Genomic DNA, 144,179 nt, shown 5'->3' on the forward strand with positions numbered 1-144,179 from the left:
ACAAAACTACAACCTTTCCAATCTCAGTATCATCTTAGAAATAGAAAATATCTTAGGAGTCTTTTTTCTTTTTTCTTTTTTTCTAATCTCCTACACATTATGGACCTTTTTCACAGTGCATACCTGATCTGGGGTATCTGTCCTATAATTCATAGGAAGTGGAGACAGAAAACAAAGAATGATTTAAAATATCCCTAAACCACAAAGCACAAACAGTCAGCAATGAAATACTGCTCTAACAGTTCAAAAATGCATCCAGAATAAGAGAGACTCATAGGGAAAATGAGGAAATCTTGGCAGGATTCCAACATACTTGACACAGGTTACAAAATGATAAAGATTTTCTGGTCCTTCTCCACCTGGAATGGGTTTGCTCTAGGTTTTGGCAGCTGAGTATATACCACTTGCCATATGCAGTTGTGCAACAGCTTGGTTTTCTTTGCCTTCGGAAATTCCACAAACAGAGGTGGGGTGGTCAGTGGGAAGATTGTTTAGAAACAAAAATGAATTAAATAGTGTTACATTTCTAGGTCATAGGGGCTGTGAGTTTAACTTTTTGTGTCTTCTCTTCCACCCAAACTCTGAAAAATTTCATCGCTGAGCCCCTTTAATTTTAGGGCCACTGGGATTTAGCTGAAAGAGAAAGTGACCTTCCGCTGGTTAAGCTTTCCTTGAGTACGTTACCCATTAGATACAAAACATTGCTGGATGTTGCAGTGGAAAAAAATAATAATAATACAGGTCAGTGAAGCAATAGAAATCTATAACAAATCTATAAATATGTAAATTCTGCAAATGATTGGCAAATACATCTGTGACAGCAAAGAGAAGGGAAAGATTAATTCTACCTGGTGAGGGGATGAGGATAGGGGTGGAAAAGAACGTGATATCAGTAGACCGTGGCAAGGCCGGGTCCTCTGGACCTTTTTTTTTTTTTTTTCTTCTTCTTTTGGTGTAGATCTGATAAAGAATTGAAATCATGAAACAATAACATTATGAAAACCAATAATTTGCTTTATTCTTACACACACTTTCTTCGGGGATATATAGACTCCATTTCGGCTGCACGTTCAAAGCCATCCTGGAAGAGGAAGGAAAAATTGAAATTTCTCACACCTCCTCTGCTTTGGGAAACTGGACTGGTTGAGGGTAGGGCTGAGGGTCCAGGACTCAGTCCCAAAACTTTGGGCTTCAGGAGCTGCAGGGGACCATTCCGGGGTCTGATCTTGTAGTCGTCGGGGCGGGGGTATCCCACTTTATTCACCCTACCGCAAAATCGCCTAGTGCAACACTTAGCACCCAGTAAGCAATGGTTTGTCCAAAGGATTTCATGCATCAGCCTTTTTCCCCGTTAGAGGACCATCCCCCCATCAGCACGTTACGCTCCCTCTGCCAGCTCGGTTCATCTCCGATCTCCAGAGTTAGAAAAGCAGGAGAAAGCATCGGCCCGGAGTACCCTGAGAGTGGAGCTCTGCCACGGGGCGGGGGGGGGGGGGGGGGGGGCCGGGGTGGGGGGAGGGAGGGCGGCGAAGGCGGCGGGCCGAGCGAACACTCCCACCTCAGCTTCCTCCCCCCGCAGCAATCGCCCAGCCCCCGCCCTCTCTCTCCATCCCGGACCACCGCCCGCGAGGCGGGAGAGCGGCGCCCGCGCCGCCGAGGCTGGCTCCGGCGGTCACGTTCGTCCCCTGCAGCTCTTGCAGTCCCCTCCTCCCTCCTCCCCGGCCCGGGTCTGGAGGCGATTCCCCTCTAGCGACTGAGCCGAGCGTTTCTGGGCGAGCGGCGCTTCGCCCCCTCCCGGCTTTGTCTCCTCCTCCGGCGAGGCTCCGGGCCCGGCGCAGGGTCTGCAGCGGCCGCCGCAGCGGCGGGAGCCCAGCGGTGCCTCCCGGCGCGGCCGCCCGGGGCCGCACCCTCTCTCGGCGGAGGCGCCGGCGGACAGCGGCCCAGCCACGCACCGCCCGCGTCCCGCGCACCAACGCCGCAGCCGCCGCGGGAGAACCAGCCCACCCGGCCGGCCGGGTCCGAGGCCGGCAGCCCCGCTGGCAGTCGGGTGGGGACGGCGGCTGCTACGGGTCTGGCGGTGCCCCCTGCGCTGCGAGGATGGAGCAACCACCCCGGCCGCGGACCGGCGCAAGGTAAGGTGCAGCCGCCTGTTGCTTTTCGCAAAGCGCGGCGTCGTCCCCTCGGCCCGGGCGCCTAGGCCATCCCTCCCGGCACCGGTAGAGGACAACTATCACCCCATTTCTGAGTCTTGTCCAACCACCCCCCCCTCCCCGCCCCCGGCTCCCTGGCGCAGATCCTTGGAGAGACCCCCCCCGGGGAGTTGGGGGCGGGGGTGGGCGGTCTACCCTCTTTGCTCGCGTGCCGTCGGCTGCAGTGCAACGGTCTGCAAACTTTTGTGCCCCCTCCCTGCGTGGTGCTCAGCCAGCGCGGTGCAAGTTGCGTGTCCAGTTCTCGCTTGCGCCCTTCCCCCACTCCTCCCCCCACCCCACCCCGAACCTCCCCTCGCCCTAGGCATCTGCCTGTTTTCTTCGTGCGTTCTTGCCAGTCGACTTTTCGCTCCCTGCAGCTCCCGCTAGAGAGGCGAGGGTTTGGGACCCAGCGGGGCTGATCCTGCCTGTAGGGGTTGAGTGGGAGCGGAGATGGAGAGCTGGTATATAGGTGGGACGTGGGGGGAGGCTGCCCCCGCCCCTGGGGCTCCGTCCGGCGCGGCGGGAGTCGGCCCGCTCTTGCATTTGCCACCTCCAGCTCGGGAATGAACCCCCTGGAGTGGCTCGAGGCCGTGCGCCGTGGGAAGGCAAGTGCAGCTGCGGGTGGGTGAAGTAAGTGGTTAGGGGAGGGACAGGGTGCTGGTGAGGCGGGGGAGGAAGCTGAGGATGGGGACGGATCTGGTTGAGGGTGGGACCAAAAGGCTCCGCTAAAGGGGGCGAGGGGCCGGCCCCGGGCCGCCTTCGGACGTGGAGGAAAAGGAATTTGAGCCTGGGAGCGGGGGACCGGGTGCGTACAGACAGATGGCGGAGGGGTTGATACCTGAGAAACGCAGAGGGGCAGACCCGAGCCCTGGAATGCCGGGCGCCGGCGGCCTTGGGAAGGCAGGCTTCTGGGTGCCTGGGATGGGGCGACCTTTCTCCCCGGGAGAAACAGACCTCCCGATTCTGTGTACGTTGGCGTCCTGGGCGGTGACTGAGTGGTCAGATCAGGGACCAGGGGAGCTTTTCCCTGCTCGAAGAGGACCCCCGTGTCCCCTCCTTTCTCCGACACCGGCTTCCACACCCTTCCACTCCCCACGCCCACCCTCCCTGCCCCGCGCCGGGGAGTTAGGGATGTTTCCACGGCCGCAGGGTGGGAAGGGGATTCCGGTACTCCGGCGGCAGGCTTGGCTGCTGGGTTGGGGAGAGTCCCAGCGCCTGGCGAGTAGACCTCGGTCCCAACTGGTTGGAGGACAGCGCAGGGGGCGGAGGCTGCAGTGGGAGCCCCCGCCCCCTCTCGCGCCCCTCCCCACCTCGCACCTGGGCGGAGCGAGGGACCCGGGGAGCCCCAGACGCCCGGGAGGCTCGGAGGCGCGGCACTGGAGGGCGTGCGGCGAAACGCAGGGCGCTGGGCTAAGGAGTGTGGGCATCGGGGGAGGCGAGGCCCGGCTCCCAGACCCGGGGCCCCAGGCAGAGGTGCGTCTGCCCACCTCTCAGCCCCCCAGGTAGATCCTCTGGTTGTTGCAGACGCTTTGGCGGATGCGGAAAGGCGAGGCGCTTTCCTCCTTTGCACCCCGGCAATCTGGAAGGGGGCCTAGACTGCTGTGGCGAGGCAAGGGCGGTCCCTGGGATCCTCTGATGCTGGCGGGGGACACCCCGGGCTGTCAAAGGCCTGGAAGCGCCTCCTTTAACCCTTCTCTCTCTGAGGAGGTGCACGCCCCTCTCCAAGTGGCGCCTTGGGCTGAGAATCCAATTCCCGGCTGGTTCCTCCTGGCTCCATAGGAGGCGAATTTGGAGGTTGCGTGGGTCAGGAGCCCCGTAAATCCCTCTGGTCTTCCCTGTGCAGCTCTCCCACGTGCAGGCTTTGAGGGGGCACCACCGGCTCTGCGGTTGCCCTGCGGACATCTTCTGCTCTCCGGACCCGAGCTGGGAGAAGGCAGAGCTCAGCGCAGCCCCCTTTTCTGGGCCCTACGCCCTGGCCAGACCCTTCCGGAAGAGACATCGACTGGCCAGGGCTCCGGAGGAATCCTGAGTTCGGTCACTCCCATCGGGGCCCCCCCGGAAGCCGCGAGCTCCCTGTCTCCCCACAGCAAGCTCCAGAGTCCCAGGCAGCGGACAGGGGATGCCCTCGGAGCAGGCTGGGGTGCACCTGCTGAGCGCAAACTCCACACCCTCCCCGGCCAGGCGTCGAGGGGGATAGAGCGTTGGCCTCCTCCGAATTCCCTGGATAACCGAGGTAGGATCCCAGAATTAAGTCCCTCACTCGGCACCACTGAACTCTGGACACCCCAGGACCTGGTTCTTTCTGGGTGCTTGTCGCCCGGTTTTGTGCTCGGGCCACTTGCTTTGCCTGTAGAAACAGATTGGAACGTGTCCCTTGGCAACTCTTGAAGGAAGACTTAAAATCCACACCAAGGTTTTTTTTTTTTTTTTTTTTTTTTTTTCAGGTTGCTGAGCTATTCTGGGGAGACAGGTAGTAATAATAACCATCAGCACTTGCATTTACTCTGTGCCAGGCTCTAAAGATTTCATTCATGGGCACTAATCCTCACAACAACCCTGGAAGGTAGTTATTACTCCCATTTTACTGGTGGGGAAACTAAGCCATGGAGAAATTAATTTCCTTGCTCATTGTCACCCAGCCAGTAAGTGATGGGACTGGTTAGGCTTGCGGGTAGAGAACACTGGTGTGCCCCCTTCTTTGAACCCCATTTGGTACCAAAGAACCTTTGTCCCAGGGAAGCATGGGTGAGGCCCCCCGTTTTCTGCTCAAACCCCAGGCCATGCTGGCAGTGCCATCCTTGCCCTGGAGGCCCCTGTAGCTGTGACGCTGGGGAGACCGATGGTGCATATACCCCCTCAGAGCCCCATGGGGCGCACCTCCAGAGGATGGGGTCCTGGCACCGGAAGCAGATTTAGGGAATTGGCTGCTGGCGCTGGATTTCTTTTCTGAATCTTTTGGAGGACATTCCCTTTGTAAACGTGAGGAGGAATGGAAGGGGGATCCGAATGTGAGCAGGGCTCTGCTCTAGGGCCACACACCGTAGACACAGTATTCTGCAAACGAGTCCCTTTCTAGTGACCGAATCACAGAATATTAGAGTCGGCTCAGATATCACCCTTCCCAATCCAGAAGCCGGGAGGGGCCTTCTTGATGTGGTCAAGGCCACACAGTGTGTTTCTGGTACCACTAGTACTAGAACCACCGTCTTCTGACCCATGGTCAAAATAAGCTCTGTTTATGCATGTATAGATTAGGTTCACTGTGGCTGTTTTTCAGCATCTTAAAATTAATTCGTGAAAATTTAACTAGGGAAACGCTTGTTTATTTAAAAAGTAGACCATTTTGCTAATTTCTCATAAATGCCTCCATCTGCATAACCAGAAAAAGCCGCTTTCATGTAGTGGATAAACCACAACAAATGTGTGTCTTTTGCCAAACATTGCAGTATACTATTGATAAGCCTTCCAATAAAAAAATTAACTAACCATGCAACCCTTTAGATGATTCTAAATAAAATTTAATGGATTCTCAACCATTTTAGCCAAGTCCTTCTGTCAAGTTGAGTGGCTCTGTCCTGCCCCAAACCCAATTATTTGTGAAAATAAGAAAATGTTGGACCTCAGAGGGAAAAATCCTTTTGCATCCAATGAGATGATTTGGCGTTATCTCTTTGGGACTTCTGACCATTGGGTTAAACTTTAGGCCGATGTCAATTTGAGGGAAAATCACATCTTTCTAGTGGACATACTTGAGGCTCAGAAAGGGGAAAATAATTCTTTGTCCTTTTCTCACTCGCTGAGTCCCTTTAACAAAGGGGACTTTCTCTAGCAGTTTAGGGATTCCATATGCCCCTAGGCATTCTTGTAGGACAGAATTTTGATTTCTAAGAGCATCCCATGTCTTTTCTCTGTAGCTACAATACTAAGATGTTCTTCCCCTGGAGCTGAACCAACAAAAAGTCAGTAAACAGAGAGGAGAATTGGGAAAGCCTGTTTCTCAGAGTCACATTGTGTGTGTGTGTTTGGGGGGTGGGCGGTAGCTAAGAGTTACAGGCGGATGGTGGAAATTTGGTGCCTTTTATGTCACCTGGAACAAGATTTCCATCCCTGATGCTGTGCTAAACCAGGACAGAGGCCCTCGGGCAGTGATGAGTGGGGTTGGGGTGAAGGAGGAAGAGGCAGAGGATGAGGGGGATGGAAAGGAGGCTTGGCTGATGAAGGGCCTTGGGGTGGCAGAGATGGCCCCGGAGAGCCTGCACTGAGAGATGCTGTCCTTCCCCCCCTTCCCCTCCTACCCACCTCCTCAGTCCGCCATCTGTGTTGGGTTGACTGATCTGAATCCCAGCGTCCTCAGTTATCTCAGGGGAAGCATTCACTTTCTAGAGAATTCATTAGAAACGCATATTGTTTTTATGTAAGGAGGGGAAAATATGCACAGATGCCCCAGTCCTCAGGGAGAGCCCTGAACCTCAGATCATCCCAGAAGGGTGATCTTCTGAAGGTGGGGATACTGCTTTAGTTGGATTATTGCAGTGTTAGAGAATAAAAGATGTGGCATTGAGATCAGGTGTGACAACATCCCAGAGGAATGGTTTCTTTTTTGGGAACCTCAGGAAGAAGAATTCTTTTGCACCTGGGCAGACATCCTGGTTTCCAATTCCTAGCTTTTCAGGGGTGTCAGGGAGTTAGCTGTATCCTTATCCCATGTGTGTGGTCCATACCCCCTCTACTTACTTACTTACTCATTCCTGTGTGGCCCACATAACACTTCTACTGGGGCAATTCGTTGGGGGTGTATTTATCTTAAATCATATAAACACAAGTTTGTTGACAGAATAACAATTATTATTAAGCAACAGGCTCTGGGAAAATGTTATTTAAAAAAAGAAACCTTTTTGTTCAGAACACAATGAATAAATATTTGTATGCAATACACAGTAAGAAGTATCGATAAAATTTTTGGTTTTGGTGAGATACTTAAAAATAAAAGAGAATCAAGAACCAGAGCATCTGAACTTGACCAATTTTTAATAACAAGAGAAGCCAAATAATAAGGATCTGTGGAATTAGAAGAGGACAGCAGGGGGAAGAAAAGAAAAAGAAAACATAAGCAAGTAGAACCTGAGAAGCTATTCCCTCATGGATTTTATTTTAAATAAAAACATAATATCTTAATCTATGGTTAGATTTGAATAATCCATAGGATTAATAGAGTTACTATTTTATCTTCAGATTGTGGCTTCCATGAGCTTTATTCTACAAGTGATTGGGAACCATGATGGCAGCCCTTGTACCTGCCATACTAGTATCTACCTACCTGTGCTTTGTAAAAACCTGGTGAATTAATACATCACAAGATGACATATGAAATGACCATTTGATATAAGAATGAAGTCTGCAACCTTCTCAAGAGCTGACAGGCCTGGAACATATTTTTCCAAAGTGAATAAGCTAAGAGTAAGGGCTGTATAATTCATTTAAATAAATAAATAAATAAAGAATACATATTGAAAAAGAACCACCCGGATAAAAACAAGATTTTTCTCTTTCAGAGGATAAATTAACAGATAGTGAAGTTTATAAAATTTATGGTTTCAATTTCTCCTAAGCTCTCTGAGCTGCTTTTTATGTTAATACTTGTCCAGTGACAGTTTTTGAAAAAGGATTTAAGACACTTTTTGAAAAAGGATTTATGCCTTTTTAAAAAAGTTATTTTATTTATTTATTTTTGGCCGTGCTGGGTTTTCGTTTCTGCGTGCGGGCTTTCTCTAGTTGCGGTGAGCTGGGGCTGCTCTTCATTGCGATCCACGGGCTTCTTATTGCAGTGGCTTCTCTTGCTGCGGAGCACGGGCTCTAGGCACGCGGGCTTCAGTAGTCGTGGCACGTGGGCTCGGTAGTTGTGGCTCGCGGGTTCTAGAGCGCAGGCTCAGTAGTTGTGGAGCACGGGCTTAGTTGCTCTGCATCATGTGGGATCTTCCCGGACCAGGGCTTGAACCCGTGTCTCCTGCATTGGCAGGCAGATTCTTAGCCACTGCGCCACCAGGGAAGCCCTGTGCCTTTTATTAGAAGTAAAATGGAAAACAAATATAAAAAATAAAATATTGTGAGTCATTCTCAAGCATGGAACAATACAAATTTAGATTGGTTTCCTTCTGTTTCTTCTTTCTTTCTTCTTCTTCCTTTTTTTTTTTTTTATTTATTTAGTTAGTTGCAGCGGGTCTTAGTTGTGGCAGATGGGCTCCTTAGTTGTGGCAGGCGAACTCTTAGTTGCAGCATGCATGTGGGATCTAGTTCCCTGACCAGGGATCAAACCCAGGCCCCCTGCATTGGGAGCGTGGAGTCTTATCCACTGTGCCACCAGGGAAGTCCCTCTCCTCTAGTTTTTCAACCTCAGTTCTGGTCTAGAAAAGCAGTCCTTGCATAGGCCTGCATACAGAGGGCTCGCCCTGGTAGCAGTGACTAAGCGGTATCCCTTCCTTGGCTACATTGGGAATTTATGCTCTGAGACGAATCCTGGTCCAGCTTGCTGACCTTCCCTAGACATCTGGTCATGAGCAATTAGCAAGCAGGAAAGTTTTCCATCCTTTCTACAGATTATATTTAAGCTTGGGTTGGCAAAGTCGCATCATCTCCTGCCATGGAGTGTTTTGTAGTCATTTATTCGGGTGGTCGGTCTGTTTTTTAGTTGCTTCTCAAAAACACTTCCTACCAACAAAATTAATACCCTTCCCTAACGAAAGGTATAAAGTAGACCCTTGGTGCTCAAAGCATCTGCTACAAAACTCATGAGAGAGGGATGGCTGAGAGCCACCAGGTCAGGAGGCCCAGGAGAGAGGCCACAGAGAAGCAGTGGCCGGGGGGGTGGGGGGGTGGGTAGGGAGAAAGGGAGTAGGAGGGGCAAGCATCAGGGGAAACGGACCACCCAAAGGAAGGGGGCCCAGCGGTTAACACAGGAAGACTGAGAGATACTTGGTAAAAGCCAAATCCAAAGGATAAGGAAAAAAGGCATAAAAATAAGAGAAGATGAAGAAAGCTAATGGGTGTGATAAAGGCCTGAAGAAGAGGTGTACAAGTTATTAATAATGCACCTAAATAATTCCTCAAGGTCTAGATCAACCCAGAGGCAGGCTGAGACCTCAGCCAGAGGGCAGGCTCTCTTTCCCACACTCCCTGTCCTTGGTTAATGTGACTTCTCCATCACCAGGCCAAGGGCTCTTCATCTTATTTATGCCATGGTGCCCTTTGGCAGTCTGACACATTTAGGGACCCTATGTTTAGATATATAAATTGCAATACGTAAGATTATAACACGAGCTGTATAAACCATTGTGACCTACTAGTGTACGCACAACAGGATCTGATGGTGGGCCAGTGGGATGAGTATAATGCTGCTGTGGGTAACTGCAGACCTGCACCGTGATAGGGAAACGTCCCATCTGTACGCTTGGGTGGCAACATCACCGGTCCCGGTCCTGTGCTTAAGGTCTGTGGCCTGCATTTATAATAGAGTGAAACGCTAAACTGTAGTTCAACATTAGTAAACAAATTCATGACTTTTGTCCCATTCGGGCTCATGGGTTGCTTGAATCCTGTTGAAGATGCCTTGGAGGTCTGCGAGTGGGGTGACCATATCTTTCATGGCCGGGATACTTTTGAGAATGAAAGGGAGCATAGTTGTTGCTCTAAGAAGTGGGTGTGAATTGGGATGGGCCTGGGCAAATTGTAGCACAGGGTCCCTCAGCTGTGGAGACCTCCTTGGGGTCTCTCTTCCCAGATCAGTTTTCACTTCTCTGGCCCAAGGAATTGGCATTATCTGCCCTATTCCTAGGGATCACCCTTGTAGATACTGATGGGCATTGGGAAGTGGAGAACACCTCTAGCTGAAAGAAGCCACATGTCAGGGCCACAGCCGGGCGATGGGATGCCTTTGTGAGAACTGGAAAATGGGCTCCCTTCGAGGAGCCGCAGCTTCTGGCTCCTGGCTGTGTGAACACCGGCCTGCATTTCATTTCCCAGTGGCTGCCTTGGCCGCATGTCCAGAAGCGTCGGCCAATTTCTCCTGAAGCGAGGTTGAATTACTAGACTACAGTGCATTTCAGCCCAAAGTTTCAACTTCTCCCAACAGTTTTTTTTTTTTTTCAAAGCAGAGCTGCCACAATGGCTTTTCAAGGTTCACTTCCTGTCCCTACCCACTTCTTACTTATCAGGAAATGGCCTCAGTGTGGGCAGGTGGATGGAGACCCATGGGAAGAGGCCAGGATCTGGAGAATTCTTAAACTGGGTCATAAGACCTCGAGTGACGGAGAAGGACTGAGGTCACGGAGTGTTCCCTAAGCACGTGGCTCATATTGTCCGGTGCTGGGGGAAGATGACCGCAGGTCCCTGAGCCTGGGGATCGCCGTGCGTCTGTCTGTACCGACTGGTCAAGTGGAACCTGCTTAGTAGAAAAAAAGTCTCTTCTAAGAAAGCCTGTGACTCTGCAGGGGGGGATGCAGCATCTCAGAAACCTTGTCTTTAGGTGCATGTAGAGTATTTGATCAGCAGCCGGGCAACCAGCTTTGGCCCTAACCAGCTGGGTGGTGATGGGCTGGTTAGGATGACTGCCCGCTGCTCCCCTTCCTCAGACAGAGGATGCTTGGAAGCTAGATGGTTTCTGAAGCCCCTTCCAGTGCGGTGGTCTGCAAGGGCATTGTTCTATTTATACGCCATTCGCTGGCCTTCCTCTTTAAGCGGGTCCAGGCTCACTTTCCTGCTTAGGGCTTCCAGACCTTACGTACCACAGATCCAACAATGACAGATGGAGGCACTCCGCCATCCTTAGGGTCTGTGACTAGAGTGAGGGGATGGGGGTGGGAAGGTGGAGGGAAGAGTAGCCGGGAGGCGAAGGGATAGAGTAGGAAAGGAGTGGACCAACTGATAACTTTCCTTTTGCAACAGTAATAATCGCTCAGGAAAGATGGAGGGAAGATGGAGGAGGAGTTCCTAAAATTTTGACTGTGTGTTCATCTGTGTCTAACTCTTTATAACCGTGTAATCATGTGAATCCCTGCTAAAAACTTTTCAGTTACTCCTGGTCGTCTCCAGGAGGGTTACATCCTTATGATGGTTTAATAGGTCCTTTGTCACCTGGTCCTGCCTATCTCTCCATCTGTCATTTTCCTGGGCATACCTACGCCCTGGTGTGTTCCAGCTGGTGTGTTAGTACTAGTTAGTAGTGACAAGGCTTCTCACTTCTCTGAAACTCTACCCTTGGTGATGCCACATGGCAGCCTGAAATCAGCTACGGCAGGGGCATCTACACCACAGAAACTGACAGGCATTATAAAGCAGTGCTGTTTTCCCAGGGAGTCTCGTGTTAAAACTGACTAGCACACACCACTGCCCCTGCCTCGCCCAAAGACTTGCACTTCCTGCCACAAAAGCTTCTCTTTCCCGTCTCTCCATCTGCACTTCCCGACTCCTGATAGCTCATCTGTCTTTCTTTCCTTCTCTCTTCCTTTCCCTTCTAATTTCCCTCCCTCCCTTCCTTCTAAGGGTCCATCCACCTTCTCATCCAGAGGTTGCCAGACTCCGTTCTCATCCCTCTCCTGCCCCTTCATAGTTGAGTGAGTGAATCTGGCAGAATTTCCTAACTTTTAACATGCCCCAGTTTTCTCTACGTAAAATGGGTGTAATCATTGGTCGTTGTGAGGCTTAAATGAGTTAATACGTATAAGGTACTGTGACTAGTACATGATAAGTACTATTTAAAAGTCTTTGTTTCTAGTATTGATCACAACATCATGGATCGCTTGCTATGTACCCGGCACTGAATATTGCACATAGGAAGAGAGGTTCAACAAAACAAGCACAAGACAATGTTTAAGAGCCTTGAGCAAAGCCTGGTTAGTTCTTCCAGGCATATCAGAATGGACTTCATGGAGCCAGGGGCGTTGAAACTGAATCCTGAAAGACTGATGGCAAAACCCCGCCAAACTGGCAAGACAGACAGAGGCATCTCAGGAGGAAGAGAGTCACGTGGGCACCGGCACACAAGAGGGAACAGCATGGTCTGTTAAGTTTCTGTGTAGCTGAGCGTGAGACCGTGGAGGGAGAGGGGCTCTGATCATATCTGGGTTATGGTAACGTCCACAGGGAAGTCAGCTGCGGTCTCCTCTTAGCTCTGCCTTTCTGTTGCCTGCAGCAGTGCGGGTCTGAGCTTCGGATTTGCCAAAAAAAAATGTCAGACATCCAGATTTGTATGCGAAAGCTCCTAATGGTTAATGGTAGAACTCATTCAATTAAAAAATAAACAAAATTAACAAAACAAAGCCTATCCGGAGGCTATATCCAGCCTCCTGTGGGAGAATGGGATTCTAGGTCCTCAAGCTGTGCCAGGATAAGGTCTGCAGTTGAATACCTGACTTCGAATGTGGTTCTACTGGGCTCAGTGTGGCCCACAGGTGACAGTGCCTCAGGGTCTCGGAGCCCTGGTTTTCTGCCAAACGGCCTCGCCACAAAGAACCTTTTGGCTTATGGAGATAAAAGCCCTTGCAAAGAACCCGACACGTGTTAGAATTTTTCCCAGACCCCACGGACTGTGGCAGAGGTGTCCCCTCAGTACAGCCCAAGCCTGATCTCCGTCACCCAAAGATACCCAGATAGTCTTACCTGCCTTTTTAATTTTAACAATAGATGGGGGAAGAGAAATGTAGGAGTATTTTTTTTTCCCCTTCATTCTGTTAAAAACATCACAAGGAGCTTGACATTCCATTTTGGAAGGCTGGATGTCACAGATCCAACTGAGAGCGATTGATTGCTTCTGCTTGGATTTAAGATCCTGGGGAAAAGGTGCACTCGACTTCTGTGCGGTGTGTGTTGATTGTTCTTTCGAAGCGGGGGAGAGTCTCTGAGAAGCAGTCAGCCCCGCTAGGTGTTAGTCGGGGTCCTGTCAAGATCTGCACTTAACGTTTGTGAAATTTCCCCTCTTTTGAGTCCCTTCCATTCCAGGCTGGCTTTGATCGAGCAGGTTTTAAGAAAACGATCAAACCTTAGAAGAGAGGAATTATTTCTAGTTGAGGGAGCTTGGTGGATGCTGGCTTCCGTAAAGTAGAGAGGTGGCTAGGCCAGCAGCCTACTTCATCAGGCCTGATGAAAAGCACCCTGTAATTGCAGCTTTGTGATGATAATACATTGAATCCTGGTGTTATTCTGATTTGGGGTTATCTGTATTTGTTTCCTTGTATTGCCTGATTGAACTTGATCATGAGAAGCTTCGGAGTTGCAGGCAGGCCTTGGAGTAAGGACACCTGACTTAACAAAAGCACCTCAGATCTGGATTCTGGCCTCACTGCCGAGCTCCTACCACCTCTTCTCCAGGAGCTGATCTGAGCCTCAGGGTCTGTCTCACTCGCGTCCAAGCCCTAAGCCCCCTGGGCCCTCAGGACTGAGGTGTCTGGTGCTGCTGTAGCTCTCACCCCCTGTTGGTGTCTGGGGTCCCGTCCCATACCAACCACTTCAGGAACCGAACCCCAGAAAAACCAAGGTCCTCCTCTTCTGAGGTGGATTTGAAACACTTAAGTTTATTGAATTAACATTATGGGTCAAATAGCACAATTGCTGTGAAGGAGGTGTTGAAGGCCTAACCCCTAATGTGATGGTGTTTAGAGATGGGGCCTTTGGGAGGTGATTAGGTTTGGGTGAGGTCAGGAGGGTAGGGCCAGACACCGGAGAGCTTGCTTCCTCTTTTCCAGGCACACACACCCAGGAAAGGCCACATCAGGATACAGCAAGAGCATGGCCATCCGTAACCCAAGGAGAGGGCCCTCATCAGACCCTGACCATGCTGGCACCTTGATCTTGGACTCCAGTCACTAGAACTGAGAGAAATAAATTCCTGTTGCACCCGGTCTATGGAATTTATAACAAAGTTAACAGGCAGCCTGAGATGACTAACATAGGAGGTTACTATAATTTAGCCTGGCACCTAGCCGTCTTGTGAAACATATCTGGGCAAAGATGTGCCTTTTTCATACCATGGTGTCTGAGGCTTACCACCAGCCTAGCACTTAGTAGGCACTCAGGAACTTCTTGTTGAATGAGAGAATGAGTGAACACTAATGAATGGAGTGGGAAACGTCCAATTTATAAACAAACATTTAGAAAACAGTTCATTTGAGTGTTGGAAATTTCCTGCAGCTGTGGTCTGGAGATGAAGGAAACGTAAATTCTTTTAGAGAAGAAGCTGTTAACACCCTGAACTTTTTACTAGTTCACCCCACATAGGGTCTCCTGGAGCGCTTCTCCGTAAAGAGATGCTGAGTTGAGCTGCTGGCCTACCAAAAAAACATAATTAACTTAATGTTAGTAAAATGACAAAGAAAAGTCATTTCTTTATACACGAGTCATAGAACCTCAACATTGGAAAGGACTCGTGAGGTCCTTTTTCATTCTAAATACCCAATGGGCAGGTTGCCATAGAAGGAAGTGATTTTTTTCTGGCAAAATCGTGGCTTTCGGGGTCCTTCTTGTTCCTCTGAGAGATCCTTCAGACGCTAGGAGGACTTTCCTCCATGGCTTTTGCAATTTGAGAATGGAGATACTGTTTCCTCAAGATGCTATTCATCTTTATTCATATCTGGGTGCAGATGAGCTAAGAATGTGTGGGTGTGGGATTTGAAGCGTCTGACGTGCTTAGGTAACAGTTGGCGTGCCAGTTGTATAATGAAGAATAAGTATTGACAGCGTTAAATTGTGGCTGAATCTTGGTTTTGGTGTTTAAAAAAAAAAAGAAAAGAAAAACAGAATAAAATTTCTAAAAGCGACAGCGTTGTTTTTATGCCAGGGGTGTTTTCTAAATGTTGGGACAACAGTGCTGGGAAATGTGGGCCTCCCATACGTGTCACTTTCTTCTGCCTAGCCTGGTTTTACTACTACCCCGCATAACTTTCTTTTTAATTGGCAAGGGCTGTACTGTTTCTAAATATACATTTGTGTTGTACTCGATGGATGGAGGGAAATAGCTTTGGAAATAACAGGTAGAATTTTAATTCACTTTTCATATTGAAGGTGGAAGAGCCAACTGGTTTCTCAGGAAAATTAATGGCATTTTATTGAGTTACTAGGTAGTTACTGTTTGCTTCCCAAGCTCCAAAAACTCTAAGTCATCATCAGCTTCCAGGGCTTTCATCAGGTGAAGCTGTGCACCATTACTTCTTTAAGAAGCAATGTTCCTTTCTCCACCTTTTCTGTGTGCTGACAAGAATAGAGACAGAAATACAGAGAGACTTTCTGCTACTCACTTGTGGGTGGAGTAGGCAGTGTGAGTGTTACCTGACGGGAGCTGGGTAGCATTGTGGATTCTACTAGGTACAGGTGCCTCTAGTTAAAAAACACATGGATGTTCAGGGTCCTGGATTAGTAATGTAATGCTTAGGTCAGGGGGTTTTAACCATTTTTCCTGCTATGTATCCTTTTGGCAGTCTAGTGAAACCTAGGTATCTCTTCTTATTTTAAAAAAATTTTATTTAAACAAATTAATATTTGTTTAAATAAAATGTAAAATATTAATTAATAAATATTAAAGTTAATATTTTTAATTTGTTTAAATAAAATGTAAAAAACATTTTTAAGTGTAAAAGTATGTAGGATTACAAAGAACAAAAAAGAAATATAGACAAACACACTGATTTTCACAGAGCTTACAAATGTATGCATGACCTATATCACTGCCCAATCTGTCAACAATATTTTAAAAATTACTTTAAATAACACACTTTGTTAGCTTAACCATCAGATGTGTCTGAACTTGCCTGTTATAGACTTATAGCCCACATGCCTCTCATATTTCAAAAGACAGTGTTAACTTATGAAGAATTAAAAATTCTCATTTGAACGGTCCAGTTTTGCGAAACTCTAACAAATAATTTAAATGGCTGATTTCTTCCCACGTATTCATAAAGGACAAGCAAGTGTAGATACGTAAGACCATAAAGCATCCTAGTTGTGTGGTCGCTAGGTGGAGAAGGCACCTTCCCTGTTTTGTAGCTGAACGACGACCAGATTAGAAATTGACTAAGAGTTGCCCCTGTATAGTATGAGGGGCTATAGTCAGGAAGAATGAACTACCATAAAGTTATGATGCACGTAAACGATATTTCAGGATTTCTGGAACAACTGTGTTGTCATGTGGAAAAAAGCTGTGATTTTTTTACTGCTCATGTCACAGGTACCGATAATACTAATGTAGTTTGTTGCTTGCCTTGAAATTTGAAGGAAATGCTAAATTCCAGTTGGAGATCAGTGGAGAAAAAAAATCAGAAAAGACCTTCCACGGTTGTGGATCCCTTGTATTCTAGCTATGGCCACAATATACGGAGGGGTAGGGCATGGACCCTGAGTTAAAAACCTCTGTCTCAAGGTGTGAGTAAACACCTGATAACAAACAAAGCAGTTTTCAGATGGATAAGACCCATTAGAAGGGATCATAAAAAGAATGTCATTTTCTGTTTGGTACTTTATTTAACAAACATGGCTAAGGAGTGTGGCTGGCCTCCTAACTGGTCCCTTCGGAGAGACATGCCATTGATTTGATCTAAAATAGTGTTGGGTCTTCTTTGAGAGCGGGGAGTATAATATTTTGAATATTTTCATCAGTGTTCATTCTTAAACTGTTTTGGGGTGGTTTGAAATAAGCCAAAGTTGTTTGAAGTAAGGCTGTTGAATGCAGAGGGTGATCGAGGTGTGTAGACCCCAGATTGGGACTTGAAAATCCCAAGGCTTCTTTTCAGAGATGACTCACCAGCTACGCTGAAGGCTGCTCCATCATGGGTGGAGGTGGGGTAGGGATGAGATCCAGAAAAGACTGTGTTTCTAACATGATAGCATCTTTGGAGTCAGCCTTTGGTCCTCTGGGGTGACAACTTTATACACGCACTTCACTCTATAGAGTAACGTTCCAAGACAGTTTCAAAATATTTAGTGACAATATTCAGTGTCACAGTTTACACAGTCTTGACTAGAACTGCCCCGCCCAGCAGAACCTATGCAATTTCAGCTTTCCAGTAGCTACACTACACATGTAGAAAGAAAAAGGTGAAATTAGTTTGAATAGTATATTTTACTTAACCCAGTATCTCCAAAAGTATCATTTAAACTCAAAACCAAATTAAAATTTATTAAATGTTTTCCACACCGAGTCTTTGAAATCTCGTGTGTATTTTATACCCACAGCACATTGCACTTTGGACACTGAATTTTCATCAGAAACACTTGACCTATATTTAGATTTCATAAAATGTACCGTTGAAAAATCAGATTTACATATCCAAGTTGTAGCAAATATACTTAAGCGTTTTCTAATAACTGAATGAGTATTAGTTTTTAATTTTTAAATAAATCACAATTAAAATTCAACCTTTAGCTTCTCAGTCTTGCAGGCCCCATTTCCAGGGCTGAGTGGCCACACGTGACTGCTGGTTACCATACTGGATGGTGCAGGTCAAGACTGTATGGGGCTATATATACCGTAGGACCTACTATATAGCACAGGGAACTCTACTCAATACTCTGTAATGGCCTATATGGGAAAAGAATCTAAAAAAAGTGGATATATGTACATGTATAACTCATTTACTTTGCTGTACACTGGAAACTAATACAACATTGTAAATTAACTATACTCCAATAAAAATTAAAAAAAAAAAAAACAAACTGTATGGGACACCACTGGAGAGAAATCCATAGGCACCAAGCAGACAGTCAAAACTCATTGGCAAAATTATGGAGAGAGGCTTTTCTTTGCAGTTGTCTGTCTTTTCTGTGAATCAGTCCTATTAGTCTTTTTGTTAATCGAGTATTTTTCCAGAAGCTCCTGATCTTTTCTTTAGAACCTTTCATATGACCACCCCCCCAAAAAGGCCTTTTCTTAGGACTATTGATCCCCTCCATCCAGGGGCATCCTATGGCTTCTGCCTCCTAGAAGGAAGGTTCAGGGATCAGGGTAGGTGATTAGCTGGAGACAGGAAGCTCATGCCTCTGCCCCAGGTTCTCAAGACTGAGAGTAAAGTTTTCTGACTCTGAGCCCCACTGGATGTCCAGTACCTCTGATTCTGATTCTGAAAAATTGGGGTGGAGCCCAGGAAACTGCATTTTTATCAAGTCTTCCTTGCTCTCCCTACCTTCCCCCACCAAGTGACTCAGAACAGCTTAATTTAAGAACTGCTGACCTAAGCATCCCTCCTCCCACGTATTCTTTTTGCTAGTGGTTCATAAGGTGTGTTCTGAGGACCCTCTTCATCAGAAGGCCCTGTGTCTCCTTAAACTGAAGAGTTGTAGGTCTTGCCCTAAACCAGCTAAATCAGAATATCTGAAGGTGTGACACTAGGAATCGGCATTTTTAACAAGCTCCCCAAGTAATTCTTATGCCTCCTAAAGTTTAAAGACTTTAAACCTTATGCATTGTGACCACCTAGAGGGGTGGGATAGGGAGGGTGGGAGGGAGACACAAGAGGGAGGGGATATGGGGATATATGTATACACACAGCTGATTCACTTTGTTATACAGCAGCAACTAACACAACAGTGTAAAGCAATTATACTCCAATAAAGATGTAAACAAACAAACAAACAAACCTTATGCAGACCTTCCTGCTTAGAAATTTGGAATTCTTCAATTCCATCCTTTCTCATTCATCCTTCCCCGACGTCTGACCTTTAGAAACCCACTTGCCATATTTATTCTACCTCCCCTGTGTTAGGGTTATTTAACGAATATGCATTTGTTCCAGGGACTGGGGAAAGAAAAATATAGATCGTGAGATCCTGTCTCTGACAGCAGAGAGCTTGCAGACTTAGGAGGGAGAGGCAGATTTATGGAAAACTGAGGTCATAAAGCACTACAGGTGGAGTGCCACATATATGTGCTGGGCACCTTGAGGACACGAAGAAGACAAGAGTCATTTATGCACCTGGGTCGGGAGTTGATGAGAATGGCTTCAAAAGGGCTTCAGAGACCTGCTACCAACCAGAGTTCTTGGCCTCCTTAATCAATAGAAGTTGACTAGAGGCCAGACAAGAAACTCAGGCAAGGCTTTATTGGGTCCCCTGCTGCAGCAGAGGGGAGCGAGAACAAGCAACAGGTTCCCTTGCTTGCTCCCTGAGGGGGGGGAGCTGGTTCCTTATATGGGGTGTGGAAGGGGTGTGTCCAGAGGTCGGGCCCCAGGGGTGGCTTAGGTGGTCTGCCCACCCTTAGGTGGTGTTGTGTGCAGGGGGCATGCGCAGGACCCTGCGTTTGCTCCCAGCTCTTCAGAAGTGGCAGTTGGCTTTTTTGGGGTTTTTTTTTTTGGTCTTTTTGTATCTTGTTGTCCATAATATGCCCCAACTGCACATGCCACAGAACTGTCCAGTCTGATGCTGTGGCTTCACAGATTTCTGCTGTGGGTGACCTTCACTTGAAACCCCCAGGCAAGGGAACTCTGGAGAACAAGGCCAAACAAAGCAAAGTCAACCCAATACAAAACCACTGCAGCTCCTTGGGACACCTGTGCTGGGTTTGGCTCCATGCAGGAGGGAGTGGGGTGATGGGTGGGACGTCCAGCCTCGAGGTCCCTGCTAAATCCATAAGGACTTTACCTCTGGATAGCAGTGGCTTCTACGTTGGAGGTGTGACCTGATAAATGAATTTTCTTTATGAGAATAACTCAGGCAGTGGTTCTCACATTTCTGGCATCAGAAACAGTTTAGACTCTCAACCATGATGGAGGATCCCAGAGAGTTTTTGTTGACATGGGTTATATTATCCATATTTACCAAATATGCTAAATTAGAAGTTAAAACTGAGAAATTAAAAAAAAAAGTTTACTAATTCATTAAAAATAACAATAGTAAGCACATTTTGTGTAACATAAAAGCAATTTTTTTGTGAAAAATAATTCATTTTCCAAAACAAAAATTCAGTGAGGAGAGTGGCATCGTGTTACGTTTCTGCACATCACATTAATATCTGATTCCCACGCCTGCTTCTGTGTTCATTCTGTTGTGATAGCCCGTGGCAGAAAGCCTTGGGAAAACCCTAGTCCACTTGTGACAGGTGAAGAGTAGAAAAGACAAGTCATGTCTTTAGTGTCGTGTCTGTGGTATTATGGAAATAGTCTATATCATAACTGGAGTCAAGTCATATCTACAGAATGATGGAAAGAGTCTCATCCTCATCGATCCCTGGGAAGGGCCTCAGGAACCCCCCAGGAGTCGCTGGACCACATTTTGAAAGCCATTGGTGAGGAGGGTGTGTGACCAGGAGCAGGCAGTGTGACCAGGAAACGGGGAGGAGACCTCGTAACAGTGTTGGAGGAGGTGAGGGAGGGCCTGCAGCAACGTGTATCAGCGGGGCTGAGAAGGGAGGGTGAGGGACAGATGCCAAGGAGACAGATGCCACAGAACCAACCAAGCGGGTGTGGGGATGAAAGACGGGAGAGGCCCTGAGGATGTCCTGGGTCAGTGGAGATCCACCAGCTGCTGGTATCCAGCCCTGAGCTGGCCAGGCCTCTGTTCCTCAGGGTCACAGCTGAGGGGGAAGGGAGGTGTCAGGTCCAGCCCTAGAGTAATTGTCTGCCGGTCTAAAGCTGCCTTCTATGGTGTGATTATACATTGGCAGGAATGTATCTTTTAGGATGGGCAGAGTTCCTGAAAGCCTTCCAGGCTGCGCGGTTCACGTATGCAGGGACACAGGGAGAGAAGGCTGTTCGGTGAGTAGCAAAGATGACAAGGGTTGAGGTTTGGGGAACGCCCTTCTCTTTGGGACTGGACGCATTTGTGGTGAAAGAGCATTCACAAGGCACTCAGGAAGCCAGAACGTGGTTTTACACAATGTAAGTGTGTGTGCACATGCGTATGTGTATATGTGTGTTCTATATATATGTGTATAAATACGGTTTTATATATGTATATGGTGTGTATGGTTTTATATATAAATAGCTATATAGGCTAAGGGAGCTGCGTATCTGAAGTTGTGGATGAAAGTCCTGGTTTACCACCAACTCCCAGGGTGACTCTGGACAACCCACTAGGCATCTCAGGGTCTCGAGCTCCTTGTCTGGGAAACGTAGAAGGTATGAAACGTAGGAATTGTGTGATCCAATCCAGGTATTTTACAGGCCACAAAGAGTGATCTTCTGGAGGACACAGCGATTCCATCAGTGTCAGCGTTTGCTCAAGTAATGTTTTCCCGGCCCTGTTTTCAATCTTGCCTGCTGAGGGATTGGGAAATGAACAGAGAAGCAATCCATCTGGTGTCAAGGGACAGCAGCTGGGTCTCTCAGGAGCTGCAGGTCTCGTCATTGGTTTGAATGTGGTCCCCGGCTTGGCCTGGCAACCTGGCCCCCTCTTGTTTCCTTAGTCCTTGAGAAAGCCTTTTGTGCTAATTCTGTCCACACGCGTGTGCCCACAGAGCAGTTTGACCCTACTCTGCTCAGTGATTCCCCACGTGTGCAACGGGAGGTGGTTTTAGATGTGCACAGATGGTATCTATGTATACTTTGATAGTATAGAAAAATAGAGCAAGCATAGCAAAACCATTTAAATTGGTATTATTTTATAGGCTAAGAGTTTAAATAAGTAAATTGAATTTTAAAAAGATTGCATAAATGCTAATGCAGGTAAAACTTGGATGTAACAAAATTCTTTTTTTTTGAACAAATTTATTTATTTATTTATTTTTGGCTGCGTTGGGTCTTCCTTGCTGTACTCAGGCTTTCTCTAGTTGCGGCAAGTGGGGGCTACTCTTCGTTGCAGTGCACGGGCTTCTCATTGCAGTGGCTTCTCTTGTGGCACGGGCTCTAGGCGCCCAGGCTTCAGTAGTTGTGGCACGTGGGCTCAGTAGTTGTGGCGCATGGGCTTAGTTGCTCCACAGCATGTGGGATCTTCCCGAACCAGGGCTCGAACCCATGTGCCCTGCATTGGCAGGTGGATTCTTAACCACTGTGCCACCAGGGAAGCCCTGTAGGAAAATTCTTTTTTTTTTTATTAATTAATTAATTTATTTATGGCTGTGTTGGGTCTTCGTTTCTGTGTGAGGGCTTCCTCTAGTTGCGGCGAGCGGGGGCCACTCTTCATCACGGTGCGCGGGCCTCTCACTGTCGCGGCCTCTCTTGCTGTGGAGCACAGACTCCAGACGCGCAGGCTCAGCAGTTGTGGCTCACGGGCCCAGTTGCTCCGCGGCATGTGGGATCTTCCCAGACCAGGGTTCGAACCCGTGTCCCCTGCATTGGCAGGCAGATTCTCAATCACTGTGCCACCAGGGAAGCCCAAGAGAGGCAAAATTCTTGAAGGCAGGATGTGAGTGACTAATATGTGAGTAACATTAACTTAATCATATTAATGGGGCTTTTAACAAATTCAGAAAAGGAGATGGTCTTATCAGGTGATCCCTGATCCTGATACCTATGTCGGAGTGTTTTTATTTTTCATGGGTTTGGTATTTCAGCCTAAAAATTCCTTCTGGGGACCTGAGCTTTTTATATCTACTTTGTATTGGTCATGTTAGGTACTTAAAATGTTAGATTTTAACCTGGATTTAACTAAGGGAAAAAATCAGGCAAATTAAAATGAAGGGAAATTCTGTAAAACGACTGACCCTGTACTCTACAAAAATGGCAATGTCAGAAACACCACCCCCTCCAAAACAAACAGAAAGAAAGCCATGGCTTGGGGACCATTCTAGACTAAAGGAAACTAGAGGTTTGACAGCTAAATATAATGCGTGATCCTTGATTGGACCCTGGATCAAAAAATAAGAAGTTATAAAGGACATGTTGGGACACTTAGGGAAATTTGAAAATCAACTGCTTATTAGACAAGAATAGAGTTATCGATTTTAAATTTCCCAAGTGTGATAATCTTCATATAGGGGACTATTCTTGGTCTTAGGAGACTCATGGTGAAGTACTGAGGGTTGAAGTACATTAATGTCTACAACTAACTCTCAAGTAGTTCAAGCCAAAATATACATACATTCACATATACCCACATGCATACATAATGCCCATATACACACACAGATACATACACACAAAAAACACACATGTGCACATACAGACATAGACATGCAGACATACATGCCCATATACACACAGATACATACAAAGACACACTTATGCATATACATAGACATAGACATGTAGACATGCATGCCCATATACACACAGATACAAACACTCAAAGACACACTTATGCACATACATAGACATAGACATACCTGCCCATACACACAGACACACATGCATACCTTCACACATACACACTCACATATGTGCAAGGAGAGGGAAAGCAAGTGTGACAGCAAATTAACAGTTGGTTCATCCAAAGTGCCCATTGTGCAATTCTTGTACCCTTTTCATAGATTCAGACTTAAATGTTTTTCAAAATAAAAAGTTGCAGAAACTATTAGACTTTGTGAAGTAGAGAAATCTCAGTGATAATCTAAGACTTTCATCAAGTAGAAGTAAGTGTTGAGAATGTGGATAACAGTTTCTCGAGCTTACTACTGTTACCAAACCAAACTTGGGTCCACTCACCCGCACACAGTAAATCCAACCTACTGACACCAGGTTGTGTTGAAGAAAGTATAGCATTTATTGCAGGTACCAAGCAAGGAGAACAGGCAGCTCTCGTTCAAAAGACCTGAGGTGCCCAGTGGCTTTCACGGAAGGGGTTTTAAAGGCAGTGGGAGGGAGGGGGCTGTAGGTGCGTGATTAGCTTGTGCCCAGTTCTCAGACTGGTTGACATCAAGGTGAAGTTTCAAGAATCATTGACCTTCTGGTTTCAACCAGTCTGGGGTCTCTGTTCTTGCAGTCAGCAGTTTTCATGTGGTGGGTTCTGCTTCCCGTACAAACAACTTAGGAAGGTGTGTCAGGCCTTTATCTATAGCTTTCAGGAAACTGGGAGTTCGGTGACTCTGTGATGTGGCGGATTTATAGTCTAAAGCGTTACCAGTTCCCCAGCCCAACATCTATTCTTTGTTTCTCCATCTTCACGTTTCCCATCATTAACTCTCGATTCAGCCTTTTACTTCCAAAGACAAGGAAACAGGGGCTTGTGCACGGTTTCACTAAGGAACGTGCTTCCATAGTGCATAGACCTACAGCTGCTCCACAGCTAAGATTCCCTCCTCCAAGTAACCGTTAGACATAGTTGGTCTCTGATCAGCAGAGCCAAGGGTGGTTCACGGTGACTGCCTGGATTCTAGTTTGCACAGGCTTTACTATGACCGCTGATTAAACAACACTGTTACGTACCGAATAGCCTCTGGTATAATAAGACTTTTGTGAATTCAGAAGTCCTTCACTAAATACTCATCAAGGACTTCCATGCTCCAGGCATTGTTCCTCGGGGCTCATGGAAGACCTTTGAGATCCTGCTTCTCATGGAAGTTGTGCTCTGGGTGGGAGGGATAGAAGTCGCTAAGCAAGGAATGAGATGGACTGGGTGATTTCAAAAATTGCTAAGTCTTGTAAAGAAAAAGAAAATCATGAGGGTGACAGGACAGAGAGCGATGAGGCAGGTGCGACAGGATAGTCATGACGTGAAGGCTTCTCTGAGGAGGTGACCCATCATCAAGCTCACGAGGAAGAATGTTTTATTTTACATGTCTCTGTTATTGACTCCTCATTCCCCCAGCCTTCAAGTTTACCCTTGATGTCAAAGTCAAGGATCTTCTGAAACCTGAGTGGTGCCTGCTGGGCTGCCACGGGGTCTGTGCGTCTGGTTTATCCACGCCAAGTGACTGCAGGGTGTGTTCGTTTCCTCGTTCTCTTGTTTGATGAAGGTGGATGTTCTCTGTGTACTTTTCATCTTTATGATGGACTTTTAAGAAAGTTAAATCTAAAAACCACAGAAAGCCCATCATTTGCTCACACTGACACATGGTGATGAAAGTGAGTTATTGCCCCCGAATAATGCCGCAGGAAGTCTTCCAACCAGCAGTTTTCAGGAACGCCGCACTGGCACCCCTCTGAATTACTATCTGCTTTTGCTAATTCACTATGACAGGTTTCTAAAGCAATTCAAGTTCATGTAAAAGCGGTGACAGAGAGATTATTCAAACTTGCGTAAAGGAGGGTGGAGGAAAGAACTATATGACATTCTCCTTGTAGCACCAAGCAAGATCCATTGAGATTCATTTCCTGGAGGCATTAAATATGTTTTATTTTTTCCTTTTCAGCTACCTTTTCAGTTTCATCTGATAATTGTATTCTATCTGCAGTGCTTGAATTTATCCCAGAGCATAGAACCAGTGAGCTGATTCTCTAGCCCGGAGGCCGCCAAGGACAGGATGTGTAGACAGTATTCCTTAGCATTAGAGAAATTCCAATTTTTAAAATTCAGGCCAAAATGATGTCCCTCATATAAAATCACTCAGGAGATAGGCTGGCAGGTAAAAAAGATTCTACGTAGGATTCAAGATATCTGTGTTCCTTTATTTCCCGTTTCCACCTAGGTGAACCAGAGCTGGCCTTCCGGATGGCAGGGTGTGGGCCATAGCACAGCACATAAAGGATCTAGAGTCCGAGAGCCTCGTCCGAGGTCCAGCCCCTCCACTTACAGCTGTGAACTTGGCTCCAGGCCTGGCCCAAAGTAAACACTCAGCAGACGTGAACCTGCTTTCCTCCTTCCCCCCGTCTTGTTTCTTTATGCCTAGTGGCTCACACTCCCACCCACCTCTCACCACCCACCCGCTCAGCCCCGGCCAGTCTGCTGGCCTTCGTTCTGTCTGTAGGAGACTCTGAACCTCTTCCTGCTCCAAACCTGCTGAGTTTGCACTTGATGCTGCTCCCTGGGTCCCCCCTTCAGATCACCCGTGGCTGCTCTCAGCTTAGCTCTCAGCTCAGACTTCGCCACTCAGAGCAGCTCCCATCCTCGATCACACCAACACATTACCCTGATGGGTTTTCCTTATGGCTTCTCTCCCTCTCCTAAGTTATCTTGATGCTTCCTTTGCTGGTTTTGATGATCTTTCCACCCTGAGCTCCGTGGGAGCAGTGGCCTTGACTACTGTGGGTGCACCAGCCCCTGGCATATACTAGTTGCTCACTAAATATTAGTTGCATGGGAGTTACGGGGGACTCCTTGCGAGGTGGAGGAGCCTCGTGGAGCCGGTCTGAAGGTCAGATGGTACGAGGTTTCTGAGAGGACTTTAGAAGTTATAAAACTCTATGCAAATAACACATCGTTCAGTCTTCCCTCCCATGGAAGCACCCCTTTCCCATTGCCCCAAACTAAGGCATACTCTTCATATTCCTGCAGCATTTTCTGTAAAGGTCTGGCATTTCTGACACATGCCTTAACTCCTGATACATCTCATTAGCAGGAGTTTCAAATGAAACTCGGAGGAATTTGAAGCCAGAGGAAAAATTCTCCGGCTTGGAAACTGGTCATCAGCAAGCCGTTCCCAGGTGCAGCTTCGGTGCCGGGGAGCGCGCAGAGCCCGCAGCATTGCAGTGATGCCCAGCTTTCAAGCTCCACACAGCTTCCCTGGGCCAAGCGTGGCTTCAAGATAACGGCATCCTGTGCCTGGTTTGGGGAAGAGGAGACAAATGCACAGAGTTCAGCTCAGAGGTGAGCACAGCCCTTGTTCCTTGTGTCCCTTCAAGACAGCAGTGCTGTGATCCAGGAGGGCAGCGTTGGTCATAAGCCTCTAAGCACATCCTGCCTGGGTGCAGCGTAAGGACTTTTTCTTCCCCGTCTACCTACCTGTGTGGAAAATTTTCAACCTTTACCATTTATCACCTTTTCAGGCTTCGATCAAGACGTAGCCTTTAGATTCCATATATATGTGTTAGCATACGGTATTTGTTTTTCTCTTTCTGACTTACTTCACTCTGCATGGCAGACTCTGGGTCCATCCACCTCGAGACAAAGTGAGAGAGTGGCATGGACATATATACACTACCAAATGTAAACTAGATAGCTAGTGGGAAGCAGCCTCATAACACAGGGAGATCAGCTCAGTGCTCTGTGACCACCTGGAGGGGTGGGATAAGGAGGGTGGGAGGGAGACGCAAGAGGGAGGAGATATGGGGATATATGTATACGTATAGCTGATTCACTTTGTTACACAGCAGAAGCTAACGCACCATTGTAAAGCAATTATACTCCAATAAAGATGTTTTAAAAAAAAAGATGTAGTATTTTGGCTTTGAAAGAGCTTCATTTAAATTGTGGAAGGAAAAGAAGGGGGTTTCAGAAATCTCAATCCATGATTCATGTTTAGAAAGATGTGTTTTTTTGGAAGTGTGACAATCATCCTGAGAGAGACTGGGTCAGGCAGTGGACAGCACTGATTTTGGATGGCCAAAGCCCTCTCGGCCACCTCGTTATAGACACAGTATGCAAGGGTCCTGTGCCTTTTCCTCTGCCCACTCCCTCTCAGGTTTTCCAGGAAATGAAAAGGGATTCGAGTTTCAGTGGAAATTGGAATCTCTAGTTTAAGAAAATGAAAACAAACCTTGAATTTGGGAAAAAAATTACTTTATCTGTGGCTCTCAAGATGGATAGTCTCCCTCTTTATTGAAGTGTAAAGATTTTCGTAAACTGGGTCAGAAAAAGATATTGCACATCCACCGTGTTCCTCTCCCCTCCCCAGAGGACCAGATCCTGTCCACCTCCTGGGACATGCGGTTTCTTTGTCAAACTCCTCACATAAATGTCCATATCTACTGAAAAAAAAAAAGTATATAGCACAAGGATGTTGAGGCTTGATGCAAAAATATTTTAATTATATTCTTTTTAATTTTTAATTAGAATGAACAATGCAACACGAAATTTCTTTTTTAAGCAAAAATTTCCCTAGCTTTATTGAGATATAACTGACATATAACATTGTGTAAGTTTAAGGTGTGCATTATAATGATTCAATATATGTACACATTGTGAAACGATTACCACAGCAAGTTTTGTTAACACATTCATCACTTCATATAGTTATAAAACATTTTTTTGAGAACTTTTAAGATCTACTGTCTTAGCAACTTTTAAATATACAATACAGTATTGTTAACTATTGTCACCAGCTGTACGTTACATCCCCAGAATGTTTTCATCTTATAACTGGAAGTTTGTACCCTTTGAACACTTTCATCGATTTTCCCTATACAATGAGTAAACTTGAAGAATGGACAATATCTGTTCTTAGAATTGAACTTCGTTTTAACAACATCCTGAGCCTAACTTATCTGTAATAAATAACTGAGCATAGGAGAAGTGACTAAATTTTTTATCAGTATCTAGAAATAAATACTTGAACCTTTAAACTTGCTTGACAAGAACCACACTTTCATCTCCTACTAAGTAGAGGCTAAGACTATTACAGTTTACAGATTTCGTCTTACAAACATTATACCATTAGACAGGTAGACTGCTAGTGTTCATGAGAAGCTAAGAGGATCCAGGGACATTGAAGGTCATGGCCATGGCAACACCAAATTTCTAACATGGACTATGCCTTAAAATCAGCAAATTATCTGTAATAAAGATAAATATAGTGACTTTATAAACTCTCTTAAACTTACATTCCTCCCTTAAGTCAACTGATAAATAAGAATGGGGCACTTTTCTCTTCTGGAGAACTTAAGGGTTCTTATATGGAGCTTTGAAGAGGAGAGTTGAATTAATTAGCACAGAAGCCATCACAAATTAAAACAGCTCTGAAATACTGCTCAATCAGAGGATTAAAACGCACCTCTTTTTCCAATTGAAGTTACGTATGTTTTCAAGGAAAGAATTAGAAACAGAAGGTAGATCCTAAATTCCTAAGGGACTAAGGGTTTCACATCATCTGACTCAAGGCCAGGTTGTCTGGGGTGAGGCCAACCACCAGACAGAATGTTCCTGAACACTATGCAAGTGATTCTTTTGCTTGTTTGCTTGTTTTGAAGGACGGAAAGCTTTTTACTGGCTTTTGTGGAGAAACTAACAGTTGAGCTCTAACGCTCAAAGAAAATTCTTTGTTCCTCATACTTCTCTGTATTGCTTCTTCGGGAACCTTTAGGTCAGAACATTTCATCTTTGATTCAGCATACTGCATCAACGAATCGAAAGGAACTTTCCTAGATGCCAGTTGTGGGACTATTTTCCCCATACCCTTATCTTCATGGTCTCCAAATTAAAAATAAATTCAGACTCTGAGTTTGAATTTGTGGTGTTTGATCCCTTGTCTAATGTCATATATTTCCATTCTATTTGAAGGAGAATTTCCTCGGTTTGGGCCTTTATCACTTTTTGCCTTTATGTATCCAACTTTGCTCCTTCTTTACCCCCTTCCTCAGCTCAGTTCTTACTTTATATTTCCACCAGATTTGGTTTTTTTTTAAAAATACCACTTTGAGTGGGTTACCTCTTTGCTTAAAGCATTTGGTGACCCTCAGTTGTCTATAACGTCAGATTCCTAAACCCGGCGTGCGAGGCCGCCGTGGCCCTATTTTACTCTCCTGATATATTTCATGGTGCATCTCACGTCGGACCGTCATCCAAACTGTCGTTTGACTCTTTAACACACTCTGCATCTTCTCTCTCCTCTTCCTCTTTACTTATCCAAAGCCATTGCATCCTTTTGAGACCTGGGTCAAATACTAATGCAGAAGTTTTCCTTCCTCACCCCTGACTAAAGTAATCCCTCCTTTTAAATAAACTTCTATCTCTTGAATTTATTTGCTCTATGTTTTTTGCCTTTCGTAAGCTGTGTCCCAGACTATATGTCTTAGGGTCCCAGACCACGTCTCATAACTTTGCGTACCCCCATTCACTGCCTATCTCACCAACTTACACATTGTAAGTATCGAGTAATATCTGTTATTTGCTCTCAAAAGTGAGGTAATGCTCTTTCTAATAAACAGGAAGGCTGGCTGGCTTCCAGTTTGAAGGAGTCAAATGAGCTTTTCTGTTGAGCTTCCACAGCCATGTCAGATCACTTGACTTTCAGGATGCGGGCTGCTGTATCCCAGGTTCTGAAAGGTCCATGAAGGAAAGTGTCAAACATATTTGGAAGAAGGGATCCTGCTAGATCTGGAAATGAGGAGAGAGGGGTCACCCATCTCAGCCCATCGGTGGCATCTCTAGGGGGGCAGTGGGAGTGGCACATCCTGGGGGCAGGTAATAATAGCAGGCACGTAGAGAATTTAAAACTAACGTGAAATGGACTCAGTTGTTTTGTTTCTTATCGTCACCAAACACTAGCGTATCTAAATAATGTCAGTGATAAAATACTCTTTCTTCCCCAAAATATGTTGTTGTGGTTACTGTTAAATTTTAATAATATACGTAAGCTCCAAATTAGCTCATTGTTATCATTATTTAATAAACGCTGTAGTCTACGTGGAAGTTAATTCCAGGGGAGAAGTCCCGGCTATGCAGACTGTTCCCAGTAATCCTGTGTGTCCCAGGACACACCCGTTCTGGGACCTTTCTCCTGCTTCAGGCACAGCTCAGGTCTCCAGAACCTTTGATATTCTTGCATTTAAATAGTACCTTTGGAATAAACCACAAGAACACAATGATTTTAAAAATGAATAAACCTTGAGTTACATGCATTCTGTCATTCTCTGAGGCCATTTTTCGTTTTTATTTGTGTTTATCGTTGGGATACTTCACGTATGTGATTTCGTTTGGTGAGGGCACATTTCACGATTATCACGGAAAATCACTTTTTCAGATAGAGGAGGGGTATGTTAAAAACGAATTACTCTGAGAGTACTATGTAGGAAGAATTTCTGTGTATCCGTTGTGCTCCTTTTACTGAAGAACAGTTTCCAAAGAGGTCTCCAGAGACGGCTCTACACAAATGTCAGAGAGGCTTTTTCTATCCAGCAGCTGCAAGATGTGATCACTCCTCTACCCTCTCCTGCCCGATCTCTAGCATTCTTACCCCAGTGAGTCTTTCTCCATAGCACTTATCACCTCCTGATATATTATACATGAGTGTGTGTGTGTGTGTGTGTGTGTGTGTGTGTGTGTGTGTGTGTTCGCTTGTCAGTATTGTCGCCTCTGTTAGTCTCAGGTTCCATAGGGTCAGGAAATTTGTTTTATCGACGCAGTATCCCAGGCGCCTGTCAGATGGTCTGGCCTGTGGTCGACACTCAATCCATATTTGCTGAGTGACTGAATAAATGAACGAATGAGAGAAGTGTCAGAATAAATCCCACAGAGGCCTTTCGTTTATTTTCTTCTCTCCGGAGCCCATCTGAAGCGGGGAGAATGAACAGACCTTCAGACGGGTTCCAGAAGTACCTTTTGCCGATCTTAAAAGAACGTGGTTTTCTTGAGGTCGGTGGAAAATTGCCTCAGCTTCCCTCCGCATCCGTTTAACCTGTAAACCTAACTGGGAAGGTGGCGGTATAATAAGAATGACCATATATTGACAATGTACTATAATTAGGCCCTTTAAAATGTCTTATCTCAATGAATTCTCAAAAAGCCATTGTATAGGTGAGAAAATGACGCCACCAGCGTGGTCATCTGGGCCTGCCCCGTCCCCCCAGGACGGGGACCGGGAAGGAAGGTCCAGGTCCCCAGGACCACGGACCGGGAAGGAAGAGCAGCTGGGGCCCGCGAGGCAGAGCCCGGCCCTTCGCGAGATCCTCTCCATCTCTCACAGCCTCTGCTGCCTTGGCACCTGCTACCGCCGGCATATGCTACCGCGAAGTGTTAGGTGTCAGCGCGTCACCGCACAGCTGGGAAGTGGGGCGGAAGAGAGAAGCAAAAGGACGAGCACAGCAGAGCCGGGGAGCGTAATGCAAGGCTTCGGAGAGGTGGGAGAGCGGTGTCAGCTCAAATCCTGCAAGAATACAGAAGACGGTCCTCTGGGGAAGGATGTGTAGGAAGCCTTTATTCCAGAAGAGTCGTGCGCGAGGAAGACGGGCCATTTTCAAACATCCGTGTACTAAGTTAAGTCTGCCTCTGCAAAAGTTCGCCTTATTTTCTGTCTCACTCTTTGAATTCCTCACCCTAGAGCCCCGCTTTTTTTTTTTTTTCTTTAACACTCCATAAATGTTTTAGAGATAAGTCACTTTTTTAAAAAGTGCATGCATTTTTTAATTCCAAAGTTTAAAATTCTACTAACAAAGTGATAACAACACTAGGGAAAATAAACAAAGCATCTACACACAGCACTACAAAAGATTTTCCATTTTTTCTGGGTCTTTTCCTTTCCGGTCGTTGTGCATATGCATTCCCGCTTTTATTATGGCATATGCTTCTATCTTTAATGTGCTAGGATCTGTTTCCAGACGGAGTTGTTTCCACGGCTACCAGTACAAGCAAGGCATCACCAGGGCCAAGGATGAACTGAAAGGGTGAGAGCATCCCTGGTAGATTTACTCTTAGGGAGAGGTCTCCCCCAAACCAGAGGCTGAGCTTGTGAGATAAGAGAATGAAGGAGGTATCAGAGAAGATTCTAAGGAAGAGAGAACAAAAGGGCCTAAAAGACTGAATACAAAACATGGAATGTAGGTGGGGACAGAGAAGAATGAGGGGAGGAGAAGATATTAGTGGGAATTAATGAAAGGAAAATGACTTGCATCTCCCTGACATTTAGCTCGGCTGACTTGTACTAGCCACAGTCTCTGTCTGGACAGTTTCTCCGTGAAATCTGGAATGTCTGTCATTTTTCTACAGGCAGAGTAACGAAAATGGCAAAGAATGATTTAAAATATTCTCAAAGATGCACTTGGATATACATGTGAGGTCAGATGTTGCAGACCTTGGTCTGTCATTAATAATGTTTTAGGAGAAACAGACATGCCATTTCTCACTGATTTCAGAAACTGGGAGGCTGAGAGAGATGGAGTATAAAACAAAACCTGTAAACTGTCAGAAGAACTCACAGAAAAAAAGCTGACAGTGTCTTTTAAACAACAGTAAGATAACCTGAAGTCTGGCAGAGATTGTGAGAGCTCTTGATCATGCTGGGTATCTTAGGCTCTTAAATCATTTCTCTGGTTACGACTCATGGCCAGGTGTCAGATTTTACCATGACTTATAATGGCACCCATTTAAACTCATTCTGAACTGCTTCTTTTGGAGAACAGACTATCCCCACCTGTATGCCATGAGGGAGTTAGGCACAGCCATACTGAGAGATGCCATATTAAAAACAATGGTTTCTCTAATCGATAGCATTTAGTTTATAGAGGTGAATTATATCATGTGGAAATTGGAGACAAAAAATTTTAGTGTCCATACTTGGTGGCACCAGATGGCTATTGTTTTTTCCATGTTTAATTAACAACCTAAAATAGCCTGCATGATACTTTTCCTAGATGTGGAAGCAGTCCAATGCTTGGCTGAATTGTGCTGCCTTCCTGTTCCTGGTGGTCTGTTTTTAATAACGTGTACGATAATGTAATAGAGTCATGATTGAAAAGCCATCAGAGATTTGGGTGTCCTGGAACAAGACCAGGGTGGACGTAGCAAGCCCAGGCCCAGATGGGTTCAGGAACCTGAAATGAATGCTCAAGCCTTTCTTGGCCAATCCATCCATGCCGAGGTGAGCAAATATGAGACTGACCATCCGGTTGCAGGGGCCTGGAGAAGATCACAAGTGTCTATAGCAATGGTTCTCAAACTTTGCTGCAGACTGGAGTCTCCTGCAGAGGTTCTACAGTCCTCCAAGGCCTGAGCTCTGCTCTAGAAACCAGGATTTCTAAGGCTGGAGCTAAGGCATCAGTAGTTTAAAATATCTCCCAGGTGGTTCTGATACATGGCTATAAAATAAGGTAAGGTATAATAATGCTCATGAGACATGCAGATAGCTCAAGGAGTACTTCAAAGAGAAATAGCAAAGACTTCTTTGGCAGGGAGTAAGGAGGGGATGGTAGGTGGAAGGTACAACCTGGGCAAAAACAGAAATAAGAAAGCAGGTAGTGGGCCAGTGTGAAGTTCCTGTTGCCTAGAGCATGGAAGCGTAGAGGAAGAGCAGGGGAGAATGTCAGGGAGCATCAGAATATGCTGGAAAGGGGCTTGGATGCCAGGCTCATACCATCTTAGTGGAAAACCGGTCTCACTATTCATACATAGACGTTTAACCTTAGGAACCAGTACCATAAAAATAAAGTTGTTTCTTGTTAGATACCGTCACCTGCCAATGATTCTGTCTTTAACACCTTTAACTCTTCGCAAGAGGAGATTTGCAAGTGGTGTTAAAGCTGGACTAGCACTGAGCAGGGTGGTGGCAGTGAGGATGGAGGAGAGGGGCTGGGGGTGAGACAGCTCAGGGACAGACACACCCAGGCCTTGGCCAGTGGCCCTTGTTGACTCTGTCCGGGGTGATGGGCATTTCATCAGTGTTGCCCCAGAGAATGCAGAGTCTGCCGTGTGTCAGCTTGAATGCTGAGATACCTACAAGGGGTTGGCTGAGAAACATGGTAAAAATCACAACAGCAAATCTCTGAATGTGCTTTCAGATCTAATCATCCCCCCCCCCCTTTTTTTTTTAATTTAAAAAAAAAATAAATTTATTTATTTATTTTTGGCTGTGTTGGGTCTTCGTTTCTGTACGAGGGTTCTCTAGTTGCGGCAAGCGGGGGCCACTCTTCATCGCGGTGCGCTGGCTTCTATCGCGGCCTCTCTTGTTGCGGAGCACAGGCTCAGCAGTTGTGGCTCACGGGCCCAGTTGCTCCGCGGCATGTGGGATCTTCCCAGACCAGGGCTCGAACCCGTGTCCCCTGCATCGGCAGGCAGATTCTCAACCACTGCGCCACCAGGGAAGCCCCATAATCATCCCCTTTTATTCTGCTTGCAGGAAAGGCAGCTCCCAATGGTTTGATAATCCCAGGAAGAATGTACTTGTTCTCACTGTGAATGAACTGAACTGGTACCATGTAATTTAACTCAACATACTTGGATTTAGAGAGTGTCATTTTTAAAATGCAATATTGAGTAACATAAGAATTTGAAATGTCATGGAATTTGAAAACCGTGTACCGCATGGCTATTGTTTTATATGGGCACATTTTATTTTGGTGATGGTTGGATTAGGTTTGAAGCAATGGAAAAATTGTTGTGTCCATATGTGCGTGTGTGTGTGTGTGAGATGGTCACGAAGCACTAGGGTAAATGGGAATTTTCCAAAGTAAAGTTTTGAAATTACTAGCCAAAGAAAGTAATGAAAGAAATAAGCCTGCAGTCATAGAACAAATATTATGACCCTATATTTAAAGTCAGTGGCCAAGAGATAAGGAGATGTAATTCTCTCTAACCCTCTGGAGTTCTCTTAAGGACTCTGAGAGGTGTAATCGTGTCTGTATTTGGGTTACATGCTGCTTTGATTACGTAGACTATTAGTAAAATCCAATCCACAGCCTCCTACGATGACGTGACTAAGCCGTTTTGCTGATCGTAGATCTTACTTGGCAGGGTGACCTAGAATTATTAGTGGAAGCCGGTAGTACTGGAGACAAATGCGCTTCTGCTCATTTCACTAACTCATCTGTCCCAGTGGCATCAACAGCACTTACCTTTACCTTTTTAATTGTCTTAACTGTCTTTTGTAGCTGCGTCCTCTTTAGAATAACAAATGAAGAGCTGCAGTCTCTACTTCTCCACTATTAACCACCCATATTACCCTCAGCTACAATTCTACTTGTGTTGTGGTGATAGAAAAGCTCACACAAGCTGAAGATGAATAATGCCTATTGGTGACTAAATATCCTTTATGTACCGGGGTCTGTGCCGAGCATGTCACTTAAGTCGTGATATAGCTTAAACTTCACCATAACATTATTGCTGTTTAGTGTCGCTATGTTACCGATGAGGAAACCAAGACTCAGAGAGGCTACGAGAGCAGCCAGGATTTGCGTAGCTAATAAGTGATAGAGCAGGACTTCAAACTGAGGTGTGTTCACAAAGCCTGGTCTCTTCTGCTTCTCTACCCTGCCTCCAAATGGCTCTGCCTGCTTGCTCGGATCCCCGAATGCCCTGAAGAATCACAGCAGGGATGGATTTGATAGTCTCTGGAGTAGAGCAGGAGGCATGGAGCTGCTGCCCCACTGAGCTGGCGTTCACTACAGCTTGTGTATCACAGCCAAGAAAATCCATAACGGATCCACCAAAACATGTCATGACTCAACACAGTGAAAGTTTATTTCTTAATCACGTGATTGTCCGATTTGAGGGCAATTTGAGGCTGGTGGTGAGGTGGGAAGGGGACTTGTCTCCACGCATTCAGGGACCGAGAGGGACTATGGCACTCTCGTCATCAATACATAGCTTCCAAGTTTGTCACTGTTGTCTCCATTGCACTCAGCCAGGAGCAGAGCAGGCTTAGAAGTGTGTACCTGGGAGACTTTTACGGACCAAGCCTTGGAAGAGGCATACATGCCTTGCATTCCCATTTCATTGGCTAACATTCAGTTGCATGGCTATCGCTAATTGCAAAGGAGGCTGTGAAATATAGTCAAGCCATGTTTGCAAGAAGAAGAGGAAATAGATTTTAGGGAGTATTCATACCAGGGAAGAAGAAGAACGCTCCCCAGTCAGGAATCCAAAGATTGAGGTTTCAGTCCTGACGACCCATTGTAGAGCCACTTGATAAGTTTTTCATCTGAAAATCAGAATCACCGTCCCCTGCTGCTTTCTACTCCATAGGATAATTTAAGATCGAAATTAGAATTAAATAAGATATGTGGGCATGCTTTATAAGCAACTTCATAAGACTTAGCATGGGAGAGTAGACAAAGTTCTAGACTGGGACGTGGAATCCAAGTTGATATTCTTTTTTCCACTACTCCGTGGCCGTGCAAGCATGACTCACTCATTTGAGGTCTCTGAGCTGGGAAGCCTTTTCTGTTAAGTTAGAAGGAAAAGCACTCACCTTACCTTCTTTATAGGGATCCAGAGCATGTACAAATCAGCAGCCTGTGCAAAAGTGTTTGAAAGTCATTAAATGTCAAATTTTTGTTTTTGATATCACTGGGGACTATTTTACTTGGAGAGTGCTTTCTGAACCCAAACTCCCTGCTTTATCCTCTCCTCCTGACTGAATGAAGTAGGACATTTATGCACAAAATAATATTTTTTTCAAAAAATTGAAATAGATGTCTCAGCACACACCATGAGTGGCCATAAACTTCTGAGGGAACAGCCCGAATCACCTCCGTGTTTGAAATTCCCATCATGCCCGGTGTGTACAGTCCCTGCGCAACTGATACTCACTGAATTACATCCAAGTTTCTTTCTTTTTTTCTTTTTATAAACAAGTCAAATGTAAATAGTGTGTCTTTTTTGTTTGTTTTTTATATATTGGAGTACAGTTGATTAACAATGTTGTGTTAGTTTCAGGTGTACAGCAAAGAGATTCAGTTTTACATATACATGTATCTATTCTTTTTCAAATTCTTTTCCCATTTAGGTGATTACAGAATATTGAGTAGAGTTCCCTGTGCTGTACAGTAGCTCCTTGTTGGTTATCTATTTTGAATATAGTAGTGGGAATCTAAATTTAAAAAAGTAAAAAATGATACAAATGAACTTATTTATAAAACAGAAACAGACTCACAGACTTAGAAAACAAACTTATGGTTACCAAAGGGGAAAGGTGGTGGGTAGGGGGATAAATTGGGAGTTTGGGACTGATACATTCAAGTTTCTTATTTATTTATTTATTTATGGCTGCGTTGGGTCTTCATTGCTGTGTGCGGACTTCAGTTGCGGCGAGCGGGGGCTACTCTTCGTTGTGGCGTGCAGTCTTCTCATTGCGGTGGCTTCTCTTGTTGTGGAGCATGGGCTCTAGGTGCACGGGCTTCAGTAGTTGTGGCATGCAGGTTCGGTAGTTGTGGCTCACGGGCTCTAGAGCGCAGGCTCAGTAGTTGTGGCACGCGGGCTCAGTAGTTGTGGCTCGTGGGCTGTAGAGCGCAGGCTCAGTAGTTGTGGCACACGGGCTCAGTAGTTGTGGCACACGGCCTCAGTAGCTGTGGCTTGTGGGCTCAGTAGCTGTGGCTCGTGGGCTGTAGAGCGCGGGCTCAGTAGTTGTGGTGCACGGGCTTAGTTGCTCCGCAGCATGTGGGATCTTCCGAGACCAGGGCTCGAACCCATGTCCCCTGCATTGGCAGGCGGATTCTTAACCACTGTGCCACCAGGGAAGCCCCTGAAGTTTCAAATAGACTATCTGGCCAAAGACAAAGTGACCAAGGGGCCAGCACAGTAATAGTTAGTGACACTGGCAGTAATGTGAAGCTCTCCCCGCTGCCATTCTGTCTTTGAGGGGAGGGTTTATCCTGGCTGATCACATTCCAACTTTCTTAGTTGCTAAGTCACTTCTCTGAATATGATAATAGTCACTTAAACAGACTCATGCTTTCTTTCTGCATTGAGTGGTTCCAGAATTAGAGTGATTCATTAAGTTATCTTCCTTTACCTCTTTTATTTCTCTTGTAACTTCTTAATTCCAGCCAAGGCGCTGATTTCCTTCCAGGTTGCCTTCTGAGTCGAGTCGTGCAGAGGGATGATCGTCTGGTCTGCCTTCTCATTCAGTTCTGGGCTCAGTCAGCTATGAACCGACAGGCAGAGCTTGCTCTGCTAATCGTGGCGTGGGATGATTCACTCTTCCATTTTTCTGGGTTGTTGCAGGTGAGGCTGCATCTGCTTTTTTTCAAGCTTTAATAAGTAACAAGAGACAGTAGAGAAAATCAGGAAGGGACCGGCTGCCTTTAGTTCTAGAATGGTTGCCGAAGTGTAGCACCGAGGATCCAACTTAGGCTAATCTTGACTTTATCCACCCACGGAACAACTAGCAGCATGTCATTCTGTAAATGGCCCCTCCAAGAAAAGAGAAACTGCAAATAAAGCACTTGCAGAGAGGGAACTCTGTGCTTCTCAAACTTTCACGTGCACGGGAATCACCTGGGATTTTCTTACCATGAAGATCCTCATGCATTCGACCTGAAGTGGGACCAGGGGTCTGGCATTTCCAACAAGCTCCCCAGGGATGCTGCTGGGCCAGCTACCACACTTTCAGGAGGGGGAAGAGTTGTTGAGGAAGGGCCCATTCATACCAAGGCCTCATTCTTCATACATATTTTCAGATGATGTAGTTTCTGTAATAAGGAGTAATATCCAGGCTGCACTTGTAGCAACAGATAAGAAATTGCAATCAGGAGGAAAGTGGGATCTTTTATGTCTTTTCAATCTACAGTATTTTACAGAGTTCCTCCTCTGGGTCATTGTGAATTTGCATAAGTTAGGCAGCTCCAATTCTAAGATTGCATTTACACTGACAATGAACAGGAAGGTAACAGCCCATTCCATCTGAGCGATAGGATGGGCGTCACTACCACTAATTACCCGGCAGAAGGGCTCCTTAACTATAAAAGCAGGGATGTATCAGGATCACAGGAAATTAAGGATCTGGGTTGGGCTCAGATGCTAACTTGCTAATGATTTTGCACAGTACATTGGGAGTTTTGGGATATCCAAAAATAAACGTTGGTAGCATGACTTTACAAATATATTTGTATGCTTAAAAGAGGAGGTGGAACCAGATACCTGTACTTCTATTAATAACAGCCACATGCATGGTGCTTCCGAGCACTTTGCAAATATCAACTCATTTCATTCTGACAACAACCTTATGAAGTAGGTACTGTTATTGACTCTATAGATAAAGAAATTGAGTCACAGAAAGGTTAAGTACATTCTCCAAATCACCAGTGTTCAGGTTTTGAATCTGGGTAGGCTGGCTCTTATCATGCTTTTCCTGGACTCACATACCGTGAGGACATGTGAGTTCAAGTTCAGACTCGGCCATTTGCACTTGCCCTTGAATAAGCTCTCTAGTCTCTCTGTCCTCATGATGCCCTGGGAACCTCTCAGGACGGTTGAGAAGTTGAAATAAGACAATGCATGCGAAACGTTATAAATTATATACAACTGTACAGACAGATTCAAAGATTAGATGGATGCATTTGATTACTATTGTTATATTTTGAATAGTATTGTGTAAATAGCCAACTTATGTTTCTTTAGTCCCTATGTTTATATTTCTGCTGCTTCCTCGGAAGAACTAGTTTTGCTGGGACCCTTAAATGAAAAGCAACAACAACAAAAATATTTTTGGATTTGTTTTCTTAGGTTTTTTGAAAATAGACTATTCTGTAGAGGCTAAAAACCAGTTGATGGCCTATCAGCTGATTTCATTCATTCCTAGTTTGTGATATTATTCCCTGGAGGTACTTCTCTGAAGTGTTAGCCCATCTGGATTGAAATGATTTTCCAATGCCTCTTGCATTTACTTCTTTGTTTGGAAAGGTGTTTTGTGATGAAATCAGTTTCACCCTAGAACTTTGCACTTCGATGTGGATCATGATTTTTTTGTTACCTTGTCTCATCCCAGCATGGTCATCATTCTTCAAAAACCCTCACTTTTCTTATAGTTTTAATGTTCCAGCTGCACCCATTTTTCTCCCTCTGAATCTTAGCAGGAATTAACATAGGGTTTCCCTCATCATTGTATTATTACATCCCCCCTCAGCCCAAGAATTCAGGGGACTTATGAAAATGTGGAACTGTGAGAAGGAAGGATGACGGGGGTTTTGCTTGTGTTGCTGGGGCCAGGATTTCTCTGTCTCTGGCTCCTGGATGCAGGTGATGGAAGTGCCTCCTAATGATTAAATTATGAAAATTATAATTAGAGATTAATTTCCTTTTCTTTTTGTCAGAAATCCATGGAAGTAAACTATTTTATTTTATTTAAAAAATTTTTACTTTATGTTGGAGTATAGTTGATTAACAATGTTGTGTTAGTTTCAGGTGTACAGCAAAGTGATTCAGTTATACATATACGTATATCTATTATTTTTCAAATTTTTTCCCATTTAGGTTATTACAGAATATTGAGTAGAGTTCCCTGTGCTATACAGTAGGTCCTTGTTGGTTATCTGTTTTAAATATAGTAGTATGTATATGTCAGTCCCAAACTCCCAATTTATCCTTCCCCCACGAAAGCAAGTAAAGTTTAAACCAGAACTTGATTCTGTTTCATTCATTTTAGCCAGTCAGAATCTGTTTCCTTTTCGGCAACAGATCATGATAAGTCTTTCAGAGTAAATATTAGAGCTGGATACAGTTAACTCTCTTAAATAAATTAGCAAATTCAAACCAGAACAAAGATGCAGTGAGTTTTATGCATGCAAATAGGTAACATTTTAAAGCTGATTTAATAAAAGGAGAAGCGTCAGACAATTGCATCATCATTTTCTTTTAACTGTGGCTTCTAAGATAGGGTTCATTTAGGTTTCTGGAGTGGCTGGTATAAGCAACTCCAGTAGTTAATATGTGTGTGTCTTCCAGAACGTTGCTTGTCTTCTCCGGTATTGTTCTAGAGCAAACACTGATAGAGAAGGATGGTATGTGAGGACCAGAGACTTCCAAGATATCTAGGTGTGTATTTCTGGTATCAAAATATGCAGACACTATAGAGTGTGGTCAAAGAGGCAGACCTTGAGGTCAGAGAGTATGCAGCTCCACTTCTTAGCTGTGTGACCCTGAGTGAGTCACTTATCTTGCCTCAATGTCTGTTTCCTCATCCATACAAGGGGGATGATAGTAGTACCGACCTCAGGGCTTTGTGGTGTGTGACGTATCATACATTTCTTAAAAAACAAAATTGTTAAGATGAGTTAATTTTGGAAAAGAATCTGAAAAAGAAATGAATATATGTATGTGTATAACTGAGTCACTTTGCTGTACACCTGAAACTAACACAACATTGTAAATCAACTCTACTCCAAGAAAATTTAAAAAATACTTCTTACTCCAGGGAACCTATTCTTCTCTCCAAAAAAAAAAAAAAAAAGAAAGTTAATTTTGATATGAATTTATCTTTGACCTACCATTAATGCATATGGGATCCTAACAGCTCCAATAAATCTTCTTAGACTTTTGAACAATTTCAAAAACACCCTGAATGGATTATGAGTGTCTTTCAAACAAGCCCATAGAAATGCTGACCCCAGAGCTGTGTGCATCTTTAATTGAAATCCCCTCACTATACACACACACACACACACACACACACATACCCACGTATATATTGACCTTTGTTTAGGGGAAGGTCTTGTGCGAACAGCATGTGAAATGTTATAGCTTCTACTGTGGAGCCAAAAGGGTAATTCCTCTCTGAAGACTACACTTACTACCCACAGAACTAGTATAAGTGCCTACACTTCATCCAAAGCACACTACTGTTTTCAATTCATTTTGTTATTACATGGTTATTTAAAGTAAATTGGTAAAATACTAAATAGGAGGATGAAGAAATGACACTCAAAATCTCAATCTTCACCCCTAAATAGTGTTAATATTTTGGTGATTTTTATGACTTTAGGTGGTTTTTTGTTTTTATTTGTGATCATACTATACAGGCAATTTTATATCTTTCCTTTTATTTATATATATAAATACATTATTGCAAAATTTTTAAAACATAATTTTAATGGTTGTGTAACATCACCCTGAACGATGTGTTGTTGATTATCTAGCCAACTTTGTAAACATTTATGCTTCCCCTGGTGATTGCTGTCATACACACTGCTGCCATGAATGTCTCTGTAAATACTGATGCTGTGGCATTTATGGCAGTGGTCACCCGAGCCCTGCGTGTGCCAAACCTGTGACAGTCGTTAGAGTTGGAACTTGTGAAGCCGAATCCGGCCCTTACACCCTGACGAATTGAATCTCAGAGACAGAGGTTTGGGTGAAGTAGAAAAGAATAGCTTTATTGCTTTGCCAGGAAAAGGGGGCCACAGGTGTGCCCCCTTTGAGGAGTGCCCTCAAAACTGTGTGTCCCAACTTGGAGCGGGTAGTGAGGAGTTTTATAGCAATGGTTCAAAGAGGAGGGTGTGGTCAGCTCGTGGACATTCTTCTGATTGGTTGGCGGGGAGGTAAGCAGGCGTCAGCATCATCAACCTACTTGTTCCAACAGGTCTGGGGTCTACATGCCTGTGGGCAGCATAGTTTTAACTTCTCCCACCTGGTGGGGGTTTCAGTATCTGCAAAACAACTCAAAGATACTGTGACGTGTACCCCTTGAGGGGGAACCAGGACCTGCCCCAAGGCTGCACTGTTGTTTCTTGGCTTCTCCTCCCTTGTCTCTGCATCCCCTTCCTTCCCTGATCAGCAACTGTTTGAACCTGCCCTTTGGAACTCAGGGGAGGTCATGGAGGCTGAAGTCTATTCCCTACAAACAAGAAACGGGGGACACAGAAAGACTTCCATGCCCAGGAGCCCCACAGGGTCCTGCTCGGTATCACCTGGTTGATGCAGCCACCATCAATTTCTTACACTGCATTTCCTGATATTCTTAGATTCCTCAGCCTCAAGATCAAAGTCCAGAGTGGGTCTCAGACATTTCAGTTCTTCTGAAAGCCTGGAAGGTCAGGAAAGTGCAGAAAGGTTCAGAATGGTGAGAGGGTATCTATCCTGCTCAGATAAATTGTGCTGATCACTATGTTCCTGGGGTTACAGGTGCTGTCTTTGTGACGCCCCTCAGAAACTTCTAGTAATTATCTGAGGATCCTGTGGCTCCTCTGTGAAATGCTATTGTCCTTAACATATCTCCCCAGCATTCCCTTGGCTGTCCCAGCAAACAGTCATACTCACCTCACCTTGAAAGAAATAAACATTTCAGGTCTTTTCATGAAAGTCTTCCTCTATCCATCTCTTGAATTAAATAATTAAGTCCTTTCTTCTAGCTATTAAAGTTAGCCTGTCCTATCTTTTTTTTTATACATCACTATAGTCAATTTAATTCGTTATTGTTCTTAGACTCTCTGCCATGCCCTAATCATGCTCCACATTCTGGGATTTATGGAGTTTAATACAAGGAAAACATTCTTGTTCGCTAGGGCTGACTGTCATCTGATAGACATGGTACCAACATACCAATTGCTGAGATATTGAAATGCATTAGCACAGATTAATAGTTTCTGCCACTATGTCCCCTTAAAGGGCCCCCATTCACCCCTGAACTTCCTCCCAATCCCACTATGCCCTGGCAAGCCCAGCCCCCTCTCTGAAATTTCTCTGGCATCCAGCTCCTCAGGAGCTGGATGCTCTACAGGAGGTCCCCTAATACGAACCTTCAAGTTGTGAACTTTCAAAGATGTGAACGTGAGTTCGCATGTCCAATCACGTAAGTTAGTTCACATGTCTGGTGTATATTGTCACATGTGTGCATCCTCTGCAAGTGGTTGTGCTTTTGTGTACTTTACTGTACAGTGCTGTAGAGAGTACAGTAGTACAGTATCTTTATTTCAAGCCCAGAACCTGTGCCATCAACATCAGGCATGTGTGAAATTGCAGCTTGCCCTCTGTCTCCTACTGCTGATGATCTTCACCTCTACCATCTCCCACCCCCACTCCCTCCTCCAGTCAGTAACTCTTCTTCTTCTTCTTTTTTTTTTTTTTGCATGCCTTGTCCTTGTTTTCCAGCCCAATGCTCACTTCCTAATGAATACTTTTTTTAAAATTTAATTTTATTTATTTATTTTTTATACAACAGGTTCTTATTAGTTCTCTATTTTATACATATTAGTGTATATATGTCAATCCCAATCTCCCAATTCATCCCACCGCCCCACCCCAACTTTCCCCCTTTGATGTCCATACGTTTGTTCTCTACACCTGTGTCTCTATTTCTGCCCTGCAAACTGGTTCATCTGTACCATTTTTCTAGATTCCACATACATGCGTTAATATATGATATTTGTTTTTCTCTTTCTGACTTACTTACTGTTAGCAGTTGCCTTACGTATTGAGGTGCTCCTATGTTGGGTGCATATATATTTATAATTGTTATATCTTCTTCCTGGATTGATCCCTTGATCATTATGTAGTGTCCTTCCTTGTCTCTTGTAACAGTTTTTATTTTAAAGGCTATTTTATCTAATATGAGTATTGCTACTCCAGCTTTCTTTTGATTTCCATTTGCATGGAATATCTTTTTCCATCCCCTCACTTTCAGTCTGTATGTGTCCCTAGGTCTGAAGTGGTTCTCTTGTAGACAGCATATGTATGGGTCTTGTTTTTGTATCCATTCAGCGAGCCTGTGTCCTGTGGTTGGAGCATTTAATCCATTCACGTTTAAGGTAATTATCAATATGTATGTTCCTATTACCATTTTCTTAATTGTTATCAGTTTGTTTTTGTAGGTCCTTTTCTTCTCTTGTGTTTCCCATTTAGAGAAGTTCCTTTAGCATTTGTTGTAGAGCTGGTTTTGTGGTGCTGAATTCTCTTAGCTTTTGCTTGTCTGTAAAGCTTTTGATTTCTCCATCGAATCTGAATGAGATCCTTGCTGGGTAGGGTAATCTTTGTTGTAGGTTCTTCCCTTTCATCACTTTAAATATATCATGCCACTCCTTTTTGGCTTGTAGAGTTTCTGCTGAGAAATTAGCTGTTACCCTTATGGGAGTTCCCTTGTATGTTATTTGTCGTTTTTCCCTTGTTGCTTTCAATCATTTTTCTTTGTCTTTAATTTTTGTCAATTTGATTACTATGTGTCTCGGTGTGTTTCTCCCTGAGTTTACCCTGCCTGGGACTCTCTGTGCTTCCTGGACTTGGGTGGCTATTTCCTTTCCCATGTTAGGGAAGTTTTTGACTATAATCTCTTCAAATATTTTCTCAGGTCCTTTCTCTCTCTTCTCCTTCTCAGACCCCTATAATGTGAATGTTATTATGTTTAATGTTGTCCCAGAAGTCTCTCAGGCTGTCTTCATTTCTTTTCATTCTTTTTTCTTTATTCTGTTCTGCAACAGTGAATTCCACCATTCTGTCATCCAGGTCACTTATCTGTTCTTCTGCCTCAGTTATTCTGATATTGATTCCTTCTAGTGTATTTTTCATTTCAGTTATTGTATTGTTCATCTCTGTTTGTTTGTTCTTTAATTCTTCTAGGTGTTTGTTCTTTAATTCTTCTAGGTCTTTGCTAAACATTTCTTGCATCTCCTCGATCTTTGCCTCCATTCTTTTTCCGACGTCCTGGATCATCTTCACTATCATTATTCCGAATTCTTTTTCTGGAAGGTTGCCTATCTCTTCCTCATTTAGTTGTTTTTCTGGGGTTTTTTCTTGTTCCTTAATCTGGTATATAGTCCTCTGCCTTTTCATTTTGTCTATCTTTCTGTGAATGTGGTTTCTATTTCACAGGCTGCAGAACTAGTTCTTCTTGTTTCTTCAGTCAGTAATTCTTCTTGCCTGTTCACTCGGTGCCAGACCTTGTATGCCAGCTGTTGTACTGCACTACTGTACCTTTCAAGGTACTGTACTGTAGGATTAAAAATGTCTTCTTTATTTTTTGTGTTTGTTTGTTTGTTTCTGTATTATTTGTGTGAAAACTATTATAAAGCTATTACAGTACAGGACTCTATAGCCGATTGTGTTAGTTGGGTACCTAGGCTAACTTTGTTGGACTTATGACCAAATTGGACTTATGAACATGCTCTCGGAATGGAACTCATTTGTATGTAGGGGACTTACTGTAGCTATGACATTGTCCACACTGATTGGTTTCTGTCTCTATCTTAAGATAAACAGACAGATGTGTGTGTGTGTGTGTGTGTGTGTGTGTGTGTGTTAATACCACCTTTTGCTTTATTCAAATTGGGATTTGAGTCTGTAACTATAAGTTTCTTGGAGAAAATCTACCTGCTCTGGTGGTAGTGATATCATTGATTCCTACCACTGTCTCGTGCTTTTACTCAATCCTTTACTGGAAGCCTTTTCTCAGATTGATGGTGGGTGATGAGGCCAATTGGCATCTCCATTATTTTTAGGAAAGCCTGAAACTGGCCTTTCCTGTTGATATTTCCCTCATTTTGGATACCAAGTAGTTGAAGTCAAATAGAGAAGAAAGGAAGATGTGAGTGTGTGCATCTTTGTTACTCCAGGGGCCTTTCTAAGAATCAAGAGACAGAACAGTTAGGCAGAAGGGTAACTGGACTCTTGCTCTGGCTCTGCCATTCTGTCCCTTTTCCACCCAAGGCATCAGGTGCAAGAGGACAGGGTAAACTGGGTTGTGCTGTGACCCCTCCAGGCACAGTGACATCAGTAAACAACCTCTTCCAAGCCATTTCCCCAGGCTTCCCCCTATTGGCAGCGGCTTTTGGATTGATTGGGTTCTGTCTCTGACAAAGGGGCACATTTAATGGTTAGTCTTTATGAACCACAGTTAGGGTTAGGGATAGGGTTAGGGTTAGGGTTAAGGTTAGGGTTAGGGTTAGGGTTAGGGTTTAAGGTTAAGGTTAAGGTTAGGGTTGTGTTTTGCTTCTGTCCAAACAGGAATCTGTGGGACTCATTTTGCAGTTTGCTTGTTGACAGATCACTCTGGTTATGTTTTTGCTCCCCACCCATTACTATTCATTGTACCGTTTCTTCTTCTAGTAAACTTCTGCGTGTCTTTACGTCTACTTTTATCAAGAATTAGAATTTCGTTAATTAAATACTGAAAATTTTCATAAACTTTCCATTTAAAGTGATCATCCCTAAATTGTGTTTAACTGAAAAGTCTTGTGTATTAATTGTGCCTGGTGTTTTTGTTGATTAAGCAATTCTGTACCAGCACTAATCAGAGCTGCATTATGTCTTTCAGCACTGATGAAGTTTGGCAAAATAGAAAAGATTATGACTCTAAGTTAATTGCAACACTCAAGCCAGAAACCTGGGTTTGTCCTGGTCTCACTCCTCCCTGTCATTCACTACTACATTTATTCAGTTGAAGCCCTGCCAGTTTCACCTCCTAAATCTTTCCTGGGTTCCACATTCTCCTCAAGTTCAGGCGCTTGTTATATCTTGCCTAGACTATCACTGTAGTCTTTGACTTGGTCTCCTTGCTGACAGATTGCCCTCTTAATTCAGCCAGGAGAATCCTTATGCTGAAAACCCATCAGCAATGTCCATCACGCACGGAATAAAGGCCCCACTGGTTAACAGTGCTTAGCAGTCTTTCTGTGTCTCTATTTTTTTCAACTTCATCACCTGCCCCTCTTCAGTTTGAATTTAACACCAGAGGAACGCCAAGTGATGCATGGTCTTCTCTGTTCCTCACTTCCATGTTTTGGTCCATGACTTTGGCAAGAATATTTTGTTCACTTTCCGTATCCTAACTCACTGACCCTCAACCACACTTCAGCAGTTAGCTTGGCCTACTACCTCTTCCAGGAATTTTGGGGGAAATGTTTTCCCAGCACTGTTGAGAATTTCAATATTGTTCTATTGACAAGATCCATTCACGTGTATGCTCCGCACCACGACTCCACTAGCCCTAAGTGCTGTGAGGTCAGAGAGAGTTCTAACCTTGTTATCCGCAGACTCTAGTTAGTACCTAGTCTAGAAAAAATTGCCAGGACACCAGGCTGTAACCAATGAAGTTGAAGTTTTCACGGAAAGAGGTATGTTTGGTTTGGTTCCCTAGAAGCAGACTCTGAGCTGAAGATTCCTGTGAAATTGATTGATTAGGAAGTGGTCCTAGGAAAAGCTGGTGGGGGAGTGGGAAAGTGAGACAAGGAGTTGAAAGGAAGGAGGCCAGGTGAGGTTGTGCTATTGAGAGAGTCCCACAGAGGGTAACTGTGGCTCAGTTCTGCAGGGGGTTCTGGAAACGGTCAGGGCCCCACCAGCAGTGAGGCAGAGGGGTGTTGATACACCCACTGTGCCAGCATTGGCTCAGGGCTGCCTCTCCCCAAAATATAAACTCCCAGTCGCTCAGCTGCCCATGTAGATAGGTCAGTGGGGCTCAACATTTAGCATGTGTCAGAAGAACCTAGGGGACTTATTAAAATACAGTTTGTGGCACTATTTCACCTTTTTATGGCTGAGTAATATTCCACTGTATATATGTGCCACATCTTCTTTATCCATTCATCTGTTGATGGATACTTAGGTTGCTTCCATGTCCTGGCTATTGTAAATAGTGCTGCAGTGAACATTGGGGTGCATGTGTCTTTTTGAATTATGGTTTTCTCCCAGTATATGACCAGTAGTGGGATTGCTGGATTATATGGTAGTTCTATTTTTAGATTTTTGAGGAACCTCCATACTGTTCTCCATAATGATTGTATCAATGTACATTCCCACCAACAGTGTAGGAGGGTCCCCTTTTCTCCACAGCTTCTCCAGCATTTATTGTTTGTAGATTTTTTGATGATGGCCATTCTGACCAGTGTGAGGTGATACCTCATTGTAGTTTTAATTTGCATTTCTCTAGTAATTAGCAACGATGAGTATCTTTCCATGTGTTTTTTGGCCATCTGTATGTCTTCTTTGGAGAAATGTCTATTTAGGTCTTCTGTCTATTTTTTGATTTGGTTGTTTGTTTGTTCGATATTGAGCTGCATGAGCTGCTTGTAAATTTTGGAGATTAATCCCTTGTCGGTTGCTTCATTTGCAAATATTTTCTCCCATTCTGAAGGTTGTCTTTTTGTCTTATTTATGGTTTCCTTTGCTGTGTAAAAGCTTTTAAATTTCATTAGGTCCCATCTGTTTATTTTTGTTTTTATTTTCCTTAATCTAGGAGGTGGATCCAAAAAGATATTGCTGCAATTTATGTCAGAGAGTGTTCTGCCTATGTTTTCCTCCAAGAGTTTTATAGTGTCTGGCCTTACATTTAGCAACCCCACTCCCAGAGTTTCTGATTCAACGGGTTTGGGTGGGATCCACCTTTGCATTTCTTTTTTATTTTTATTTTTCATTTAGTCAGATTTTTTTTTTAACATCTTTATTGGAGTATAATTGCTTTACAATGGTGTGTTAGTTTCTGCTTTATAACAAAGTGAATCAGCTATACATATACATATGTTCCCATATCTGTCCCCCTTGCATCTCCCTCCCTCCCACCCTCCCTATCCCACCCCTCTAGGTGGTCACAAAGCACCGAGCTGATCTCCCTGTGCTATGCGGCTGCTTCCCACTAGCTATCTATTTTACATTTGGTAGTGAATATATGTCCATGCCACTCTCTCACCCTGTCACATCTTACCCTTCCCCCTCCTCATATCCTCAAGTCCATTCTCTAGTAGGTCTGTGTCTTTATTCCCATCTTGCCACTAGGTTCTTCATGACCTTTTTTTTTTTTTTTTTCCCTTAGATTCCATATATATGTGTTAGCATACTGTATTTGTTTTTCTCTTTCTGACTTACTTCACTCTGTATGACAGACTCTAACTCCATCCACCTCACTACAAATACCTCCATTTCATTTATGAGTTCCCCCGTGATGTCGCTGCTGCTTGTCTGTGGATCACACTTTGAGGAGCACTAATTTAAGTTTACAGCAACCCCAGGGTCATCCTACAGTAAATGTATGCGTGCAGGCTCTTGGGAGTGAAACACACCAGAAGCGTTCATCAAGGGATCCACAGAGACAAGGGTAGAGCATCTCCAGCACCTGCTTCTGGGGGTGGGCTCTGACTAATGTCCAAGAGGATTTGAGCTCTTGAGAGCAGGGAGCTGCTGGCCCCATTTATAATCCAAGTAACTCAGGTCCCAATTTGCAGGACTGACTCAGCTGAGCATCCAAATTCAAACCAAACTTCACTTTGCCGTGATTGAAAATCACACTTACTAAACTATTTCTTTTTACCATCTTTGGTCATCTTTTATCCTTCCTCATTCAGTTCTGCTAAAAATATTTCCTGGAGGCACCATTGCTTTGTCTTATTGACATGTTTTTCTTCCCAGCTGAAACTTTGTGTGTTCTTTTATTATAATTGACCAAAATTTCAAAATGTTGTTATTAGAAAAAGGTAGAGTTCAGTCCTGATAAGTATAGAAAAGAGAGTTGAGACAATAAATCATAAAAATATGTACAGTGAAAGAAATAAATAACCAGATACCAAAATTGCTAAATGAGCAAGAAAGAACCTAGAGTAAAAAAAAGTGGTTGATTTGCCAGACATTCTTTGGAAATAGTGAGGAATTTTTTGGCGATTGTGGGAATTATGGTCAAACCTTAAGGTTTGTTTTTATTTTACTAAGAGAGTTTCCATTGCCGTTTCCTCCTGGTTGATTGAAAGAGTTCATGGAGCTCCCAGAGTCACCTAATGTTCTCAAGAGGCGCTCATGTACTGGGAAACCTGTTTAACTTGGTGCTTTGAAATAAATATGAAAGAGCTAAGTGTTTCGTGTCATAATTAAATCTGACATCATGCTGGAATGCTTGCAAAGGTAATAAATCATTCAAAAATCATGAAACGGTCCTTTCATTATGCTTGCTGTTGGCGTTCAGTAATTTAAATCAAGTTCACAGAAACATACTGAGAACCTACTCGGTGTAAAACTTATTCTGTCATGCCTAGAGTGTGGCCATATCTTTATGGACCATAAGGGAGGGAAGGGAGGGCGGATCCCCATGGAGAAAAGGAACTTTGTCCTTAGGACGCTTCTTATGGGACTTCCTTGGTGGTGCAGTGGTTAAGAATCTGCCTGCCAATTCAGGGGACCACGGGTTCGAGCCCTGGTCCGGGAAGATCCCACATGCCGCGGGGCAACTAAGCCCGTGTGCCACAACTACTGAGCCTGCGTGCCTAGAGCCTGTGCTCCGCAACAAGAGAAGCCACCGCAATGAGAAGCCCATGCACCGCAATGAAGAGTAGCCCCCGCTCGCTGCAACTAGAGAAAGCCTGCTCACAGCAATGAAGACCCAACACAGTCAAAAATAAATAAATAAATAAATAAATAAATAAATAAATAAATAAATAAATAAATAAACGATTAAAAAAAAAAAAGACACATGATGTGGATCCTAAATCTAGTCTATGTGTGGAAATTTGAAAGACTACAGAGAGAAGCCTTCAAGGAAGTGTATGAGGAAAATCTGACAACAAATACCTCAGTCATGGTGGAGAAGGAAAGGGCTGGAAAACATACAGGCCATCTTCAAATTCGTGAAAGTTTATGACAAGAGGGTAAGTTGTTCAGCCAAGACAGAAGTACATGTCAAAGAAAGTATCTGATAAGTTCAGTTAAATGATGAAATAAGTGGTTTCTCTTGTGCCAATTAGATTACTTTACAGCTGATCCAATATTTCATCCATGGGCGAAAACAAATGAAGTTCCTTATATCAGGTAGGAGGGAGGGGGGAGTGAGTACCAACTGGCATTCTATCAGGGTAGTTATTGGGTGATTGTCTGCTGAGTCTGAGAGGAAGTTAACCAATTCTGAGTCTTACCATGAGAGAGGAATTGAGCTAAGAAAAATGTTCAAGTAGGTATGCATGTATGCATAATTTCACATACTACTGGACAGATATGGACTCAACCCCATAGGTCATAGTAAACCACATTTTTGAATGATACATGATAATGATAAATATTTACTTTATGAAAATATCATCTCAAAACTAACTATTTTAGGGCAAAGAGTTTGCTTTGAGGGAGTGTGAGACTCTGTCTTGGGATCATATGCTCTTCTACTAAAACAGACCCAATTTTAAAAAAAACGAACAACAAAAAAAGAATTTATCTAATCACAAAAGGGTTGGTGGGATTTTAAGGGTTTACTTGAGAGGAAGTATATGAACACTTATTGTATTCCTTCTACAAGCCTTTATACCTATTATCTCAACCAATCCTCCTGACTATTTAGCAGTAAATATTGCTAATTTTTTAAATAAAAATTTAAAAATTGAATGATTTTAGACATACACAAAGTTATAAAGATAGAACAGAGAGTTTCTGTGTGCCATCACCCGTTTCCCCTGTTGTTCACATCTTATGTTAGTTTGGTTTGGTTGTCCCAGTTACAAATATTGGTGCACTGCCCTCAACCACACTCCAGACATTTTTCGGATGCCGCCTGTTTCCGACTACTGTGCTTTTCTTTTCCAGAGTCCAATCCAGGATCCAGATTATCTTCTGCTTTCCTGCCACCGTCTCTTCTGGTCTGTGATGATATTTCAGGGCTCCCTTCTGTTTCATGACCTTGACAGTTTTGAGGATCACTGATGAGCTATTTCATAGGGTGGAAATTGCTACACCAATAGAAATATATCGACTGCAACGTTTTCATCAAAGATAGGAATTTCAGCTGAAAAGAGGTTTCACTATTGTAGAAAGGAAATTGAAAGTCCCCAGTCCCAAACAACAGAGGAGTTAACCAGAGTTAACATCCGCTAACGTTTTCTCCTATAACCTTACAGAACTTTGCTATGGATGTAATAGTCTACATCTGACCTTTAAAAACAGTGCATGCAGCTAGGACTTCCCTGGCAGTCCAGTGGTTAAGGCTCTGTGCTTCCACTGCAGGGGGTGCAGGTTTGATTCCTGGTCAGGGAACTAAGATCCTGCATGATGTGGCCACTAAATAAATAGATAGATAGATAGATAGATAGATAGATAGATAAACAATAAAATAAAATAGTGCAGCAATATACAAATATTGAATCATTATATTTTATCCCTGAAGCTAATATAATGTTATATGTTAATTATACTTCAATTAAAAAATTGTAAAAATGGCAAAGAAAAGAGGTATCACTAGTAACTTTTGCCAGCAACAACATTTAAAACTAAGAATGAACAGTTTTGTAGCAATGCCTGGGCTCCTTGAATTCTGGGAATTCTCCCTCTGTGATTTTTTTCACTGCTAGTAAAGGCTCCCTTCCAACAAAAAGAAAAAAGCCTCCGTTTAGACAGGCGTACCCAATCCCATGGCCTTTCAGCCCCTGGGAGATTTGCTGAGGATGGTAGCCTTCTAAGTGACTTCTTAAGGATCTCTAACACTTGTATTCACTAACTTAACCTAGTGCATTATTAGGTTTATTAAGGGTTCTAATTCTATATTCTGCTGAAACGCCTGGTGTCAAGAAAAGCTCCATATATTCTATACGATTAGGTTTGGCTGCAAGTAAAAAGACCTGGAAAAAAATTGGCCTGCAAATACAGAGACTTGAAGAAGGAAAATGTTTATTCTCTTCTCACCTAGGAACAACGCGTAGTAGGCAATCCAGACCTGGAATAGAAGCTACAGAAATTACTTAATTAGGGACTTCAGCTCCTTCTGGCTCACCGTTCTGTCATCCCCAGAGTGTGGCCACATCCTCAGGATCCAGAGGGGCGGATAAAACTCTGGTCATCACCTCCACATTCCATGTAATAGCATGGAGCAAGAAGAGGGTGTGTCTTCTCTCTTATAAGAAGACTTTCTGGAAGTACAGCATGATGCAGCCTCTTTATAGCCCCTTAACCAAAACCTAGTCACATGGGCACTCCCGAGCACAAAGGAGGCTGGGGTGTATGATTTTCATGGTGGGGCTCTTGTGTCTGGCAAAAGGGAATATCTCTCACCAAAGATGAAGATGAGACTGGAAACTGGGGGATAAATAGTGGTCGCTACCACACTTGCCAACGCTATTCAACCCCTCATGCACATACAGACACAGATGATTGGTTTACTAACAGTTCTCAGTGCGCCATCCATGTTGGGTCTTTGGACTCAACATTGTTTTGGACCTCTCATTAATTTTTGCATAAACAGTGTTTTGGACCTGTAATTTTCCAATAACTAGATGATGGGAACATATCTGGGGTGCAGGTAAATCCTAAAGGAAATGTATTTGCTGTCTTTGTAGTGTGTCCTTAGGATGCGAGGTGGCTTTCCTTCTCCCTGCAAAAAGGAGCTCTGGCAGGAGAACTGGGAAGCCTTGCTCCAGAGCACATGCTCTTCCAAGAAGTAGCAAGTAAGGCGGTTCTGACAGATCCAGTGTTGGTTACTCAACAGAGTGGTTAGGTATGAGGCTAGAGCGGTTAGTAGGACAGGATCAGGCAGTTTGGGGGACCATGGTGTTACCTTAAAAGTTAACGGGGTGAAGGACTTAAGCAGAAGCGTGACAGGATTACTTGTGCAACGACAAGGTAGTTGTTCTTGCCAGAAACTTAGTTTTTGTGGACTATGTCGTGATGGTAGAATGAACATTTCAGTTTCCATAATTTCCTATGTCACTTTGTAGGAATGGGTCCCCAGGACGACTGGGAGCAGATATTAGGGACATTTTCCAAGAATCTGAGTTTTTGTTTTTTAAAAATTTTTATTGGAGTATAGTTGATTAAAAAATGTTGTGTTAGTTTCAGGTGTACAGCAAAGTGATTCAGTTATACATATACATGTATCTATGCTTTCTCAAATTCTTTTCCCATTTAGGTTGTTACATAATATTGAGCAGAGTTCCCTGTGCTATAGAGTAGGTCCTTATTAGTTATCTATTGATATTTTATATATAGTAGTATGTATATGTTAATCACAACCTCCAAGTTTATCTCTCCCCCGCCCCCAGTAACCATAAGTTTGTTTCCTACATCTGTGACTCTTATCTCTCTTTTGTTAAGTTTACAGACTACTGCTGGGGCCTTTCTGATCAAGCGGTATGGAGCCCTTTTGTTGTTTCTTTGTTTTGCTTTTTTGTTGTTTGTTTTTACTACAAAAGGGATGAATAATTATTCCTGAGAACTTGGAAAACACAGCAAAGCAAATAAACCTCCCTAAACTATTCTAGTCAGCAGTGAATGTTGTTCATTTCAACGTGTGATATTCCGGTTCTTTATTAATGCATATAGGCTGCAAATTTTTGCAGGATAACATGCTGGAATACCTTCCAAAGTCTCTTTTTAGACCATGGAGTCTTTAGTAGGAGAGAAGGGTTCAGTAGTTCTCGTCTGGCAGCTAAAAATCCTGGGGAGCCATGGATTACTTTATAAGGGTCTTCAAATCCACACGCTTATCAAACATCGTCTGTAGATTGAACAACTTAGTATGTTGCACACACGTTCAACCATTGGGTAAACATACAAATATGCTATTCATTGAGATTAATACATGCAAATGCATTCACAAGCCCCACTGAATTTAGAGTAGCTTGTTGCCATTAGTTATTTCTTTCAGTCAATGAATATTAAATAACTTCAACGGTTTTATGGGCCACAGATGAGCTGATGTTCCAAAGGGGTTCTTGTGCTTATAAAGGTGAGAACAAAAAATGCGATGAGGGAAGGAGTGCAGAGTCATTGCTGTTTCCACCCTGTCATACTTCAGCCCACGCTGGTCACATGTGCCCAGGACACCTCTTTTGCCTTTGATTTTCCCATTTAGATCCTTTCATTAAGAGGCAGCAGATTTCTCACATTGTTGGGTGATCCTTCTTCCACAGGTGGATTAACTTTAACTGGCTTAGCTAAATCCAGAAAATGAAAGATTTGATTATCAAAGCAAAAATATTGTCTAAATATACCATTACTTGTAAAATACGGAGATGGTGATTTTTACCTTTTTGCCCCACGGTGACCCCAAGAGTACTATGGCTGAACCCCAACCTTTGCTACTTACTTGAAATGTAGTCTTAAGATTTACTCTCTTAGTACAGTCTGTCCTATTTGAAGAGAGCAAACCAATAACTTGGAAAATAAAAGGTGTTTCCTATTTGCCATTCTAAAGAAAAAACTATCTCACACTTCATTACTTTTCTTTCTCCAGAGTTGACTCTTACTTGAAATCATATGGTTGCTGGTGAAAGATGATTTCCTGGATTTTCCATAAGCAGGATGTGTTAAAAGATACCCCTTCCCAACCAATTATTTTAGTTTAGTTTGTTTTAGTTTGGTTTGGTTCAGTCCTGTTACTTAGGGGTGGAAACTGGCCCCCAGGTGAAAGATAAAGCTCTCCTCTTCCACTACAGTAAATTCCAACTTTAAGCACATTTTTAAAAAACATCTTTATTGGAGTATAATTGCTTTACAATGGTGTGTTAGTTTCTGCTGTACAACAAAGTGCATCAGCTATACGTATACATATATCCCCATATCCCCTCCCTCTTGCGTCTCCCTCTCTCCCACCCGCCCTATCCCACCCCTCTAGGTGGTCACCAAGCACCGAGCTGATCTCCCTGTGCTATGTGGCTGCTTCCCACTAGTGATCTATTTTACATTTGGTAGTGTATATATGTCCATACCACTCTCTCACTTCGTCCCTGCTTACCCTTCCCCCTCCCCGTGTCCTCAAGTCCATTCTCTACGTCTGCATCTTTATTCCTGTCCTGCCCCTAGGTTCTTCAGAACCTTTTATTTTTTTTTAGATTCCGTATATATGTGTTAGCATACGGTATTTGTTTTTCTCTTTCTGACTTACTTCACTCTGTATGACAGACTATGTCCATCCTCGTCACTACAAATAACTCAATTTCATTTCTTTTTATGGCTGAGTAATATTCCAGTGTATATATGTGCCACATCTTCTTTATCCATTCATCTGTCAATGGACACTTAGGTTGCTTCCATGTCCTGGCTATTGTAAATAGAGCTGCAATGAACATTGTGGTACATGACTCTTTTTGAATTATGGTTTTCTCAGGGTATATGCCCAGTAGTGGGATTGCTGGGTCATATGGTAGTTCTATTTTTAGTTTTTTAAGGAACCTCCCTACTGTTCTCCATAGTGGCTGTATCAATTTACATTCCCACCAACAGTGCAAGAGGGTTCCCTTTTCTCCACACCTTCTCCAGCACTTATTGTTTGTAGATTTTTTGATGATGGCCTTTCTGACCAGGGTGAGGTGATGCCTCATTGTAGTTTTTCTTTTTTCTTTTTTTAGTTTTATTTTTGTAAGAGTTTGTAGAGGATTTGTTTTAGTTCTTCTTTAAACTTTTGGTAAAATTCACCAGTGACATTATCTGGGCTTGGCCTTTTCTTTATAGGAAAAAAAAATTTTTTTTAAACATCTTTATTGGAGTACAATTGCTTTACAATGGTGTGTTAATTTCTGCTTTATAACAGACTGAATCAGCTATACATATACATAGATCCCCATATCTCTTCCCTCTTGCATCTCCCTCCCTATCCCACCCCTCTAGGTGGTCACAAAGCACCGAGTTGATCTCCCTCTGCTATGTGGCTGCTTCCCACTAGCTATCTGTTTTACATTTGGTAGTGTATATATGTCCATGCCACTCTCACTTTGTCCCAGCTTACTCTTCCCCCTCCCCGTGTTCTCAAGTCCATTCTCTAGTAGGTCTGCGTCTTTATTCCCATCCTGCCCCTAGGTTCTTCAGAACCATTGTTTTTCTTTTGAGATTCCATATATATCTGTTAGCATATGGTATTTGTTTTTCTCTTTCTGACTTACTTCACTTTGTATGACAGACTCTAGGTCCATCCACCTCAGTACAAATAACTCAATTTCATTTCTTTTTATGGCTGAGTAATATTCCATTGTATATATGTGCCACATCTTCTTCATCCATTCATCTGTTGATGAACACTTAGGTTGCTTCCATGTCCTGGCTATTGTAAATAGAGCTGCAATGAATATTGTGGTACATGACTCTTTTTGAATTTTGGTTTTCTCAGGGTCTATGCCCAGTAGTGGGATTGCTGTGTCATATGGCAGTTCTATTTTTAGTTTCATTGTAGTTTTGATTTGTATTTCTGTAATGATTAGTGATGTTAAGCATCCTTTCATGTGTTGGTTGGCAATCTGTATATCTTCCTTGGAGAAATGTCTATTTTGATCTTCTGCCCATTTTTGGATTGGGTTGTTTGTTTATTTGATATTGAGCTGCATGAGCTGCTTGTATATTTTGGAGATTAATCCTTTGTCAGTTGCTTCGTTTGCAAATATTTTCTCCCATTCTGAGGGTTGTCTTTTCGTCTTGTTTATGGTTTCCTTTGTGTGCAAAAGGTTTTAAGTTTCATTAGGTCCCATTTATTTATTTTTGTTTTTATTTCCATTTCTCTAGGAGGTGGGTCAAAAATGATCTTGCTGTGATTTATGTCATAGAGTGTTCTGCCTATTTTTTCCTCTAAGAGTTTTATAGTGTCTGGCCTTACATTTAGGTCTTTAATCCATTTTGAGTTTATTTTTGTGTATGGTGTTAGGGAGTGTTCTAATTTCATTCTTTTACATGTAGCTGTCCAGTTTTCCCAGCACCACTTATTGAAGAGGGAGTCTTTTCTCCATTGTATAATTTTGCCTCCTTTATCAAAGATAAGGTGACCATATGTGCGTGGGTTTATCTCTGGGTTTTCTATCCTGTTCCATTGATCTATAATTCTGTTTTTGTGCCAGTACCATACTGTCTTGATTACTGTAGCTTTGTAGTATAGTCTGAAGGCAGGGAGTCTGATTCCTCCAGCTCTGTTTTTCTTTCTCAAGATTGCTTTGGCTATTCGGGGTCTTTTGTGTTTCCATACAAATTGTGAAATTTTTTGTTCTACTTCTGTGAAAAATACCATTGGTAGTTTGATAGGGACTGCATTGAATCTGTAGATTGCTTTGGGTAATATAGTCATTTTCACAATATTGATTCTTCCAACCCCAGAATGTGGTATATCTCTCCATCTCTTTCTGTCATCTTTAATTTCTTTCATCAGTGTCTTATACTTTTCTGCATACAGCTCTTTTGTCTCCTTAGGTATGCTTATTCCTAGGTATTTTTATTTTTTTTGCTGCAGTGATTAATGGGAGTGTTTCCTTAATTTCTCTTTCAGATTTTTCATCATTGGTGTATAGGAATACAAGAGATTTCTGTGAATTAGTTGTGCATCCTACTACTTTACCAAATTCACGGATTAGCTCTGGTAGTTTTCTAGTAGCATCTTTAGGATTCTCTATGTATAGTATCATGTCATCTGTAATCAGTGACAGTTTTACTTCTTCTTTTACGATTTGGAATCCTTTTATTTCTTTTTCTTCTCTGACTTCTGTTGCTAGACTTCCAAAACTCTGTTGAATAATAGTGGACAACCTTGTCTTCTTCTTGATCTTAGAGGAAATGCTTTCAGTTTTTCACCATTGAGAATGATGTCGGCTGTGGGTTTGTCATATATGGCCTTTATTATGTTGAGGTAAGTTCCCTCTGTGCCTACTTTCTGGAGAGTTTTTATCATAAATTCGTGTTGAATTTTGTCGAGAGCTTTTTCTGCATCTATTGAGATTATCCTATGATTTTTCTCCTTCAGTTTGTTAATATTGTATATCACATTGATTGTTTTGTGTATATTGAAGAATCCTTGCATTCCTGGGACAAACCCCACTTGATCATAGTGTATGATCCTTTTAATGTGCTGTTGGATTCTGTTTGCTAGTATTTTGTTGAGGATGTTTGCATCCATATTCATCAGTGATATTGGCCTGTAGTTTTCTTTTTTTGTGACCTCTTTGTTTGGTTTTGGTATCAGGGTGATGGTGGCCTCGTAGAATGAGTTGAGGGGTGTTCCTCCCTCTGCTATATTTTGGTAGAGATTGAGAAGGAAACGTGTTAGCTCTTCTCTAAATGTGTGATAGAATTCACCTGTGAAGCCGTCTGGTCCTGGGCTTTTGTTTGTTGGAAGATTTTAAATCACAGTTTCAATTTCACTGCTCGTGATTGGCCTGTTTATATTTTCTGTTTCTTCCTGGTTCAGTCTCAGAAGGTTGTGCTTTTCTAAGCATTTGTCCATTTCTTCCAGGTTGTCCATTTTATTGGCATAGAGTTGCTTGTAGTAATCTCTCATGGTCCTTTGTATTTCTGCAGTGTCAGTTGTTACTTTCTTTTTCATTTCTAATTCTGTTGATTTGAGTCTTCACCCTTTTTTTCTTGATGAGTCTGGCTAATGGTTTATCAATTTTGTTTATCTTTTCAAAGAACGAGCTTTTAGTTTTATTGATCTTTGTTATCATTTCCTTCATTTCTTTTTCATTTATTTCTGAACTGATCTTTATGATTTCTTTCCTTGTGTTAACTTTGAAGATTTTTTGTTCTTCTTTCTCTGATTGTTTTAGGTGTAAGGTTAAGTTGTTTATTTGAGATGTTTCTTGTTTCTTGAGGTAGGATTTTATTGCTTTAAACTTCCCTCTTAGACTGCATCCCATAGGTTTTGGGTCGTCCTGTTTTCATTGTCATTTCTTTCTATGTATTTTTTGATATCCTGTTTGATTTCTTCAGTGATCTCTTGGTTATTTAGTAGTGAATTGTTGAGCCTCCATGTGCGCATATTTTTTACAGTTTTTTTCCTGTAATTGATGTCTAGTCTCATAGCATTGTGGTCAGAAAAGATACTTGATATGATTTCAATTTTCTTAAATTTAACAGTGCTTGTTTTGTGACCCAAGATACGATCTATCCTGGTGAATGTTCCATGAGTGCTTGAGAAGAAAGTGTATTCTGTTGTTTTTGGATGGAATGTCCCATAAATATCACTTAAGTCCATATTGTTTAATGTATCATTTAAAGCTTGTGTTTCCTTATTTATTTTCATTTTGGTTGATCTGTCCATTGGTGGAAGTGGCATGTTAAAGTCCCCTACTATTATTGTGTTACTGTCGATTTCCCCTTATATGGCTGTTAGCATTTGCCTTTTGTATTGAGGTGCTCCTATGTTGGGTGCATAAATATTTACAATTGTTATATCTTCTTCTTGGATTGATCCCTTGATCATTATGTAGTGTCCTTCCTTGTCTCTTGTAATAGTCTTTATTTTAAAGTCTATTTTGTCTGATATGACAATTGCTACTCCAGCTTTCTTTTGATTTCCATTTCCATGAAATATCTTTTTCCATCCCCTCACTTTCAGTTTGTAAGTGTCCCTAGGTCTGAAGTGGGTCTCTTGCAGACAGCCTATATACAGGTCTTATTTTTTGTATCCATTCAGCCAGTCTGTGTCTTTTGGTGGGAGCATTTAATCCGTTTACATTTAAGGTAATTATCGATAGGTATGTTCCTATTACCATTTTCTTAATTGTCTTGGGTTTGTTACTGTAGGTCTTTTCCTTCTGTTGTGTTTCCTACCTAGAGAAGTTCCTTTAGCATTTGTTGTAAAGCTGGTTTAGTGGTGCTGAATTCTCTTAGCTTTTGCCTGTCTGAAAAGGTTTTAATATCTCCATCGAATCTCAGTGAGATCCTGCTGGGTAGAATAATCTTGGTTGTAGGTTTTTCCCTTTCATCACTTTAAATGTATCCTGCCACTCCCTTCCGGCTTGCAGAGTTTCTGCTGAAAGATCAGCTGTTAACCTTATGGGGATTCCCTTGTATGTTATTTGTTGCTTTCCCCTTGCTGCTTTTAATATTTTTTCTTTGTATTTAATTTTTGAATAGTTTGATTAATATGTGTCTTGGCATGTTTCTCCTTGGATTTATTCTGTATGAGACTCTCTGTGCTTCCTGGATTTGATTGACTATTTCTTTTCCCATATTAGGGACGTTTTTGACTATAATCTCTTCAAATATTTTCTCAGTCTCTTTGTTTTTCTCTTCTTCTTATGGGACCCCTATAATTCGAATGTTGGTGTGTTTAAGGTTGTCCCAGAGTTCTCTGAGACTGTCATCAATTCTTTTCATTCTTTTTTCTTTATTCTGCTCTGTTGTAATTATTTCCACTATTTTATCTTCCAGGTCACTTATCCATTCTTCTGCCTCAGTTATTCTGCTATTGATTATTTCTAGAGAATTTTTAATTTCACTCATTGTTTGTTTGCTCTTCAGTTCTCCTAGGTCCTTGTTAAACGTTTCTTGTGTTTTCTCCATTCTATTTCCAAAATTTTAAACCATGTTTACTATCATTACTCTGAATTCTTTTTCAGGTAGGCTGCCTATTTCCTCTTCATTTGTTTGGTCCGGTGGGTTTTTACCTTGCTCCTTCATCTGCTGCATATTTCTCTGTCTTTTCATTTTGCTTAACTTACTGTGTTTGGGGTGTCCTTTTTGCAGGCTGCAGCTTCGTAGTTCCCATTGTTTTTGGTGTCTGCCCCCAGTGGGTAAGGTTGGTTCAGTGGGTTGTGTAGGCTTCCTGGTGGAGGGGACTGGTGCCTGTGTTCTGGTGGATGGGCTGGATGTTGTCTTTCTGGTGGGCAGGACCGTGTCCGGTGGTGTGTTTTGGTGTGTCTGTGAACTTAGTGTGATTTTAAGCAGCCTCTCTGCTAATGGGTGGGGTTGTGTTCCTGTCTTGCTAGTTGTTTGGCATAGGGTGTCCAGCACTGTAGCTTGCTGGTCATTGCATGGAGCTGGATCTTAGCATTGAGATGGAGATGTCTGGGAGAGCTCTTCCTGATTGATATTATGTATGGCCAGGAGGTCTCTGGTGGTCCAATGTCCTGAACTCAGCTCTCCCCCCTCAGAGGCTCAGGCCTCACACCCAGCCAGGTGACACCAAGACCCTGTCAGCCACATGGCCAGGTACGTGGGGAGTTTTGTGCCTTTTGGGAAGCCTGAGGTCTTCTGTCCTCATTCAGTGGGTGTTCTGTAGGAGCTGTTCCACATGCGGATGTATTTCTGATGTATTTGTGGGGAGGAAGGTGACCTCCACGTCTTACTCCTCCACCATCTTGAACATCCCTAAGCACATTTTTTTTTAAGCTTAATAAAATGCTCTTTACCCTCTCTACACCCTGCTTAGCTTTCTCTTTGTAAATTGCTTAAGTTAATATCCCTGACCCGCTCTGTGTCTGAGTTTGCTATCAGTTTAGAGCCTCATCCTCATCATTTCTCTCCTTTGTCCCATTCACTTTTATCCTGCATGTGCTGTCCATTACTTTCATCACAGGAGAAGTGAGGGTGGCTTAGAGAATGATGGACATTTCCTGGAGTATGCTCAGCTCCAAGGAGAAGTTATTTCATCACTTTTACTTTCAGCAATTAGAGACAGGAAGCAGTCTCCTAGAATGTGGAGACACAGTGTGTTACTCAAAATAATTCAAGGGATTTGACTTTGAGGCCCATCCCCTCCTTCCTACTTGCTGGAATGGCACAGTGGATGATACAGGGAATTTTCATTCTGTTATTATCCTGAAGACTTGAAGTCTTGTTTCTTCTTTCTGAGCTTTTTTTTTTTTTTTTTTTTTTGGCCCTGCGGCATATGTGGGATCTTAGTTCCTTGAACAGGGATCAAACCCACGCCCCCTGCATTGGAAACATGGAGTCTTAGCCACTGGACCGCCAGGGAAGTCCCTGAGCTTTGAGCTTTTTAACCTATAAAATGGAGCTAATGTTTTTCCCAGGTTTTTGGGTCATGAAATATCACACGTGCTATAAAAATATCAGGAATTATTACTGCATCAAAGATTTTATGAGAAAGCTGAAGGCAAAGGACATTTATTTTATATTTTTGAGGGTTTTTTAAAATTTTTATTTTATATTGGACTATAGTTGATTTACAATGTTGTGCTAGCTGCAGGTGTACAGTGAATTGATTCAGTTATACATATACATATATCTATTCTTTTTCAAATTCTTTTCCCGTTTAGGTTATTACAGAATATTGAGCAGTGTTCCTTGTGCTATACAGTATGTCCATGTTGTTTATCTGTTTTATATATAGTAGTGTGTGTATGTTAATCCCAAACTCCCAATTTATCTCTCCCCCTCCACCTTTCCCCCTGGTAACTATAAGTTTGTTTTCTAGTCTGTGAGTCTATTTCTGTTTTGTAAATAAGTTAATTTTTTTTTTTTTAGATTCCACATATAAGCAATATCATATGGTATTTGTCTTTCTCTGTCTGACTTACTTCACTTAGTATGATAATCTCTAGGTCCATCCATGTTGCTGAAGTGGCATTATTTTGTTCTTTTTATGGCTGAGTAATATTCCATTGTATATACATACCATGTCTTATTTACCCACTCCTCTGTTGATGGACACTGAGGTTGCATGCATGTCTTGGCTATTGTGAATAGTGCTGCAATGAACATTGGGGTGCATGTATTCTTTCAAACCATGGTTTTCTCCAGATATATGCCCAAGAGTCGGATTTCTGGATCATATGGTAGCTCTATTTTTAGTTTTTTTAAAATTAGTTTCTTTATTGTAGAAGGAGATCATGAGTCCGGGTATGGCTTCCCAGCCATAGTAGCTAACTATATGACCTTGGGCAAGTTATTTGACCTCTGTGTATCTCAGTTTCCCTGAGCATGAAATAGAGATAATCATAGTAACTACCTCATTAGGTTAGGAGAGTGGAAAGCAACAATGCACATAAAGAGTTCAGGGTGGTATTGGGAGAATAGCAAGCTGCACTTGAGGTGAGGTGAGGATGCTGGGTGAGAGGTGGGCTCGTTACTCACTGTCCAAAAGGGCCTCTCACCCAGCCTCATAGCACTTGGGATTCCAATTCTAGCCTCAGCATCTGTCGATGTTGCCATGTGAAACAAACCTTAGCGATCACTCCTGAATTGTCCAAACAAAGGTGTGTTGTGGTGAGCCATCATTTCTGCACATATGTCAAATCAAAAAAAGTAAAAAATCAAAGTGTTCATAGGTTGCTTTCATTTTTTTCCTAGAAGTCATAACTTAAAAAAAAAAACACCAAAAAAAGAATGTGAATTGTCTAAAACTGAGGTTACACTGTCTTTTATTTCTCTTAAGCTAAGGTTTTCATTTCAAGCAGTAACTGCAGTGCTGTGTCTTTAGACGTACCTGTGTGAGATGAAAGCCCATCTACATGGAAGGGGGATTGTGGAATTTGTAGATGGGGAGAAAAACTTGGCACCAGATTTGAGCCACAGTACAATGAAAGTCTCCTTCTGTTAAGGTTTTTCTCAACTGCCTGGGGTGGTTTTGAGGGGCAGTCTTAGGAAATGGGGCAGCTCCATGGGGTGGGGTGGATACTCAGACCTACTAGTGAGTGCTTGCCTGTTCCATACCTGATTCCAGGCTGTAACACGGCAGGGAGAAGAACCCAGTGGTCCTGGTCCCCCGGTGTGGGGTGGGTGGGAGCAGCGCCCTCAGTCTTTCTTCCTGGTTTGCGTCTCTCTGGCTGCTCTTCCTTCTGTGATGTCATAGGCCCTGTGAGGTCTCGGCCACCATCTCCCTGAGGTTGTCCCCATCCCTGTTTCAGTCCTTGGATAGCATCCTTCTCAACCTTCTTAGTGAAGAGTCACCAGGTCTGACACCTGGGTGTCAGCCTAGACCAAGTTCTACCCATTGTCCCTCCTGACTATTTATAGGAGACCATGTGCTCAAATACAATTTAAAATGGATTCAGAGTAGTTTATGTGAGCTCTTGTGTTGATGTCCCATGACTTGACTTGAAATAATTAGAAATATCCTGGGATTTCCCAAGCAGAAAGGACAAGAATCCTCCTCTCGTCATTTTCTAGTTTGGATGTATATTTTCTGTGTCCTGTAGTACGATGCCTTCCCTATGGAGTGCTTTCCCACCTGATTTCAGATATAAAGGTGGATGAACTCTGCTAGTGCCAAAGGCATTTTCTAAACACAGCCACGTGACTTGGTGAGTGACACTCACCCTTCTCCACTGAATTCCTTGTTCCTGGGTTGTGCACCACATCAGAAAGCTAAACAGGCTGCAGGAGACCCAGTCTCAACCCCTGGCCTTCTGTAGATGGTACATAACAAGTAATAATAAATAACAAAGAAACAAATAGATCTGCTGTTGAGGGGGTTCTGAACTAAGTCAACTCCATGATTTGAGAGAAGTCATGTAAACCACTTGAATGTTTAGAGCAAGCATACTCTGCATTTTACAGGAGAGGTTAGATTGAGTTAGTTTTTGAATTAATGGTGCAGCACCATCAGAAATGTGGCTATGACGTTTACCATATCCCAAAGTTAATTGATGGAGATTTTTCTGAAGTCTGTGTGACGTTAAATATCTCCAATTCAACAGGTTAATTATGCACATTTGGTCAATATATGTTGTCATGCTCTCACAGGACAAAAGCAAACACATGTACTGATGAATGAAAAATATTAAGATGAAATTAAATGGACCAAAATAAAATGTAAGCTCTTGACTAATGTAGCTAAATCAAAAAAAGAAAAGTAAAATATTATGCAAATTACAGCACTTGGCTTCTATTTCTGTTTTCTCATAAAAAAAGAATGAAGGATGATCTTTAAAATTTCCAAATGAATGGTATATTTTAAAACAAGTTTTCTTAAAGAATAAAAACATGCTATCAGTTACCTCAGAAATTATTGCTGTTAAAATCCAGGTTCATTGCGGAAGCAGCGCCCACGTTCTTTCTTACCCATCATACCTCGCACAGAGTTTGACCTTCAGTAAATGTATATAATAAGCATTTTTAGTTAACTAGGTGGATTTATAAATGCGTACCAGACCTCACAACCTGGAAGTCCCACAAGTACTTCAAACTGAGCATTTATAAAAATGAACTCAAATTTGCTCCTTTCTTATCTGCTCCTTGCATATTTTCTTTCTCAGTGAAGAGTCACCAGGTTTGACCTGAGTGTCAACATGGACTGAGTCCTATTAATTGGCCCTCCTGACTATTTCTCAAATAACATGTGCTTAAATAGAATTTAAATGGGTTCAAAGTAGTTTTATATTGGCTATTGTGTTGATGTTCCATGACTTGACTTGAAATAACTGGAAGCACCCTGAGGTACCACAAGCAGAAAGGACAAGAATCCTCTTTATTGGTGTTTTGTGTATGTTTTCTGTGTACTGTAGGAGAATGTCTTATGTACAGAGTTCTTCCTGATTTCTATTGCATTTAAGTAATAGGTTGGTAGATACCATTCAGGTAGAAACTTGTGTCATTTTCTTAAAATAAATGGAGACTTTCAGGTATACCCTGGAAACAAAGCCAGAGATTCTAACAGTCAGGTCTGCAATGTGATACCATGATCAGTAACTTGCAGCTGACAGACTGGCAGGCCTGTGAGTCTGGCTGGGTCTTTGCAGTGGCTCTGGGTACCACATCCCCCTTCTTTCAGCATTTACCACCTTCAGCCAGATACACAATCTTCCAACTACCCACCGCCTTCCTGGCGCTCCAGAGAGAGAGATGGTCAGAAAAGCAGCTAGTGGCATGGAAACAGTTAATCCTCAACTTCTTTGTTTGCCCAGAATATTCCAAGCTGTGTGAAGAAGCCCCAGTGAGGGTTGTTTCCATTTTTGCCAAACAGAAATGAAACTGGAGGTTTGATAATGATAAGGATAAAAATAAGGTTAAATGGAATATTTTTCCTTACCTTGCCGAATATATATGCATATATATTATATGTACATACCTACAGGTACTGAGATTGACAATTAATAATTATATACAAAGCATACAGGAAAGTTATTTTAATTTTTCTGCATTTAAATTCAAAAATATAATTTATATTTTTAAAAATAGAGTGATATAAAATGCTTTCATGGTTGTTTCTTAGGAAAGGCTAAGCTCTTAGTCTTAAGTGTTCCCCTTCTTATTTTCATGGTGAACATGTCACTTTTAGGAAATAATGGTGGTGACAGGCTAGGCGAAATGTAGCAACCCTATGTCAGTCCTTGGTCTGCTTCATTTCCAAATTGTACACTGCTGTGAACAGTGGGCTAGAAGCGTGGTTTTGGAAGGTGGCGGTCTAGGCTTCATTGTAGGCACTGCCCTGGATTCACATGTAGAATGGAAATGTTTGCCACTCAGAATCACGGTATAAAGTAGGAGCTGGGTAAGGTCTCGGAATAGACTAGGAATGACACTAGTCTAGGCGTCAGGGAGCATGGATTCCCATTCTCGCTCCATCACTGATTGGTCATGAGAAAAATGTGTATTTTTCTTATCTCCCCCTTAGAAAAAAAGTGAAAACTAGAATTCCTCTTCCGTAAATATTTGGGTGGACTTTCTGTTGACAACATGTCTGCTGGCCTATAACAAGTCCAAACAGATTTGATGAGAAAAGATTTTAATGAATATGGGATAACACTGGATTCTTGGCCTTGGGTAGCCAAAATCTGGACAACTAGAACCATTCATTGGCATATTCATTCAGTCATCAAACTTCTGAACAAGAAGGCACAAAGTCCTCAAGGATGGACATTCTGTGGTATTGTAGGTTTTTGTAGGAGAGATGATGGCATGTGGTGGCCTTGGTGCGATCACAACAGCCAGCATGACTTTTCTAATGAATAAATCAGACCATCTTGCTTCTCTGTGTAAAATTCTCCAATGGCTTTTATCATGCTTAAAATAAACCCCAGCCCCCTCCATGTTCTGTGAGGACCTCCGTGGTCTGGCCCCTCCTGACCTCCCTAAACCTCTCACTACCAACCTGCCCCTGCCCACTTACTGGGCTTCTCACTCTTCCTCAAAGAAAGCTGAGGGTGTCTCAGGGTCTTAGCACATGCTGTTCCTTCTGCCTGGAACACTGTTCCCCCCACCAGCTTCATGAATCATTTCTCTGCTCAAAAGTTACCTCCTTGGAGAGGCTTCTACCAACTCTTCTATCTGAAATAGCACCCCAGAACACTCCTTTTATTCTGCTTTATTATTTTATGGAAGAAATGTCAAATATGCTTAAATAGCCCATTTTTTTAAATTGAGAAAGGGATGCACAGAGCTTTAGTATTAACTGAAATTGATGGTGGAACCTTAGGTTGTTTCCATAGGAATCTGAATCTCCTGGTTCTTGCCATTTCAAGTTTTTTTCTTCTTATATGGGTCCAAAGGTATCAATAAATTGTGGTTATTGTCCCAAAGTTTCAAGAACTTTCCCAGTAAAAATATTCATGGAGAAAAAAATGACATGCATAAATGCTCTTTTTGAAGTTTCTATGTTTAGGAATCCTGTTAAGTTGCATTTTGAAATGTATGTCTTCTTAATTTAGGGATAGACTATGTCTTAATTTCTCAAATAAATAAAAAGAAGTTCTGATGGGAATTTCTCCTGGACGAGGTCTAATGCGATGGGCAGAGATTGTAAATTTCCCAATGGGTCTGGGACGTAGGATTTTACATTTTATCCATTTGCTGGAAGGTTATCCCAGAAATGTCATACACACGTAATGTACTTCTGTAGTTTCCTTAAGCCTCTCTCACTCCAACTCACAAAAGTGCAGTTTCTACTCCACAGCACAGAGCTGTTCAAACAATTGACCTTTTACACCTTCAAAGCGAATGCCTGCCAAAAGCCTATGGATAATATGCAAACATTCTTTGGGCTTTGCATTTGGTGGAGGAAACTATAGCCGGCTTCTCCCTCTTGGTCTCCAAGAACTTTTATTTCATTGTGATCAAAAGAATCAAAGTATGTTCCAGCCCAGAGAGAGAATCTATTTTTGCATATCTCAAAACACAGATTTCCAACTATTTCAGACAAGTATCCTAATCTAGAAAGATGACTTTATCTTTCCTATTTCATTATTAATCATCGAGTTTTCTTTTAGAAGCTAAAACCCAGAGGTAACATTGGACAGATAAGAGGAAATCTGTTCTTTTGTTCTCTCAAAAATGTGTTTTTGTCACTTACATGCTACACAAGACAATTTAAATACTGTGGTCTAGATCAGGCTTTAAAAAAAATAGCTTTTAAGGGAGTGAGAAAGAAGTAGGGAAAGATTGGAAGGTGAGATAGTAATATATAGTTTCTGTTCTCATTGGCATTTACTTGTTCTTTTTATTGTTCTTTTGTGTTTATGGAAGTTCTTTTCGACAGGTAATCTGAGATCACAGTAAATTGTGTTAACAAACATAATTATAGGTGTTGATTTTATGGTTAAAAACATGTAATATTGAATATGTAGTTATAACAGGGAAAGCAATTTGAAAACGAAGGCTGAATTAAATGTACTTATGAGAACACGGTAGCACGTGAAATCTCTCTTCCTCACAAGCTAATAGGCAAGAATAGATGTAAACCGCATCAATGCCACTCAGCAAGGGATGATATTCTATCATGTTGATGAACCCAAGATTATGAATTGGCAGATATGGGTCAAAATCCAAGCTGTGCCACTGACTCAAGCAAGCTTTTCTGAGCTTTCATTCCTTCATCTATGACAGGGAAGACTGTGGTTCCCACCTCTCTGGGTAGCTCTGAGGGTGGGATAGGATGATGCAATGTGTATAGAACATCTGGTCCAAAGTAAGGGCTAAATAACTATCAGCACCACAATTATAATCACTATATTATCATTAATGTCAATCACCGTCTGATACTAGAGTAGAAGCCAGATGGCTGACGAACCTGGTATAAACAAAAGTATTTCTGAAATGGGCAAAGGCTCTTGAAAATGTAAACAAAATGATTCATTTAATAAACCAGTCTGTGCAATGTGTTTACCAGAGTTAGCAGTTAACCACACCCATTTTACACCGTAGCCAAGTTATACAGTTAATACCGAATCCCTTCTCACTCGGGACTTGGCAAATGTTTTGTAACCACTCCTTCCTCTTTGTTCAACCCATTTATTTTACGTTCATTTTGTTTTTCTCACATGCTACCTAGAATTTAGATCCCTCTGGACATTACCTGTATCCAGGTATCACCACCTTTCCCTTGCGGACTCTAAATGCATTCTCCTTCTCCTTTGCTCCCCTCCCAGTGCATACACACATGTCACCTGCAGAAGAGAACTTCTTTGGTGGCTCTCTCGTCACCTGGCTTACTGCATGACTAAATTTTCTTTTGCCTTTTTTCCTGGTGGTGAGGAAGAGCTATTTATTTTCCCCCAGGAAGTCCTGTCCTTGAGATGGGAAAATACGCTTCCTGGCCGAGTGCCTCTGGAAAGACAGTCCCCAGCCTGGAGAAAAAGCAGACACCCCCTTTGGTGGTGGCATTGTTCACTCTAAAGCACCCCTGGACCCGTGCACTGCCCCCACTCAGGACGCTTACACCGGGGGCATCGTTACCCCAGTGGGGTGGGTCTCTCCTTCCACTGCAGTTGCATGTGGTGTCCGCCCACAGAATGTCAGCACCAAAAGCTTGCTGTTTTTCCTCCTTCTACATCAATTATCTCGTATTTCCCTTTTCCGTTGTGTTTACCCCAAACAATGCAAAATCTGAGATTTCCTAATTGACACCCTGTGTTTCTTTACACAGGCGTTCTGCAGCATGTACGAAGAGCGGCACACTAAAACAATTCTGGCTGCATTTTTTTTTTCTATACCAGTTAAACCTGGGCAGCTCAGTTCGGGAGATCTTTTATATTCTAGTCATGCTTAGTTCTTAGGCATGCTGAGGAGGCAGCTGCACCTTTGGGAAATGGGAGGAGCTTCGGAAAGGTCAGGACCTGGGAAAGGGAAACTGAGGAGGCTCTGAGGCTTCCCTTGGCCCATCCGGGAAGGGGACAGCAGTTCAGGCCACACCTATAATAGGGGCATGGCAGGCACTGGCTTGACACCGGGTGGCATTAACATCACAGCCATCTCGTCTGTTGGGTAAGTTGCAGCACAGACCACAGCTGGACCCTCTAACCGCTGGCAAAGCCAGATTTGAGCACTTGCAGCACCTCCGTTCCTGGGGACCCAGCAGAAGCTCTAGCAAGATGTAGAAACATGAAGAACGGGAGTGACAGGAGTATTCCGGGAGTTGGAGCCCCAAAGAGCAGGGAGGTTCCTGGCAGGGATCCCCCCAGGGTTTGTAGAATGCAGATCAGGAATGAAAGCGCAGCCATTTTCAAAGGTCTGGTCCAGCGTGGACGGGCTGTGGCTATGTGGGCTCATGGGTGCCGGAGGTCTCTGCCTGTTGAAGCAGTGAATGCATTCCAGACTACACTCATAAAGTCCTGCCTGCTCCAAGCCAGTTGCTTCTACCACCCTGCCCAGGCCAGTGGTCATCAGTTCTTCTGGGCCAAGAGAGAAGCCACTCAGGTTTCCATTTTGTATCCTGCTGCTTATTTTACAGAGTTGGGATGCTCACTTTTCCTAAAATACGTGCAACAGAATTTCTGGGGAATAAACCTCTGTTCTTACCTTGTGACACTTCACCAGACACATCTTGGTGCCGGCACTTTGGGCTGTTTTCTGAGTGTCAGGCACGGTGAAGTCTGACAGAGGCTGATCCACTGCCCACATGGCTTGTTCCTCTCAGTATTTTCTCAGGATCCTTCTAGCTGAAGCGCCTGCCTTGGCCTTGTCCCATTTCTGCTGGTGAATCAGCCAATTTAGACAGTTTGCCTAAGTTATTCAGAGGGATCGCGGCTGGATGAACAATTCCCTTGGGAGCTCCCCCAAAACCTTTTAAAAAATAAAGTTGGGAAAGTTCCAGCCCTCTCTGTGAAGGCTTTGCATTTTCTGCTAGTGGCCAAGGAACCAAAGGTGAGAGCAGATTGCTTGGAACTGGTCAGTGGAGCTGGTTCCCAGGGCATCAAGTCAGAGAATCATTCTACGTGCCATTTAAAAGACCAGGCAGTGTCAGGAATTGGGTGAGTTGGTAGGAAAATCTTGATGGTGTCCTGGCCTTGAGCATGATGTGTGCTGCAACCGTGTTGACAGTTTTCTACCTCTTTTCTGACAATGTCCAGTCCTTTGCCCCAGCTTTCTTACTGACTTACTATAAACATATTTAGTTCAGAATGAACTTGATATTCATGTGGAATTCAGAACTCTGATTTTCCCTGTCAGCAGCTCTCCATTCCCCACACTGGAATATTTACAGTGGCTCAAATGTACTCTTTTGCCTTCTTGACTTTGCTGGAGTGTGTGTGTGTGTGTGTGTGTGTGTGTGTGTGTGTGTGTGTGTGTATGTGTGTGTGTGTGTGTATGTGTGTGTGTGTGTATGTGTGTGTGTGTGTGTGTGTGTATGCGGGGTGTGTGTGTGTGTGTATGTGTGTGTGTGTGTGTGTGTGTGTGTGTGCGCGCTTCCTAAAATGGTTCCTCTCCTGAGTCTCTGCTTGTCAAAGGGCTTCTCATCTTACTAGCCTGTGTCCATGGACAAATCATTAAGCTTCTCTGAACCTTAGTTTCTTTATCTGTAGAAGGAAGATAAGCAAGTTACAATGGTGAGGATGGGCTTGGTAATGCTGCATTAATAAATGATCCCCAGATCTCAGTGGCTTAGAAGGACAAAAGTTGGGGAATTCCCTGGCGGTCCAGTGGTTAGGACTCTGAGCTTTCACTGCCGGGGGCGCAGGTTCAATCCCTGGTCAGGGAACTAAGATCCCACAAGCCACGTGGTGCAGCAAAAAAATAAATAAATAAGAAGGACGAAAGTTTATTTCTCATTCATGCTATGTGTCCGGTATGTATCAGTGACAGGATCTGCTTTTCCCAGTTACTTATTGACCCAGGAAGATGGAGGAGGGGATTAAAAGGGTCCTTAATTCTCACCGAAGTTCTGCTCAGAATTCATTCACCAAAGTGATCACATGGCCACAACTAACTGCAAAGAAGGTGGGGAGGTGTAGCCCTCCCCTTCCCTCAAGGAGTGCTGACGATTTTCTGAAGCACTTTGATGACAGCACCCCCTCCGTCAAGGCACCTGGTAAACCCTAGACTATCATACAGCTGTCAGGCGGAGTCACTATACTTTCTCTTTGCAAGGGCCAGCGTCAATCTGGAGATAAGAGAGAGACAGAGCGCGCGCGCGCACACACACACACACACACACACACACACACACACACACATACACACACACACAGACTGAGAGAGAGAGAGAGAGAGAAAGAAGTAGCTAGCGTGAATTCTACACCAGTTCAAATACTACCTTAACCAGTTACTAACTCTGTGATCTTGGGCAAATTAACGTCTCTGGGCGTCAATTTCTTCACCTGGAAAATGGGGACAGCAATTGTAAATTCCTCCAGAGGTGATTATGCATGTTAAATGTTAGTGATTGTGAAATTATCAGATGGAGTACCTGATGCCATATATGTATTTGCTTATTAAATGGAATACAACTGGCTTTTTTCTTTTAATATTAAGATGTGGTAGATTTTATATATATATACATATATATATATTTCTGTGTGTATGTTTGTGCATATATGTGTGTGTATTCATCTTGTTTTTAAAAATAGCTACATACTATTCTGTTTTTTGGCCATATCTTAATTGCCGTTCAATTGATTAAAACTTCCTGTAGTACAATTCAAGAAGACCATGGTTTCGTGCGTCTCCATTCATTGCCCTGTTTCCTGCCTTACCCACCTCAGACGTAGGGTCTAAAGACTGTGTCTAATGCCATTTGGTGGGGAAGTATGTCCAGATTTACTGATAATTTAGTCCAGTCTCTCTGTTATGACATCTTTATCTGGTGGCAAACATTCTCTTATGGTTGTATTGCCAAAACTTCCCCCAGATAGAAAGTACCATGTTCTTGGGTTTGGCCCCAAATGGTCACTTTCCCATTAATGGACTCAGCTGTGGTATAGGAGGCATACAGACTCTACCCCTTGCCCTCACCTGGTGAACGCCACGCTTGACCCCTTCACTGTTCCCTGCAAAGCTTGGACCCGATCTGGGTGCCATAACATTTGCTGAATGATGTAGCTGTGACTTCTTAGTGCTCCCTGTTCCTTAGGGTCACTTCACCTGCTTCTTTTAATTTTCAATTCGAAGGCCAATCTCATTATCCTGTTTCCATTTCACTCATGCATAGCCGTTTTCTCTCCTGCATCCCCCATCTCCCCAACTTATATTTCTTCTTTTATGTGCTTTATAGCTTCTCCTGTATACACCAATATCATAACCAAAAGTAAATCTTTTAGCTCAGAAAAAAATGATCAGCTGTACATCCCAGGCAACTGAGCTTTCACTTGTTGAGCTTTCAGGGGAGAAGCCTCTGGAAATGGGACTCTATACCCAAGAGGTTTATTAAGAAGTGCCTTTGGGCTCAACATTTGTGGACGAGATGGGCTGGGCTGGAGAGAGGAAGAAGTTTAACTGTGATGCAGGTCCTGCAGCAGCCTCAGCCAGCCCCATAGCTGCTCAGATTGGGCCGCCGTGGCCAGGACTTTCTCTCCTACATTGGTCAGTCATTGGATGTAGGCTCTTCCTGGAAGGCAAAGTCACTCTGCCATGGACACAGTCCCCAAAGGGGATCCTGTCCGTCGGCATCCCAGTAGCTGGGACAAGCCCTCCACTGCAGGGCCGTGTGGGTGGCACATCACAGGGTCCACTGCAGAGCAGGACAGGACATTGGGAACCAGAGTCCAATCCCTTCCTCTTACATAAGCTCAGAGAGAAGAGGACATTCCCTGCCCTCTCCTGCCATCCTACCTGTGTGGGTGATAGCGGGGTTAAAGGTCTTACTGTGGTTTGTTTTCCTTTCATTATCTTTTAAGGTTTTCTTACAGTCCTTACTTGTTTCTGCTTTTGCGGTCCTTGCCATAATCTTTTCAGAATACTTTCTTTTTGTTGCTATGACAATCCGTGCATCTTCTGTATTATAATTGCTCTCAATATGGTCTCAGCACCCCTTTTCCTCTAGTTCTGAGGGGATAAGATGAGTCCAAACATGAGCTTGTTTAATAAAATTCGGGCTACTCTGTGTGACACCCTTTCCCTTTTCTTTGAAGAAGTTGCTTTTGGAGTGGGTGTTCCCCCTGCCTTTCTTCTGTCATCCCACAGATCATCTCCGTCCTTCCCACTCAACATTGCCTGGCAGCAAGGGCGACGGGAATAGCACGGAGAATGGGAACCCACAGAAGAGCTGCAGCCTTCTCCCCCTTGTATACTTGCGAGCTGAGCTGCTAACAAGTGACAGAATTGATTCATTTGAATTTCATCTTCTTTCATTTCCTCTGCCTTCCCTCTGGTGCTAGTGATAATAAGGGGTGGAAAATGACCTGGGACCCAGGAGGTAGATGAAAGCGAGAACCGGGGTCGAGAGAATCCAGAGTCTGACTAATCAAACATTAGCCCTTGGCTCCTCTACCCTCCTGCAGGTGTATCACCTTGTGGCCACGGGGCAGAGCCTCCAAACAAGGAGACATTCCCAAAGCGGTCTCGGGAAGGGTGCCTGTCAGGGTGTTAACACTGTAGAGACATCTCATTGAAGCTTCCATCCTGGTCATCGCAGAAAGAGGCTCAGGTACCCCAGGTCACCTGGGAAGACATAACATGGAAGTTTTGTGATAGATTAAAAGGAAAGAGGTCTTTAAAAATATGTCCACAAACAGATACCCAGGCATCTGCCCTTCTCAGGTCAGCAGATAAGAGTAATTCTCCCCTGCAGAGGATAACAGACATACGTTTTATTTTTATTTATTTTATTTTATTTTTTTATTGAAGTATCGTTGATTTACAATGTTGTGTTAATTACTGCTGTATAGCAAAGTGATTCAGTTATACATATATATATATATACACATGTATACGTTCTTTTTATATATATATTGTTTTCCGTTATGATTTATCACAAGATATTGAATATAGTTCTCTGTGCTATACAGTAGGACCTTGTTGTTTATCCATTCTCTATATAATAGTTTGCATCTGCTAATCCCAAACTCCCACTCCATCCCTCCCCCATCCCCCTCCCCCTTGGCAACCACCAGTCTGTTCTCTATGTCCATGATTCTATTTCTGTTTTGTAGATAAGTTCATTTGTGTCATATTTTAGATTCCCCATATAAGTGATATCATATGGTATTTGTCTTGGTCTGACTTACTTCACTTAGTATGATAATCTCTAGGTCCATCCATGTTGCTGCAAATGGCATTATTTCATTCTTTTTGACCCTGAGTAGTATTCCATTGTATGTATGTACCACATCTTCTTTATCCATTCATCTGTTGATGGACATTTAGGTTGTTTCCACAGACATACATTTTAAATAAAGGACCACAGAAGGAAGGGTGCTTGCTGCTTTATTGTGCTGGGGGAAAAGTCAAGTCTCATCAGGGAATATCTGCCAGCATCAGCAGAGAATAATGACCTTTTCCAAACCACCCCAATCATCACTGCTTAGAGTAGGCTTTTCAATCACTCTCTCCTACTTCTGCCTACAGAAAGGCAAGCACAGCCCCTGCCGTATATAATTGCTGATCTGCTGGAACAGATCTACCTGGATCCCCAAAGAGATAAGAGTCTACTACGTGGATACTAGAAGAGTCAGCTCTTCCTGTGGTCCAGGCCTCGGTTTCCCCATCACGGGATGAGCGCCATCTCTTTCTGCAGCTGGAGAGAGCTCGGTGTGTCAGTCCTGCCAAGGTTGCCTCAATTCCGGGGAATTCCCTGCCGCTGAGCACAAAGAGGCCTCGTAGACTCAGAGACCCTTCATCTCCCCCAGGGTCGGTGATTAGATGAGACACGGTACAGGCAAAGAGGGAAATGCTGCGAATTTAAAGTGAAAAATACAGTTGGTACAGATTCAGTCTCTGTCTGCCACTGCTTCCCCATAAATATTTTACCTTCGTGTTTTGACTTCGTGTTTCTGAAACTCGTAGGCCAGGCCAATGTCACAGGCTTGATGACAGTGTGTCTGGGGGGCTGGGCCCCATCTCGACGTGTTAAACACGGTGAGCCCTCCCAGGGCCCGACCTCCTGCAACTGTGGCCATGCTTGGCTGTCGTCCTCCTGATCTTGTTAGATGCTGGTTTTCTTTTTTTTTTTTAACATCTTCATTGGAGTATAATTGCTTTACGTTGTTGTGTTAGTTTCTGCTGTATAACAAAGTGAATCAGCTATACGTATACATATATCCCCATATCCCCTCCTTCTTGCGTCTCCCTCCCACCCTCCCTATCCCACCCCTCTAGGGGGTCACAAAGCACCGAGCTGGTCTCCCTGTGCTATGCGGCTGCTTCCCACTAGCTATCTATTTTACATTTGGTAGTGTATATATGTACATGCCACTCTCTCACTTTGTCACAGCTTACCCTTCCCCCTCCCCATGTCCTCAAGTGCATTCTCTACGTCTGCGTCTTTATTCCTGTCCTGCCTCTAAGTTCCTCAGAACCTTTTTTTTTTTTTTAGATTCCATATATATGTGTTAGAGGCTGGTTTTCTTGAATTGGTCGCTGTCGTCTCCCCTTCCTCAGTGTGAAAAGCTACCTGTTTTTATTCTGAGCCCGACTGCAAGAGAAGCAGCTCACACTTAATGGTGCTCTCTCTCTTCCTGCGTTTCCACACGGGTTGCCGTCTAGATGAAAGCGGGGGAAGTCTGCACCCCATCAGGCTCTTAGCTTCTTGAGAAACTTCCGCTTTGTTTTCAGCCGTTCAGCCCTTCTCTGAGCAAAGAGGTCCTGAGCGCCTGCTGTGTCATTGGCCCCAAGACAGCCCTGGGGAGGCTCGCACCCACCCACGCCTGGGCATTTGCTCTACCCTGTCCACACTCCCACCTGTTGCTTTAGGAACTGCTGAGGTGGAAAGGGTAAAAAGGAAAGAAGTGCTTGGTATGTGGAGGGGGGGAGCGGTGTCCCCCTCATGCGTAGATCAACTGTTTCTACGTCAGGGAGTTGGGAGACCAGCCCAGACTCACGTCCCTCCCATTCTCACATCCCGAGACCCTGTGCAAAGCAAAAAGCCGCAGGTGGGGTAAAAAGAACACACTGTTCCCTGACCAATCATTCTTTCAGCTGAATACGTATAAAACTTGGTTTAATGCAATAGCAGTTTGGTCACAATTCCTGAAACCGTCCTATAGGCAATGAAGTTTGTGACTGCAGCTTAATATTGTGACGGTTTACATGTTTTAAATTGTGCAAGCATTTAGAGGAGACAAAATGGGAATTTGTTATCTTTTTCTGGGAGTGCCTTTCTCTTCTCTGCTTGACTTTCTTATCTTCTCCTGGACTGATTCTTACCTTTTTTACTTATGTTACCTGGCTGGTTGGCTCCCCGAGATAGAGTGAATGCTAGGATGGAGAACACAAATTCCGTTTCATTTACATTGGCATCTTATGTCTGAGCGAGGAGATGGGAAGTCTTACTGCATCCTGCAGACAATTAAATGAGTTTGGAAAGTTTTCATTTGGTTTGTTGTTGACAAAAACTAAGTCCCTGTTCATTTTTCTGGGTGATTCCCAGAGGAAAACCAAGCCAACACAGGGCCCTACATTTCCCTGTGGAACTTCGGTGAACTACGTAGTATGGAGATCTCAGTTCTGATTTCCGTTTTTTGTTTTGTTGAGTTTCCTTACGTAAAAGGAAGTTTTGGGGAAGAAATCTATGTTTAACTGAGAAGATAAAGGACTCAGGTGGAGAACAGGAAGAGGTAAAAACAATTCTAGACTAGATCCAACCCACTGATCTAAAAAGCACTGCTTCATTAACCCACTGGCGTAATTTCGTAAACAGGAGGCGGCCTGTCTGATGAGCTTTCTGTTAGAATTAAATTGTCATCAGTAATATCCAAGCAAGTTCTTCGTATGACTTTATGGATATTGGTTGTTTTTTTCCATTCTATCTTCTTCTTTAAGGAGGACTTAAGTTTTTTTAACGCAGATTAGCATATTTATTTATTTAAAAAAATTTTTAATTTTATATTGGAGTATAGTTGATTCACAATGTTGTGTTAGTTTCAGGTGTACAGCAAAGTAATTTAATTATACATATTCATATATCTATTCTTTTTCAGATTCTTTTCCCACGTAGGTTATTACAGAGTACTGAGTAGAGTTCCCTGTGCTACACAGTAGAGGACTTAAGTTTTTTGAAAAACATGTATCACAGGATAAAATTAATGAGGAAAAGTTACATATTGCGTGATCCCCCATGTGATCACTGAGACGATGAAAGTAGGGTACTTAACAGAATGAAGACTCTAAGTCTGAAATCAAAGGCAAATCACATGAAGATTGAGGATGATTTATACACCACTTGGTTTTTGCTAACAGATTGGAGGGGTAGCAATTCTACTTGGTTTGACAGACAGTCATTCTGGAAAGGAAAAATTATGAGGTTCTAGAAGGAAGGATAATCTGAATGCAAACGAGTTCTCTGTTCACCTTAAATTGAAATCAGGGTTCAGGTGTCAGCCCCAGGTTATCAGCCTGGATTATTCGGTGACAATTTATGTGAGGTCACAGGTCTGGGCAGGCTTGCTGATGGGTGAATGGCCAACCTGAAATTGAAGAAAACAATCCTTCGGGGTTCTACCTTCAGGTGTCTGTAATGGAGAGCAGGTTTCATTTGATGGGAACCTTTTACAGACAAACAATAGGTGAGAATCTCAGAGTAACTATATGCTGGCAGTAGCTCCTGAATTAATAAAACATTATTTATTTCAGTTCTGTTTCATCATGATTGTTAAAACGTAACATTTCAATTCTTCACGGAATCTCTAGAAACTTTGGTTTCCCTGTAGCTGTCTCTTTGATATTTGTCTCTGTGTCTACATGCTAGTTTCTGAAGCCTGGCAGACGGGCAAGCACTAGGACGGCTATAACACAAATGCCCAGAACGACCACACAGGATCCTTCTCCAAGAGTAGACTTCAAGCAGAAATCACTCAACAAAGAGAAATAACTAACATCTATTGTGCACTGACTTTGTGCCAGGTACTATTTTAACTGCTTTGCCTAAATAATCTCAATCCTCACTACAAATAGAGGTAACTATTGCTTCTAACCTCATTTACAAATGAGGAGACTGAGTCAGGCGAAGTCCTGGACAGAACTGGGGTTCCGTCTCAGACAGTCTGACTCCTGAGCCCCTGCTCCTGGCCGTCGGGCTACACAGACAGAGCACTGACTTCATGCTGGTCACTGAGCCATAGGCACCAGGGATATGGGAGCAAACAGTACTTAGATGTATTATTCAGATTTGACCCTGGCATTGGATGGATATCTTTCATATATGTATCGGTTTTCCTGGGCTACTGGGAGGATCCCATAACAATTTGGAACATTATTGATGATCACGGTCAGCAGGTAGAATTAAATAATTTGGTTTCTACTGACAATGTAACTGCTAATGTCCTTCAGCACTGAGCCATCACAACATTCTTGAATGAGGTTTCTATGAGACTTTAAGAAGTTTACTCTTCTAACTGTTGTTGGTATAAATCTGTTAAATATCAATCAGGCCTTGTGATGATTAACATAAATATGTTAGCTTTTTAAACGGTTAAAATGGTCGTGCGTATCAGCTAGCTTTTGCGACACAACGCTGTCCCCAGACTCGGTGGCATTTATTGCTTACAAGTTCATGAGCACCTGGGTGGCCCTTCTGGTCTTAGCTGGGTTCGCCCATGAGTCTGTGGTCAGCCGCAGGTCAGGGCGGTGGCTCTGACGATCTGGCTGGGCTTTCTCACATGTTGGGAGTGTGGCCGGCTCTAGTTTGGGACAGCGGGCCTCTCCTTCACAGGATCACTCATTAGCCAGTAGGCTAGCCAGGGACTGTCCCCACGGTGGCTGGGGAGAGCCCACGAGCAAAGGCCAGAGCGTGTACTGACACCTGAAAGGGCCTACGCTTAGAACCGGCATAACGTAACTTCTTCCTCGTCTATGGTCAAAGCAAAGCCCAAGGCCAGCCTAGATCCGAGGGGTGGGGAAACAGACCCCACCTCTTGGTGGGAGGAGCTTGCAGGTTACCTGGCGAAAAAGCAGGAATAATACAAGGCAGGGGATCGTGGGAGCCATTTTTGAAAACAATCCACAGCAAAGTAATCCGTTAACTCAGAATTTCCCAAACATACCTGGTCCCCCTGCCAAAGGTCTCCCTTGCCCCGTAGTTTTCATAGCATAACCACCCACAGAATATGATATGTGCTAAATTCAGATTAATTAAAGAACATTTTCCGTGAAAAATGAGCAGTAGTATGCCCATTTTATAGATGAAGAAACTGAGGTTCAGAGCTAAGTAACATACCCTAAAAATCATAAAACTAATAAGTAGTAAGTTACTAGCATTAATTAGTATCTAGTAAGCTGTTGAATGTCAAAGTTTGACAAGCTTAGGTATGTCTAACTCCAAAGCCCTTTCTTTGAATTACCACTCTATAAGGTTTTCAAGGCCTTTAAGGGTCATGTGATTAATGATTTTTTCAAAAATGAAAGTGGTGCCTGAGGATGAGGAAATAGGAGAGGAGAAAATTCAAACATAATAATAGCCCATTTGTTGCAGTCTATTTATAGGCATGAATGTTTTAATCAAGGGGCATTTCTTTCATTAAACAAAATGATCCTTTGTGATAGCTATGGATTATTAATTTTTTCATCTCTTCCTGCAATAAATATTTGGTGGTGGTGGGTGTTTCTGTATGGTAATATTATTTGGCTTGAGAAGGATCCAGTGCAAATAGAATTCTCATTTGCAAAACTTGTCACCTATATTCCTTCAGAATATTTGGGGAAAGTAAGAGTAATAGCAACAGTAGAGGTTGTATTAAATGTTCTTTAATTAGATCTGAATTGACCAATTATCATATTCTGTGGGTGGTTATACTATAAAAACTGCGGGACATGGGAGACCTTTGGAAGGGTGACCAGGTATGTTTGGGAAATTCTGAGTTAACAGGCTACTTTGCTGTAATTTCTCAGAATCTTACGTAGGCTGATGACCATTGTAATTCTCAATGAGTCCATTTCTCAGACTTCCATAACTGCAGAATATTCATTTACTTGGTGCCACTCACAGATGCCTAGTATTCCATAGAACCCTTGGGAAATCTGACCTTGATTCTGATCCCTTTGAAGGTATGTTTGGAGTCAATAGTATTTTGTCAAGCATCTGCTGTGAGAGAGGCACTATTAGAACCACATCAGAAACCCATGAAATAGGTTTTATTCTTATTGATAGTTGAGGAAGCTGAGACTGCAAGCAGTTACTCTGTTTGCTCAAGATCCCCCAGCTGGTACCAAAACTGAAAGTTGACCCTGCTTTTATCTAACTTCACGCCTAGGGTGTGTCCTGCAGCCTTTGCTGAGATTCAGAAAGTGTAAGTGACTTTTTAGGATGACTCAGCTGGTCAGAAGAGACACCATGTCTTACATACTTTTGTAGTCCCTGTAGCTCCTAATAGAAAATAGCTTATCAGTCAGTACCTACAGGCCAGGCCCTTTTTTTATTACCTAGTTATTATTATCCTTATGCTCATGCTCGGCAAAAATTGCAATAGTAGAGAAGAGTATAAGATAAAAAGTAAAAATTCTCCATACCATCAGCTCCAGAACCATACTCTAAAGATAAGACTATTATCCATTTTTTATATGTTCTTCCATAACGTTTTAATTATACAAGTGTGTGTGTGTGTGTATCCTTCTGTTTTGTTTTACACAGATGAGATCATATATGTACATTTTTCACTTAATATATCTTTTGAAACCTTTTATTAAAATATAATTGATGGGGGCTTCCCTGGTGGCACAGTGGTTAAGAATCCGCTTGCCAATGGAGGGGACACAGGTTCGAGCCCTGGTCTGGGAAGATCCCACATGCCACGGAGCAACTAAAAGCCCCTGCACCACGACTACTGAGCCTGAGCTCTAGAGCCTGTGAGCCACAACTACTGAGCCCAAGTGCTACAACTGCTGAAGCCCACGTGCTTAGAGCCCAAGCTCCTCAACAAGAGAAGCCACTGCAGTGAGAAGCCCACGCACCACAAAGAAGAGTAGCCCTGGCTCGCTGCAACTAGAGAAAGCCCACACACAGCAACGAAGACCCAACGCAGCCAGAAATGAATAAGTTAAATAAATAAATTTAAAAATATATATATAATTGATGTGTAACATATTATTTCAGGTATACAACATTGATTTGATATTTGTACATATTGCAAAAAATTGTTACAAGTCTAGTTAATATCCATCATCACGTATAGTTACAACTAGTTGATTTACAGTATTATATTAGTTTCAGGTATATAATGTAGTGATTCTATATTTTAATAGATTATACTCCATACGAAGTTATTATAAAATATTGGCTATATTCCCTGTGCTGTCCATTACATCGTTGTATCTTATTTTTTTTAATACCTAGTAGTTTGTTACCTCTTAATCCCCTTTCCCTATTTTGCCTCTTCCCCCAACCCTCTCCCCACTGTTAAGTTTGTTTTCTGTATCTGTGACACTGTTTCTGTTTTATTATACTCTTTGTTTGTTTTAATTTTTTAGATTTCACATACAAGTGAAAACACACAGTATTTGTCTTTCTCTGACTTACTTCACTATGCATAATACCCTCCAGGTCCATCTATGTTGTTGGAAAAGGCAAGATTTCATTCTTTTTTATGGCTGAATAATATTCCACTGTCTATATATATACCACATTTTATTTATCCATCCTTTATGCAAGTGTTGATGGACACATAGGTTGTTTCCATATCTTGGCTATTGTAAATAATGCTGCTGTGAGCACTGGGGTGCATGTAGCCTTTCAAATTAGTGTTTTCATTTTCTTCAGATATATACCCAGGAGTGGAATTGCTGGTAGATTCCACTACCATCTGGTAGCTCTATTTTTAGTTATATGAGGAACCTCCATACTGTTTTCCATAGTGACTGCACCAATTTACATTCCCACCAACAATGTACTAAGGTTCCTCTTCTCTAAATCCTTGCCAACATTTATTATTTACTTTTTGACAACAGCTATTCTGACAGGTGTGTGGTGATATCTCACTGTGGTTTTGATTTGCATTTCCCTGGTGTTGAGCATCTTTTCATGTGCCAGTTGGCCATCTATGTATCTTCTTTGGCAAAATGTCTATTCAAGTCTTCCCTGTTTTAATCGAGTTGTTTGTTTTTTTGATGTTGAGTTGTATGAGTTTTTTTTGTTTTTTGTTTTTTTTAAATATTTCCTTCTATTTTCTTCTAGATGTTTTTATACTGTTGAAGTGTTACATTTAGGTCTCTGATCCATTTTGAGTTAATTTTTTAAATTTAATTAATTAATTCATGGCTTTGTTGGGTCTTCGTTTCTGTGCAAGGGCTCTCTCTAGCTGCGGCAAGTGGGGGCCACTCTTCATCGCGGTGCGCGGGCCTCTCACTGCCGCGGCCTCTCCTGTTGCGGAGCACAGGCTCCAGACGCACAGGCTCAGCAGCTGTGGCTCACGGGCCCAGCTGCTCTGCGGCATGTGGGATCTTCCCAGACCAGGGCTCGAACCCGTGTCCCCTGCATTGGCAGGCAGACTCTCAACCACTGCGCCACCAGGGAAGCCCCCGTATGAGTTGTTTTTATGTGTTGAATATTTACCCCTTATTGGTCATATCATGTGCAAATATCTTCTCCAATTCAGTAGGTTGTCTTCCCATTTTGTTAATGGTTTCCTTCACTGTGCAAATGCTTTTAAGTTTGATTAGGTCCCATTTGTTTACTTTTGTTTTTATTCCTTTTGCCTTAGGAGACAGATCCTATATATATATATATATATATATATATATATATGGCTACAGTTTATGTCAAAGAGTGTTCTTTCTATGTTCTCTTCTAGGATTTTTATGGTTTCTGGTCTTACATTTAGGTCTTTAATCCATTCAGGGTTTTTTTGTTTGTTTGTTTATCCTGTGAGAAGATGTTCTAATCTCATTTTTTACATGTAGCTGCCCAGTTTCCCAGCACCACTTATTGAAGAGACTGTCTTTTCTTCATTGTATCTTCTTGCCTCCTTTGATGTAGATTAGTTGACCATAGGCACATGGGTTTATTTCTGGGCTCTCTGCTCTGTTCTACTGAGCTATGTGTCCGTTTTTGTGCCAGTACCATAGTGTTTTGATTGCTGTAGCTTTATAGTATAGTCTGAAGTCAGGGAGCATGATACCTCCAGCTTTGTTCTTTTTTCTCAAGATTGCTTTGGCTATTCAGGGTCTTTTGTGGCTCTATAGGAATTTTAAGACTATTTGTTCTAGTTCAGTGAAAAGTGTCATGGGTATTTTGATAGGGATTGCATTAAATATGTAGATTGATTTGTTTAATATGGATATTTTAACAATATTAATTCTTCCAATCCATTAACACAGAATATCTTTCCATTTCTTTGTACCATCTTCAATTTCCTTCATCAGAGCATAGTTTTCAGAGTATAGGTCTATAACCTCCTTGGTTAAGTTTATTCCTGGGTGTTTTATTCTTTTTGATGCGATTTTAAACTGGTTTGTTTTCTTGCTTTCTCTTTCTGCTAGTTCATTTTTAGTGTATAGAAATACAACAGATTTCTCTATGTTAATCTTGTATCCTGCAACAGTTCTTTGGTGGAGACTTTAGGGTTTTCTATATATAGTATCATGTCCTCTGCAAATAGTGACACGATATTTTTTCTTGGGAAGAGAACTTTTAAGATCTATTCTCTTAGCAACTTTTAAATGTATAATGCAGTGTTATTAATTATAATCACCATGCTATACACCCCAGGATTTATTTATTTTATAACTGGAAGTTTGTACCTTATTTGGCATCATTTTTATCAGGATTTGTAGATTGTTTCTTTGTTTTGTATTGATGTACCATATTTATTTAATCAGCCTTTGTGTGACGGATTTTTAGGTTCCTTGTAGGTTTTTTATTTATTCATTTATTTATGTATATATTTTTGCTATAACAAACAGTGCCTCAATGAAGAAACAATATTATACATATATCTTTGCACAGTTACGTTTTTAATGGAAAACAAAACAAAAAAAATGCAGGGTACCATATCATAGAAAAATAGTGTACTATTGCCAAGAAAATATTATAGGAGCTGTAAATAAGCAGGGTTTTTTTTCCATGGCACAGAGTTACAGCGTTCAATAATTGCCTGTTAACATTCTTTTTTTTTTTTTTAAAGATTGCTTTTATTAATTAATTAATTTATTTATTTTATGGCTGTGTTGGGTCTTCGTTTCTGTGCGAGGGCTTTTTCTAGTTGTGGCAAGCGGGGGCCACTCTTCATCGCGGTGCGCAGGCCTCTCACCGTCGCGGCCTCTCTTGTTGCGGAGCACAGGCTCCAGACGCGCAGGCTCAGTAGTTGTGGCTCACGGGCCCAGCCGCTCCGCGGCACGTGGGACCCTCCCAGACCAGGGCTCGAATCTGCGCCCCCTGCATTGGCAGGCAGATTCTCAACCACTGCGCCACCAGGGAAGCCCAAGCAGGTTTTTTTATATACACATTTTTTGACCAAGAAATAGTATCCTGTTTATCTGGTGGGCTGGGTTCTTACCAGGGAGCAAAATGACTGAGCCACGGGTCCCATTAGGCGCCTTTATGACCAAGATCAATGATGGCTAAATGAGGAGAAGGCAACTTAGCCTCCTGGAGCTGCTACCTTCCCCACTGGACGGCTCTGCATGGTTTGTTTTTGATGCTGTAGACACAGATGCAACACGCATTGGACAGATGTAACCAACTTTTTTTGGTCATTTTAAAGACATTGCTCATTATGTTATGCAATGGCCCTTTCAATGATGTAGACCATGAACTGAATTCAGATGACAAGTTGAGAATCCTTTAACCCTATTAATTTCACCACTAGGAATTTATCCAAAAGAGATAAATGCATTGATGCAAAACATTCTTTTCAATTCCACATTGTTTATGAGAACAAAAATGGGGACAAAACCCCAAAATATCTAACAAAATTATAATTAGCTGTTAGATTTAACATATAACTCCATTCACTGGGGCCTCTTTAGCTTCAAGCATAAGGTGAAATTTAAAAGATATTATCCCTTATGCTTTATGGTAACCCTTTCACAGGACCTTCTAAAAATGCTGAAATTTGAAAAAGTTTATCTCTGCCAATAACCAGTCATCCTTCACTGTATTAGATAATTACCATTTTGTAACGACATTATTTATCTTCCACTGGCTACCTGGAAACTCAGAGCTAAGCCAGGTACTTAGTTGCAGCAAAAGTCCTCAACCCAGTGTAATGGGGAGTCAGATAGAACGGACTTTGAGTTCTGTTTCCCACTTACTCTACTGTATTGGTTTCCTATGGTTGCTGAAAAAATTACCAACAACTTTGTGGTTTAAAAAAAGCACATGTCTCTTATAATTCTGGAGGCCATAATTTTGAGTCAGTCTTTCTGGACCTAAATCAGTCTGTTGGCAGGCCCATATCTCCTCCAAAGGCTCTAGGGAAGAATCCATTCCCTGATGCTTCCAGCTTCTGGTGGCAGCCAGCATTCCTTGACTTGTAGCCACATCACTTCAAGCTCTAACTCAGTAGACATCATGCCTTCTCCTCTTCTGTGTCAATTGTCCCTCTGCCTCCTACTTAGAGGGTCACAAAGATTATTCAGGATAGTCCCTCCATCTCAAGATCCCTAACTTAGTCCCATCTGCAAAGTCTCTTTTTCCTAAAAGTAACATTCATGGGTTCTAGGAATTAGGACCTAGATATTTGGGGGGCATCTTTTAGCCAACTACAACCTACCTTATGGCCCCTAAAGATTTATATTCATTCCCATGCAAAATATATTTATTCTACTCCAACATTCCCCAAAGTCTCAACCCATTATAGCATCAATTCAGAATCCAAAATCTCATCTAAATAGCGTCAGCTTTAAAGTCCCAAATCTCATCATCTAAATTATTCAAAGTAGATATGGGGACACTCCAGGTATGATCCACCCTGGGGCAAAATTCCTCTTTATTTTTAAAGTAAAGCATTTGGTTCACTGCCTTGCATATAGTAGAAATGTTAGCCACCATCAGAATTATTCCCTTCATTGCATTAAGGGGAGGGTAACACTTGTAGCCTCCACATTGTCCTAGCAGAGAGAAGACAAGATATAAAATGATGATAATGATAACAATAACAGTAGTAGTAGCAGAAGTGGTGGTAACAGTAACTCTTGCTGAGAGTTTTTCATGCAACTGAAGCTTTAAGTTTTTTTTGTTTTTAATTTTTATTGGAGTATAGCTGCTTTACAATGTTGTTCTAGTTCCTGCTGCACAGCAAAGTGAATCAGCTATACATATACATGTATCCCCTCCTTTTTGGATTTCCTTCCCATTTAGGTCACCACAGGGCACTGAATAGAGTTCCCTGTGCTATACAGTAGGTTCTCATTAGTTATCTCTTTTATACATAGTATCAATAGTGTATATATGTCAATCCCAATCTCCCAGTTCATCCCACCCACCCTTCCCCCCTTGCTATCTGTAAGTTTGTTCTCTACAACTGTGTCTGTATTTCTGCTTTGCAAATAAGTTAATCTGTACCATTTTTCTAGGTTCCACATAGAAGCGATACCATATGGTATTTGTTTTTCTTTTTCTGACTTGCTTCACTCTGTATGACAGTCTCTAGGTCCATCCACGTTTCTGCAAACGGCACTATTTTGTTCCTTTTTATGGCTGAGCAATACATGTTATCTAAATTAATCCTCATGAAACCCCTTTGTGGTACGAACTATTATTACCCCCATGTTCATTTGAGAAAACTGTGGGATAGAGAGGTTACCTAATTAGTAAGGAGCCAAGCCATGATCTCCATGCTGCCCAATTAAAACTAGGTCCACCTGACACATGAGTCTTATGTCAGTGTGCCCTCCTTTTTTTAGTCTTGATATTCATGAAATGCAGTTTTAAAGAATCGCTGCTCCTTTCACCTTGGGTTTCCATTTTGTGTATCTCTGAGGAGATAAGTCAAACTCTGATTAGCATTCCTAAGATTCTCCTGCTTTCAGGAAGGGGTTTCTTCTCCTCTTGAAGTTCTTTTTTGTGGTTGTTTATTTTTAAAACATAGAAGCTCCCCTCCAAATTATCATTTGAAAAAATTCAAAACTTTCAGATAAGTTGAAAAATCGGTACGATGAACACGTTCATCCCTTCACTTTCCATTTACCAATTGTTAATCTTTTGCCACTTTTGTCTTTTTCTTTCTACATGTAAATATAGTTTTGTTTCTGCTGGACAATGTGAAAGTTGCAGTCGTCGTGACTCTTGACCACCAAATCTGGTACCTTCTAAGAACAAGGACTCTCTCCTTTCTACTTATATCATGATAAAACCAAATAAATTTAAATTTTATACAATAATAGCTGACATTGTTTTTACACAAAATTTCTCCCAATCGTTCCAATAATGCCCTTTTCCAACCTTTTTTTTAAAAATCCAGAAGTCAATCTCTCACAACGCCTTTGTTACCAAGGCTGTTGCCCCAGAATCATACCCCGCCCCTCCCTCGAATGGAAACCAATTACTCTTACTTAAGTTTAAGGAGGAAGCTGCAAAGAGGAAAAAACAAGAACTGGTTGGAACCTGCTGGACCCAAGATGACAGAGAATTTGACTTCCAGTGGGTCTTGATCCTCATTATACGCTCATTATATTAGCTAAATGACACTCCCACCAGCACCATGACAGTTGACAGTTGCCATGACAACAGCCAGAAAAGCCCATATAAGGACTGAAAAGGAGTGTTGCCTCAGGTCCTAACCACACCCCTGTTCTCAGATAACTCACAAATATTCTTCCCACTCTTTCCAACCCCCTCCCTTTACTGTGAATCTCCTATATATTTGCTGTCTCCAAATATACAGGAGAAGTTGACTTGCGAACTAAGTTCCTGCTTCTCCATTCTTGGCCGTTGAATAAAGCTTGCGCTATTCCAGTCTCAGCACTGGTTTTGTCATTGGCTGTGCAAATCTGATCAGAAAAAGAGCCTCCCTGGCCAAGACAAAGGGTCTCAGCCCAGGCTAGGACCCCAGGGTGGGTTCAGGCAACTAATTCAGTAACATTTTTAGTTGTCACGTCTCTTTTTTCTTTAATCTAGAACCGTTCTCAGCCTGTTCTTATTTGATTTTGGTTTTGTTTGTTGTTTTTGTTTGTTTTTTCCCTTCAGTGACTCTTTGAGGAATCCTGACCAGTCACCCTGTAAGATGTCTCAAGTTCTGGATTGGTCAGGTCGCTTCCTCTTGATTAGATTCAGGTTAAATATATTTTGGCATACTGTATCTACTGAAAAAAAAAAAAAGCACAACCTAAAAGTTGAGATTTATGTTTTATTTGCGGACAACACCGAGGTCTTAAGCCCGGGAAACAGCCTTTCAGATCGCTCTGAGGGACTGCTGTGAAGAGGTCGGGGGGGGCGGGGGGAGCCAGGATATATAGGAGTTTTTGCAAGAAACACCAGGTAGTTGAAACACCAAAAGATTCCTGTTCATTAAAGAAGACCAGACATCTCAAGTTAAGGAATTTAGTGCTTTTCTATGCATGGGAAGATGCAAGACTCTGGGCTCCTTGAAATCATTCCTTTGATATGCACCTCAGCTTTCTGGGACCGGTATCCTGTGTGTTCACATCCTGAGTCTTTTCAGGGTGCACAGTGTGTGTGGGGGGTGGGGGCGGGGGGGGGGGGAGAGAGTGGCTGCAGCAGCTGGTGGCCTGATGGAAGGCATCCAGTTTCTATCCTGAGTTCCCTCAGGGCTCACCTGGCGGCTGTAATGTGATGGCTGCAGCATCCTTTGTTTACTGATACGGCAGCAACCTTTTTTCATTGACAGCTGTATAAGTGATGTGAGAACTATTTCACAGTTGATTATGCTTAGGAAAAATAAATGTGAGGCTCTGGAAAAAAATGATGATTGATATTGGATACTAAAATAAATACTAAATACTAAATACTAAAACTCATAATAGAGCATAATCTTTGAACAGTCATTGACAGTTTCTGAAGCACATTTCACACATATTTATTTTATTTTATCCTTATAATTATGAGACCAGTGAGGTGGATATTATTGGTGATAGTCCTAAGGCAACTAAGGCATGGGTGTGTAAGTGATTCAGTAAATTCCTAGAATTCAAGGAAGCTGGACTTTGAAGCCAGTTTCTGGACCTTGGGTTTGGATCTGAATCCTATACTTTTGCCACCAAATCATTTGCTAGGGTTAAGTAGGATAAGTTTTTTAAAAATGATAACAATCGTTCACCCCACTCAGAAGTACAACTGAATACAACATAAGTTAGTGCTTTCTAAAAGCAGCTTTCAAGTTGCCTCTGGACCCTGGAGCATCTTTGGGACCCTACATTTATGTAGATTATGTGTTAAGAGTTTGCAAAGCTCTCATGGTTGTAAATGCCTTAGGCACTTACTGAGAAATAATAACAGAGAAGCAGAAGGAAACTGAGACAGATGGGTTCCCACTCAGCCTTCCTATAAACTTGCAGCATGTTGAATAATAAATACAGATGTTAGCCAAGATATAATCTTATCTTTAGTCTTTGTTAGTACCCAGAGAGGGATAGATGCTGGGTTCAAAAAAAAGGTGCTGTTTATTTATTAGTGTCAACTGGAGAAAAAAAAACCCACAACCTAAAAGTTTCCAGTTAAGTTTTATTCGGGGACCTTATGAGGACTATAGCCCAGGAGAGACAGCCTCTCAGGTAGCTCTGAGGGACTGCTCAGAAGAGGTAAGGGAGAAGCCCAGATACATAGGAATTTTTGCTGAAAAAGAACAAAAAACGAACAAAAAACCCCAGGTAGTCAATCAAAAGATTACTGTAGTCACAAACAAACAAACAAAACCCAGACATCTCAAGTTAAGGATTTTAGTGCTTTTCTATATATGGGATATGGTTTGTGGTAGAAGAGAGGTCGTTGGGTGGGGTGGAAGGGTGAAAATGATTTTGCTTTTAGGGATGCCCAGTTTGAAGCCCTGGTGGAATCTTTTGGTGATAGATGTTACCGAGTCCAAGCTCGCTCTGCTTGTCGTGCAACAGGCCAGTAAATCAGGAGACGCGGTGTTGATGCAAGGAATAGCGACTGTATTCGGAAAGCTGGGCATCCAAGAAGATGGCGGACTAGTGTCCTAGAGTACCATCTTATCAGTGTCCTAGAGTACCATCTTATCGGGGTCTGGATGCCAGTTTCTTTTATAGAACAGAGAGCGGGAGGAGGTGAGGAAGTAAAGTAAAAAGGCCATGAATCTTGCAAAATATCTCCTGGTTTTGGCCATATAATTTATTGTCCATTTGTATATCTTGTTTTTCTGTCCATTTTTCTGTTGGATCCATTTCTTATGCCTCTGGGAAGACCTTCTTGTATATTAGAGAAATCAGCCTTTTATTTTATCATTGATCATTTCACTTTGTATATTTGCCATACTGAAATTTTAATTTTAAGTACTTACTTTTATGGTTTTTTATTGGTTTGAATTTTATGTCCTAAATTGAAATACCTTCCTGTTTTTCTATTTTTGGCCTTTTAATCAAATCCTTCTGTTTGGTAGCAGAGTTGCATGGAAGCTAATTGGAAGAAATTGGTGTGTCTGGTATTCCTCTCTGAATCAAGGCATATAGCTATCTCTGAAGAGTTCATGAAACCCTGAGTGTCCCTGGGTATCCCCTAATGATGAGAAGAAAGAAACAGGAAACAAGACAGAGTTGGGTTTTTTTTTTTTAAATTATTTATTTATTTATTTATTTACGGCTGTGTTGGGTCTTCGTTTCTGTGCGAGGGCTTTCTCTAGTTGCGGCGAGCGGGGGCCACTCTTCATCGCGGTGCGCGGGCCTTTCACTGTCGCGGCCTCTCTTGTTGCGGAGCACAGGCTCCAGACGCGCAGGCTCAGCAGTTGTGGCTCACGGGCCTAGTTGCTCCGCGGCACGTGGGATCTTCCCAAACCAGGGCTCGAACCCGTGTGCCCTGCATTGGCAGGCGGATTCTCAACCACTGCGCCACCGGGGAAGCCCAAGACAGAGTTTTTAATCAGCACTGAAAGAATAGTCTTCTCAGGCAGGCTGCCAAGTGCATTTTTTTTTTCTTCTGGAAACAATATTTGGTGGTTGACACCCAATCCCAGCATTAATTGCTGTAGCTCTGAAACTCGTGTGACAGGGAAATGGGAGCAAGACATGGATATAGGGATAAAATGGCCCTCTTTGGGGGCGCAGCTCAGACCTGAACAGCACATCCAGAAATCCTGTAGCTTCCTGGTTGCCCCAGACATATATGAAAGGAATGAGGGTATGAGGATAGGGCAGTATAATGAGTTGAGAAATTTGAAGGGGGAGTCAGGAGGTAGGAAAGATGCTGTTTAATTTGGGCTGTCCTCTTGGTGGGTCTTCTTCCTTTTCAGGAGGGCAGGCGGGAATTGCTGTCACCACTGTTGCATCACCAGTGTGACCCCAAGCCTTCACTGTGTTCCACCCGCTCATTCTGAAGTTAGCAAGGCGGCATCTTTTCCACCAGCAGTATGGCTTGTTTGCTACTTTGGGTTTGCGGGTAGACCTGATGACGAACAGAGCAGGAGGGAGCTGTAGGTTTCCAGGCTTCTCCCTAGCTCTGTCCTCTGCTGGATGATCACTGATGTCTGCAGAATGGCCGGTGTTTTACTCTGAGGCACGTCTCCCCACGGCTTCCTTTCCTAGGAATCAATGTTTACCTTTCCAGTACTTTAAGGCAATGCCAAGCTGATAATCCCTTTGGAAAATAGTAATTCAGCACAATAGAGTGGAGAGGCAGCTCTTCTGTCCTTCCTGCTGAAGATAACCTTGATTCGATGTATTTGGGCATCTAAGGGCTCAGCTCTGTACATCCTGCATCTTTTGTCACTTTATAATGGATGAGAGTGGAGGCTCTAGAGGCTGTCATGGCAACCCAGTGATCCAGCCAATCTCAGAAGATTTTATTCCCTTTTTATGAATCATAGAGAGAAAATGAAATAGTTTGAGTCCAAACTCTTTGAATGCAAGGAATATTCGGTATTTGTACACCCAATAGGCATTCCATCCGGTGTTCAGGTGAACCATGTGGGGCATGAAGGATTTCATCTCAAGAAACTTTGCACCATTTCTTGTCTGTGACCATGACCATTGGACTGATCATTCTGGAGAAACAATAGATTAAGTCTAGAGACGTGTACTGGGAAAAAGTTCTATTCTTCAAATAAGAGTGTGCATTTGTGATTTTTCCAAAGGCCACCATTTTAACATGTAAAACCAACAGACATTTGATGAGGCAGTGCTTATATTCGAAGTAATAAAAATAATCACCGTAGGGAAGAAAAACCACAGCTAGATTGCTCAATACTTCATTGGTTCATTCATACAATGGATATTTATTTAGCCCTTCACACAGGCCAGGCACAATGCTAGGAGTTCAGAATGTTCCTGGAATAATAATAATAACTCTAGCTAACAAGTATTGTGCACTTACTATCTATCACGCATTGTGTTAAATGCTTTACACGGATTATCTCATATAATGCTCAAGTCAACATTGTTATTAGATGCTTTTATAATCTCTATATGAAGAGAAGGGGAGTGAGGTTTAGATAGCATAATGCTCATCAGGATTAGAGCTGAAATACAAACCCAGTGTACTTTTCACTTCTTAATTGTTTACTATTGTCTCTACACAAGGTAGAACTTAGAGTCTAAATTAGAGAACACTTTCCTCCAGATAGACATGGAATCTGTCTCTGGAGAGATGTGGAATGCCCTCCAGAGAAGGCTTTCCTTCTTTCAGCACATACTCAGGTCGCACATGCTCAGGTGATGGAAGTCGCTTGATGACAGGGGCTCCCTTTGTTTTCTCTAATCACACTCATTCCTCCCATCTCCTGTGTCCTTCTCATGTGCTGCTCACAGCCATATTTGCCTTGTCCTACTGCCACACTCTTTCTTCTCTGAGTGTCCTCCCCTCCACACCTGTTCATGCTTTTTCTCTCCCATCTAGACAATTACTACAGTCCCCAAATGCCATGCGATGAAGTTTTGAAGGAAGGAAAACATGGAAGGGAGGTAAACTTCCACTGCAGATGAAATGAGCTGTTGACACACGGCTTAGTACGCCTAGGGGTTCATCTCTAGCATCTCTGGCATTGGAGGGACTCAGGATTCCAAAAGCACATTCATTGCATTCTGCTGTTGCTAATCTTATTTTTTCCATGATGAACAACCCAGTTCATTATGTTTTCAGCTCACATTAATCTTCCTTTCTGTGAGTTTGGTAACATTTGGAGTCATTTCCCTCTGTATTTATCCATCTGGGATCTTTAGAAAAGACAAGTTTGCAGAGAGTCATTTGTTGCTCACTGCTGTAAGGGGAATGAATGTTCTCCTTGTTTCTCAGATCCTGAGAGAGAATCCTCGGAAGTCAGGCATGGATCCCCTCCACAAGGCAGAGGGCCCCCTCCCTGGGACCCGATGGGGTCCTTAATGAGGGATGGAGTAGCAACGTAACAGCATCAGAAGTTACAGCAATCCCTGGATTCTGTTTGCCCTCATGGAGCAGATGGGATTGGGAAAGAGCTGTAGGGGGAGTGGAAAGACTTGTGAGATTAATGAGTCAGAACAAAGTCTTTGGCCTGATTCCTGTCTCTACCACCTGCAAGCTATTTGATCTTGGACAAGTCACATAATCTGTCCAAGATCCACTTGCCTAACCTGTGAGGACGCCTGTCCTCCTTACATGAGAGAGTAGTTTTGAATGTTCACTTATGTTCTCATCTCCATTTTGGGGTAAGTTCATAACCTTGCTCATATCACTAAAGTTTTCCAATTACTTTTGGCCTTTTTCCAACACTAATACATGTATATATATATATATATATATATATATATATATATGATTAGAAAGAAAAATAGGCTATTGAGGAAGTCTTAGAGCCTAGTATTTCTTTTTTTGGGGGGGGTAAATTTTTGTTTAATTTTAGAACATTTCCCTAGAACAGATTACTTGAAAGAAAATTACAATGTCAAAAGATATATATATAGAGAGAGAGAAATGTATATGTATATAAAATTTAATGTTCTCAATAGATATTGCCAAATTTCTTTCCAAAACGTATTCTCAAAAGATGTGTTAATGAGGATGCTATATTATACTATTTTTATAAGCGTATGGATGGTATTTTCAAAAATTACATTGATAGAAGAAAAACATTCATATCTCATTTTATAGTTGCATTTCTTTGGCTGCTAATTACATCATTTTTTTCCAGTTTCATTGACATATAATTTGCATACAGCACTGTATAAGTTTATGGTGCACAGCATAATGATTTGACTTACATATAAGAGGCTAGTATTTCTTAATTCTCTTTTTATACTAAAAAAAAAAAAGGCTTGGAGGTGTGTGTCATATTTAAAGATCTATTGGAGAGGGGATACATTGTTTAGAAAACAAAGAGAGAATCCTTTGGAAATTCAGTTAAGGACATCCTTCCGGGTAAAATGTAATCTTAAGAGGTCACAAAGGAGGCAACTCTTCTGGAGATTCCATGCTGTAGGTCCTTAGCAACATTTTGTTGTGAAGGATGGAATGCACTTATACGTTCCATGGTTCAAGTAAGAGATTTCTTTAGAGAAAATAGTCCAAATTGGGCATCCATTCAAAAACCATGAAAGATATTGTTATCTATGGTCATTAACTGTAAATATCAGTATGATTTCTCACTGCTGCCCAAGTGAAGGGCTCAGTTGCCTTGATGCCTCTGTTATTGTAGGAAGAAGCAAAGGGGTAATTACATCTTATTGCTGTAAAATTTACAAAGGGTTCAGGATGTGGTGAAGGCCAGTAGAAATGAGAGGAATCTGGACTGTCTGCTCTAATTCTGTGCAATGAACAACAAGTCAACATCATTTGGAAATGTCATTTATTGACAGTCCTTTCCCCCAGGACCTGGGATTTGAGCAGGAGACCCCATTACACAGATAACTCCCAGTGGTGTTGATGGAAATTACCTGCATAACCAACTCTCCTGCCCACATAAAATGCCAGATGCCTGAGAGCATTTTCAATTGCAATGTACCTCCCTTTGCAAAAGAGCTAATTGCATCTGCTTTCCTTTCCCTTAGGTACCCAAGCATGGACCGGAATAATGAAGAGATACGTGTATTAGCTGCAGCCCTTTGAACCACGCAAGAAGGAAATCAACAGTGTGGACAGGGCTGGAAGCGTTACCACACTCGCTTGTTGGAATAAATGAAGAATGGGCTTGTGATTATGCTGACATCCCAGCATGAATCTGGTGGACCTGTGGTTAACTCGTTCCCTCTCCATGTGTCTCCTCCTACAAAGTTTTGTTCTTATGATACTGTGCTTTCATTCCGCCAGTATGTGTCCCAAGGGCTGTCTTTGTTCTTCCTCTGGGGGTTTAAATGTCACCTGTAGCAATGCAAATCTCAAGGAAATACCTAGAGATCTTCCTCCTGAAACAGTCTTACTGTATCTGGACTCCAATCAGATCACATCCATCCCCAATGAGATTTTTAAGGACCTCCATCAACTAAGAGTTCTCAACCTGTCCAAAAATGGCATTGAGTTTATCGATGAGCATGCCTTCAAAGGAGTCGCTGAAACTCTGCAGACTCTGGACTTGTCTGACAACCGGATTCAGAGCGTGCACAAAAACGCTTTCAATAACCTGAAGGCCAGGGCCAGGATTGCCAACAACCCCTGGCACTGCGACTGTACGCTCCAGCAAGTTCTGAGGGGCATGGTGTCCAATCACGAGACAGCCCACAATGTGATCTGCAAGACCTCCGTGCTGGATGAACACGCCGGGAGACCGTTCCTCAACGCTGCCAATGACGCTGACCTTTGTAACCTCCCTAAAAAAACGACTGATTATGCCATGCTGGTCACCATGTTTGGCTGGTTCACCATGGTGATCTCGTATGTGGTGTATTATGTGAGGCAAAATCAGGAAGATGCGCGAAGACACCTTGAATACTTGAAATCCCTGCCAAGCAGGCAAAAGAAAGCCGACGAACCCGACGATATTAGTACAGTGGTGTAGTGTCCGAACTGACTGGCATGGAAAAAGAAATCTGTTTGGGATTGCAGTAGAATAAGTGGTTTACTTCTCTCATCCATTGTAAACATTTGAAACTTTGTATCTCAGTTTCTTTTGAATCATGCCACTGTTGAACTTTTAACAAACATGACAGCATAACAAATCATTTTCGTTTAGGTGATCCACCCCTCCGTTGTACTCCTGGTGGCATATTCCTGAGTCAGCTACTTCTCTGAACCTTAGTTCTATCCATCTCAGTATTTAATAATGAAATTTATTTTTTTAATTTGAAACCAAATAAAAGCCTAACTTTGAACCATGAAAACCAGAGTGACTTATTGGTCCAGAAAACAGTACAGTCATTCCATTGCTTTAAAGAGAAACAGACAACTCTTGTGAACCTAAAGAATGATCACAGTGAGAGATGTTATTAAGTTCTACTGTACACTGGGGCGCCATAGCTGAGCTATCAGCCAAGGAAAATATGTCAGACTTCAAAATACTAAGCCTTAGCAAACTTAAGTGATAATACATAGCGTGGCAACCTGCAGAGGCGTAAGTTGGGCTGTCTCTAGGTGTTTGCTACCCAAAAGTCGGTGTGTTTAGCAAAACACACTACTTCTACTCTATGCTAGACACATGGGAAAAAAAAAGGAGCACATATTCTGTCCTCAGGATTACCTTCTGGTGGACAGAGGTGTGTGACCAACATAGAAATAGCCATGCCGAAAAGGAAGGTCTTAATAATCACGTAGCATCAACTGTGTGCAAGCATGGTGTGAGGCATTTGTATACGATGACTCCAAACCCTGACTCCCAGGGGAGAAAGTGACAACCACCCCATCTGCAGAGGGGGAAGCCGTGCGTGAAAGAAGTCCAGTGACCTGCCAAGTAGAAAGTATCAGAACTCGAACTTGAACCAAGTCTCCCTGACTCCAAAGACTGAGGTCTTCTCATTATGTTCTGACTGGGTTGGCTGATAGAGGTATAATTTACATATTAAAAAATGCACCCATGTTAAGCGTACAGTTCCATATATTTGACAAATGCAAACACCTGTGTATCAAGATAGTCTGTCCCTGACATTGTTCAGAGATAGGAGAAAGCTCATTTGGTGCTCGGAGGAGGGAATTGTGTTTCTTCGGGTTTAAGCTGCAGTTAAAGGTCATCCTTGAGACTTGGGTGGGATCTCATCAGATGCTGTAGGTGAGGAAGGTAAAGGAAGCAGAACACAGGGATAAAAGTAGGGAGGTGTCGGGGACCAAGGGGTCTATGTAACAGGAAGCGAGAGACAGGCCTGGAGCCACATCATGGGAACTCGACCCCAGACTCAGGAATAAAAGTAACTAATACTGTTTATGGAACCCTTACTATACACCAAGCACTTTCCTTGGGTTGTCTTGGTTAATCCTACCATTACCCTATGAGATAGTCTTCTGTGAATGACGAATCAGAGACGCAGGAGTTTAAGTAGTTAATTCAGGATCCTAGAGAAGTATTATAAGCTTGTAAGTAGTACTGCAGATATTGAAACCCAGTCAGTCAACTCCAGAACCAACGGACCTCTTAGCTGCTATACTGTATGCTTTGCCGTTGTAGACTTTTACTACTTCAAGTTGCTGGTTTGCCAGACCTAGAGGTTTGCAGACTCCCAAGGGATGGTTTCATTAAGAAATAACAGCAAAAATAGCCCTTTGAGGGGATTAAGTAGGAAGGAAGGATCCTTTGCCATTTTGACGGACGTAGCCTTCTCCAGCTCATATGAGGTTATCTTTGGGCCTTCAGGAATCACATTTCTGCCCTTGGAAAGCACCATGGTTTCTATCTGTAACAATAGTGTCTTGCAAAGTTTAGCAGGGTGAACCCTATGGATCAGCCAGCCCAAGATTTGCCGTCTGACATTCAGAGCAGTATGGCTGGGCTCATGGCACACACCTCACGGCCGCCGGCTTTTCATGCCTGCGTTAGCCTTACTGAAAAGTATGAGGTCTCGTGTAGAAGCCTGAGATGTGAAATTCAGGATGCAGGCCCTAGAACTCCTGCATCCCCGTGAGAAGGAAGCCACATTATCTGCCTGTGCTAACTGGATTTGAACGCCTTGCAGCAACACTGGAGCTTTGCTGAAGATTTAACACCCCCTGGAGGACAACCTTATAATATATCTCTGTGAGTATTACCATAGAAAGATGCCTAACAGAATATGCTTTTTTTTCTCCCTAAAGAATAGAAAAATCAAGGCTTTGCTAAGACAACCTTTTAAAACAGTCAATAAATTAATTGTGTTTATCTGAGTGTGTGAATCACATTCATTTTAGAAAAGCTTTCATAAATCACATAATCCATTTCAGGTTGCTTCTTCCAAAATAATCTGTATATTCTTAGGAATAAGAGCTTATTTTCCTACTGCCCAATTATATTAGTCGAGTGAAAGTACCTGTCAAGGGGAAAAAAACCTCTGAAATGTGTTGATGTAGAGTCCTGGTCTTGTCCAGTTGTGGCCAAGTTCAACTCCCACATTTTAGTTTGTAATTCTCCACATACGTAGAGTTAAAAGCACATCCTAGGTTAATCCCTTTCCCTGCCTGTATGTTTCCAGTTAACAGTGCCATAAGTGCAAGAGCTTAAAAAAACCTAATGTTTTAAATTGCCATGAATTGGAGTATATAAGCCGTTGGAGGAGAAAATTAATTCTTTTTTTTTTTTTTAAACAAATAACAGGCTACAGGACCCCTTCAGGGCCAAAACTGAAAGGAAATACTCTTCCCATCAGCCTGTAGGAATGATGTCAGGGAGTGGAAAGATCTTCCTGAAGCTCACGGCTGGCTATATAGAAAAAGGCCCAATGTGCACACCCTGGCTTTAATCCCAACACGCTCCTTAATTTCCAAACCCTTGCACATGTTTACGTTACGTGGAGAGCAACTTATTTTAGGGCTGTAAGGTTTTTGAAACGAACTATTATCTGATGCACATGGCGTCTTCCCTTCTAAATATTCTACATAACAGCTTCTTTGCTCAGCTCTCTCCTTTGGCATCACTCTTTTAATTTCAACCTTTATTTATTTTTTTTTTAATTTTTATTTTATATTGGAGTGTAGTGGATTAACAATGTTGTGTTCGTTTCAGGTGTACAGCAAAGTGATTCAGTTATACATATATAAGCATGTATTCTTTATACTCAACAAAATGCATTGAGAAAAAAAGAGATGCGAGTTACACAGTTTTACAATGTACAGGCTTGGGAGTAACTCAGATCAAGTCAGAAAATTTACTTTCTATCATTAAATGTCTGGAGTTCGTTGAATGAGTGGACACTCTTTCCAAACCAAATTTCTTCCCAGAATTCAGCTTAAACTAAGGGAATTACAACTTGAAGCTTTTCCTGAGGAGCTTGGTTAGGGTCTTGGAAGCTTGTTTGGTATGCAGGAAATACTTTTTTTTTTTTAATTTATTTTCTTTATACAGCAGGTTCTTATTAGTTATCTATTTTATACATATTAGTGAATACATGTCAATCCCAATATCCCAATTCATCCCACCACCACCACCCTTCACCGCTTTCCCCCCTTGGTGTCCATACGTTTGTTCTCTACATCTGTGTCTCAATTTCTGCCCTGCAAACTGGTTCATCTGTACCATTTTTCTAGGTTCCACATATATATGCAGGAAATACTTTATTTCTCTCTTGCATCTGCCAGAGGAATGGGTTCACTATTCACAGGCCTTCATAGATCTGTCAAAAGCCTGTCTTGCCCAGGCTTAGCGACTGCCTTCTGTATGATCTCGGTCAGTCAGAGGTGGTCACCGAAAGGCTATCACAGCATCAATGTAGCCAGCAGAGGCGACAGGGCAGGGACTCATTCCCAGTCTCAGACAGTCCTAGACTGGAGGCCAGTGGTCTCTGAGCCTCTTCCCAGGATTTAACATGGGTTGAAACATCTGCAGCTGTTGAATAATAATGGTTATCTCAGCAGTTGTTTTCACATAGTATCAATATATATCACAGAGATAAATATCTCAGTAGTTCTCAATGTCCGGTGGGAAACTTGAGAAAGTTACCCTCATGTATTTTTTTAAAATTTTTTATTGGAATATAGTTGAGTTACAATGCTGTGTTAGTTTCAGGTGTACAGCAAAGTGGTTCAGTTATACATATACATGTATCTATTCTTTTTCAGATTCTTTTCCCTTTTGGGTTATTACAGAATATTGAATAGAGTCTCCTGTGCATACAGTAGGTCCTTGTTGGTTATCTGTTTTATATATAGTAGTGTGTATCTGCCAGTCTCAGACTCCCAATTTACCCCTCCCTAACCTCAACCTTTTAAATGAAAAAAGTACCTGAGAATTTTAATCTAATCGTTGACAAAGTGCTTATCTCTGAAGCAAGGCAAATCATAAAACATGCCAACCCGACTCAAACAGTTTTCAGAAAGTGATGAAAAGTTATGTAATGGAAGATTTAACTTTCAAGAACGCATTGGCAAATCATAAGGCACTGATATACAAAGTCTGCCATGTACGTGTTGTTCTTTTTTATGCCCTTCTTTGATTACCCACAATAATTCTTGTTCTGACATCCACCAGCGTAAGGCAGCCTGGGGTGTGGGTAGGTTTTTCTTATCGGTTCATGCATTGAGTTCTCTCATTTGTCTGGCACAGCTGGAGAGTGGAAAATTCTGCTTAATTAAATGTTCACGTTACTAGAGATAGGTGAACTCCTAGAATGTCAGGAATGGAAGAGTCCTAGAGATGATCTCATCCACTGATTTCTCAGGTGTTGACATTGAAATCCCTACAGGCTTGGGGATTAGGGCTCACATCTCCATATACCCGTGCAGTGTCCCTAATAGGCCTCTCCTGATAAACTGCTCCCCAGTCTTCAAAGAAACAGAACAACATAATATTACACACAGTGAAAACATCATTGGCTATCAGCAAGTGTCTTTGAGGGTTTGGAATGCACTTAAGGTTCCTACATTGCCACAGAGTTGTAATAAAGAATATCTATGAATGTTAAGATATAATGAGAGGGGCTTCCCTGGTGGCGCAGTGGTTGAGAATCTGCCTGCTAATGCAGGGGACACGGGTTCGAGCCCTGGTCTGGGAAGATCCCACATGCCACGGAGCAACTGGGCCCGTGAGCCACAACTACTGAGCCTGCGCGTCTGGAGCCTGTGCCCCGCAACGGGAGGGGCCGCGATAGTGAAAGGCCCGCGCACCGCGATGAAGAGCGGTCCCCGCACCGCGATGAAGAGCGGTCCCCGCACCGCGATGAAGAGCGGTCCCCGCACCGCGATGAAGAGTGGCCCCCACTTGCCGCAACTAGAGAAAGCCCTCGCACGAACCGAAGACCCAGCACAGCCAAAAATAAATAAATAAATAAAAATAAAAGTAGCTATAAAAATTTAAAAAAAAAAAAAAGAAAGCTACTGGAAAGTTTAAAAAAAAAAAAAAAAAAAAAGATATAATGAGAGGATTATTTTCCCTTTCACAAATAGGCCCTGGATAATGTGTTCTGTGCTGTGCATGGTCTGGCTTCCCCGTGGAGAGATGGAGAAGATGATCTTGATGCACCTTCCTGGGTAGGGAGAGATGATTAGCATTTGCTTCTTTGAGTAGCAGCATAAACCCAGGGTGGTCAAGTACAACCCTGCCGGCAAAAGGGGAGTGATTGCCCTTATGTGACGTTCTACTCTGTTTCCAGAGCTGTTGTCAGCCTGGCTTCCCAAAGTGGTACCACTGATTATCAAGTTGGCTGGGTCTGACCCAGACAAAGTGAACCTGAGGCTAATTCATTTACCACACATTTGCAAATGCCCTCCTCAGCCCTTTCCAAATCCAAATAGGTGAAGTAGGATTTAGGGAAAAGGAAGACCTGAATTCCTCACCCCGCATTTGCCCAAACCCATTATACGGATGGTCCCAAATACACCACGTGAATTAGTGGGTCACGTAGACCCAGCAGGAGGCACTCTTCAAAGTCCACTTTTTCCATCCAACCCAGGGAATTTATGATCTTGAGGCCACAAGACCACATAGAGTCCTCATAGGGCCACATAGAGCCCTATGTTTCATGGGTGAGTGACAGTAAAAGGAAATCCATTTCTCTTTATGGTTCTAACTTCTTCAACATTAAAAGAACCAGAAAGTGGTGTAAATCACTTAAGAAGTGTGCGCTCTCACACGTGCATGCATGCGAGCGTGTGTCCACATGCATGTTGGGGTAATATGGGGAACTGGGTCCCAAAAGCATCAGGAAAAGAGATAGTGGGAGCAATGAAAACAAAATCTATCTGTCAGTCATTTGATCTAGAGATAGCCCAGGTTTGGGTTTTCCGGGGAAATTATTAGATGTATTTTCAAGACTGTCCCCAAGTTCAGTGAAAACATTTACACTTGTCACTAATGGCAGCTGAGTCGATCAAGTTTGTGAACCGTACTCTTTCTTTAGCTGATGGATCGCCTACATTTTGCTCACTATTTTCAAAAAAGAATCAGTGCATTTACTTTCTTTGCCTGTGGCCGTATGAGCTTCCAACTGACAAAAGTTTTCTGGATCTGACCTAGAAAGCTAAGCCTGTAATGAATACATTGTGGGTTTCTCTGGGGTTGGGACCAAAATTCTCTTTTTTTCTTTTATATTTCATTTATTTTTTTTCCTCAGAGAAGCATTTGCAAAATGAAAGGTGATCTAAAGTCTGGCTGTTGGGCTAAAGATGAACAAGCCAGCTATTGAGCTAATGGCATTGCTTGTTGAATAGATTTTAAAATGAAGTGGCTCATAGATAACCAACAAGGTTCTACTCTATAGCACAGGGAACTCTACTCAATATCCTGTGATAACCTACATGAGAAAAGAATCTGAAAAAGAATGGATATATGTATATGTGTACCTTTATATACATATATCTGTATCTGTACACCTGAAAATAACACAACTTTGTACATCAACTATGCTCCAATAAAATTTTAAAAGTAAGATAAAGTTGTTCATAGGAAGTAGGATGGTGCTAATTTACACAAATCCTTAGGTTGTCCACATTTCTTCTGGAAGAAAGATATAGGAAAGACGTTGGTCTGCTCTCAAAGTCTTTCATCGTCACCGACAGTCATGCTGATTCCCTGGCTCTCTGAGAAACAAGCTGCAGTGACAAGAGGAGAATGAGAAGTGAAGAAAACTCAGGAAAGTGCTACCTGGAAGCAAGGCTCTGGGGGGACAAACAGGACGGACTTTAACTGACATTGACAAGACATTTCATCTTCATATTAAAACATGGACTGAGGAATCCCTGTGTGTAAGTCACAGATAAAGAACCTTATATAAAATAGAAGAACCCTTCATCAAATAGTTTTACCTTTCCCTCACTACAGGTATCATTTACTTGGCATAGTACTAAGTTCTGTTTGTACCTTTCCTCGTTCTCACGACAGCCCTGCCAAGTGGATACTATCATTGTTCCCATGACACAGATGAGGAGACTGAGGTCCAGAATGACCCAGGATCACTCGGCTGATGTGCAATAGCAGAGCCCAGGTCTAGTCATCTAGCCACAGTGTTTAGTTATGCTGCATCCTTTCATTTTATGAAGTCTCACCTTAAATTTCATGAGGATAAATGGAGGAGAATAGAGCAAGAGATTTTTCTTAATTGGCACAAGGGAGAAAGGAAGTTCAAAAGAAAAGAAGCACACGCTTTTTCACTCAGCCGGTTAGCAGAGCCTGTGCTTGGGAACCGCATCGGTTCATCCCCTTTTCACACCCATCCTTTCTGCGCCCAGCCCTGAAATCCCATGGCCGTGTAAAGGAAACCACGTTCTTGGCGAGACAGATGCATGTGTAGCTCTCAGTCCTGGGAACGATGACCCTCAGTTACCGGGTTGCCTCTGGGACGGGGTTCAGGGTGGTGCTCAAGGCCCTGCTTTGTGGAGCCCTATCTCCCTCGGTCCTACCATATTCATCTGCACCAGGCAAATCACCCTGGAAGCTCTGGCAAGCCTTCACCAGAGGGTTTTCTCTGGCTTCCATAGCACACTTTGCACTTACACAGAAGCTTGGAGGCACCAGGGAGCTGCCACCTTCTAGGAGTGGCCCACAAGCCACAACTCCTGGGGACTTGGTGGGTAAACACACGGCCCCTCCCTCGCCAGAACGTGCGACCCACTCTGGGTCATCAGAGTCTGTGCTTCTCGAAACGTTGCTGCCACAAAAAGTCAGCTTGTCGCCTCTCATGCAGAGTGAGTGTCGTATGAGCCCATAATAAAGTTCTCCTTTCCGCCTCACATGCCAGGAAATTAAGAGAAAAAAAAAAAAAAAAAAGAAAATCCGTGCTGCTAATTTAGTAACTATAGAGGATCTCATAATCCATCTAGCTGCAGTTTAATTTCCTTTATTTTGACCTGCTGTTACATGTAAGTTGTCAGTTATTCTGACTGGTTTTAATTTATTATTTGCATGTTTTTATTTTAAGTATCTCCTTAAGACCCCTCAAACCCTTGATGTCATTAAACAGGGAAAACATTTATGTTTATTTCCCACCTTTTACATTTCTCTCAAATGTATAGATTGTTTTAGGCTCATTTCTTTCTCTTTTTTAATTGAAGTAGAGTTGATTTACAATGTTGTGTTAGTTACTGCTGTACAGCAAATCGATTCAGTTGTACATATATATTCTTTTTTAATATTCTTTTCCATTTTGTTTTATTATATGATATTGAATATAGTTCCCTGTGCTATACAGTAGGACCTTGTCTATCCATTCTATGTATAAAAGCTGACATCTGCTAACCTCAACCTCCCACTCCATCCCTCCCCCAGCCCCCTCCCCCTTGGCAACCAGCAGTCTATTCTCTGTTAGACTCATTTCTTATTCTGTATTGCTTAAGTTCTATTTTTTTTTATCATTTCTTTCCCCTTGCTTTCATGTCCCCCAAATGAGTGATATCCAATCATCCTTTGCTATGAAACTACATCTGCCCGAATCAACAAGATTCAGAATCAAACATAAGTTCAAGCCTCACAAACTCACAGCCCCCGAATGGATTTTGTTCATGTAATTCCCTCACCCTCTTTGGAAAGAAGGAGGTACAGGTTATGAGAGCATCACTTTCCAAATGAGGAAACTGAGACCTAGAGATGCTTAGTGACCTGCCAAGGTGTCTCCAGGTAAGAGGTGAGAGCTGGGACTTGCAGGAAGTTCTATCCACCTCTCATTTATGAACGATGTGCACCTTTGCAAGGAGAGGAGTAATGATCTGGTTCAAGAGAACACTTGACTTTTGGGGGGTTTTGAAAAAAGTCCATATGCATCTCTACTCAAAGTTGGTAGATCATATTGTCGTTGTTACTGTTACTTTAAGACAACAAGTAATATTTTAGTGCTTTATTGTTTTTTTCCTCCCTTTGTGCTTTCCAACTGATGCCATATGTTATCAGCTGAATGGTGTCCCCTCCAAAGTTATATGTTGAAGTCCTAATCCCCAGTATCTCAGAATGAGACTGTGGGGGTTTTTTTTGTTTGTTTGTTTTGTTTTGTTTTGCCAATGCCATGCACCTTGCAGGATCTTAGTTCCCTGACCAGGGACTGAACCCAGGCCCAGCAGTGAAAGTGCCGAGTCCTAACCACTGGACCACCAGGGAATTTCCTGAATGCGACTGCATTTGGAGATAGGCCTTTAAAGAGATAATTCAGTTAAAATGAGGTCTTTAGGATGGGCCCTCATCAATCTGACTGTTGTCCTTGTAAGAAGAGGAGATCAGGACACACAGAGAGCAGGGGTGCATGTGCAGAGAAAGACCACATGAGGATGCAGAGAGAAGGCACCGTCTGAAGTCAAGGAGACAAGTCTCAGGAGAAACCAACATGCTGACACCTTGATCTTGGACTTGCAGAACTGTGAGAACACTTCTGTTGTTTAAGCCACCCAGTCTGCGGTACTTGGTTACGGCAGCCCTAACAAGCTAAGACATCACATTAACTCTTGATTCCCAGGGAGAATTTGAAGGTTTTCTTGAGAGGCACTATGAGAAATTTGAAGAAATGCAATCGATCAATGTATGCCATCGCATGTCTGGATCTTCCTGTGTTGCCCTTAGTTTTCAGGGAGAATTTGGTTTTTGAAATGGATCTACCTCTGTCCTTTGGACATGCCGCAGGGCTGGAAAGTAAGTATAAGAGCTCTAAGAAATGAGGACTTTCGTATGGATGTATAGGAACAAGAGACAGAGTGAATATGTGATCAGGTTGTGCTGACTTCATTTCCAGAAAACAAAGACTATTTTTAAAGGGGAAAATGGCCATAGGTAATAAAACAACTTAATTGGAAGAATGATATAATCATCTGTGTGTCCCCTATTTAATCACATCTGAATTCCACCTCCTGTCCGAGCTTCATTAGAAAATTTCCCCAGAGTTAAAAATCCCAGCCACTCCATTAAACTAGTTGTCCTTAAAAGCAGGGGCTGAAAAGTGGAAAGTTTTTTGGATAAACCGCAAGGTCCTACTGTATAGCACAGAGAACTATATTCAATATCCTATGATAAATCATAATGGAAAAGACTATAAAAAAAAGAATGTGTGTGTGTGTGTGTGTAACTGAATCACTTTGCAGCAGCAATTAACACAACACTGTAAATCAATTATAGTTCAATTAAAAAATATTGATTACAATAAAAAAACATTAAAAAATGGAAAGTTTTTTTTTTATCAATTCCTTTCCAGCCATTTTCAGGGTAGACTGGCTCAGTTTACAACTTCAATGATCACGTCTTGATGAGGGGCTTTGAAAACTCCAACCAGTATCGTACATGAAGACCCTTACCTTTCACAGAGCAATACAGACAGTCACTGGAGCTGGCTTACCTTTGGTCAGTGGTGCACACAGCTGGCACCAGTTAGGTACTCAAAAGACTTTTCTACAGGCAAGAAACTTAGACACCAGGAAGCCCATCAGAAAACAGTTAATTGTGCCACAGATTCAGGTGCTGTGAAAGCATAAAGAGCAGAGAGGCCCAGTTAAGCCAGTGTTTTAATTTGCCTTGTGGTATGGCAAAAAGGGCACAGGATTTATTTTGCTTACAAAATAAAAATAACTTGCGTTTAAACAGCTGAGAAGACAATCATGTAGAAAATGAGAGCAATATTAAAGAACATGAAGCAAAAGGTATAAAGTGGTCCAAATCCCACCACTCAGAACTCCTGTTGATATTTCCAGCTTCCCTCTGGACCGCTCTGTCTGTACACATCTGCAGAAAAGGAACATACTATGCTTGCTGTCTTGATGCATGTAATGGCTTCCTGTTTCCCCTCAACAATGGCAAGACCAGGCCCCTTAATGCTAACATGGCCCTTCCTGACCGCCTCTGTCCGGTTTTCCAGAATGATCTCTTGCCTCTATCCCCCAAACCCACCAGGCTTCTGCCTTTCCCATCTTGAAGTTCCTGGAAACTCCCACTGCCTCCCGTGGGATCCTTTGGAGAGTTCAAGCCCAGATGAGAGGGTAGTCAATTTTTGCATTTCTGAAAGATACCTGGCAGAAGTGGTCAGAATGAATTGTCAGGAGCGGTGGGATGATTGGGGATGAGGAGCCCAGGTATTTATTGCACTAGATCCAGGTAGAACATGCCGATGAATTGGGCAGAGATGTGGCAGTGGAGATGGAGTTTCAGTGACTTGGAGAGAGGTTAGGGAGATGATCGAGGTCACCATCATCATGGTCACTATCGTCATCATAGTTTTTACTGCTGGGGTCATGCTCCAACCCTAAAGTCGAATGATTTTACATGAAAATAATGGAATCAATGAAGAGGCTTCATAAAACCAGCCTAACTATTCTAGCCGGGCCACATGATTTCACTGTCACGTTCAACCTGATGTAGCCAAAAATAGGTTTGATTTCAACTACATCGCGAATTAAATGGTCTTACATTTTTCCTTCTGTTTGTCATAAAAGGATGAAGTTCATTTCGTTTGAAGACCTCTTTTAATGAAGACTTTAAATCTAGAGCTGTAACTGCTTGTCACCTTGCAGGGAGATGACTGAGCTCGGGCTAACGCCGTTTATTAAATTCCTTGTCTAACACTTGACCTGAGAGCTGGAACCAGCTGGAATCTCTGTCTTTTTAGCTCCTCCCACACACGTGGGGGACCTGCTGCTTGGGAGACCTGGGCAACCTCTATATTTCATTCAGGAGAGTAGAGTATGAAATGCCTATACCTTGAGCTCACCCACACCACTCAAATGGCATCTCATAGAGTCTAAAAGGCCAATAAAAAAATGTTCTATTAAAAAGGTAATCCTAGTTGCCAAAAAACAAGATTAAGTGCAATGTTTTTAAGACTCAATATAAGAAAATTCTCCCTGGGACCCTTTTGTGTTGCAGAAATTTAACATCTACCATAAAGTAATGAAAATTTATCACCGTCAGCTAGTAACATTTATTAAACAATTACTATGTGTTAGGTATCACACTGAGCACTTCCTGGCCTTCCTTGGTTACTCTTCAGAGCAACCTTCTGAAGTAGATACTATTTTTTTTAAATTATTTATTTATTTATTTATTTATGGCTACGTTGGGTATTCGTTGCTGCGCGCGGGCTTTCTTTAGTTGCGGTGAGCCGGGGCGCTGTTGTGGTGCACGGGTTTCTTGTTGCGGTGGCTTCTCTTGCTGCAGAGCAGGGGCTCTAGATGCGGGCTCAGTAGTTGTGTCACACGGGCTCAGTAGTTATGACACATGTGCTTAGTTTTCCCAAGGCATGTGGGATCTTCCCGGACCAGGGCTCAAACCCTTGTCCCCTGCATCGGCAGGTGGATTCTTAACCACTGTACCACCAGGGAAGTCCCTGAAGTAGAAGCTATTATGGTTCACATTTTCCAGATGGGGGAACAGCAACATGGAGAGAGCAATGAACACACTGAGGCCACGCCTTCTCCGAGGTACAGCGGGGATTTCAGTACCACGATCGGACTCCAGCGGCTGCCTCACAATACTGCTCCATGTTTGTCATCCTCATGATAATTAACACGTGAGTTAATTCATTTAAGCCTGAGAACCTTATATATAATTATTATCCTCATTCTTTACATAAGGATTTACACCCAACACCCTTTAGTGACTCCCCAGGTCCCACGATTTAGTTAGGCAGAATAGAGACCGTAACCACAGTCTTCTCATACACAGTGGGCTGCGCTGCCTCTTCTTGTATCGGTATACGTCATTCCAAGCCTGTGTTGTCACTCTTGAAATTAGCTACCGCCTGTCATGGGGAGGCCTAGATGGACATTTTGTGAATTAAGCGACATTGGATTTTATCCAAGTTAACAATTTGTACGTCTTAACCAAGCTGCCAGGATTTAATAACTCTTGTCCATCATAAGGAACAGACTATACAGTTTAATAACTACAGGAATATTTGATTTTCACCTATTTGACAGTACACGTCAGTACTGAGAAAGTGCCAACCATTTTGAGAGTTGACGGCTATAGTTAAGGTAAAAGGTCTTAAGATAATAAATTACAGTGTATCACATTGTGGGTACATGCTGAATCCCAATTTATTAACGTTCCAATTGCTCTTCTCCATGACAGATTGGGTGCTGTCAGCCATAACACACACTCTTTTCCTTGGGAAAGTATGCAGTAAATTTAGTTTCTCATTTTTCCTAAACGGGAGAGATATTGTCAAAACACAACTTAGTGATCCATCTAAAAAAAATCAAAAGTAAGAAAAATAAGCAGTTTTGGGGGTGAAGCAGTCCCTGTATGATTTTAGTCTTCCTTTTCCTGGAGTTTTAGCTCTGCCTAAACTAAATGACACTTTGAAGTGGCCTTTCATATACATAATATATTATTCAGAAGTCAGAAAGAGAAAAACAAATACAGTATGCTAACACATATATATGGAATCTAAGGAAAAAAAGAAAAAAAGGTCATGAAGAACCTAGTGGCAAGACAGGAATAAAGACACAGACCTACTAGAGAATGGACTTGAGGACACGGGGAGGGGGAAGGGTAAGGTGTGACAAAGTGAGAGAGTGGCATGGACATATATACACTACCAAACGTAAAATAGATAGCTAGTGGGAAGCAGCCACATAGCACAGGGAGATCAGCTCGGTGCTTTGTGACCACCTAGAGGGGTGGGATAGGGAGGGTGGGAGGGAGACGCAAGAGGGAGGGGATATGGGGATATATGTATATGTATAACTGATTCACTTTGTTATAAAGCACAAACTAACACACCATTGTAAAGCAATTATACTCCAATAAAGATGGTAAAAAAAAAAAAAAAAAGTACTCCAGAGGATGGAGGAATGGGTGGAGGTATAAGTGAAATAAATTTAATAATTATCTTAATAATTATTAAAAGTGGATGTATTCACTTCATTAAAGTGAACCCTAAGATGAACTGGGGACTTTGGTGATCATGATGTGTCAGTGCAGTTCATCCTTGGTTAAAAAAAAAAGTCTTAAAAAAGAATTAACACTAAGGGCAGACATTTTTGGCAAAACTTTTGTTTCACTTTTATATATGTATACATGTTATACATGTGTGTGTGTTTGTTGGATTGTGATGTAAAATGTACTTTTTAGATCAAAAGAGTTTGCAGGCCACTGTGGTTAAATTATACTGGCAAATAAAAGCACAAACTAACCTCAAAAAAAAAACCAAAAAACCAATAGTAAGAAAATAAATACTCCTGTGGTACATCGGACCATGCTACCGTCACATCTTATCTGAGGCCATGTGACCAGCACTACCTCTTTCTGGAAAGAATTAACAAGTGTGCTGATTTAGAGTCTAGGCCTTAAAAGACATCAAATACTTGCACTCACCCCCCCTGTGCTCCTGCTACCCATCATGAGAAAAACATGCGTTAGGTAGCCACTGGCCCAAAGAAGATGAAAGACCCATGAAGCAGACTCCCTAAACTTCCTGAAGCCGATCATCCAGTAGCTTAAAGCAGAGTCACCCCTGCTGACTGTCAGAACTAAGAGCAAGAGAAATAAATGTTTCCTCCTTGTCTTAATCTGTTCAGGCTGCTATAACAGAACACCATGGACACGTTGCCTGAAAAAACAAACACAGTTTGTTATTCCTCACAGTTCTGGACTCCAGGAAGTCCAAGATCAAGGTGCTGACAGAGTCAGTGTTTGGTGGGAACCCACTTCATGGTTCACAGATGGCCATCCTCTCGTGGTATCCTCACATAGCAGAGAGCAGAGAGAAGCAGGACCTTTCAGGATTCTTGTAACAGCACTAATCCCGTTCATGAGGGCTTGGCCCTCGTGATCTCATCTGATCCTATGTCCCAAAGGCCCTACCTCTTAATACCATCACATTGGGGGTTAGGGTTTCTACATATGGATTTTAAGGGGACACAATTCAGTCCATAACTCTCCTTTAAGGCACTGAGATTTTTTGGTTGTTTGTTATGTGGTATTATGTCACTGTAGCTGACTACTACAAACCCTAAGAAATAACCCTAAAAGTACACCAATAAGGATGAGCAAAAAGGTGCCCTCAAGGAATCTGCCTACTGCTATAAGTGAGTGGTCCCCAAGATCAGTGGTGAGAAATAGGTCAGTTCTACTGTATTCTAAGACTGGAGGACACACTTTTTTTCAAGGGGAAATAAACTATGCGTGTGTTGTGCATAGAAACAAGCCATGCCCTTACTTTGTAAAATTCTTTGGGCAAACCTTCCATCAATATCAAAATGCCACTCTACTGTGTTCAATCTGATTCTCATATAAAAAGCAAATATCTGTAGGTATGAATATCAGTAAATATTTAGCTCATTTCCAAAATTCACCATAGATAAAGTTGATTAGAATCATTCCAAGTCATGTGTCTACATTTTAAAGTGTCTCCCTGAGATTGGCCTGAAAACTTCATAAAACTCAGAGGACACTGAACCCATGGGGAATGGAATGGAGGTTTTATAAGATAATTAGCACTTTGCTTAAGGACCAAGGTATTCACTGTATCCAAAGGCTTCCCATCATTGGGGCTGCAGCTCATTGAGAAGACATTATGTACATGGCAGAAGCATCAAGAATCTCCCCTTCACTTTCTCATTCACATCATGGTGTCAAAATGTGTTCTTAGCTGGAAGTATGGCCTGGTATTCTTTATTAGCAAAGAATCCCTCAAAGCTGTATCACTGCATATATCACAGCCATAGTGTGCTATGAATCTTGGATTTTCCATTTCCTGAGAAGTCACCTGAGGTGACTTAAATTCTACGAACTTCAGTTCTTTACTGTAAAGTAAGAAATAAGAATAACTACAGGAGTTATTATGTAAGTTAAATGAGATATTGTGTGTCAAGCTATAATACTGAGATATAAGACCTAAGAATAAGTAAGTTTCAATATTGTGTGCTGCTTTGACAGCTGGTGAAATTGGGAGGGGCATGAATGGCTTAACTACTAATTCCCCTCCCCACCACTCTGCTCCCTTGGATGAGTTCCCCAGGCCAAACAACTCTCCTTATCATGGGAGCCTGTCACGGTCCTTGCTTACCCCTGAATAGCAGGCTTCAGTTTCCTGCCAGCCCACAGAATTATTCCAACAAGCCAATCACTTCTTCCTGTGGGAAGCAGGGGTTCCCCACCTTCTTGGTGATAACGACCAGGGTTCTTGGTCTCCTTAATCAATAGAAATTGATGAGGCCAGCCAAGAAATTCAGCCAGGCTTTATTGGGGCTCCTGCTGCAGCAGAGGGGAGTGAGAACAAGTAACAGGTTCCCTTGCTCTCTCCCCAAGGGGAGTGAGATGGTTCCTTATAGGGGGTGAGGGTAGGAGCGGGTCCAGGGGTGGCTTAGGTGTTTTGCCCGCCCCTTTGGTGGTTTTGTGTGCAGGGGGCATGTGCAGTGTCCCCTGCTCCTGACCCCCTGCTTTTGCTTCTGGCTCCTCAGAAGTGGCAGTTGGTCTTTTTGGTCTTTTTGTATCTTGTTGTCCATAATTTGCCCCAGCTGTGCATGCACGCAGTTATTTTTAGTCCCTCATAGTTTCTTTGTATTTTGTTGCTGGAGGAGAAGTTTGCCCAGGTGCAAGCACTGCAGCAAAGGGGCCCAGGTCCCAGGTCGCAGCGTGTCTCCCTGGTACTACAAAGCCTGCCTCCACAGCCCTTGTCTGTTTACTCTGTTCTTCAGCGCAACCCCTATGTAACTCTGCACACATGCAGTGTTCTACTCCCTGGGCTGTGAGTACCTGTGACTAATAAATATACGTCAACCTGATCTGCCCATTGTTGGATGTCTTCTGTTTGGCCATCCCTACAAGGTAGGAATTTCTCTCCACAATGTGATAAAGAGGAGACAATGAAAACAAATACCTAGCACACTGCCAGTAATAAATGGTAAATAATGTCATAGTTTTTGAGAAAAATAAACCCTAGAATTGCTCTCAGCCTCTTAGAAACCCCTTTAATAAAGTTGCGCTTCTCTAAGACATAGAGGTGTTCATCCTCTATCTGTCATTACCCAGAGGTGACGTTTGAATACTGGGGCCAAAGGAGAGGAGTGAACACCACAACTGGGGAGAAATCAAGGTGCCTGCATGATCGATTCCTCCTCGACGTGACCCATAATGTAAAGGACACGGGAATGAAAAGCCAGATTCCATCCGTGATAATTACCTCAACATTTCTAGGGTGTCTTGCCCCACTGTGATCTGATAGGACCACCCCAGGGACATGCCAGGTTGTGTCTCAGCATCCTGAGACCTTCCTGGTCTGTGAGCCTGAACTTATACCCCCCAGTGAAGCTTGAGTGTAAAGAGTTCTCAGAGGACAGAAGTGGAGATGGCACATCTTCTGCTGCTGGTTGCTACAGCTCCCTAAGGGATACTTCTTCCTGAAGTTGCAGCCACTCTACTAAATAAGGTGTAGTGACTGTGCTGTGCCCTGTTGCCTTCACTGTACTTAGAGGAATGTCTCACATTCAGAGGACTCTCCACAAACATGTGTTGAATGAGTCATTGATTCAATGAATGCAAAAGTCAACTGAATTTGCCATGTACCTAACACACTGTAAGAGTATGACAATTATGAAACAAGGTCCCTAAACTTCAGGAGACTACAGTCTATTTGAAGAGAGAGTAACTGGGAAGGAAGAGCTGGTGATGGCTCCTTGAAGAAAGTGGGGATTAGACTGAGTCTGAAAAGGGAAGGAGAGGAAAGCAAGGAGTCAGCCAGGAGTGAACAGGGTGAACCAACTCCTGTGCCATCTCACTGGAGGCTGGCCTCCACATTTCTTGCCCCCTGTTTCCAGAAGAAGGAAGCAAAAATGTGGCTGAATGGGTCTCTGTTGTCATGCAGGAAATGCTTCTGTGCCTTTAAAACAAATTGTCATACTCAAAGAATGTAAATTAAATCAAAGGCTTTCTTGTAGAAAGAAAGGGACAGCAACTTTTTCCCATTTAGATTTCTTTTGAACAGAAACATTATCAATTTTCATTGTTCTCAGCTGTGGAATTTACTGTACCCAGCGTACTCTAAAATATCATTGATATGATGTACATGAATTCCAACCTCAGGATAAACTCATGGAAAGTGTCAATTCTCCCTTGATTTTTTTTTTTTTCATTATGTACAGAAGAAAAAGGGAGCCACGGTGTAATGAAGGCTTGACAAATATCTGTGACAAATATCTGTGACATAAAATATGATCACTAAAAGAAAATAATGGTACCTTTCAAACTTTCCCCACAAAATCCCATTATAGAAATAGGAAACCAAGAGTCATGCTTTTAGGAAAAGAATTGAAGCCAAACTCTTTCTCTCCTACTCTGGGAGTGTGGTTCTATGTCAAAATATTAGAATTAGAAGTTGAAATATAGTCTCAAAAGCCTGGATTAATGGACAAAATCATATTACCAACCTAAAAAGAACTGCTAAACTTCAAAATAAAATAGTTACATTTTGAGATTTTATCCCAACTCCATTGTAGATAGGAAAGATATAGGCCATTTACTGATATTTTTTAAATGTTTTATGGCTGATATAAATAGCTTCTGAGTATCAATGTTTAACATGCACAGACATAACATGCACAGAGTTCCTCAGTTATTATTTTGGAATAGAAGTTTCATTTTTAAGCCAAACTGACAATGTTATCTGTTTATGTCTGATGTGTTTGTGTCTCAGTATCTCACAATTTCCAAATAATCTGAAGCATGTAATTCCTTCCTTTAGTTAGAAACTCTAGATGACTAACATTCTGTGGTGTTGACTGAACATCTTCCAGGGCTTAGGGATTTGTGATTTGGGTTTAGAAAGTCTCATTGTCACGGTAATTTGGGATGCTTTTCAATAGAACTCAGGGAAGGTGGTAAATGGTTTCCTAGAAATTATAAGGCCAAGCTATTAGTTCATAAGAAAGAAAGTCAAAGTTAATATGAGGAACAGTTGTGGGTTTTTTGTTTGGTTGGTTTTTTGGGTTTTGTTTTATTTTGTTTCACATTGTCCAGACTTGAGAATCCAGGAAGGAAATTAAACTTTGCAGTCATGTGGTGTGTTTGAATTTAGATACTCCTGGAGAGAACCATCCATTTCTTGGAGAAGAACAACCTTCTCGTTCTTTCCCTCCCCACTTCTGTACTTCCCCACCCTGAATGCATGGGAGCTGAGATCCATCTCTTTGCTGCGTGAGTCTTGGACACCAAGACCAGAGCAATAGCAACGAGGCAGAGGAGAAAAAGGACTGACAACCAATGTCCAAGATTATAAAACTTACAGGACATTAGGAGAGAGAGATATGGGGAGAAGGGATAAGTTAGGAACTAGGATTAACATACACACAGTACTATACATAAAATAGATAACCAACAAGGACCTACTGTATAGCACAGGGAACTGTACTCAATATTCGGTAATAACATAAATGGGGGAGGAATCTGAAAAAGAATGAGTATGTCCATGTGTATAACTGAATCACTTTGCTGTACACCTGAAACTAACACAATATTGTTAATCAACCATACCTCAAAAAATAAAATTTTAAAAAAAGGAGAGAGAGATGGAGACTAAGATTTGCTCATGTTCTTGGTAAATCTGGTGGTTCCCCAAAGAAAAAATGGACAACGGGGACATGAATGAAAAAGTGTGGGAAAAGTTTAGGGGAAAAAGTTTAGGAAGCGGGAAGAAAAAAACAAACGAGTAACAAGGAGGTCCATGGCTGACACCTCCTTTCAGAGGCTTACAGGATATTAGCTATTTCATGTGCATTTCCCAGAAGTGGGTGTAGGATGGTTTGCCATACCCTCCTTCCTCCTACCTCGGCTCTCTACTCTTTTGGGTAGAACCCCTTCAGTTAAGGACTTTTTTAAGCCCTCTTTGGGATCTACTGAGTGGAGAAGCTATTCCCTTCCTTCCTGATCACTGGTGAGCAGATGTAGCTCCCTAGACACAACATGGGAGAGGAAGGAGCTTCTATCTGAGACCAACTACTTGGTGTGAAACACACAGAGGCTGAGTCCCTACAACCTGCCAGCTTCTCCTCGCACAGATCGTAGCTAGACAGCCTAACTGAGAGCAGAAAAACAGGAACGAGACAGGGCTCCTTCTTCAGTTCATATTTCAGTTATGTTTTGCAGTTACAGAACTGACTGTATAGATATGAGACAGTGAATAAAAGAAAGAGATCTGGGCATGATGTATTGGGTGACCAACAAGTCAAATAGCTGGTGGGAACCATGCCTGGAACCCAGCACCCTCCGTCAGGCCCCATGAACTGAGCGCCCAACTTACTCCAGATGGAGACAAAGTCTCTGTAGCAGTTTCTTCATTCGAGTCTGTCATGTCAGCCCCTGTGAAAATTTAGCAGGGGATGGAGATCGGTAAGCGGGAGGCGGGGAGGAGTGACTAGGGCAAATGATGTGAGCTCCGTGGCCTTTAGGATCTGGTCCAGGGAGGCCCTGTCTTGGCTGCACCTTACAGTCACCTGGGAGGACACTAAAAGTCCTGGTGTTCATGCCTGGACCAAGTAGCTCAGCATCCTCACGGGTGGGACCCAGGCATCAGTATTTTTTAAGGTCCCCAGGTGATTCCAACATGCAGCCAAGATCGTGAATCACAGCACTGGTACATTTTCATGTCAGGAAGCTACCAGGAGGCACAGGTTCAATCCCTCAGCAGCTTAGGAGTTTTGGGAACCCCCTGTGGTAACGTGTAGGTCTACAGAAATTATGCTGTGGATGACAATGGTTCTCAAACTTTGCTGCACGTGGGAGAGACTTCTTTTTTAAAAAGTCCACTGGCCAGGTCACAGACCAAACAAATTAAGTCAGAACTGTATAGGGGCAGAACACAGGTATCAGTATTTTTTAAGTTTCTTGGGTTATTCCAGGTCCCATTTCTATAGCTTAATTTCTTCTCAGTTTTATAGGCAGGGAAATCACTGGTGGATGTTGATAGAATCAAGACTCGGGTTCAGCAGGTCTGGGCTGGAGCTCAGGCTTCTGCATTTCTCCCAAGCTCCCAGGTGATGCTGACGTTTCTGGCCCATGGACAACACTTGGCTTTAGTCTATTTTCTTGTCAGTGAGCCACCAGGGGCACATATACAAGTCAGCAGCTGCCTTAGGAGTTTCAGAGAAGCCCCTGTGCTCTAGCCAGTGATGAGAGGGAGAGAGGGAGAAGACAAAACCCCAAAGTCATCATTTCACAACATATACATTCCCATATACAATATTATGTTTTACACTTTAAACAATTATAAAGTTATGTGTCAATTCTATCTCAATAAAGATGGGAAAAAAATCATGGCCTCTCTCAATACCACATTCTTTCATAACCAAGTCTAAATCCCCTGCTCACAGGAGAGAAAATAATGCTCACAATTTTGTGGTCTGTGGGTCCTCATGACTTTTTTGCATTAGGTCTCACTTTTGCTAGTTATGCTGTGGCTAATAGAGCAACTTTCTACCCTTACATGACCATGCAACTCCAAGAAGTGAGTTTTGAACTCACCTTTAAGAAGGTGTTGTTTGTAGGTGCACATGGAAAACATAAGGAAAAGGCAGGATTCCCAAGAGTGGGGATGCGGCTAATAAAATGAAAGACAACGCAGGGTCCTCCAGCTGTCAAATCTCCCCAGGAACACACTGCAATATAACCTGTGTCGGGTCCTCCTTCCTTCAATGGAATGGTGGGAAAAGGGACACCATTAGGTAGCTAGCCCACAGTTGTCCAGCCATTGAAAAGTGTTCAAGAATTCGGAAGCAAAAGACACAGTCCATTAGATCAAATCTAAAATGATAAACTGTAATGTAATAAATGGAATATTCCACACCTTAGGTCCAAGAAATCAATAGCCCAAGTTTAGGTTGAGGAGATCTGAAATAATAGGACTAATGAATATAAAATATGTACACATTTTAGCTGAAATGCAAGTGCAAATTAAGTCAATAGAGTAATGTTGCTGTTATTTATTCATTCAATTATTCAGAAAAAATCTAGGTCAATCCAGTGTTAAACCCTATGCATACAGAAAATCAAACAGGATCTCAGTCCTTCATCAATTCATAATCTAGCCGTGAGAAATGAGGTACAGAGTCTTGAGCCAAAGCCATATTTGCCCACTTCTTCTCTTCACAAGGAGCATGTTTGTTTCTGGAACAAATGCCTTAAGAGGAACATTGACAAAACCCGTATCTTTAGGAGGCTGTCGTTAGAACAACAAATCTACACATACAATGATGTTTGAAAAACAGGAGAAATTTTGCTATGGTTTTCAAATATGGGAAGAGTGATTATTCAGAAGTGGGTTGGAACTTATTTCCTCAAGCTCTGGAAAGTCAGCTCAGCACCAGGGGGTGATACTGGGAGGCAGATCTGGCTCAGAAAAGAGCAGGACCGGAGGGGACTCACAGCTCAGAGATCCCCACACACACACTGAGTGTTGCTCTGTAGAGCAAGTCCCTCATCCTCTCGGGGACCTTCACATGGGCAGTAGGTGACACTTTGTCAGGGGAGATCTAGGAAGATCATGGCTGTGGGTAGGAGCTCAGGATGACAGACTCAGGAGAACTTCCAAATCTGAACACTCATGGGTGCATTCCAGGCTACGTGGTCATTGTCTTGTCTATGATGAAAAGAATAATTTTAAGGTGACTCCAGATTTCTCAGACCCTCTTTTCTTTATAAAGCCACACATCTAAATGGAGGCAGGGGCTGAACTGTGCTCATCTAGAGACTGGGGTACAATTGACAGGAGTCACCCAGAGCCTAGGAGGTAAAACGTCCCAGGGGACATTCAGAGAAACTGATGGGAAAGAATCACCATCAGGACCTAGGAATAAAAAGGAAGATTGAAGAAAGAAGTGGGCACTGAAAAATAAACTACAAGAGGCAAAAATAAAGCCTTGGAAACATGACCAGTACCACTCCCCCTCACCCCCAGGTCAGTAGACCGGAAGAGGAGACGTGCAGAGGATGGATTTGGGTAAATGACTTTGGATCAGACTGGACATCTTTACATGTGGCCAGCCATGTGACCAAGATGCCCGCTGGTACTGGAAAACAAGACACGTTGCCTTAGCCCAGACCCTGGGACCACCAGCTGGGCTTCGTGTCCATTAAAAGGTGACCAAGGTGAACTGGTTTTCTTGTGGTCCTTCCAGGGGCATGGCAGCAATTCCCTCCTTTAGTTACTCACAGGCTTGATGAATCTCCACCAGATAACTAGGGCTGGTAACTAGAGCACACCCCCTCCCAGTGTGCTCCGGAGTGGACAGTAGTTAGTGCTGGCCTGGGTGGGAGAGGAGAATCAAGTTTTCTCATATTTCTAAAAATAGCATCTTTGAAAGGATTTTAAACTTTCACATCCTTTGTGTCATTTTCACGCTTCAATCATTCTGTCCAAGTGAAGCTCAGCTTGAATTTCCTAACGATATCCTATTTCACGTTAGTTCTCATAACTATTACATGTGGGTCTCTAGTGATGCTATGACCCATTTGTAAAAAGTTACTTTCCTTGAAATTACTGTAAAACTATTCTGGAAACAGTACTATTTTCACTAGAATTAATAATGAATCCCTCACCCAATCCACCAGACTTTTTTTTTTTTTTTTTATTCTCACTGTAGCTCGGTTTTGAGTCCCAGCCGTTGAATTCTGCTCTTTAAGTCACCAATGGACAAACTTTATTTGATCATTCTAGGATTGGGGTTTAAACATTAGGTTTAATTTTTAAAAATCAGGATGAAATAAGAAACCATTTCTTGGCTCAGCGAGTTGATTGCGGATAATTCGATTGCAAACCCTTCTGTTAGGGGCAGATTTGCAAACCTCAATCAACACAAAGGGAACCTTTCATAATAGGTTTTCTCTGCCACAATGTTTTGCTACCTTATTCTCAAAAAGCAAGCTTTCTGTGAAGATGGCTAACACACTACATGATTTAAAGTGTTTTTTATCTCACTTAAAATATTGCCGCATTAAAAAATAAGATCAAAGAATAGTAGGTGTCACAGGGATAAGACAATTTAAAAAATTGTCTTATCCCTGTAATTACCGATTTACCCTATTACTTCCCTTCTTTGTGTTTGTCATTATCTTTCCATGTTTTCAGTTCTTATTCTTTGCTCTCTGTTTCATCAGCCTCTCCTCCCTTTACCCCTTTTGCTTCCCAGAGCAGACCACCCTAACATATATGCCATAGGACATTTCTAGAGAAATAGATTTTTCATGAATTTTCAAAGAGACAGATTCTTTTTATGCAATCATACCTCCTTTGCAATGGAAGGTGCATGTGGGTTATAAGATGCTTCTAGACTTCTCAGCCTCTTTGGATCTGGATATGAAGGGGGAGAAAAGTTTCCTATTTTTATCTGTGAAACTTTCACTTAACATCTGCAGCTCTGCTTGTAGATGATTTTTATCACTTTAAAAGTTTAAAGAGGACAAAGACTGATCCACTTCTTTTCTAAAGAAAAAAACTACAGCAATTGTGATAATCTTGTAGAAATAATGCCCTCTCAAGGAAAAATTGTTTTCAGCTGAGAGGTTTCTGGGATTCTACAGCATTCTTCTGGAAGAATAAGCAGTTGTCCAAAGGATGGAGATTTTTATAACTCAACTGGAGTTCATACACCAGGAAAAATAAGTGGTCAGCTCCAGAAAGACCCATCACATTGGAATTTGGCAGATGACATCAGTTTAGCCAAGGGCTGTGGTTCAATTCAGGGTCAATATATAGCCAATCCACATGAATTTCTATTAATCCTATAAAACCCTACTTTTATTCTTATTTCTCCAGTGCTGAACTTAGAGCCTGACTCAAACTAGGCTCTGAATAACTGTTTGTTTTTTAAAAAAAGTAATAAATATTTGTTGAGTGAAGGCTTACTGGGACTCTTTTTATTGTGAAGGAATAAAGGGGGAACCATTCATATAAATCCAAACTCTAGTGGTTCCCCTTGGCAGTGACATTAGCTATGGTGGTCTTAGGTCCATCTCATGAACAACTCTTTGAAGACACCCAAAGCCTTGTAAAGCAGGAGCCCCAGGACCTTGTAAAATCCATCACTGACATAGATTACATAGGTGAGTCATGGTCTCAAATATATGAAGTCAGAGCTGTCACATTCTGATGGCTTTTTAAAGTAAAATGTTATTTAAAATTTGAATTGTATAAAGCACCTCAAGTTTAAAAAATACTAAGGAAAACTTTTTTTTTTTTTTTTTGGATCCAGAAGTGTGGATCAAATGTCAGTACTGAAAGGGTTTAAGCTCTCAAATAATATTGACAGAAAAAATATACAACAACCACAGACAAACGGATAAAACAAAAACATTAGTTACGATTCTTGTTGAGACTGACTTCTCTGTATTGAGCATATTTATGATACATGTCATGGTGCTTTTGGAAGTGGGGAGGAAAAAAGACAGGAGAAATAAAAATCAAGACGGCAGAGTAGAAAAACGCTAAGCTCCCCTCCCCTCATGAACACATCAAAAATACATCTACACGTGGAACAATTCTCATTGAAAACAAATTGGAGACTGGAAGAAAGACCCCTATACAGTCAAGGCTGTAAAGAAAGATTCACGTGGAATCAGGGAGGGAGGGAAGAAAGCGATCAGGTCAGAACCCACACAGAAGAGCAGGGAGACACCCCAGGTTTGGGGATCCTCCCTGGGGAGTGAGGGGTTTAAGCGGAGTATAATTTATAAAAATACTGAACTATCAATATGTTCTACACCTGAAACTAATACGATATTCTAAATCAACTATATGTCAATATAAATACATATATATATACATACATAAACAAACAAAATTCCTGAAACAAAACAAAACTGACCTCACTTTTAAATGCTTTCTTGAATAATACCTTGGATATTTAATTACAAATCCATGTGGTAGGTAAGGGTGGGTGGATGAAGTACTAACTCTTTGGCTTTATGTCATTCATTTATTCTTTTATTCACTTACACCATCGGCCATTTCAAAAATGACAGCTTTTCAAGCTTTCAAGGAAGCTTGAAAATATTTAGACAATACAGAAAGGTAACGTTTTATCTGTTTAACAATTTACTTTTGTGGTAAATCACTGCATAGAAATAACTGAGTGAGGTCACTAACCGTCACCCAGGAGGGATCTTTCCTGAAAATAGGTAGGGGAAAATAGCATAAATGCTGTACATTTAAGAAAATGAAGGTAAAATTTGCCTCCTTTATTGAAAAGGAAATTTCTTTGGCTTTCTGTCTAGCGTACCATCCTATCTCTTATAGCCAGGCAGCATCCTGTTACCACAGTTGTGGGTTCCCTTGTCTCCTGGGAAGGGCAGCTCGTTGGAGACAAGGTGGTAGGTGCAATGTATGGGTGTTGCATGGGCCAAGCACTCAGAAAAGCAGGTCATGGGTTGGGGAGTGTGAGATGGGCCCTCTTTCTCCTGTGACCCTACAAAACTCTAACAAACACAAGCTGGCTTTCTTAAGAAGCTATCAGGATTGGCAGAGTGAAGAGTTCAGCAGCAAAACTAGAAGTAAGAGGTGTCTAAATTGAACATCTAAAATGCAGGGTCAAAGTGGAGGGTGCCAGGAGGATTTGACTGGAAACCTTCAGAGATCTCAGGAGAGCCACATTTTTCAAAATCTCTGATGAAGTAAGGGCCTGGGTGACAGGTTCCGTATGGCTGCAGAGTCAACAGCAAGCCACCATCTGCCTTCTTCCCCTCTACTCCATTATTGCCCCATTCACATCACCATTCTTGCATCTTTGAGCCACTGATCAATGTTCTGGAAGATTACTATGTGATCCTTTCCTACTGACTTCATTCAGGGCCTTCCTACATTTGATTCACTGAAGCTAACACTTACTTAGCTTCCGTGAATTTATGCATCAGAATTCACCTACTGCTTTAAAAAGTAATTGACTCTTCTCTTCCAGGGAGGAAATTTTTAATTGTGTTAAATTGTGTTAACTAGATGCTTGTGTCTCATTGCTATTTCTCAATTTTGCCTGAAGGTCTCAGGTTGGTATTTCACTAAGTTCTATTTTTAATTCATTCTCCTTGAAGGAGATACACCCCTAGATGGGGCCACCCATGGGGCCAGAGCCCTGGGAGAAATGGAAGAACGTAACATTCTACAGGCACAAAAGTCTCCCTTCAAACCAGCTTCAAGACCTGGGAATTCCCTGGCAGTCCAGTGGTTAGGCCTTTATGCTTTCACTGCAGGGGGTGCAGGTTCAATCTCTGGTCGGGGAACTAAGACCCCCCAAGCTGCACGGCCAAAAGAAAAAAAAACTTCACCTTCACCAAAAACACAGAATCTCTGTGCTAAGGAGAATCCCCTCATCTAGTAGGGAGTGGCATCTTGATGTTCATGACAAATGGCATCATCTTTCTGTATCCAGCTGGGTCACTTCAAGCTGAGGCCCAGCACCCTGCCCACCGAACAGTTCTCTGAGGCAAAGGGACGTGGCACCTTGGGGTGAGGACAGTCCCTTCGTGGCTCACTCACGTGTTATCCATATGCTGGCTGTATTCCTCGTTTGCTGTGACGGAACATAGAAAACAAATAAAATAAACAATGATGGTGAGGAACCAGCTTTGTCTAGGTCACATTGCCCCTCATTGTAATTCTACCTCCAACCCATCAGGCATTTGGGAATTAATGTGAACCATGTAGTATAGCAAGCCCAGGCATCAGAGGCCCGGGGTCCTACTCACTAGCAGGCTGGCCTCAGACAAACCATCACCTTGTCTGTCAAGTAGTCCTTCAATGAAACAGAGACTGGGGCAAGATCATCCTGGGGGCTCCTTCATCAGCAGAGGTCCTGGAGACTCCATTCACAAGTCCTATCTTCTTTCTGTGGTTTATGAAATAAAGTTCAAATGTATCAGCTTGGCTTTCCATACCCTCAGCCCTCTGACCCCAACTTAGACTCGTGTCCTTTCCTCCGTGCACACCCAACGCACAATCCATTCTAAAGAAGGTGGGAGACAGCTGTGCTTATCTTGAGCTTCACAAAGCCCGTGACATCTGTCGGCCTTCCCAAGGTGCCTCCCAGGAACTAAGCCTTTTTTCCCCTTCACTGAGTGCCCAAGCTAGCCCAGAACGTGGCATTTTCTAATTGCTCAATAAATCCTTGTAAAATGAAGGAATTCCATGTGTGGCTTTTCCCAAGGTCATTTGTTTATCAAGTGGTGATGTGCAAAGGTTAAAATGGCTGATTTTCAAGTACCAGTAGCTAGTGAGCACATTTCTGAAGGATAGGGGAGTCTACTGATACCCTTGAAGGTTTATCTTGTAGGTGCCTATATACCCTATGTATCCCCCAAATTCTGTCCTCATTCTCAGTCCTTTTTTGTCATGCATTTTCTGGGTCCTGGCATGGCTTTCTCGCTGCCTCTCATTTGTCCAAGCCCTGTACCGCCTGTGAAGGGTTCTCTATCTCCAGGCCCATATTTCTTTCCTCTTCTAAAGCCCTATATCGCTACCATTTACCTTTTACTTATTAATATGTAACATTTCACAGGGAAAAACACAGAGATCAGGAGACTCAGATTCTTGTCCTAAATCAGTACTGAAATTATGACTAAGTGTCTTCACTGAGCCTAATAATGAGGGGGTTTGATGAATCTGGCCTCCAAGTAAGTTTCAACTTTTGTGTTTAGTGAATGAAAGGGTCCATGTGGAGCAGGGTTCTGCAAAGATTTCTAAGGCAGTCCTTGTGATCGGTGGGAAAGAGCTAAGTTAACAACTTTTGCTGTGGCCAGAGAAGGAATGGCGTCCTAGTACGAGACCCAGAACTAAAACTTCAGGAGTCTCGGGGCACGTGCCATTTTCCTTGTGAGGTCTTAACATTATCTTTGGCTGGTCCTCCTCTGAAAGGGCTCTCCTTTGATAACAGCTCTCACGCAGACCTTTGCTCTGTTTCCTGCACATAGAAGCTACTCCATTAAGATATTTTGAATGAAGAAAGACTTAAACCTTGAAAAATTCTGCAGGTAGCCATTTAAATTAAATCAAAACACATTGAAAGAAATACACAGATTTGTTTTTCCAAAGCGTATTTTTTCAGGAGTTTATTTTTACTTCACTCTCCAAAGACTTAAATGTAGGTTTCTCTAGAAAGAATGCTATACATCCAATGTGATGCTGAAAAGTTCTCAAATGCTACAAGAAGCTTATAGCCACATGCTTGATGAATTCTGTATGATAAAGTGACTGAGTGTTTTTGTATGCAGCATTTATTTTTATTTTTTTTAAATAACAGCTTTATTGAGATATAATCACAGACCATAAAGTTTATCATTTTAAAGGGTAGAATGTGACGGTTTTTAATATCCTCACAGTGTTCTATATTTATCACCACTCTCTAATTCTAGAGCATGCTAATAACCCCCCAAATAAGCCCCATACCCATTTGCCATCATTCTCCATTGCTGTTCCCCCTAACCTCTGGCAACGACTCAACTACATTCTGTCTCTATGGGTTTGCCTGCTTTGGATATTTCAATATAAATGACATCATACAATAGGTGGTTTTTTTGTGTCCGGCTTCTTTCACAGAACATCATGTTTTCAAATTCCATCCATTTGTAGCATATATCAGCACTTCATTTCTTTTTATGACTGAATAACATTCCATTGTGCGGATAGACATTTTGTTTGCCCATTCATCGGATGATGGGCATTTGAGTTGTTTCCACTTTTTGGCTATATTTGAATACTAGCCAAATTGCTGCTGTGAATATCTTTAGGTTTTGTGTAGCGGGGGAATTGTGTCAAATGGTAAATTTTAAACTTAGTGAGCAACTCCCCAAACTGAGATATTGGGGGATACACAGGTATCAGCCATATTTTAATTATGTTGTTCCCAAACAATAAATTCTAGCTTATCCCTCCACTCTTACAATCAAGCAACTTAGTGACATACTTGATCAGTAGCAGGGACACTGAAGAGAACATTGGGCCTGAGTTGTGAGTAGAATGATGTAGCACACGTGGGAAAAACCTCATGATAACTCTGTTCCTTGCATACCTTGAGATACAGATGCCAGTTTCCAGAAATCAGTGGGGCAGGAAATTTCAGCAAAGAAAGGAGTTATCTATGAGACCTCTTCAAGGGACTGGGTCCTGAGTCTGATAGACACAGCACAGCCAGCCCCCTTTCCACAGACTCTGGAATTTATCACCTGTGGGATGCAGTTCAGAGCCTGTGCCCTTACCTGTAATAACACCTACCCCAGGGGATTGTTTGGAAGAAATGTGGGATAACAAATGAAAGTGTCTGATATGGTGCCCAGCACATAGAACATTTCATACGAGTATTTCAGGTGCTAACCCTTCTCTTCCATAAAATGCAAATGTGAGTGGTCCGAAGAGCAGTAGTCTTGTCATTAGAAGATATGGATTCGAGTTTTAGTTTTGCTATTTGCTAGCTCTATGAACTTGGATAACTCAATTTAAGCTGAACTTTCTCTGTCTTTAAAATGAAGATAATCATGCCTTCTTTGCCTTGCAATTGCTTGACTTCCAAGACTTTTAAGAATGTACGAAGAAGTGTTTTGTAAATGTACGTGTGCTCAATGAATATGTATTAATACAATTTATGGTCTCCATTCCTCCTGACAAAGTTCATGCTTGATTCCTGTCCTCATTGGCAACAAGAGATCAGAGGGAAAAAGATCACACCAGCCTCCAAGTATGTGCTGCCATGGGCTGCTATACTCAATCACGCTATGACACAGAGATTCCATAATATTTGGGATCAAAACTCGTCTTCTTCTGATTTCTGAAACTCAGGCCTGAGATAAACATAATGCTGCACTGAACTGAAAATAAAATCATCCAGCCTGGGGCAGCAGTAAGTCTCTAAGTTTCACAGAGATGCTACAGAATCACTGTGAGCCTGGCAGATGTCAAGGGTACCCAGGGTCCATGTAATTTCTATTACTGACCTTCCATCTTGGCAAAAGTACACAATGCCCCATACATGCCCCTACGTCATATGTAGGGAGAAAAAAAAAAAAAATCTCCAAAGAAGAAAGTCTAGTGCTTATGGTATATACTATAGATTGCTTGACTCAACAGATTCTAGCTCGCCTTCCTGAGCTATAGAAACTGTCACACTAAAAATTATATTTTAAAACTGTCAGGGAATTCCCTGGTGATCCAGTGGTTAGGACTCCACGTTTCCACTACAGGGGGCAGGGGCTCGATCCCTGGTCAGGGAAACTAAGATCCCGCATGCCTCACAGTATGGCCCAAAACAAAACAAAACAAAACTATTATGGAGGTAGAAATCCACAAGTAAACTAAATTGCACCACACAGACACAATCCCACATGTCTTAGCAGGGAAGGGAGAAAATCGAAGCAGTGCCCCACACTGAGAAGATCCAAGTTTTGGCAAGCAGGGGTATAGTTATTCTGGACCACAGGGTGTGTTCTGAGGTCTAGGCATATGGCATATATGCTAGGGTGGCTCTGCCCTGGCATCTGGTAAGGGATGTCAGTACTGATGTTTCTAGTGAAGAGCTTCATTGCATCTGGCTTCATTGTTCTTCACCTAGTAACATCTAAGACCGAACCCCTATGAACTGCTTGAACCAAATCACATCTCCGTCTGATTAACAGCTATAGTCAATTCTGTTGTCAGTGACTAACAACCTCAATCAAGAGTACTACATCACAACACCCTAATGAGAATGAAAAAGAACCATGGAATTCAGATTTGACAACATATTTGGAAAAGGTGAACAGAGGCGTTATTTTTAAAAATCAATTTTTAAATATGTAATATCTCTAATATTATGAAGTTGAGAGAGAAATAGAGTTCTTTTTTCTGTGATTGTAGTCAATTTAGTGCTATAGGTATACAAGTTTTATATAGTCATAAAGTCTGCTGTTACTGTTGTTGTTGTTTTTTGTAAAGTCCATTTTTGTTTAATATTTCCAAACCTTTCTTCTAAATCTGTTGTCCTCAAGTCAAGAATAGCAGTTTCCTGCCAAAAGTTAACAAAAATATTTTAATTAATGTTGGGAAAGTTTCCTATTTTGCAAACACAAATATTTTAGAATTATGATTTATAAAATTAACACAGTGTTAACCATATTTTGCCCTTCTGGGGACCTTCTGCTGGAGGACTTTTAGTTTTTCAGGTCTAGGATCTTGAGGTACGACATATAAATCATTGTTTGAGTCTTAGAAGAAATTTGAGAGGCAGAGACACCTTATTGTAGACAAGAGAGCCAGCCAAATGTTATTCTAACAACAGTCTACTGCCTTATTCTTTCAAAAAAGAAAAAAAAAAAAAAAGGAGGAAAGAAGAAAGGAAGGAAGGAAGGAAGGGAGAAAGAAAACTTCATATTACACTCTAGTTCTAGGAGCTGGACATTTGTCCCATTTCTTCTAAATTGGAACCCTATTTTATTCTTGCTTGAATTCTCCAGACTGTAGTTCTTTAAACTTTAATCACTTTGTTAGGGAACTGTACTCAGTTGAAGAAAGTCAAAGATGATCTTCCTGTCTACCCAGGGAAATGCTTGATCTCTTCTCATAGTTAATTAATTAATCTGCTATATATTCACCTCAAACTTTTTCCCCATTGTGGTTGAAAGAATAAGCCTCCCCAAAGATGTCCAAGATGTCTACATCCTAATTCCTAGAACCTGTGAATATGTGACCTGACATAGAAAAAGAGAGGAAATTTCAGATGTGATTAAGTTAAGGATCTTGAGAAGGGAAGATTATCTTACATGATCTGCATGGGCCAAATGTAATCACAAGGGTCTATATAAGATAAGAGCAGTGGGGTCAGAGCAAGAGAAGGTGATATGATGACAAGAACTGAGGTCAGAATGAGAGATAGAGGTTGAAGATGCTATACTTATGGCCTTGAAGATGCAGAACGGTGGCATGAACCAAGACATGCAGGTGGCCTCCAGAAGCTGGAAAAGGCAAGGAAACAGATTCCCCTCTGGAACTTCCAGAAGGAATGTAGCCCTGCCAACACTTTGATTTTAAGACTTCGTACCTCCAGAACTATAAGATGATAAAGTTGTTCTGTTTTAATCTACTGAATTTGTGGTAACTTGTTAGAACAGCAATAGGATACTACTACCTTCCTCTTAGGTACACAGTTAAACTTCATTTCCCATCTTCCTCTGAGGCTAAATGTGACTGAGTTCTGGCCAATGGAATATGGCAGAAGTGAGACACGTCACTTCCAGGCGGGGCAATAAAATCCTTTCTCATGATCCTCCATGATCTCTTCTTGCTAGGTGTATAAAAATGGTGCAGCAGAGTCTGCCTAGCTCCCAGGCTGATCCCCTGCCCTCCAAAGCCCCCTCCAGGTCATGTGGGTCCTTGGGGGCATAGGAAGGAGGCCAAGGGGAGAACAGGAGAGGCAGGTGGGAGGGGTCCTCGGGGAGGAGTGGGAAGGAACAGAGGGCAATTGCCCTGCCCACTTGGGCCCGGGGAGCCTGCTGAGCTCCCAGGCCAATCCCCTGCCCTCCAAACCCCCCTCTAGGCTACGTGAGTCCTTGGGGGCATAGGAGGGAGGCTGGGGAGATCAGGAGAGGCAGGCAGGAGTGGCCGCCCCAGACCCCAGACCGGAGAAGCAGGAGAGGAGAGGAGGGCGTTTGCTCCACCCACTCGAGCCCAGGAAGCCTGTTGGGCTCCCAGGTGAGGTCCCCTGCTCTCTGAGACTGGGTTTGGGGGCACACCTGGGCCCCTTCTTTTCCTTGAGCCTAAGCCCCACCCCCTACAGCCCCCAGCACTGTTTCCAGCCCTGTGGGTTCTAAGCATAGGCCCCACCCACTGCCCAGACCTCACCCTTGCTTAGGCCCCACCCTCCACAGCCAAGGCCTTTCCATCCCACCCTTCTGATTTTTCCCTTTCCCTCCTCTTTTTTACTACTGTAGTACTGATGTACCTTCTGGTTGTGGATTCATCTATATTTTATTTTTACATTCTTTCCAACATATCTGTTAGTTTCCTAGTTTAATTTTATTCTTTACTTCGTTATTTCTCTCTCTCTTTTTTTTTTTTTTTGCCACTCCACATGGCTTGTGGGATCTTGATTTGTGAGCCCAGGGTCTGTGGGAAGCTCCTGTGGTGGGAGCTCTGAGTCTGAACCACTGGACTAACAGAGAACCTCAGACCCCAGGAAATATTCATCAAAGTGAGGTCTCACAGAGCTCCTCATCTCAGCACCAAGACCAAGCTCTACCCAATACCCTACAAACTCCAGTGTTGGAAGCCTCAGGCCAAACAACCAGTAGAACAGGAACACAATCCCACTCATAAAAAAAAAAATGAAATGGCAAAAAAATATGTCACAGATGAAGGAGCAAGGTAAAAACCTACAAGACCAAATAAATGAAGAGGAAATAGGCAACCTACCTGAAAAAGAATTCAGAGTAATGATAGTAAAGATGATCCAGAATCTCAGAAATAGAATGGAAGCACGGATTGAGAAAATACAAGAAATGTTTAACAAAGATCTAGAAGAACTAAAGAACAAATGAACAGAGATGAACAACACAATAACTGAAATGAAAAATACACTAGAAGGAATCAATAACTGAATAACTGAGGCAGAAGAACGAATAAGAGCTGGAAGACAAAATGGTGGAAATAACTGCTGAGGAGCAGAATAAAGAAAACAAGAATGAAAAGAATTGAAGACAATCTCAGAGAACTCTGGGACAACACTAAATGCACCAACATTCGAATTATAGGGGTCCCAGAAGAAGAAGAGAAAAAGAAAGGGTCTGAGAAAATATTTGAAGAGATTATACTGGAAAACTTCCCTAACATGGGAAAGGAAATAGTCACCCAAGTCCAGGAAGCACAGAGAGTCCCACACAGGACAAACCCTAGGAAAAACACACCAAGACACATATTAATCAAACTAACAAAAATTAAATTCAAAGAAAAAATATTAAAAGCAGCAAGGGAAAAACAAAAAATAACATACAAAGGACTCCCCACAAGGTTATCAGCTGATTTTTCAGTGGAAACTCTGCAAGACAGAATGGAGTGGAAGGATATACTTAAAGTGATGAAGGGGAAAAACCTACAACCAAGATTACTCTACCCAGCAAGGATCTCATTCAGATTTGAAGGGGAAGACAAAAGCTTTTCAGACAAACAAAAGCTAAGAGAATTCAGCACCACTAAACCAGCTTTACAACAAATGCTAAAGAAACTTCTCTAAGCAGGAAACACAAGAGAAGAAAAAGACCCACAAAAACACACCCAAAACAGTTAAGAAAATGGTAATAGGAACATACACATCAATAATAATCTTGAATGTAAATGGATTAAATGCCCCAACCAAAAGACACAGACTGGCTGAATGGATACAAAAACAAGACCCATATATATGCTGTCTACAAGAGATCCACTTCAGACCTAGGGACACATACAGACTGAAAGTGAGGGGATGGAAAAAGATATTCCATGCAAATGGAAATCAAAAGAAAGCTGGAATAGCGATACTCGTATCAGATAAAATAGACTTTAAAATAAAGACTGTTACAAGAGATAAGGAGGGACACTACATAATGATCAAAGGTTCAATCCAAGAAGAAGATATAACAATTATAAATGCTTATGCACCCAACATAAGAGCACCTCAATACATAAGGCAAATGCTATCGACCATGAAAGGAGAAATCCAGAGTAACACAATAATAGTAGGGAACTTTAACACTCCTCTCACACCAATGGACAGATCATCCAAACAGAAAATAAATAAGGAAACACAAGCTTTAAATGACACAATAGACCAGATAGATCTAATTGATATTTATAGAACATTCCACCCAAAAGTGGCAGAATACACTTTCTTCTCAAGTGCACATGGAACATTCTCCAGGATAGATCACATCTTGGGTCACAAATCACACCTCAGAAAATTTAAGAAAATTGAAATTGTATGAAGCATCTTTTCTGACCACAACGCTATGAGACTGGAAATGAAGTACAGGATAAAAACTTTAAAAATCACAAATACATGGAGGTTAAACAGTGGGATACCAAATAACCAAGAGATCACTGAAGAAATCAAAGAAGAAATTAAAAAATACATGGAAACAAATTACAATGAAAACATGATGACCCAAAACCTATGGCACGCAGCAGAAGCAGTTCTAAGAGGGAAGTTTATAGCAATTCAATCTCACCTCAAGAAACAAGAAAAATCTCAAATAAACAATCTAACCCTACACTTAAAACAACTAGAGAAGGAAGAAAAAAGAAAACCCAAAGTCAGTAGAAGGAAAGAAATCATAAATGTCAGAGCAGAAATAAATGAAATAGAAATGAAGAAAACAATAGCAAAGATCAATAAAACTAAAAGCTGGTTCTTTGAGAAGAGAAACAAAATTGATAAACCCTTAGCCAGACTCATAAAGAAAAAAAGGGAGAGGACACAAACTAATAAAATTAGAAATGAAAAAAGAAAAATCACAACTGACACTTTGGAAATACAAAGGATTATAAAAGACTACTACAAACAACTATATGCCAATAAAATGGACAACCACGAAGAAATGGACAAATTTTTGGAAACGTACAATTTTCCCAGACTGAACCAGGAAGAATTAGAAAATATAAACAGACCTATCACAAGTAATGAAATTAAAACTGTCATTAAAAATCTTCCAACAAACAAAAGTCCAGGCCCAGATGGCTTCACAGGCGAATTCTATCAAACATTTACAGAAGAGCTAACATCAATCCTTCTCAAACTCTTCCAAAAAATTGCAGAGGGAGAAACACTCCCACATTCATTCTACGAGACCACCATCACCCTGATACCAAAACCAGAAAAAGATATCACGAAAAAAGAAAATTATATACCAATATCATTGATGAACATAGATGCAAAAATCCTCAACAAAATACTAGCAAACAGAATCCAACAGTACATTAAAAGGATCATACACCATGATCAAGTGGGATTTACACCAGGGATGCAAGGATTCTTCAATATACGCAAATCAATCAATGTGATACACCATATTAACAAACTGAAGAATAAAAACCATATGATCATCTCAATAGATGTCGAAAAAGCTTTTGACAAAATTCAACACCCATTTGTGATAAAAACTCTCCAGAAAATGGGCATAGAGGGAACCTACCTCAACATAATAAAGGCCATATATAACAAACCCACAGCAAGCATCATACTCAATGGTGAAAACCGAAAGCATTTCCACTAGGATCAGGAACAAGACAAGGATGTCCACTCTCGCCACTCTTATTCAACATAGTTTTGGAAGTCCTAGCCACAGCAATCAGAGAAGAAAAAGAAATAAAAGGAATACAAATTGGAAAAGAAGAAGTAAAACTATCACTATTTGCTGATGACATGATATTATACATAGAAAATCCTAAAGATGCCACCAGAAGAATACTAGAACTAATCAATGAATTTGGTAAGGTTGCAGGATACAAAATTAATGCACAGAAATCTCTGGCATTCCTATACACTAACAACGAAAAATCAGAAAAAGAAATTAAGGAAACACTCCCATTTACTATTGCAACAAAAAGAATAAAATACCTAGGAATAAACCTGCCTAAGGAGGCAAAAGACTTGTAGTCAGAAAACTATAAAGCACTGATGAAAGAAATCAAACATGACATAAACAGATGGAGAAATATACCATGTTCTTGGATTGGAAGAATCAATATTGTGAAAATGACTATACTACCCAAAGCAATCTACAGATTCCGTGCAATCCCTAACAAACTACCACTGGCACTCCTCACAGAATTAGAACAAAAAATCTTACAATTCGTATGGAAACAAAAAAGACCCCAAATAGCCAAAGCAATCTTGAGAATGAAAAACAGAGTTGGAGGAATCAGGCTCCCCAACTTCAAACTATACCACAAAGCTAAAGTAACCAAGACAGTATGGTACTGGCACAAAAACAGAAATATAGATCAATGGTACAGGATAGAATGCCCAGAGATAAACCCACACACATATGGGCAACTAATTTATGACAAAGGAGGCAAGAACATACAATGGAGAAAAGACAGCCTCTTCAATAAGTGGTGCTGGGAAAACTGGATAGCTACATGTAAAAGAATGATATTAGAACACTCCCTAACACCATACACAAAAATAAAATCCAAATGGATTAAAGACTTAAATGTAAGACCAGACACTATAAAACTTTTAGAGAAAAACACAGGAAAAACACTCTGACATAAACCACAGCAAGATCTTTTATGACCCACCTCCTAGAGTAACAGAAATAAAAATAAAAATAAAAAAATGGGACTTAATGAAACTTAAAAGCTATTGAACAGCAAAGGAAATCATAAACAAGACAAAAAGACAACCCTTAGAATGGGAGAAAATATTTGCAAATGAAACAACAGACAAAGGATTAATCTCCAAAATCTACAAACAACTCAAGGAGCCCAATATCAAAAAAAACAAACAATCCAGTTAAAAAATGGCCAGAAGACATAAATAGACATTTCACCAAGGAAGACATACAGTTGGCCAAGAGGCACATGAAAAGCTGCTCAACATCACTAATTATTAGAGAAATGCAAATCAAAACTACAATGAGGTATTATCTCACACCGGTCACTATGGTCATTATCAAAAAATCTACAAACAATAAATGCTGGAGAGGGTGTGGAGAAAAGGGAGCCCTCCTACACTGTTGGTAGGAATGTAAATTGATACAGCCACTATGGAGAACAGTATGGAGGTTCCTTAAAAAACTAAAAATAGAACAACCACACAACCCAGCAATCCCACTACTGGGCATATACCCTGAGAAAACCATAATTCAAAAAGAGTCCTGTACCACAATGTCCATTGCAGCACTATTTATAATAGCCAGGACATGGAACCAACCTAAATATCCACAACAGATGAATGGATAAAGAAGATGTGGCACATATATACAATGGAATATTACTCAGCCATAAAAGAAACGAAATTGAGTTATTAGTAGTGAGGTGAATGGACCTAGAGTCTGTCATACAGAGTGAAGTAAGTCAGAAAGAGAAAGACAAATACCTTATGCTAACGCATATATATGGAATCTAAGAAAAAAAAAAAGGTACTGATGAACCTAGGGGCAGGACAGGAATAGAGAGGTAGACGTAGAAAATGGACTTGAGGACATGGCATGAGAGCGTGAAGCTGGGGTGAAGTGAGAGTAACATCAACATATATACACTACCAAACGTAAAATAGATAGCTAGTGGGAAGCAGCATCATAGCACAGGGAGATTGGCTTGGTGTTTTGTGTCCACCTAGAGGGGTGGGATAGGGAGGGTGGGAGGGAGGCTCAAGAGGGAGGAGATATGGGGACATATGTATGCATATGGCTGATTTGCTTTGTTGTGCAACAGAAACTAACATGGTATTGTGAAGCAGTTATACTCCAATAAAGATCTATTTAAAAAAAAATGAAAGGAGTAAAAAAAAAAATTTAAATAAATAAAAATTAAAATGGGAATTTTTTGCTTTAAATGATTGTTTACATAGTCCATGAAAGAAACCACGTTGGGCATTATTTTGTTCATGTGTGGTATTTTCTGTGTTTTCAGAGTATGTTTTCATAATAACACTTCAGGATAGTCCTAGAATGGTTCACCTTTACAAAGACTTTTGTAGCATTAGTGTCGCTCTTAAGCAACATGACATTGGCATTCTCCTGGGGGATTTCGGTTATCTCATCACCTTTGGCAGCAAGATTAGCAAGTGATGGAGGAGGCAGCTCTGTGCATCGTGTGATGGAAAGTGTATCTGTTAGAGCTGCACCTGGCAGCGAGCAACAGAAAACTCTAAACTACTGTGCTTGACTCAGATAGAAGTCTGTCAGTGTTATTAGGCCATAAAAAGCCCCTGTTAGGGAGTCCTGGGCAGGACAGCTCAAGTCTATGCCATTAAAGGTACAGCGTTATCACATCTTAAAAAACAAAAAACACTCCAAAAGACACCAGCATTCTATTGATCTCAATCCATGTGTCCAAGCTCTTATCCAAGTATTTTCCCCCCATTGCTTACAATTCTCTGCCTTCCTCCAGCTCTGAATTGTCCTCCTGAATATCTCCTTTATATTCAACCTGATGAAATTCTAGTCATAATGCAAGTTCAAAATAAAGTGTTACCCTGTCCAAAAAAAAAAAAAAAGATGCAGCAGTGAGACTCTAAGCCTCTGTGACAGGCTAGAACCAGAATGGGCAAAAATGCTGCTCCTCTAATCTCCACGTGGAAAGTAGCCCATCAAAGAACCACACTGAACTGATGTATAAGCAAAAAGTAAAGTTCTAATGTGGTCTGCCACTAAAATTTTAGGTATGTTTGTTATTCAGTAGTTATCCCACCTAACAACTAATGGCTAATGCATCATTCAAGCAATAAATATTTATTCAGCACCTACACTATAGTAGGCTCTAGTAAAATGGTGGAAACGAGATAAACACAATTTCTGCTCTCATAAGATGTATAACATTCTTAGACATCTTCCTGCTCACTTGGTGAAAACCTCCTGATAACTCTCCTCAACACTGGAGTATGTTAAAGTCTATCCCCTATATGGTAGTTGTGGTGTGCGAAGAAAAATGTGAAATGATGTTACTGACCCATCTGTAGACAAGTAATCAGGCTGTGCTAACTTCATAACAGATAACCTGAAAATCTCAGTGGTTTAAGGCAATGAAAATTTTATTTTCTTCTCACTCCTGAAAAATTCGCCACGTAGTGACTGCTCTTTTGGGTGACCATCATGTGAGAGCTGGCTCAGAGACACATTTACTTCCATATTGAAGCTCCAAGGTTCCTTGGGTGTTCCCAAGGACTGGTTCCTTTTCTTCACCAGTCAAAGATGAGTGAAGAAAATGTGAGGAGGGCACATAGGTAAGCTTAACCACCTGGGACCCAAGGCGGAACACATCACCTTCACTCACGTGCCATTGGTCATATCATCCTCTCTAGGTGCAAGGGAGCTGGGAAATGTAGTTCCTGATGGATAATACTTTTCCTTCAATTACTATGGAGAACGTATATAGTCCTACATAGCAAAACCTAAACTCACAGAAAGGACTATAAAAAAACACGTTTCTGATAACTTTCAGTTCATATCGCTGAACTAGAACTGTACAATGACTGCACAAGGTATCACATCAGAAGAGGGTCCATTTCCAAGTTCTGATTCAGAAGATCTTCCAAAGTAGAGCCACTACGTATTGAATTTGGATTCATGTGGAAGCACCTCAGACATCTCTGGAGAAACAGGGGAACTGCTCTAAGTCACATTCTCCATCTCCAGCTGAATCATCAGAGCCACTGCTGTGGTTAAGAAAAAACACTGAAGACAGGCTCAGGTCACTATCAGAGCTGTAATCACCATTCTAAAACACACAAAAGGACACAGCAAACAAAATAATCCACAACTCAGAAATCATAAGGGTGACAGTATTTTCCATTTTCCCTGCTTTAACATCTGTCTATACCGACCGTACTGTATGGTCAGTGTAGTGAGAAGAGGAGGAAAACAAAACGCCTAGTTTAAAAGCTCATAAACAAAAGGGGGTAGGGGCAGGAGAGTAAAAGGAGAGAGCCTGTCCTGTTTAGAAAAGCGTATTGCTCTACCCAGGGCAAAGGGAGCAAAAGTTCCTTCCCCGTGTGATTTACTAAAAGGGTTTCCTCCGTGGGAAAGAAGGGTTGTTTTGAGCTTCAATATGTTTCCTTTTTCTGGAAGTGTTCAAAACACTAACCGAAGGACTTCTTACCGAGTGGAGTAGTAACTTGGACTCGAGGAAGAGAGGAAACTGGAGAGAAGTCTGCTCTGAACGCTGGTAGTCCTTCAGGATCCCAGGTGAAGATTGCAGTGCACATTAGTCAGGATTCTCCAGAGAGAAAGAGGGCGTGTGTGTCTGTGTGTGTGGGAAGAGATACAGAGACAGACAGAGTCAGAAACACAGAGAGATTTTAAGGAATTGGCTTACTTGATTGTAGAGGCTGACAAGTCCCAATTCTGCGGGATAGACCAGCGGGCTAGAGACGCAGGGAACAGTTGATGCAGCAGTTCAAGTCCGAAGGCCGTCTCCTGGCAGAATTCCCTCTTTTCAGGGCAGGTCAGTCTTTTTTCAACTGGTTAGATGAGGCCCGTACACATTTGGAGGGTAACTGCTTTACTCAAAATATACTGATTTCAGTGTTCACCTCATCTAAAAAATACCTTCAGAGAAAATCTAGAATAATGTTTGACCAAATGGCTGGGTCTCATGGCCTAGCCAAGTTGACACAAATTAATCTTCTCAAAGTGCTTCTGCAAGATTCATCCAGAAGATTGTCTGGGAGCTCTGTTCCCCCTCCTCTGCTTTTCTCTGCACAGTGTAGGGTCTGGAGCCTTGGATCTGATTCTTCCATCTTACAGGACAGCCCAGATTTTGTAGGGTTTAATGCTTATATAATTCGAGTGGCCCTCTTTAAGAAAAAGAAGACAAACATATAAAACAATGTCCCTCGTTTATCTCAGACATTGCCAGCAGGGGGCGGCGGGGGGAGGCAGAGGTACAAACACTTTGGAAACCAGCAAAGCAGTTTCTTATAAAGGTAGCTGTTCATCCACCTTATGACAAAGCAATTCCAAAGAAAATGAAAACTTGTGTTGACAAAGTAACTGAAAAAGGGTTTTATGGCAGCTTTATTCATAACAGACCCAATCTGTAAACAACCCAAATGTCCGTCCAGCTAACAATGGTATATTCACACAATGTAATACTACCCAGCAATAGAAACACATGGATTACTGATACACACAAAAACATGGTTAAATCTCAACAACAAGCTGAGCTAAAGATGTCAGATGAAAAAGAGTGCACAGTGTATTATTTCATTTGTTGAAGTTCTAGAACAGGGATAAAGCTAATTCGTAGTGAAGGCAGATCAGTAATTGTCTGGGGCTGGTGTGGAGGGTAATTGACCTCCAAGGGGCAAAAGAGAACTTTCTGGGATATTGGAAATGTCCTAAATTTTGACTGGGAAGGTGGTTACCCTTGTCAAAATTTGTCAAACTTATTGAATTGCACAGTTAAAACGAATGTATCTTATTTTATGGAAATCATTCCTTAATAAAGGTAACTTAAAATTATAAAACAAAGTATAAAAGTGAATATTTATTGAGAATTAAGAAATCTCAGCAAAGGAAAACTGTTTAAGCTGAAAAACAGAAATATCTCCAAGTCCAGAAAAAAAATCATATTATTATTATTCTTATCATTATATCCGAGATGCTTCTATAACACGTTTCTTCTTATGTTTTTGACCGTATGCTTTTCTGTAGCCTTCTCATATGATGAAGGTCTTGTAATTTATCTCTAGAGAAATTATAAAGTTATTTCAATATTTCCTATGGCATGAAAGCATGAAATTTTCTTTTCAACTATTTAAAAAATGTTCTGTCCAGGCCATTACTGCTATTGCTAGATGGGGCCTCCTCACTTGGACGATTAAGCATACTTATTCTGACCCTGACCATAAATATGAGTTTTCCTTCATTCTTTTTTTTTTTAATTAAAAAAATTTTTTGGCCACACCTCGTAGCTTGTGGGATCTTAGCTCCCCGACAAGGGATCAAACCCAGGCCCTCGGCAGTGAAAGCACGGAGTTCTAACCACTGGACCACCAGGGAATTTGTGAGTTTTCCTTTAAAGTTACTCAAGCTCAGTGAGAACAATGAGCTACATTTCAATAAAAAATTATAACTCCCGGATTGTGAGGAGGGATCCTCCCTGCGTTATGGGGTGGATTTAGATGGCAAACACCAGGCTGTGGTTAAGTTTAAAGACCGCCCCCCCCTATGTTGGTAACAATTAAATCATACTAAAGATAAATGAGCCTAATAACACTAGAAAGTTAGCCTGGGTTCCTTATGAAAAATGCCAGTATCTCATTTCCCTTAGAGACGGAGATTGGTATGGAACAGATTGGGTCAGGCAACCGGAAAAATACTAGGTCACACTTAATGGAACTCAGTGGCTCTGAGGCACCAGTCTATCGCCCTGGCTTCCACCAGGATGGACAGGAATATGTACTTTAGGATTCCCTCGTTCTCAAGGGCACCTGAGTGCTAATTTAGATATGACTCCAGCAAATTTGCCATTAACATGAACCCGATGGACCAAGAGATCTGTATTACACTGGTAGGACCACTTAACAGCTATTTTTGTGCCTTCAGTATGGTTGGGAGATGTAATTGCCCACAGTGAAGCCTTAACAGAATTCATCCAAAAGGCCTTAAATGACAGTAACCA

At 42.2% G+C, this 144,179-nt stretch overlaps 1 protein-coding gene across 5 annotated transcripts; it reads left to right on the forward strand.

The window, feature by feature from the left end:
* The first annotated feature begins 1,896 nt into the window (after positions 1-1,896).
* Positions 1,897-99,712, forward strand: LRRC3B (leucine rich repeat containing 3B). 5 transcript variants are annotated; one of them, XM_059921950.1, is made up of 3 exons: positions 1,897-2,132; positions 4,033-4,422; positions 98,460-99,712. In XM_059921950.1, the coding sequence occupies exon 3, from the start codon at positions 98,624-98,626 to the stop codon at positions 99,401-99,403; it is 780 nt and encodes a 259-aa protein (XP_059777933.1). In that variant the 5' UTR covers positions 1,897-2,132; positions 4,033-4,422; positions 98,460-98,623; the 3' UTR covers positions 99,404-99,712. The 5 variants fall into 5 exon arrangements, with proteins under 5 accessions (XP_059777933.1, XP_059777932.1, XP_059777936.1 ...); XM_059921951.1 differs by lacking the exon at positions 1,897-2,132 and adding an exon at positions 2,975-2,994; XM_059921949.1 differs by lacking the exon at positions 4,033-4,422.
* The last annotated feature ends 44,467 nt before the right edge of the window (positions 99,713-144,179 follow it).

This window comes from Balaenoptera ricei, chromosome 4 (assembly GCF_028023285.1).
Source record: "Balaenoptera ricei isolate mBalRic1 chromosome 4, mBalRic1.hap2, whole genome shotgun sequence".
Classification (NCBI taxonomy): domain Eukaryota; kingdom Metazoa; phylum Chordata; class Mammalia; order Artiodactyla; family Balaenopteridae; genus Balaenoptera; species Balaenoptera ricei.

What these genes read in the sequence shown, in the direction of transcription:
- LRRC3B (XM_059921950.1), top strand. Translation starts at nt 98,624, where the DNA reads ATGAATCTGGTGGACCTGTGGTTAACTCGTTCCCTCTCCATGTGTCTC.